This window comes from Coregonus lavaretus (assembly GCF_964263955.1).
Source record: "Coregonus lavaretus genome assembly, chromosome: 9".
NCBI lineage: Eukaryota > Metazoa > Chordata > Actinopteri > Salmoniformes > Salmonidae > Coregonus > Coregonus lavaretus.
The window spans coordinates 22,691,557-22,835,735 of NC_139996.1; the positions used below are offsets into that span (position 1 = coordinate 22,691,557).

At 43.8% G+C, this 144,179-nt stretch overlaps 1 pseudogene across 1 annotated transcript; it reads right to left on the reverse strand.

Annotated features, from left to right (window-relative positions):
- Positions 1–47,798: 47,798 nt before the first annotated feature.
- Positions 47,799–113,323, reverse strand: LOC311135293 (annotated as a pseudogene). The gene is made up of 2 exons: positions 113,269–113,323; positions 47,799–49,027 (listed from the first exon to the last, which is right to left on the reverse strand). The product of its transcript is annotated as an uncharacterized misc_RNA (transcript).
- Between the last annotated feature and the right edge of the window lie 30,856 nt (positions 113,324–144,179).

Below are 144,179 nucleotides of genomic sequence, written 5' to 3' on the forward strand. Positions count from 1 at the left end.
CTGCTTTTGTTTACAATGTCATTGTAGTCCCATTATCCGTATTGAGCAACAACTGTCCCAATTTCGGGACACCCATCCAGTAGAGGTTAACACAGGCTTAGGAGATCTTATAGATTTTGTTCAATGAGATAATATCAATCAGTTAACATGACCTTATGCATTTTGAAGCCTTTATGTGCTTGTTTTGATTACATAAATTCTTCAAAATTCACAAAAAGTGATGCTAGCTAATTAACAATATTTCATACAACAAAACTTAGAAATCTCCTAAAACTGTGTTTACCACATACCTTTTTTTCTGTGTTTATCCCAACAACAACAACAAATATTTTCCCAATAGGCTTTGGCCAACGAGCCATGGTGGAGTTAGTTCCTACAAAAAGATGGCATTACTATATAGCTCAGTATTTCACGTTTGTGTTTTTTCATCAGAAATTATATCTCATGTGTACCTTCATGTGTGTGTAAAATATTACTTGTTTTCATTTGTTTAATTTATACATTTTATGAAAATGTGTTTTTTTGCAAAATGCTACAATACCAGTCAAAAGTTTGGATAAGGGTTTTTCTTTATTTTTACTATTTTCTACATTGTAAAATAATAGTGAAGACATCACAACTATGAAATAACACACATGGAATCATGGTTCCCATGCTTCACGGTGGGAACCACACATGCGGAGATAATCCGTTCACCTACTCTGCGTCTCATAAAGACACGGCAGTTGGAACCAAACATTTCAGATCTGACCAAAGGACAGATTTACACCGGTCTTATGTCCATTGCTCTTGTTTCTTGGCCCAAGCAAGTCTCTTCTTCTTTTTGGTGTCCTTTAGTAGTGGTTTCTTTGCAGCAATTCGACAATGAAGGCCTGATTCACGCAGTCTCCTCTGAAAAGTTGATGTTGAGATGTGTATGTTACTTGAAGTCTGTGAAGCATTTATTTGGGCTGCAATCTGAGGTGCAGATAACTCTAATGAACGTATCCTCTGCAGAAGAGGTAACTCTGGGTCTTCCTTTCAAGTGGGGGTCTTCATGAGAGCCAGTTTCATAATAGCGCTTGATGGTTTTTGTGACTGCACTTGAAGAAACTTTCAAAGTTCTTGAAATGTTCCGGATTGACTGACCTTCATGTCTTAAAGTAATGATGGACTGTCGTTTCTCTTTGCTTATTTGAGCTGTTGTTATCATAATATGGACTTGGTCTTTTACCAAATAGGGCTATCTTCTGTATACAACCCCTACCTTGTCACAACACAACTGAGTGGCTCAAACGCATTAAGAAGGAAATAAATTACACAAATTAAATTTTAACAAGGCTTACCTGTTAATTGAAATGCATTCCAGGTGACTAACTCATGAAGCTGGTAAGAGAATGCCAAGAGTGTGCAAAGCTGTCATCAAGGCAAAGGGGTGGCTACTTTGAAGAATCTGAAATATAACATATTTTTTTATTTGTTTAACACTTTGTTGATTACTACATGATTCCATATGTGTTATTTTGTACTTTTGATGTCTTCACGATTATTCTACAATGTAGAAAATAGTACAAATAAAGAAAAACCCTGGAATGAGTAGGTGTGTCCAAATTTTTGACTGGTACAATATATAGGCCTATCCATTGTTTATGCTACCCTCCAGTCCCTCGACTTCTTGGCGCTGACGGAAACATGGATTACCACTGAAAACTGCTACTCCTACTGCTCTCTCCTCGTCTGACCATGTGTTCTCGCATACCCCGAGAGCATCTGGTCAGCGGGGTGATGGCACAGGAATCCTCATCTCTCCCAAGTGGACATTCTTTCTTTTCCCCCTGACCCATCTGTATATCTCCTCATTTGAATTCCATGCTGTCACAGTCACTAGCCCATTCAAGCTTAACATCCTTGTCATTTATCTCCAGGTTCCCTTGGAGAGTTCGTCAATGAGCTTGACACCTTGTTAAGTTCCTTTCCTGAGGATGGCTCACCCCTCACAGTTCTGGGTGACTTCAACCTCCCTACATCTACCTTTGACTCATTTCTCTCTGCCTCCTTCTTTCCACTCCTCTCCTCTTTTGACCTCACCCTCTCACCGTCCCCCCCTACTCACAAGGCAGGCAATACGCTTGATCTCATCTTTAGTAGATGCTGTTCTTCTATTAATCTCACTGCAACTCCCCTCCATGTCTCCGACCACTACTTTGTATCCTTTTCTCTCTTGCTCTCCTCCAACACTACTCACTCTGCCCCTACTCAGATGGTAATGCGCCGTCGCAACCTTCGCTCTCTCTCTCCCGCTACTCTCTCCTCTTCCATCCTATAATCTCTTCCCTCTGCTCAATCCTTCTCCCTCCAATCTCCTGATTCTGCCTCCTCAACCCTCCTCTCCTCCCTTTCTGCATCCTTTGACTCTCTATGTCCCCTATCCTCCCGGCCGGCTCGGTCCTCGCTTCCTGCTCCGTGGCTTGACGACTCATTGCGAGCTCACAGAACAGGGCTCCGGGCAGCCGAGCGGAAATGGAGGAAAACTAGACACCCTGCGGACCTGGCATCTTTTCACTCCCTCCTCTCTACATTTTCTTCATCTGTTTCTGCTGCTAAAGCCACTTTCTACCACTCTGAATTCCAAGCATCTGCCTCTAACCCTAGGAAGCTCTTTGCCACCTTCTCCTCCCTGCTGAACCCTCCTCCCCCTCCCCCCCCCTCCTCCCTCTCTGTGGATGACTTCGTCAACCATTTTGAAAAGAAGGTTGACGACATCCGATCCTCGTTTGTTAAGTCAAATGACACTGCTGGTCATGCTCACACTGCCCTACCCTATGCTTTGACTTCTTTCTCCCCTCTCTCTCCAGATGAAATCTTGCGACTTGTGACGGCCGGCCGCCCAACAACCTGCCCGCTTGACCCTATCCCCTCCTCTCTTCTCCAGACCATCTCCGGTGACCTTTTCCCTTACCTCACCTCGCTCATCAACTCATCCTTGACCGCTGGCTATGTCCCTTCCGTCTTCAAGAGAGCGAGAGTTGCACCCCTTCTCAAAAAACCAACACTCGATCCCTCAGATGTCAACAACTACAGACCAGTATCCCTTCTTTCTTTTCTCTCCAAAACTATTGAGCGTGCCATCTTTACCCAACTCTCTTGCTATCTCTCTCAGAATGACCTTCTTGATCCAAACCAGTCAGGTTTCAAGACTGGTCATTCAACTGAGACTGCTCTTCTCTGTGTCACGGAGGCTCTCCGCACTGCTAAAGCTAACTCTCTCTCCTCTGCTCTTGTCCTTCTAGACCTGTCTACTGCCTTTGATACTGTAAACGATCAGATCCTCCTCTCCACCCTCTCCGAGTTGGGCATCTCCAGCGCGGCTCAGTCTTGGATTGCGTCCTACCTGACCGGTCGCTCCTACCAAGTGGCGTGGCGAGAATCTGTCTCCACACCACGTGCTCTCACCACTGGTGTCCCCCAGGGCTCAGTTCTAGGCCCTCTCCTATTCTCGCTATACACCAAGTCACTTGGCTCTGTCATATCCTCACATGGCCTCTCCTATCATTTCTATGCAGACGACACACAACTAATCTTCTCCTTTCCCCCTTCTGATAACCAGGTGGCGAATTGCATCTCTGCATGTCTGGCAGACATATCAGTGTGGATGACGGATCACCACCTCAAGCTGAACCTCGGCAAGACGGAGCTGCTCTTCCTCCCGGGGAAGGACTGCCCGTTCCATGATCTCGCCATCACGGTTGACAACTCCGTTGTGTCCTCCTCCCAGAGTGCGAAGAGCCTTGGCGTGACCCTGGACAACACCCTGTCGTTCTCCGCTAACATCATGGCGGTGACCCGATCCTGTAGGTTCATGCTCTACAACATTCGGAGAGTACGACCCTGCCTTACACAGGAAGTGGCACAGGTCCTAATCCAGGCATTTGTCATCTCCCGTCTGGATTACTGCAACTCGCTGTTGTCTGGGCTCCCTGCCTGTGCCATTAAACCCCTACAACTCATCCAGAATGCCGCAGCCCATCTGGTGTTCAACCTTCCCAAGTTCTCTCACGTCACCCCGCTCCTCCGCACACTCCACTGGCTTCCGGTTGAAGCTCGCATCTGCTACAAGACCATGGTGCTTGCCTACGGAGCTGTGAGGAGAACGGCACCTCCTTACCTTCAGGCTCTGATCAGTCCCTACACCCAAACGAGGGCATTGCGTTCATCCATCTCTGGCCTGCTGGCCCCCCTACCTCTGCGGAAGCACAGTTTTTTAATTTTTTTATTTTATTTATTTTATTTAACCTTTATTTAACCAGGTAAGCCAGTTGAGAACAGGTTCTAATTTACAACTGCGACCTGGCCAAGATAAAGCAAAGCAGTGCAATAAAAGCAACACAGAGTTACACATGGGGTAAAAAAAACATAAAGTCAAAAATACAACAGAAAATATATATATAGTGTGTGCAAATGTAGCAAGTTATGGAGGTAAGGCAATAAATAGGCTATAGTGCAAAATAATTACAATAGTATTAACACTGGAATGCTATATGTGCAAGAGATTATGTGCAAATAGAGATACTGGGGTGCAAAAGAGCAGGGTGCAAAATAACAGTTTCCGCTCAGCCCAGTCATAACTGTTCGCTGCTCTGGCACCCCAATGGTGGAACAAGCTCCCTCACGACGCCAGGACAGCGGAGTCACTCACCACCTTCTGGAGACACTTGAAACCCCACCTCTTTAAGGAATACCTGGGATAGGATAAAGTAATCCTTCTACCCCCCCCCTTACCCCACCCCAAAGAAAGAAAAAAAAAACATATTGTAAAGTGGTTATCCCACTGGCTATAAAGTGAATGCACCAATTTGTAAGTTGCTCTGGATAAGAGCGTCTGCTAAATGACGTAAATGTAAATGTTTGTATCCTGTATATTTAACTGTGAAATGTAGTTGTCTCACCTAGCTACTGTATCTTAAGATGAATGTGCTTACTGTAAGTCACTCTGGTTAAGAGCATCTTCTAAATGACTAAAATGGCAAATGTAAATTTTTACATACAAATGTCATAATACTGTATTGATTATTTTTTATTTTTGTATTTAATGTAACAAATGTATAATGTGAACAGTTTTTTATAAAAATTGAAGTTGTGTTACATTTCACTGTGTAAAACCTAGCAGTACTACTTATTTCTCTGAGAGTGAGGTGGATATATAGCATTTTGCAAATAAACATGATTATTTTTTCTTTGAAATGAAACCATCAAGTGATAGATAAACAAATATGTGCCATGATTAGATAGTGAAAAAACACACCACCTGAAAATTGATATATAGCATTTTGGAAACAAACACTTAATTAGGTGGGACTTGCAAAGCAGAAGTCCCAACTTAGATTTTCGTTATACTTATTTTTATAATTATTATTAGGTGGGAATTTGTTGTCCTTTTTGTCCTCCATCCACTTTCATGGGATTTCCTCAACATTCTAAATGGTCCCCTGCCAAAAAGTGTCCCCCACCTCTCTGCTTCACAATGGGATTCGAGATGCTAAATACTGCCCGTTGCTAGGGCCCTTGCTAGAACATGCCAAATACTGCCCGGGCTACGTAATGAAAGAAAAAAAATCGATAGTGTTCGTTGCTATACTGGTTGTCATGTTCTGATTGTTCTGAGGTGTGCGGAGAGAGAAGCACGTGCAGTCAAAAGACAGGGGAAAATGCAATCATTGTTACAGGTTATTTACGCTATGTTTTAGCTTTACATCTCACTAATTATTGTTGGATAAAGTACAAAACATGATCCATGCATGGTCAGTGTTGTTTACGTGCTTGCCAAACTTGATTTAGCTAGTATGAGCATGCTGCAAGCATGGATACTGCAAACAATGGATGCAAACACCACTGTGAGGTAAGATCACTTTTCCAAAGCTCTTTATCGAGCTAGCTAGCTAAGCTTTCTATTGTGTTATTTGTGTTTGTAGAAAATCAGTTGATTTAAATAGCTATCACTTATACTAAGTAGCCTATGACAATGTTATAACAAGTGCTATATCAGCTGTAAAATGTTATGGCAAAAAGGTGAACTCCATTAATCAATATTCTGGTTATAATGAGTGATCAAATTGTACCTGGGTCTACCATTAGAGGCGCTGGTTTCAGACTATAGGCCTATTCAGGCCTATACCAGTGAAATGCATAAGGGAAAGGACCTGTCTGAGTAGATCATAGGAAGTAAAATGGAGCGTGTGCGCGCAAACATTGACATCCATGTTTGGTTTTGATTTGAAGGGGGGTGCTAGCATCTAACAATTGGATGTAATTATTTACTGGCCACCGCTCGGTGATGCAAACAACACATTTATTTTCAGAACCGTCCACTGACATACCCTCCGACATTGTAAAATTGTAGCAAAACAGGCACAGACACAGGTCGGTAAATAAGTCACACGTGGGTTTGTACGAAAGGTTGCCTCTCTCGAGCTGTTCTCACTATAGGTGTGATGAATCATTCCTTTAGTAAACGCGTACATGGTTTTGTTTGGTTATTACTGCAGTGGGTTTTTAACATGTGCAACCCGTCTGTGGTATTAATTTATTAGTGGATGACGGGTCGGGGTCGTACCAGTCATTTCGGTTAGAAGGGTGCTCTTACACTTTGTGTATGCATACCATTTTGAGTACTATAGAATGTTAATTTGCCTTTTCAGGTCCCAGAGATAAAATGTAGCTTATTTCTGTTTGATAAAATCCATTTTTATATTCAAATGTAGGAACTGGGTTCTACAATTTAAACCCCTGCTGTCTTTGGCTCCACACCCACCCCGCCCGGCCATCTAGATGTGTGAAAGTTAGTGTATAAGCTAATGATCCATCATGTATGACATTCCTGGGAGTGTGTAAACTTACATTTTGAATTACCATATCATTTTGTATGTTCTCTACAGTTATGTACTTGAAAATGTATCAATTGACCCGGCACATGTATCAATGTATCAATTCGGCACATTTGGGCAGACTTGAAACAAAATAGTCAACATTGCAATGCTTCACTGGATCAATCTGAAACTTTGCACACACACTGCTGCCATCTAGTGGCCAAAATATAAATTGCGCCTAAACTTCAATATTATATTGTGGCCTTTCTCTTGTATTCCAAAGATGATGGAACAAAAAACAATCTAATGTGTTACATTCTCCTACATTAATTTCACATTTCCACAAACTTCAAAGTGTTTCCTTTCAAATGGTATCAAGAATATGCATATCCTTGATTCAGGTCCTGAGCTACAGGCAGTTAGATTTGGATATGTCATTTTAGGCAAAAACATTTTTTAAAGGGTTCGATCCTTAAGAGGTTAAGAGAGTTAGTCATCATTAGTTGGTCAAGCCTAGGGCTGTTGCGGTGACCGCATTACCGCCACACCGGCGGTCACGTGTCATGAAGGCAGTCAAATTCCACGTGACCGTTTAGTCAACGTAATATGGCTTCTCCAAGCTCTGATGCTGCTGATGGTCATTAGTAGTCTTCCAAACTTGCTAACTGCCTGGTACTCCACACTATATTGTCCCTCTAATCACTCTGACATCAATGCAAATGTATTCGAAAATCTAATCAAACACTTAATGAGTGCCCATGAGCTCATGTTGGGCAACATTTCAATAGGCTATGCAATTGCGCGAGAAAAAAGAGTGATGGCCTCTACTAAAAAGAGGATCAGTTTTCTATAGGCTACGCCTACTATATTTATTTCTCAACTTTCCTAATATTAAGCACATTGCTTATATTTACAACAGGAGTATAGCTTACCTGGCTGGCATGAAAATAAACCACAGGGAAAAGCGTTGTCCATTCGCTATTTAAGTGAATAGATTACATGTATTTTTCCCCCCTGTTTCGATTCAGGTGCATGATAATAGTCCATTCAAAATCAAAACAAATTTCACACATATATTTATTATATGTAAAGACAAGAATAGTCTGATGGTTGACAATATTAGCCTATCACTTGTGAATTATATATTATCACTTGTGAATGATGCCCAGCAAATACTTTTTTTGCGACTTTTTCGAATCAGAGTCGCACACCTCATGTAGCCTAGCCCATAGGCCTATATGTTTTAATAAGGTTTGTATCACAACTTAAGTTGTCAAATAACTTAAAATTAAGCACATTAAATTAGCTTTACAAGGGGTGTAGAGCCTAACTGGCATACATAAGCAGCGTGTGAGTTTCAAGTTTATGGAAGATCATTTTCACCATAAAAATGCACCTTTATAATAAAAGCATTACATGCATAATTGCATTTGCAGTCACTTTTGATAATGGTGTTTTCCGCTAATGGAACATTCACGCATATAGCCTACTACCATGTGTGCATTGCTGTGCTTATAATGTGAAGAAATAGCCTAATAGTTTATCAACATTTTAAACGTTCTGATCTGTTGCGTCAGCCACATTGTGTAAAAAATGTTTTTGGATGCTAGTGTTTGTATTCATTTGGGATCTGTCGCATCCCACAACTGTCCCAGACTATGTTTGGAATATTTATTTCTCGCACAGAATAGAATAGGTTGAGTTTTGTACTATGGGGGATAGTAGATTGACATAGGCTAGTGCTTTTGCTGTTCATTACGCCTACTCATCTTGTTGGCTGACGAAAGGTAAATGTGGACAGTCCTTCCAATATCTTCAATATGCACATTGGAATTGGATAAGGATGCATGCAGTTGCGTCCCCGATGTGTCTGTCTTCACTTGTAGCCTGTGAGAAAGACCTGATCACGTGATGGAGCGTGCAGCACTCAGGGAGAAGGGCACAATGGCCACTGGCCGCAAAAGGCATGGATTTTTTTAGGGTGCAATATGGCCAAACAAAGGGGATGCCGCCGTGAAATTCAAGGCATTATCAAGTGCTTGTCAAATTGTGAATGAGTGACTGATGTGTGTACAGCCTGCGCAAAAAACAAAGCAGAGCTCATGCCTTTCAAGCAATTTTTTTTTCAAATCATCATTAGCATCGCATCATGTAGCCTTACAATGTATTAAAAATCAAAAAAATTTGCACAACGTTTGTAGAACAACTAAAGTTACATAAGTAACTCTAGGAATTCCTATTTCTTTGTTAACGGCTCAACACAGAATAGCCGCATGTGTGCACTCCCAAAATTGTTTGGAGAAAATATCCTTTCTATTTTATTCATCTTTGTTCAATTGTATTCTTCATACTATAAAAGAATGCCAAATAATTGTAAGCAAATCTTGTCTGCTAAATGAACTAGTCTAGCCCACAGCCATTTGGCATAGCCAGATCAGGACATAACATAAGGACAACTCAGAGTATGGTATTCTGTTCTTCTGAAATAGACTACATTTTCTTCATATTATGCTTCTTTAAACCTGTCTAAAATAAATAATGGATTTATTGTGAAGGTGTAGTCTATATTACATGGATTTATTAGACTTTTTTAAATGTAGATGTTCCAAAAGGTCTTTAAGACATGAAGGTCAGTCAATCCGGAACATTTCAAGAACTTTGAACGTTTCTTCAAGTGCAGTCACAAAAACCATCAAGCGCTATTATGAAACTGGTTCTCATGAAGACCCCCACTTGAAAGGAAGACCCAGAGTTACCTCTTCTGCAGAGGATAAGTTCATTAGAGTTATCTGCACCTCAGATTGCAGCCCAAATAAATGCTTCACAGACTTCAAGTAACATACACATCTCAACATCAACTTTTCAGAGGAGACTGCGTGAATCAGGCCTTCATTGTCGAATTGCTGCAAAGAAACCACTACTAAAGGACACCAAAAAGAAGAAGAGACTTGCTTGGGCCAAGAAACAAGAGCAATGGACATAAGACCGGTGTAAATCTGTCCTTTGGTCAGATCTGAAATGTTTGGTTCCAACTGCCGTGTCTTTATGAGACGCAGAGTAGGTGAACGGATTATCTCCGCATGTGTGGTTCCCACCGTGAAGCATGGGAACCATGATTCCATGTGTGTTATTTCATAGTTGTGATGTCTTCACTATTATTTTACAATGTAGAAAATAGTAAAAATAAAGAAAAACCCTTATCCAAACTTTTGACTGGTATTGTAGCATTTTGCAAAAAAACACATTTTCATAAAATGTATAAATTAAACAAATGAAAACAAGTAATATTTTACACACACATGAAGGTACACATGAGATATAATTTCTGATGAAAAAACGCAAACGTGAAATACTGAGCTATATAGTAATGCCATCTTTTTGTAGGAACTAACTCCACCATGGCTCGTTGGCCAAAGCCTATTGGGAAAATATTTGTTGTTGTTGTTGGGATAAACACAGAAAAAAAGGTATGTGGTAAACACAGTTTTAGGAGATTTCTAAGTTTTGTTGTATGAAATATTGTTAATTAGCTAGCATCACTTTTTGTGAATTTTGAAGAATTTATGTAATCAAAACAAGCACATAAAGGCTTCAAAATGCATAAGGTCATGTTAACTGATTGATATTATCTCATTGAACAAAATCTATAAGATCTCCTAAGCCTGTGTTAACCTCTACTGGATGGGTGTCCCGAAATTGGGACAGTTGTTGCTCAATACGGATAATGGGACTACAATGACATTGTAAACAAAAGCAGATTTCCACGGACATATACATGTCTTATATGGGCAGAAAGCTTAAATGATTGTTAATCTAACTGCAGTGTCCAATTTACAGTAGGTATTACAGCGAAAAAATACCATGCTATTGTTTGAAGATAGTGCACAACAACAAAACACTTTTATCAAAGCAACTGGTTTGATACATTCATCTCGGAAGGTAAATAATGTACTTACATTCAGTAATCTTAATCTGATTTGTTGTATACAGCGTTTCCCCTGAATTCCGACTAGATGAACTCATTTTGACCCTAGGACAACGGGAGGGTTAAAAAGGAGACGAAGAGAGAGAGGATAGGAGGAATCAAAGAAAGACAAATTGAGAAAGTGCTTAACCCTGAATCCCAAATCAACACCTAGCCCTTACACCCTATACACGTGTGTAGACCTGAGCGGATAGGTGTAAGCTATTTGGGGACAATTCAACCTGGCCTGGATCTATCTGTAACCTGTGTTTTCTTTCTGCATCCTTCTATGCCTCTGTCTCTTTCCCTTTCCTTTCCCTCTGCTCCTGTTCTTCAGGATCTAGGATCCACGACGCCAGGACAGCAGAGTCACTGACCACCTTCTGGAGACACTTGAAACCCTACCTCTTTAAGGAATACCTGGAATAGTATAAAAGGAAAGTCCCCCCCCCCCCCCCCCCCCCCCACACACACACACCTGTTCCACAAAAAAACAACTTAAATATTGGCAGTTTATTAAAAAAAATCACAGGGTGTTCTTTTAATTAATTAATTGTTGTAAATCCCTTTTGGTATTAGTGAGTTCAACATTATTCTATTGTGTCCTGCATTCTATTCAACCACAAGCGTACTGTTGTATTACTGAGCTATGCCTATGCCATGTGGTGGAGGAAGGGAGGTAGGGAAGAATAATCATAATAGGACTAATAGCATACTTTAATAAGAAAATATATGCCAGCCGGTGGAGCCAGTGTACGAATTGAACTGATTTGCACATTAAAGAAGTGTTAATAGCTTCATGGGAGCTCACTTTGCGATCTGAAAGGTAAGTTAATATGAAGTTTACACGTTTTCTTTGCTATTTTGAAAACTAAGAACATTTAAGATATTACTTTTAATGTTGTTGAAATGTTAAGGTACCCAAAAGTAGTTCAAAGTAATGTTTTCATCTTAATCAGCAAAATTGTCGCGGAAATACGTTTTGTTTACATAGCAGGGATGAAAATAATGTATTTTTGCCTGTAACGATCTCCAAAATGTGATGCATTAGCTCATCACACCATTGATATAGTAACAGACGCTAATAGCTTCTCAAATCCCATTGTGATGCGGGGTGGGGACACTTTTCGGCATGGGGACACTATTTGGCATGACAAGCCCATTGTGACATCATGACTTCCAACATTCACTGTAAACAATATAACTTCTGACACAAAACAAGTTAGACAAAAACTTAGAGGGTATGACTTCTTGGTCTATTTCTCTGCTATTCAAATCTGGAATTGGAACAGAAATATATTTCTAACGATATATAACGATACAGCTGATTTAGTAACCGCATCAACAACTGTCTTCATTTTTTTTTTTACTATTGCCGTTTTGACCACTTTCCAAACAAGTTAGACAAAAAAAGTTAGAGGCTATTCCTCTACTATTCAAATCTGGAAATGAGAACATAAATATCTACTGCCAATCAAGAGGTACAGCTGTTTTAGTAACCACATCAACTAATTTAGCTAACTTCCCACAGTTAAATTAATTTATAACAACCGGGGCACACATTCTAAGCATGAGACAATGAGTAAACAATGTGACTTTTGATACAAATCAGCTACCTTAAACACTTCCCAACAATGTGTCATAGACAAAAACTTAAAGCCTTGGTTTCTCAAATGACTGCCTCGCCTGGTTCACCAACTACTTCTCAGATAGAGTTCAGTGTGTCAAATCGGAGGGCCTGTTGTCTGGACCTATGGCAGTCTCTATGGGGGTGCCACAGGGTTCAATTCTTGGGCCGACACTTTTCTCCGTGTATATCAATGATGTCGCTCTTGCTGCTGGTGACTCTCAGATCCACCTCTACGCAGACGACACCATTTTGTATACATCTGGCCCTTCATTGGACACTGTGTTAACAAACCTCCAAACGAGCTTCAATGCCATACAACAATCCTTCAGTAGCCTCCAACTGCTCTTAAACACTAGTAAAACTAAATGCATGCTTTTCAATCGAACGCTGCTGGCACCCGCCCACCCGACTAGAATCACCCCTCTCGACGGGTCTGACCTAGAGTATGTGGACAACTACAAATACCTAGGTGTCTGGTTAGACTGTAAACTCAACTTCCAGACTCACATAAAGAATCTCCAATCCAAAGTTAAATCTAGAATCGGCTTCCTATTTCGCAACAAAGCCTCCTTCACTCATGCTGCCAAACATGCCCTCGTAAAACTGACTATCCTACCGATCCTTGACTTCGGCGATGTCATTTACAAAATAGCCTCCAACACTCTACTCAGCAAATTGGATGTAGTCTATCACAGTGCCATCCGTTTTGTCTCCAAAGCCCCATACACTACCCACCACTGTGACCTGTACGCTCTTGTTGGCTGGTCCTCACTACATGTTCGTCGTCAAACCCACTGGCTCCAGGCCATCTATAAATCACTGCTAGGCAAATCCCCGCCTTATCTTAGCTCATTGGTCACCATAGCAGCACCCACCCGTAGTCTGCGCTCCAGCAGGTATATCTCACTGGTCATTCCCAAAGCCAACACCTCCTTTGGCCGCCATTCCTTCCAGTTCTCTGCTGCCAATGACTGGAACGAATTGCAAAAATCTCTGAAGCTGGAGACTCTTATCTCCCTCAATAACTTTAAGCATCAGTTGTCAGAGCACCTTACCGATCACTGCACCTGTACACAGCCCATCTGAAATTAGCCCACCCAACTACCTCATCCCTATATTGTTATTTATTTTGCTCTTTTGCACCCCAGTATCTCTATTTGCACATAATCTCTTGCACATCTAGCATTCCAGTGTTAATACTATTGTAATTATTCTGCACTATAGCCTATTTATTGCCTTACCTCCATAACTTGCTACATTTGCACACACTGTATATATATTTTCTGTTGTATTTCTGACTTTATGTTTTTTACCCCATATGTAACTCTGTGTTGTTTTTATTGCACTACTTTGCTTTATCTTGGCCAGGTCGCAGTTGTAAATGAGAACCTGTTCTCAACTGGCTTACCTGGTTAAATAAAGGTGAAATAAAAAAATAAAATAAAAAAACACCTTGGTCTACTTTTCTGATATTCAAATCTGAAATAAGAACTACCAATTACTACCCCCCCCCCCCCCCCCCCCCCCCACCCCCACACATTTTGATTTATTTTAAACTTCAACAATGCCTCCTCGTCTACAGTTTGCATATACTGTGGTATGATAGTAGGGGAGTGTTTAAAAGTGTAGTAGGCTAGTCTGAGTGTAGATATTTGTGATGAAATATGTGAGCTAACTGCCCCATAATCCAAAGTAATAAGGTTGATAGTGTAGTCTATCAAAGTAATCAGACCAATTATTTTACTAAATGTAACTTTGACTATATTTCACTGATTGGCTTAACCCTCCCGTTGTCCTAGGGTCAAAATGACTACACTATGACTTTAAAGAAAGTATCACTGCCTCCTTCTCACAAATGATCCAAAAAATATAAAAAATTAATAAAGTTGGTTCAACACAGTGGCGGGTCATTTTGACCCTAGGACAACGGGAGGGTTAAGTAAAACATTTTAAACTTTTTCCACTACCACAAAAATACTTGTAAAGAGTTAAAGAAAGTCCCACCAATTTTTCATCTTGGAAAATGACCATCTAGATCTGATTATTTAGCAAGCTACTCCACTTACAGTTTAAGCTAGAAATGCCATTCAAACATTAACCTCTTAAGGATCTAACCCTTTTTTTTTTTTTTTTGCCTAAAATGACGTACCCAAATCTAACTGCCTGTAGCTCAGGACCTGAAGCAAGGATATGCATATTCTTGCTATCATTTGAAAGGAAACACTTTGAAGTTTGTGTAAATGTGAAAGTAATGTAGGAGAATATAACACATTATATCTGGTAAAAGATAATAAAAACAAAAAAACATGCGTTTTCTAATATTTTTTTTGTTCCATCATTTTTGAAATGCAAGAGAAAGGTCACAATATAATATTGCAGTTTAGCCGCAATTTAGATTTTAGCCACTAGATGGCAGCAGTGTGTGTGCAAAGTTTCAGAGTTTTTATTTTAAATTTTTAAATTTTACCTTTATTTAACTAGGCAAGTCAGTTAAGAACAAATTCTTATTTACAATGACGGCCTACACCGGCCAAACCCGGACGATGCTGGGCCAATTGTGCGTGTGATTGATCCAGTGAAGCATTGCAATACTGAACTATTTTGTATGAAGTCTGCCCAAATGTGTCAAATTGGTCAATTGATACATTTTCAAGTACATAACTATAGGCAACATACAAAAAGGATATGGTAATACAAAATATAAGTTTACACACTCCCAGGAATGTCATACATGATGTATGATTAGCATATACACTAACCTTCACACATCTAGATGGCCGGGCGGGGTTGATGTGGAGCCAGAGACAGCAAGGGTTCAAACTGTAGAACCCAGTTCCTACATTTGAATATAAAAATTGATTTTTATCAAACAAAACTATGCTACATTTATTCTCTGGGACCCTCAGGATGACAAATCAGCGCAAGATTACTGAATGTAAGTACATTATTTACCTTCAGCAATGAATGTATCAAACCAGTTGCTGTGATACATTTTTTGTTGTTGTACACTCTCCTCAAACAATAGCATGGTATTTTTTTCACTGTAATTGATACTGTAAATTGGACAGTGCAGTTAGATTAGAATGTAAGCTTTCTGCCAATATAAGACATGTCTATGTCCTGGAAAGTTTTCAGTTACTTACAACGGTCATGTAATCACATTAGTGCACGTTAGCTCAACCGTCCCGTATACGGGACATCTATCCCGTAGAGGTTAAAACATAAGCGTTCCATTGGCGCCGACGAAGATGGCGCCCTCGCAACTAGCTCTTAGGAAACTTTGCAGTATTTAGTTTTTTCATGTATTATTTTTTACATTATTAGCTCAGAAAGTGTTTTGCATCATTACATACAGCTGGGAAAAACTATTGGATATCAGAGCGGCGGAAACTCACCAGCATTACGACCAGAAATACGACTTTCCCGAAGCAGAAAATTTGCTCTCCCCAGGGCAACTGAACTGATTCCAGCGGCTGACCCAAAACATCGCCCGCGGAGGAGAGGCACTCGGAGCGGCCTGCTGGTCCGACTTAGGAGGCGCGCACACCACCCACTGCTTCCAAGTATTCTACTCGCTAATCTTCAATATTTGGTTAACAAAGTCGACGAACTACGGGCAACGATTTCTTTCTAGAGAGACATCAAGGCCTGTAACATACTCTGTTTCACGGAAACATGGCTCTCTTGGGATATTCTGTCGAAATCGGTCCAGCCAGATGGGTTCTCAGTTCATCGCGCAGACAGGAATAAATATTTATCTGGGAAGCAGAAGGGCGGAGGTGTGCGTTTCATGATTAACGACTCATGGAGTAATTGTAGTAACATAGAGGAACTCGAGTCCTTCTGTTCACCCGACCTAGAATTTCTCACAATCAAATGCCGACCGTATTATTTCCCAAGAGAATTCTCTTTGGTTATAGTCACGGCCGTGTATATCCCCCCTCAAGCCGATACCACGACGGCCCTCAAAGAACTTCACTGGACCTTATGCAAACTGGAAACCACATATCCTGAGGCTGCATTTATTGTAGCTGGGGATTTTAACAAAGCAAATTTGAGGACTAAGCTGTGAAGTTCTATCAACATATCGACTGTTGTACTTGCGCTGCTAAAATCCTCGACCATTGCTAATCAAACTTCCGGGATGGTTATAAGGCCCTCCCCTGCCCTCCTTTCGGCAAATCTGACCACAACTCCATTTTGCTTCTCACTTCCTATAGGCAGAAACTCAAACAGGAAGTACCCGTGCTAAGGACTATTCAACGCTGGTCTGACCAATCGGAATCCACGCTTCAAGATTGTTTTGATCACGCGGACTGGGATATGTTCCGGGTAGCTTCCGAAAATAATTTTGACATATACACTGAAACGGTGACGGAGATTATCAGGAAGTGTATAGGTGATGTTGTGCCCACTGTGACTATTAAAACCTACCCTAACCAGAAACCATGGATAGACGGCAGCATTCGAGCAAATCTGAAAGCGTGAACCACCGCATTCAACCATGGCAAGGTGACTGGGAATATGACAGCGCCAGTGTCACTCTGGTGGCACGAAGGGACATTACACAGCACGTTGTCGTCAGCGTTCTTTTGGGTCTGGAGGCGGCAGGCAGGGCACGCTTCTTCACCAAATTAGATCTCTGGAGTGTGTACAACCTGGTGCGTGTCCGAGAGGGGGATGACTGGAAGACAGCATTCAGCACAACCAAGGGGCATTATGAATACCTGGTGATGCCCTACGGTTTGATGAATGCTCCATCCGTCTTCCAGTCCTTTGTGAACAAGGTGTTTCAAGATATGCTTGGTCGCGGTGTAGTGGTCTACATCGATGACATTCTGGTGTATTCCGCTATGCGCGCCAAGCATGTGTCCCTGGTTCACAAAGTGCTGGCCCGACTGTTGGAAAATGACATTTATGCCAAGGCAGAGAAGTGTCTGTTTTTCCAGCAGTCCGTCTCCTTCCTCGGATACTGCATTACCACCTCAGGTGTGGAGATGGAGGGAGATCACATTTCAGCCGTGCGTAATTGGCCGATTCCCACCACGGTTAAGGAGGTGCAGCGCTTTCTTGGCTTCGCCAACTACTATCGGAGGTTTATCTGGGGCTTTGGCAAGGTCGCAGCTCCCATTACATCTCTGTTGAAGGGTGGGCTGTCCCGGCTCCGCTGGTCTGCTGAGGCTGACAGGGCTTTCAGTAACCTGAGGGGTCTGTTCACCTCAGCCCCGGTACTGGCCCACCCCGATCCATCACTACCATTCGTAGTGGAGGTGGATGCGTCCGAGGTAGGGATAGGCGCTGTCCTGTCTCAACGCTCGGGCACATCACCCAAGCTCCGCCCCTCTGCCTTCTTCTCTAAGAAGCTCAGTTCGGCGGAGCAGAACTATGACGTTGGTGATCGGGAGCTGTTGGCTGTTGTCCGAGCCCTGACCGCATGGAGGCATTGGGTCGAAGGGGCGAAACACCCTGAATGGACCACCGTAACCTGGAGTACATCCACGCAGCGAGGAGGCTGAATCCTCGCCAGGCCAGGTGGGCCCTATTCGTCACCCGGTTTGATTTCAAATTATCATACATCCCGGGTACGAAGAATATGAAGGCAGATGCATTGTCACGGCTTTATGACACAGAGGAGAGGCCCAGAGATAACGCCCCCGTACTCCCAGCCTCCTGCATTGTGACGCCAGTAGTATGGGCGATGGACACGGATATAGAGTAGGCGTTACGCACAGAGCCATCTCCACCACAGTGTCCAGCTGGGCTGCAGTAAGTGCCTGCTCTTATCCGTGACCGTCTGATCTACTGGGCACACACGTCACCCTACTGTGGTCACCCAGGAATCGGTCGTACAATGCACTGCCTGACCGGAATGTACTGGTGGCCTACCTTGGCTAAGGACTTGAGGGTGTATGTCTCCTCCTGCTCGGTGTGCGCCCAGAGTAAGGCACCTAGGCATCTCCCAGCGGGTAAGTTACAACCTTTACCAGTTCCACAACGACCATGGTCTCACCTGAACATTGATTTCCTTACCGATCTTCCCCTCTCCCAAGGTAACTCCACCATCCTGGTCGTTGTTGACCGCTTTTCCAAGGCCTGTCGCCTCCTTCCTCTGCCTGGTCTCCCCACGGCCCTGCAAACTGCGGAGGCCCTGTTTACACACGTCTTCCGGCACTACGGGGTACTAGAGGATATAGTGTCTGACCGGGGTCCCCAGTTCACATCCAAGGTCTGGAAGGCGTTCATGGAACGTCTGGGGTTATCGGTCAGCCTGACCTCTGGGCTGCACCCCGACTGTCACGACTTCCTCCGAAGCTGCCTCCCCTCCTTGTTCGGGCAGGCTTCGCCACCCGCCTTCTAGCCACTGCCGCTCCATATCTCATCATTCCATTTGTCTTGTCTTGTCAATTACACACACCTGGTTCATATTCCCCTCAATAGTTTGTGTTTAAGTGTTCCCTCTGCCCCCTTCTCCTTGTGGGTGATTGTTTCATGTGAGATTAGTGTAGCTCGGTGGAGCTACTTGTACTTTGTATCGCCAGGGTATATTTTCTCCTTGTGCCTGTATTTGTTCCAGTGCACCTGTTTTGCGCACTGGACTTTTGATGCTATTCAGCGTACTACGGAATAAACTCTGTAGTCTGTGATTTACCCTCCTGTGCCTGACTCCTTCAAATCGACTCTCACAGTTTTAGAACATCTACTCATTCAAGGGTTTTTCTTTATTTTTTACAATTTTATCAATGTAGAATAATAGTGAAGACATCAGAACTATGAATTAACACATATGGAGTCATGTAGTAACCAGAAAAGTGTTAAACAAATCAAAATATATTTTCTATTTGAGATTTTTCAAATGGCCAAACTTTCCCTTGATGACAGCTTTGCACACTCTTGGCATTCTCTCAACCAGCTTCACCTGGAATGCTTTTCCAACTGTCTTGACGGAGTTCCCACATATGCTGAGCACTTGTTGGCTGCTTTTCCTTAACTCCGCAGTCCGACTCATCCCAAACCATCTCAATTTGGTTGAGTTTGGGGGATTGTGGAGGCCATGTCATCTGATTCTGCACTCCATCACTCTCCTTCTTGGTAAAATAGCCTTTACACAGCCTGGAGGTGTGTTGGGTCATTGTCCTGTGGAAAAACAAAGTGATAGTCCCACTAAGCCCAAACCAGATGGGATGGTGTATCACTGCAGAATGCTTTGGTAGCCATGCTGGTTAAGTGTGCCTTGAATTCTAAATAAATCACAGACACTTTCACCAGCAAAGCACCCCCACACCATAACACCTCCTACTCCATTCTTTACGGTGGGAAATACACATGTGGACATCATCCGTTCATCCACACGGCGTCTCACAAAGACACGGCGGATGGAACCAAAAATCTCCAATTTGGAGTCCAGACCAAAGGACACATTTCCACCGGTCTAAAGTCCATTGCTTGTGTTTCTTGGCCCAAGCAAGTCTCTTCTTCTTATTGGTGTCCTTTAGTAGTGGTTTCTTTGCAGCAATTCGACCATGAAGGCCTGATTCACACAGTCTCTCCTCTGAACAGTTGATGTTGAGATGTGTCTCTGACTTGATCTCTTTTAAGTATTTATTTGGGCTGCAATTTCTGAGGCTGATAACTCTAATGAACTTATCCTCTGCAGCAGAGGTAACTCTGGGTCTTCCATTCCTGTGGCGGTCCTCATGAGAGCCAGATTCATCATAGCACTTGATGGTTTTTGCGACTGCACTTGAAGAAACTTTCAAAGTTCTTGAAATATTCCGTATTGACTGAACTTCATGTCTTAAAGTAATGATGGACTGTTGTTTCTCTTTGCTTATTTGAGCTGTTCTTGCCATAATATGGACTTGGTCTTTTACCAAATAGGGCTATCTTCTGTATACCCCACCTACCTTGTCACAACACAACTGATTGGCTCGAACGCATTAAGAAGGAAAGAAATTCCACAAATTAACTTTTAAGAAGGCACACCTGTTCATTGCAATTCATTCCAGGTGACTACCTCATGAAGCTGGTTGAGAGAATACCAAGAGTGTGCAAAGCTATTATTATTCTACAATGTAGAAAATAGTGAAAATAAAGAAAAACCCTTGAATGAGTAGGTGTTCTAGAACTGACCAGTAGAGTAATTTTGTATACAGTGCATTCGGAAAGTATTAAGACCCCTTCACTTATTCCACATTTGTTATGTTACAGCCTTATTCTAAAATTGATTTAATTATTTCCCCCCTTCATCAATCTATATACAATACCCCATGATGACAAAGCGAAAAAGAACAGGTGTTCTGAAATGTTTTCAAATGTATTAAATATACAAAACAGAAATACCTTATTTACATAAGTATTTATACTGTTTCAATTTATCATCCTTGAGATGTTTCTACAACTTGATTGGAGTCCAGCTATGGTAAATTGAATTGATGGACATGATTTGGAAAGGCACACACTTGTCTATATAAGGTCCCAAAGTTGACAGCGTATGTCAGAGCAAAATCCAAGCCATGAGGTCGAAGGCATTGTCTGTAGAGCTTTGAGACAGGATTGTGTCGATGCACAGATCTGGGGAAGGGTACCAAAACATTTCTGCAGTATTGAAGGTCCCTAAGAACACAGTGGCCTCCATCATTCTTAAATGGAAGAAGTTTGAACCATGAAGACTCTTCCTAAAAATGTCCGCCCAGCCAAACTGAGCAATCGGGGGAGAAGGGCCTTGGTCAGGGACTTGACCAAGAACCTGATGGTCACTCTGACAGAGCTCCAGAGTTCCTCTGTGGAGATGGGAGAACCTTCCAGAAGGACAACCATCTCTGCAGCACCACCAATCAGGCCTTTATGGTAGAGTGGCCAGACGGAAGCCAGTCCTCAGTAAAAGGCACATGACAGCCCACTTGGAGTTTGCCAAAAGACACCTAAAGGACTCTCAGACCATGAGAAACAAGATTCTCTGGTCTGATGAAACCAAGATTGAACTCTTTGGCCTGAATGCCAAGCGTCACATGTGGGGGCAACCAGGCACCGCTCATCACCTGGCCAATGCCATCCCTACGGTGAGGCATGGTGATGGCACGATCATGCTGTGGGGATGTTTTTCAGTGGCAGGGACTGTGAGACTAGTCAGGAATAAGGGAAAGATGAACAGAGCAAAGTACAGAGAGATCCTGCTCCAGAGTGCTCAGGACCACAGACTGGGATGAAGATTCACCTTCCAACAGGACAACAAATCTAAGCACACAGCCAAGATAACGCAGGAGTGGCTTCGGGACAAGTCTCTGAATGTCCTTGAGTGGCCCAGCCAGAGCCCAGACTTGAACCCGATCTAACATCTCTGGAGAGACCTGAAAATAGCTGTGCAGTGACTCTCCCCATCCAACCTGACAGCGCTTGAGAGGATCTGCAGCAAAGAATGGGAGAAACTCTCCAAATACAGGTGTGCCAAGCTTGTAGCGTCTTACCCAAGAAGACTCGAGGCTGTAATCGCTGCCAAAGGTGCTTCAACAAAGAACTGAATAAAGTGTATGAATACTTATGTAAATGTGTCTTTCATTTTTTTGCGTTGTCATTATGGGGTATTGTGTGTAGATTAATGATGACAGCTCAATTATAGAATAAGGCTTTAACGTAAAATAATCTGTTAAAAGTGAAGGGGTCTTCAACTACCAGAAACATACTTTTAATGAGCTGTCATCACTAGATGCACCGTCATATTTCTCTCCCCAAATAATAGCCTAATATTTTGTAATTGTTATGTGAGCATTCAATTGAAATCAAACTTAATTCAGACTGAATGTTTTACAAATGTAAATTGTGCGTCGATTTTTCTGAAACCCACAGCATGAATGATTCACTCCTATGAAAGCATTGCTTTGCTTTTCATTCCCATCTTCTGACAAAAGATCGCTTTGTCCTATGTCTTTCTTATTTTAGTTTTTACACACACCAACTGATATTTTTGTGACCTAACTGCCCCACAATCCAAAGTAATATGGTTGATATAATAGTCTATCAAAGTAATTAGACTGTAAGGTTCTGTATTTAGTTTCTCAGTCAACCTTGTGTTCTTGAACGTAGCCTTGTTTCTTTGTGTTCTTGAACGTAGCCCTGTCTTTCATTTTTGTTCATTGATTTCACCTGTGTTAGTTACTCACCTGGTCTCATCAGCTCCTTATTTAGTTCAGTTCATTCTGTTTGTGCCTTGTGAGGTATTGTTTGTTTTGACTCTACTAAGCCTTTTCCTAACTCGAATGTGAGAACCAGTTATAGTCTTCAGTCCTAGTTTTGATTCACCTGTCTGTTTGCCTACCTGTGTATGACCATTGTCTGTGACCACGATTCCTGCCTTCTGCGAAGGCGAAATAAACACCTGCCGCACTCTGCGCATGAATCTACACCTTTTAATCCCTGAGTATTCATTACACAGACCAGCTTTTTTACTACATTTAACTTAGACTATATGTAACTGCTTTGCTTTAAATAGTAAATAAAAACTTTTACCACTACTACAAAAATACTTTTAAAGAGTTAAAACAAGTCCCACCAATTGTGCTTTATGTACAATTACCATCTAGTTTATATTTTATATTTTGCACAGTACTTATCCTCATCTTTATCAAGGGTGCCAATCATTTTGGAGGTGACTGTACATGAGTTCACACACACAGGGGTCTTGAGGTTCCTCGGGTCTCCACCGAATTAGTTAAATCCGCTTTTAGTTTTAATGTGCCTTACTGCTGGAACAATTTGCAGAACTCAATACAATTAGATGTTCTGGTGCCACTCCTGCAGTTTAGGGTGTTAATTGAGGACCTTGTAGCTGAGGACTGTAACTGTTTTTCATAAATGTGTTTTGTATTGATTGCTGATTTGTTTTACATTGTATTGGTTTTTGTATTGTTGTGATCAGGGCACCCTTGGGAATGAGACCATGGTCTCAATGGGTTTTCCCTGAATAAATAAATAATACAAAATAAATAAAACACACACACACACAGGCCCCCCTTCTCTCCCCAGTGTTACCATTTAAATCCACATTTGCGTTGTGTTCATTCCTCTTTTGGCCCTCCTGTCTAAACAATCCTCCTCTTGCCTCTCATGGCTGCCCTCTCCCAGTGTTAACACTAACCTTAACAGGAGACTGCCATAATAAAATAATACAATCCAGATTAAATGTCCCCTAGCCTAGACTGTTCAAAGTTATGTTAGAACACAATGCAACGTTTTTGGATTGTTTTTTGCAATGATAGGGTTCTAATTCCAGGTCATAGTAGGGCTGTTGAGGACAACGGTTGTCATAACAACTTTTTTTTAACCATCTGTGAAAGTTAACCATCTCTTATTCAGTTCTGATTCAAGTTTCTAGTCTTCTGTTTTTACACTTTCAAATAATCTCCTCCCCACAACTGGATTGGTTGGAGCCTTGATTATACAACATTTTACTGAGAGAAAGAGTTGCCATCAAATATTTACGCTTCTGCTATGTCTGCAGTATTTTAGATTTTTCTACAGATAGTGGCAACTCTCCTCTTTAGGACTGACATCTGATGGAGCACTTTCAAAGATACAATGCTCCCATCCCACCATAAATGCTGTTCCGAATTCAAGAACATGGGGACATTCTTTCTCCCTTAACTGGTAACGAAAATAGATTCCTCGCCTTGTCAGGACTCACCAGTTTAAATGTCAAAACGAATTTCCAAAAGATCTTGGCTTATTAAACGTGCAAAACTTGGGCTTAGCGGAATATCTCTTACATTAATTATTCCCTCTGAATAGAAGTGTTTTCTTGTATCCCTTCAAAATCTGCTTTTCACAAGTTTCCATATATTGTCAATGCATTTTGTCTTGCTGCATTTTTTAAAAATTTTTATGTTTGAATTAACAAACCATAAAGCATATATTTTATTCACTTTCAAGAAATAAACAAATAAGGAGAGGGTGAGACCGTCATGCCTTAGCATTGAAAAGGTAGTCTGCAAGAAAAACACTGCATGGATATTGAGGCAGATAACCACAAAACAGAGTATTGGCTTGTAATTACTCAACATGGGCTGGGAAAAAACATCCCTGTACGGCCCTCACCGTGTCATGTTGTCAGCATGTTGTTGTTGTTATTGACAACAAAGATGAAGATGGTGACAACAACGATGATGATGATTGTGATGTGCCATTAAACCCCTACAACTCATCCAGAATGCCGCAGCCCGTCTGGTGTTCAACCTTCCCAAGTTCTCTCACGTCACCCCGCTCCTCCGCACACTCCACTGGCTTCCAGTTGAAGCTCGCATCTGCTACAAGACCATGGTGCTTGCCTACGGAGCTGTGAGGGGAACGGCACCTCCGTACCTTCGGGCTCTGATCAGTCCCTACACCCAAACGAGGGCACTGCGTTCATCCACCTCTGGCCTGCTGGCTCCCCTACCTCTGCGGAAGCATAGTTCCCGCTCAGCCCAGTCAAAACTGTTCGCTGCTCTGGCACCCCAATGGTGGAACAAGCTCCCTCACGACGCCAGGACAGCGGAGTCACTCACCACCTTCCGGAGACATTTGAAACCCCACCTCTTTAAGGAACACCTGGGAAAGGATAAAGTAATCCTTCTAATGCACCTATTTGTAAGTCGCTCTGGATAAGAGCGTCTGCTAAATGACGTAAATGTAAAAATGAAGATTGTCAATGATGATGATGATGAAAATTATGTACAGTGGGGAAAAAAAGTATTTAGTCAGCCACCAATTGTGCAAGTTCTCCCACTTAAAAAGACGAGAGAGGCCTGTAATGTTCATCATAGGTACACGTCAACTACGACAGACAAATTGAGAATTTTTTTTCCAGAAAATCACATTGTAGGATCTTTTATGAATTTATTTGCAAATTATGGTGGAAAATAAGTATTTGGTCACCTACAAACAAGCAAGATTTCTGGCTCTCACAGACCTGTAACTTCTTCTTTAAGAGACTCCTCTGTCCTCCACTCGTTACCTGTATTAATGGCACATGTTTGAACTTGTTATCAGTATAAAAGACACCTGTCCACAACCTCAAACAGTCACACTCCAAACTCCACTATGGCCAAGACCAAAGAGCTGTCAAAGGACACCAGAAACAAAATTGTAGACCTGCACCAGGCTGGGAAGACTGAATCTGCAATAGGTAAGCAGCTTGGTTTGAAGAAATCAACTGTGGGAGCAATTATTAGGAAATGGAAGACATACAAGACCACTGATAATCTCCCTCGATCTGGGGCTCCACGCAAGATCTCACCCCGTGGGGTAAAAATGATCACAAGAACGGTGTGCAAAAATCCCAGAACCACACGGGGGGACCTAGTGAATGACCTGCAGAGAGCTGGGACCAAAGTAACAAAGCCTACCATCAGTAACACATTACGCTGCCAGGGACTCAAATCCTGCAGTGCCAGACGTGTCCCCCTGCTTAAGCCAGTATATGTCCAGGCCCATCTGAAGTTTGCTAGAGTGCATTTGGATGATCCAGAAGAGGATTGGGAGAATGTCATATGTTCAGATGAAACCAAAATATAACTTTTTGGTAAAAACTCAACTCGTCGTGTTTGGAGGTCAAAGAATGCTGAGTTGCATCCAAAGAACACCATACCTACTGTGAAGCATGGGGGTGGAAACATCTTGCTTTGGGGCTGTTTTTCTGCAAAGGGACCAGGACGACTGATACGTGTAAAGGAAAGAATGAATGGGGCCATGTATCGTGAGATTTTGAGTGAAAACCTCCTTCCATCAGCAAGGGCATTGAAGATGAAATGTGGATGGGTCTTTCAGCATGACAATGATCCCAAACACACCGCCCGGGCAACGAAGGAGTGGCTTCGTAAGAAGCATTTCAAGGTCCTGGAGTGGCCTAGCCAGTCTCCAGATCTCAACCCCATAGAAAATCTTTGGAGGGAGTTGAAAGTCCGTGTTACCCAGCGACAGCCCCAAAACATCACTGCTCTAGAGGAGATCTGCATGGAGGAATGGGCCAAAATACCAGCAACAGTGTGTGAAAACCTTGTGAAGACTTACAGAAAACGTTTAACCTGTGTCATTGCCAACAAAGGGTATATAACAAAGTATTGAGATACTTTTGTTATTGACCAAATACTTATTTTCCACCATAATTTGCAAATAAATTCATTAAAAATCCTACAATGTGATTTTCTGGATATTTTTTCTCATTTTGTCTGTCATAGTTGACGTGTACCTATGATGAAAATTACAGGCCTCTCTCATCTTTTTAAGTGGGAGAACTTGCACAATTGGTGGCTGACTAAATACTTTTTTCCCCCACTGTAGCTAATAGATCACTGTTGTAGTTGTTGTTGTTGCCGTCAATGAAGCTCACCTTTATACACTACTGGTCAAATGTTTTAGAACACCTACTCATTCCAGGGTTATTCTTTATTTTTTACTATTTTCTACATTGTAGAATAATAGTGAAGACATCAAAACTATGAAATAACACACATGGAATCATGTAGTTTAGAGTCTCATAGCAAAGGGTCTGAATACTTATGTAAATAAGGTATTTCTGTTTTGTATTTTGAATACATGTGAAGAAATTTCAGAAAACCTATTTTCGCTTTGTCATTATGGGGTATTGTCTGTAGATTGATAAGGGGGGATAATTCAATCAATTTTAGAATAAGGCTGTAACGTGAAGGGGTCTTAATAATTTCAGAATGCACTGTATATACAAAACTACACTACCGGTCAAAAGTTTTAGAACACCTACTCATTTAAGGGTTTTTCTATATTTTTACTATTTTCTGCATTGTAGAATACTAGTGAAGACATAAAAACTATGAAATAACACATATGGAATCATGTAGTAACTAAAAAAGTGTTAAACAAATCAAAATATATTTTATATTTGAGATTCTTCAAATAGCCACCCTTTGCCTTGATGACTGCTTTGCACACTCTTGGCATTCTCTCAACCAGCTTCACCTGGAATGCTTTTCCAACAGTCTTGAAGGAGTTGCCACATATGCTGAGCAATTTGAAGAATCTGAAAAATAAAATCTATCTTGATTTGCTTAACACTTTTTTGGTTACAACTTGATTTCATGTGTTATTTCATAGTTTTGATATCTTCACTATTATTCTACAATGTAGAAAATAGTAAAAATAAAGAAAAACCCTTGAATGAGTAGGTGTTCTAAAACATTTGACCGGTATTGTGTGTGTGTGTGTGTGTGTGTATATATATATATATATATATATATATATATATATATATATATATATATATATATATATATATATATATATATACACACACATATACACACACATATACATACACACACACACAAACGCACACAAACGCACACCCACTTTTTTCATTTACTATCCTTTCATGATATATTTTTGACCGATAGTGTATATTCACAGCATTATTCAAAATGTGTTGTTTTTCAACATGTTGTATCATGTTTACAGTACAAAGGTTCCAAACGGGTTCTACGGCTGTCCCCACAGGAGAACCCTTTTTGGTTCCAGGTACAACCCTTTTCGGTTCCAGTTGGAACCATTTTGGGTTCCATGTAGAAACCTCTGTAGAAAGGGTTCTACATGGAACCCAAAAGGGTTCTACCAGGAACCAAAAGGTTCTACTTGCAACCAAAAAGCTGAGGAACCCTTTAAGGTTCTAGATAGCACCTTTTATTTCTAAGAGTTTACCCAAGAGTTGATGATACATGCATGCAGAGAGAGAGAAGTGTCACGTTCGTTTAATGACGGGACAGACCAAGGCGCAGCGTGATATACGTACATGTTTATTAACGTAATAAACACTCGACAAAACAAGAAACGAAACGAAACGTGAAGTCCAAGGTAGCACACACAACATACCTTACAAGGAACAAGATCCCACAACTAGACAGTGCCAATAGGCTGCCTAAGTATGGTCCCCAATCAGAGACAACGAGCGACAGCTGCCTCTGATTGGGAACCACACCGGCCAACATAGAACTATACATACTAGACAAGCCACATAGAAAAAGCACAACAAGGAATATACACACCCTGACTCAACATATAAGCGTCCCCTGAGTCAGGGCGTGACAAGAAGTTAACTGTAACATCAAGGGGATTCCAGCCCTGCTAGATCCTACATGTTTTAAAAGTTCAATGCAACCCTTTTTATCTCAATATCAAATCATTTCTGGGTAACAATTGATTGTTTTCAATTAAAATGGTCAAAAAGAAACAAAAATTGCTTTTTAGCAAAGGGCAATTTCTCAAGTAAGAATTTAGCTTGTACTGTCTGGGAGTGGTCTGAGTGGGGAGGGGGAAACTGAAAATGTGCTGTTATTGGAACATCAATAGTAACATGTTACCACAACTAAACATTTTTCAGCCCCTCTTTTGACAGCCCCTCTCTCTGCGCGCAGGAGAAAGGAAAGAAGGAGAGAGTGGAAGAGATGGAAACTCATGGTGGTGAGATATTCTGTAGCTAAAGGTAATGTAAGCCTTTAAATTATGAAAATAGAAAAAATGACCTATTACTAGGCTATTCAAAATCAAATACAAATTCACTGTAATATGTAATATGTAATATTGGATAATGGCACAATCATTATTTTAATTCAGGTTTTTTTCGGGGGCTTGGGCTCATATATAGGCCTATGCTTATCTATATGGGTGTTTTGAATTAATCATCAACTTAGAAAGTGCTGTCCATTTTGTTGTGTTAGGCTTTGAAACAACATCCACAACAACCATGTAATGGTGTTTGTTTCAAGGGGACATGCTGGTTGACTTCAATTCCACACGGGTACCTGGAAGGTGACATTAGAATGCCATGGGGTCTGTATACTAGCCTCTCCTGGTGCTATTGTTTTAGTTGTTCTGTTTTCAGGGTGAGCTGCCATTGTCCAGGTCACTGGAGCTGTGAGACTCCACATAGCCCTAATTATTTTCTCCCCTCTACTTCTCTTAGGTGTACCGCTTTTTATTCATTCTGCGCCATGAGTCTGTGACCCCATCTCACCACTACCTCCCCCTCCTCTCCTAACCTCTCTACCTCCCCCTCCTCTCCTAACCTCTCTACCTCCCCCTCCTCTCCTTTACTCCTTCCTCTTTCCCCCACCCACCACCGCCTCTCAGTGAGGTTTTACAACAAAAACATGAACTAGAACACCCTCAAATATTTTTGTGTGCATAACTGAACAAACAGTTGTTGGCTATTTGTTGTTGTTTAGACAACACTAAACACAATACCAATGTATTTTGTTGTTAAGGAAATGAGCTGGTTCCAATTTTAGGAATGATTCAAATAGAAAGTAATGTGGAGGGGGAGGCATATTTGAACAGTCCATTACTTTCTGTGCCCTATTGAATATGCCCTGTGTGTGCTTCAGTACCATGGACAGCTCCATTGGAAAGACTATGGTTATTTTGACTGATTAATTGACTGTTACATCAGTTCATGTAATTGATGTGAGCCAAAAGTTTTAGGAACGTATGATGCTATTCCCTTCTCTCTTAACCCTTTGACACGTACCAACAAATGGGTGTGATCATTCTACAGTGGTCCACGCTCAAACCGGTGTGAGTAGAACGCATATTTAGCATGTTCTGTTTCGATTGCCACAACAGTCAGCGTTTGAGCTGGCCACTCTGTTTTTTCACAGAAACATTTTGCACAAACACAGTCCTTACAAAGTTAAGTCCTGAATGTGACCAGTTTATTTTTGGATGCAAAGTAGCGACAGCATAACACAATCATCCAAACCGGAAAATGTAGGCTATATTAGTCCTAGCGCTAACTGAGGAAAGATTGACGTAAACCAAGTGGTCATATTTAGCTAACTCTCGGCTGACAGATATCACAATATGAATTAGTTAATAGCAATTAGCTACTATTTACAATTCATCACATCATGGGTGAGCTCACCATTGATAGAAATAATTGAGTAAAACACTTTCCTAAAATTGGAAGTAATCCGACGATGGGTTGTTTGTGCATGCCACCATGTTAGTTTTTTTCGCATCAACCAAAGATAAGAAGAGGAGACAAGACGAGTTTATTCTGTTCACAGTATACATGTTGAAGGGGGTGTGTCATCTATGATCATTCACTTCACTTCATTCACTTCTGGAAGTTTACTCGAAAGATGAGTGAACCATTCCTTCACTTCATTTTGTTAAACATCTTTGGTCTGGCAGACGTTTACGTGACACCCGGAATGCATTGTATAATGTCAACAAACATGGCACCACATAGCTGGGAAATAGCTTAGCATTAGCTCATCATAATCAGTGCAACCTTCAAAAAAGTATTTTACACACGTTATAGGTGTCCATTACAATCTACAGTGAGGGAAATAAGTATTTGACCCCCTGCTGATTATGTACGTTTGCCCACTGACAAAGACATGATCAGTCTATAATTTTAATGGTAGGTTTATTTGAACAGTGAGAGACAGAATAGCAACTAAAAAATCCAGAAAAACGCAGATCTTGTCCAAGTCATTAAGGTTTCGAGGCTGACGTTTGGCAACTCGAACCTTCAGCTCCCTCCACAGATTTTCTATGGGATTAAGGTCTGGAGACTGGCTAGGCCACTCCAGGACCTTAATGTGCTTCTTCTTGAGCCACTCCTTTGTTGCCTTGGCCGTGTGTTTTGGGTCATTGTCATGCTGGAATACCTATCCACGACCCCTTTTCAATGCCCTGGCTGAGGGAAGGAGGTTCTCACCCAAGATTTGACAGTATATTGCACCGTCCATCGTCCCTTTGATGCAGTGAAGTTGTCCTGTCCCCTTAGCAGAATAACACCCCAAAAGCATAATGTTTCCACCTTCATGTTTGACGGTGGGGATGGTGTTCTTGGGGTCATAGGCAGCATTCCTCCTCCTCCAAACACGGCGAGTTGATGCCAAAGAGCTCGATTTTGGTCTCATCTGACCACAACACTTTCAACAAGTTCTCCTCTGAATTTCTGATGTTCATTGGCAAACTTCAGACGGCCCTGTATATGTGCTTTCTTGAGCAGGGGGACCTTGCGGGCACTGCAGGATTTCAGTCCTTCACGGCGTAGTGTGTTTCCAATTGTTTTCTTGGTGACTATGGTTCCAGCTGCCTTGAGATCATTGACAAGATCCTCCCGTGTAGTTCTGGGCTGATTCCTCACCGTTCTCATGATCATTGCAACTCCACGAGGTGAGATCTTGCATGGAGCCCCAGGCCGAGGGAGATTGACAGTTCTTTTGTGTTTCTTCCATTTGCGAATAATCACACCAACTGTTGTCACCTTCTCACCAAGCTGCTTGGCTCATGGTCTTGTAGCCCATTCCAACCTTGTCTAGGTCTACAATCTTGTCCCTGACATCCTTGGAGAGCTATTTGGTCTTGGCCATGGTGGAGAGTTTGGAATCTGATTGATTGATTGCTTCTGTGGACAGGTGTCTTTTATACAGGTAACAAACTAAGATTAGGAGCATTCCCTTTAAGAGTGTGCTCCTAATCTCAGCTCGTTACCTGTATAAAAGACACCTGGGAGCCAGAAATCTTTCTGATTGAGAGGTGGTCAAATACTTATTTCCCTCATTAAAATGCAAATAAATGTATAACATTTTTGACATGCGTTTTTCTGGATTTTTTTGTTGTTATTCTGTCTCTCACTGTTCAAATAAACCTACCATTAAAATTATAGACTGATCTTTTCTTTGTCAGTGGGCAAACGTACATAATCAGCTGGGGATCAAATACTTTTTTCCCTCACTGTATGCAATACTCGGAATGCATGTTTTGTCACCAGTACTTGAAAACATGAATAAAACTGTAAATACATTATGTTCCATACATACATACAGTATGCTACAGTAGAAACGAGAACACGATATGTGACTCGTTTCAGGAGAGCCATTTGAACATAAACTTTGTTTAGAAATATAAATACAATTGTTGGCAGAAATGCCTTCTGGAATATGTGAACTTTCATGTGCCTTAATAACAAACTTGTATGCCATCTGTAAATAAGAATACAATTAAATTACAAGCCTAGTTGGTTAAGCCACAGAAAAAGACAGCAACCTTCCCACTATCCATGATTGGCTGAGATAATGAGTGGGCTGGACATGCCGAGAGAGGAGTTCGGATTGGTCTGCCATATAGCACGCTTCTGTCTTTTTGAGGTGGTCTGTATGTGTAGGTAATCCTGTCTAACACTGCTTTTTTTTATGTATCGTGTAGTGGAGCTGCATAAGTGTTGATCTCCACTTTCTGGAGGATCGCGTTTTGAAATCAGTGGAATTAGAGTATGATAGAAAAAGAGATGGAGAAAACACCTGTCTCCGGATTACATCTTCAAACTAAGGGCAACCATGGCATCCGTGACAGGGAGACACATCCATCATGCAAGATGTATACAGGTAAGATAGTCTAGCTAGCTACATTTTCAGAAATTACACGTTTCTAATTTTTACAGAAAGTGGTTTCATTTCAAGTTAAAGTGTACTGTTAGCTAGCTAGCTAATGTTAGCTGGCTGGCTTGCTAGCTAACGTTACATGTATGATCTTATTATTCGTACCTCAGAGCCATTTGCATGCTAACATTTGAACCTGGTTGGTTAGCTACCTGCAGATTCATGCAGGGTAGTAAAGTCATGAGTTGGGATTCTGGTTCATTGTTTAACTAGCTAGCTAATGTTAGCTGGCTGGCTCACTAGCTAACATTACTTGTATGATCTTACTATTCGTATCTGAGAGCCATTTTCTTGGCTAGTTAGAGTCTAATGTCAGCTAGCTAACATTGAACCTGGTTGGTTTGCTACCTGCTGATTCATGCAGGGTAGTAACATCATGAGTTGGGATTATGGTTAATTGTTGACCTAGCTAGCTAGCTACATGTCTTAACAAAAGACTCCACTATGCAAGTAACCATTTCGGGTGCGTTCATAAATTCAGTCTGAGTATGCCAGAGCACAGAATAACTGATGAATTTACGAACGCACAACACCAGTTGAATATGGCCGATGTCAGTAAACGTCTGCAAAAAAGCGTAATTCAATTGTTGCCAGCAGTACTGTTACAGTCACCAACGCTCTGGATAACATAAAAAAAACCTAACCAGCCCTAGCAGAGCTAGTTAGGCTGTTTTTATGTTATCCAGAGGTAAACAATTAACCATAATCCCAGTTTTGTGTCTGGAAGTAGCTAGCAAGCTAGCCAATGTTAGCCAGTTAGCTTGGGTACTTGACTGCCGTTGTGTGGTCAGAACGCTCGGATCAACCCTACCCATCGGTCAGAGCATCAAGTGTGCACTCTGAACGCTCCGAGAGCAAAAAGAGATGGGTGGGGCTAAAGCTTAAGAGGGTGTGAACGATGCTGAATGGGTGTAGACAAAGAAAAGCTCTTCAGTAGGTACCAAAACATTCAAAGGCCATTTTCGCAAAAGTGAGATTACAAGTTTATCAACTTTCAAAGCAAAATTACTTTCCTATTGTTCCCTTAAATGCAGTGTATGATATACCATTTTGTAGCTCTGTGTCTCTGCTTTTATCCAATGTAAAAAACACAATTTCAAATTTTGCTACATAAGACTGAATCAAGGCGGTCGGTCAAATAGACAGAAAATAAGGCACTTACCTTGATTGGAACACACACATGTCCAAAGTTATTATTTGTAAGGAAAACAACAATGAAAGCAATGGTAGCTCCAGCTGGAAAATGATCCAGGTGAAAAGGTTTGTGCAAGACTGCGCAAATGTCTGCATACTTGATCTGCGGAAACACTGGGGAACTGCTTGGGCTCTCCTCGGAGAGAGAAGTTTGTCCTGCTCAGTAAAGCCTCAAGTAAAGCCTCAAACATAAATAGTCCACAACAGTGAAATTGGCTACTTCTATGTGAATTAATGAGGAGGCGGAACACACCTCAATTCAAACTGTTGTTCAAAAAGTTGAAACATAGCCTATAAATAATTAGTAGGCAGCGTGTTTTGGTTTGAGGGCAGCGCGGGTTAACTGTCCTGTTGCGTAACAATCACATTTTGGAACAGTGAGTGCATTCTGACATCACGTCATCAAAAAACGTTAGAGGTATTTGCAACTCACATGTGAAAAGGTTGAAAGGATTGTGGTGGAAAACAGTGTTGGCAGCCAAAGTCATTTGGGCCAGATCAGTGCAGTGAAGGTGACCTCTGAACAGCAGGGGAAGTAGCTCTGCAGTGGCAATTTTCTTCAAATTCTGTTTAACTCTGCTTTGTTCTCATCCAGGCCTTACGTCAAAGAAAGGCCATTTGGAGATACTGTTGTGGTTAATGTTGCAATTAGTAATGAGCACTGCATTTCATTTCCACTCCAACGAGGTTCTGTCTGAGGCAGAGACAATTTCAGAGCTAGGGAGTATGCGGGCCAATGCGAAAACGAATCACTCTGGTCATGATTTGAATTGCTGATTAGAAGGACCTTGACTAAGCATTGGCTGCAGATCCAACGTTTCTGTTCACCTAGCCACTTTAATGGGATTGTCTGCGCAGTACAATACACTGTATTCACTTAGTCTGCACTCAGGATGGAACAAGGGAACCATAATGAGGATTTTCATGTGTTTTTGATATCCTGTTTGTTTCTAGCTGTCCTTGATTCATCAATGGATATAACATAATATATGGAACTGACCAAATGTACAGTATATCATTTAAAAAGTCAATCTGTCTATTGCTTATTTTGGAGGCACTTGTTCTTATGCTGTGACGGTTTAGGGGTGAAATTAACTGCATATCTTAAAACGTCTGAGCAAAGTTGATCTTTTACACACCCTTACCCACCCTTACCCAAATATTGAAAACAGTTGGGTTGTCATCTGCTGAATAGCTGGAATATATGAATGAAATAAAACAGGACGGGGATAAGCAGTACCTATAGTAACTTTACACACCCTCGTAACTATAGTAACTGCACACCCTTACCCAACCACATGCATACACACATGCACACACCAGCACTCTCCACCATAGTTATTTGAGTCATGCAGGTGTAATGATATGTTCCGGGGGTTGATAGTGACACAGGGGGGATCAGTACGGTGCTCTCCGCCCTCCCATCCGTTTCTATTTATAGTAGGAACAATTAAAGAGAGGAGACCTTCATTATCCTGCCACTGTTTAGTGGGAACCTGAGTCGCCTCGCCAGCCAGCCAAACAGGTGTTTCTTAATAATCGCTGCTCAACTGCCAACAACACTGGTTCGCCCATTTCCCCTCCATATGCTTCAAGCTGTTAGGAACCTACTACTGAGGAATAACTGGGTCCTGTTACACCATCTTATTTACAGTGCTGGCGATGATACAGTGTTTATTATGGCAATGGAAGTGGATACTGTTTATTGTTATTGGTTGCATTTGGCATTACAGGATATTTTTATTGCCAGGATATTGTCCATTGGTGTTATTAGTTTTCATTAATTTAATTGGCATAAATGTGTTACTTTATCAGTCATTCTGTTACTGTCTTAATTTTTCAATAGGCATGAGATGAATATGTGGATGTGTCTATGAATCTAGTCTTTTTTTCTTCATAAATCCCCATTTGACTTCTCTTAGGCGTACCTACCACTGTGGTCTCTGTATTACAATTATTCAGTATATGATTACAGGCTAAGTGAAAAGAGGGTGATGGCTTCAGGGAGAGGACATCCACAGCCTAAGCAAGTGTGAAGAAATCAGACAAGGACTACAGGGAAGCAACATCATAAAAAATGTTGACTCACAAAATAAATAAACATGCAACAACATAAAACATAGAAGCCCCTATGCCAAGAAAGAGATAATCTCTCGACAAATTAGTTTTTTTCTCGTCCTCTGATGTCGGATAAATGAACAGAGATTCATGTCCAATTAAAACAATATTTACAGAATGTTTGTGAGATGCTTCAGCCCCCAAGGTTGGCAACTGGAAGGAAATTAGAGAGTTCAGAGACATGTCCCTGTGTGTGTGTGTGTGTGTGTGTGTTTCTGTGTGGGTATCCCTGTATGAGGATGTGTGTGCTATCACAAGCTGATCCATTTGATGCCTCAGCCTCAGACTGTTAGCTCTGCTCTCTCAGCTCCACAGTCTGGACGAGGACGCAGCCAAGTCCATTCTGGCACCTCAGAGAAAAACTGTCCTAATAACAAAGTGCCATGTGTCAGAGATTGGTAAATCATCCAGTTTGTTGGATCCACAGACTACTGAACAAAGCTGAGAACATCATCAAATAAGTTCCCCTTGACGTACAGACAATTGACTGGGCTCCCGAGTGGCGCAGTGGTCTAAGACACTGCATCTCAGTGCTTGAGGCGTCACTACAGATCCCCTGGTTTGATTCCAGGCTGTATCACAACCGGCCGTGATTGGGAGTCCCATCGATGCACAATTCGTCCGGGTTTGGCCGGTGTAGGCCGTCATTGTAAATGAGAATTTTTACTTAACAGACTTGCCTAGTATAAAATAAAATAAAAATCTATTATATATGTATCGACTTGAAAATATAAAGGTTTATCTGCTATCTCAACTACCCCGTAATCCACCACTGAACCCTTTTTACTTCAAATTACAATCTAATGATCTGTTGACACAAGGGGTATTTCTGAACATCATACATAAACAATCTGTTTAGATTTTCATTAAAGAGATTCTCTAGTACTTTTGTATACCTTTTAACTAGTAGTTCTGAAAGTAGCACTCACGAGCCAAAAGTGGTCCCTGAAAATGTTGTACTACGTCACACACTGTACACTGAGTGTACAAAACATTAAGAACACCTACTCTTTCATTGACAAAGACTGGCCAGGTGAATTCAGGTGAAAGATATGATCCCTTATTGATGTCGCTTATTAATTTCACATTTTAATCAGTGTAGATTGGAGGGGTGTTCAACTCATAATTATGTAAATGTTGCATGTACAGTAAGTACAGATACAGTGGGGAGAACAAGTATTTGATACACTGCAGATTTTGCAGGTTTTCCTACTTACAAAGCATGCAGAGGTCTGTAATTTTTATCATAGGTACACTAAAACAAAAATCCAGAAAATCACATTGTATGATTTTTAAGTAATTCATTTGCATTTTATTGCATGACATAAGTATTTGATCACCTACCAACCAGTAAGAATTCCGGCTCTCACAGACCTGTTAGTTTTTCTTTAAGAAGCCCTCCTGTTCTCCACTCATTACCTGTATTAACTGCACCTGTTTGAACTCGTTACCTGTATAAAAGACACCTGTCCACACACTCAATCAAACAGACTAAAACCTCTCCACAATGGCCAAGACCAGAGAGCTGTGTAAGGACATCAGGGATACAATTGTAGACCTGCACAAGGCTGGGATGGGCTACAGGACAATAGGCAAGCAGCTTGGTGAGAAAGGCAACAACTGTTGGCACAATTATTAGAAAATGGAGGAAGTTCAAGATGACGGTCAATCACCCTCGGTCTGGGGCTCCATGCAAGATCTCACCTCGTGGGGCATCAATGATCATGAGGAAGGTGAGGGATCAGCCCAGAACTACACGGCAGGACCTGGTCAATGACCTGAAGAGAGCTGGGACCACAGTCTCAAAGAAAACCATTAGTAACACACTACGCCATCATGGATTAAAATCCTGCAGCGCATGCAAGCCCATGTCCAGGCCAGTCTGAAGTTTGCCAATGACCATCTGGATGATCCAGAGGAGGAATGGGAGAAGGTAATGTGGTCTGATGAGACAAAAATAGAGCTTTTTGGCCTAAACTCCACTCGCCGTGTTTGGAGAAGAAGAAGGATGAGTACAACCCCAAGAACACCATCCCAACCGTGAAGCATGGAGGTGGAAACATCATTCTTTGGGGATGCTTTTCTGCAAAGGGGACAGGACGACTGCACCGTATTGAGGGGAGGATGGATGGGGCCATGTATCGCGAGATCTTGGCCAACAACCTCCTTCCCTCAGTAAGAGCATTGAAGATGGGTCGTGGCTGGGTCTTCCAGCATGACAACGACCCGAAACACACAGCCAGGGCAACTAAGGAGTGGTTCCGTAAGAAGCATCTCAAGGTCCTGGAGTGGCCTAGCCAGTCTCCAGACCTGAACCCAATAGAAAATCTTTGGAGGGAGCTGAAAGTCCGTATTACCCAGCGACAGCCCCGAAACCTGAAGGATCTGGAGAAGGTCTGTATGGAGGAGTGGGCCAAAATCCCTGCTGCAGTGTGTGCAAACCTGGTCAAGACCTACAGGAAACGTATGATCTCTGTAATTGCAAACAAACGTTTCTGTACCAAATATTAAGTTCTGCTTTTCTGATGTATCAAATACTTATGTCATGCAATAAAATGCAAATTAATTACTTAAAAATCATACAATGTGATTTTCTGGATTTTTGTTTTAGATTCCGTGTCTCACAGTTGAAGTGTACCTATGATGAAAAATTACAGACCTCTACATGCTTTGTAAGTAGGAAAACCTGCAAAATCGGCAGTGTATCAAATACTTGTTCTCCCCACTGTATGTGCACCACCTCATTGCTCTCTATCTCGCTCTGCTATGTGTGCGTCTTGCTAGCTGTCACTCAAATGGCGAGGGACTGACGCTTATTGGCTAGAAATCTAATTGCTAGGGGGCTGGCCCACGTGGGGGGAAAAGTAGGGAAAATGGCTCAGCACAACTTTCAGAAAAACAGTTGCTTTCAAACTAGGGATTTTGTAGCTAATTGAGTTAAGACAGTAATTCTGCTCATAGATTATGCATGTATGAAGTACACATTGACACATCCAGCCCTTGCGGGAGGTTTAAAAAATACTTAGTATTCGCCAAAGATCCGGAGCATGTATTTAATGCAGGTTTGAGAGATCAAGAATTCTATCAAACAGCCAATACTGAAAACAGTAGGCCTGTCAAGAGCTGGAATATATCTGCTCGGGGTAAAAAAAAATAGGAGCTTGGGGTAAGCAGTAACTATAGTAACTGGTGACAAAATAGTGAATACATTTACATCAGCAAGTCATTTAAGGGCTAATACTAATCTACAGCAGTCATCTGGAGGTGAAAACAGGGTAAGGAAGAGTGGGATATTGAGATGGTTGGCCCCTTTCTTTATCATGATAGCCAGCTCATCATGGTATGTGACAGCAATGTCCTACTATGTTCTGCCATGCTACAGATGGTGCCTGATGATTGACCAGTGGGTGCCCTGTGAATCATGGGAAATCTGGCAGTGTGCGTTCTAATTGGAGCCAGTGGTGGAAGAGAGGAATACATGAACACCTAATCAACAGTAAGGAATAGATAGAGGAATGGACTGAAGCCACCGTAAGCATACAGGTCATCTGGAAGAATGGAAATACAGACCAACTGACACATACTGTATACGTTTTTTTTTTTTTTTACAATGGATCATATCAAACAATACAAGTATTATACTATATAATGCCCTATCATGCCCATTGAAAGTGAGTGCTACTAACCTAGGTACTAATTATTCTTATTAGCTACTCTTCATTCAAATTCAACTTTTGCCTTCGCCTTCCATCTTATACACCAGACTCCCCTGTCAGCCTTGCCACCCCAGCTCCCCTCTCCCACCGTCAGGGGCGGACATTACTGCCACTCAGAAGTTGAACCTCTTCCTGCTGTTCACCCTCTTTAGTCACTCTAAATAGAGCCATCAGTCTGCAGTCTGCCTGTAATTATGATGAAATACTAATTAAGGGCAGACCCAGCCAGACATTCTCTCTCTCTCTCTCTCTCTCTCTCGTCTGTTCCAGATGGTCTCAGGTACAGAGGACGCCCGAGGTTGAGGCTCCTTCCAGGAATACCATGTGTGCTATCGTGTCTAGGACAGGTCTAGACGTGTTTAGATTTTAAACATGTTTTACCTTGTCTAGATTTCAGGCGCTAACTCCATCCATTAAAACACATTGGCCAAATTCTATAAACGGATCAATGTCTAAGCCTCCTGTTTCTCTATTATCTATCATCTGTAGATTCTACTGTACCGTTGGTAAATGTTTACTAACTAAGGCTCTTTAGAGGTTCCAATCATTCAATATTGGTGGATCTGAACAGGCATATTGAATAATTCTCCATTAGCTACATGCACATACCAGCTTGCCTCTGTGACTCCCTCCCATCCATCTTCAGCCTTAGTTATCCTCAGAGGCAATCTCTGATCAGATGGTGGGCAGATAACCACAGACAGAGAGGTGAGCCAGGGTGGGAGCAGTTCATTACTTCCATCATCTCACTTCTGTCATACATTGGTGCTCTCTCTCTCTCTCTCTCTCTCTCTCTCTCTCTCTCTCTCTCTCTCTCTCTCTCTCTCTCTCTCTCTCTCTCTCTTTTTCTCTCTCTCACTCTCCTCTCAGAGGCCAAATGCTTTGCTAAGCAGCAGACAGACAGGCAGGCAACTAATCTGAATCTGTCAAACGGATGTGTGGCATAAAACGGCTTAATCGGGAACCAATGGAGGATTCACCCAATAGCACGTTCAGTTCCACCATGAGATACAGTCAAGCAGATGAAAAACCTAGTCCTGTCCACTTGATCATCATCAGGAAGTAATAACACATACATGACAGGAGCCCTCCCTCCCCCTCACCTACAGTATAGTAGAACTCTGGAAGTTACCTAGGTTCTGAGCAGGACTACCCACATTCCTCATGTTTTGCTCTGCCAGTCATGCCTTGAAAGGCTTGAAGTCTTGCCTTAAAAGGTTGGAATCCACGTCCATTGTCCAACCTTCATGTCTTTGTGGTGTGGTTTGAGTCTTTTTAAAGACAACCGTCTGTCCTCAGGTCAGCCTGTCAGACGGAGTGGGCCTGTTGCTCTCCTTGGCACCATGCCTCTGTGGTGGCAGGGCCATTCGATAAGGCATCAAGTCCCCAAATCTCCCTGCACCTGTTCTACATCATAAGTGCTAACCTGGCAATGCATCATTGTCAGATTGGCCTGAAGCAGAGGAGAGGAGTGAAGAGCACTGTTTGTTCACTAGCTCTCCTATCTCCCTCTTTCTCCCTGACAGCTCTCCATGCCTGCCACTCCACAACTCCATAAGGCAGAGTGTGGAGCTTAGATAAGCACAGGGACACAGAACAGATGCATCCCCAGGATAGAGGAGCTCAATACAGGGTTGTCTGCTCACCTCACTGAGCCCCTGTGGAGTCACCAGGCCAAGGCTTCCCACTTTGTTATTGAAATGTGCCTGTTGCCCTATGGCTCTCCACACTTTCCTGAAACAGGAGTAATGTCACAACAGAACTAGCCCTACAGTTCAGTCATAAAGTGTGAAGAAATAAATTACACAGACAAACAAACAGCAACGGTTCTGCAAACATGAATTGCCATTATGGCATAGATATGTCTTTAAAAATCTGCTATAAGTTAATGTGTTATAACAACATCTTAGAAGCCTTGTATGAGAAAGCCATGTTACAAGCCATCCCTCATCTGATGAAAGCCAGCTGCAGCTCACCCTTGAGATCTACCATTGTGCCCCTGTTCCCTTCATGTATTTGATACTGTTCCAATTGTTTTGCTTGTTCAATAATATATGGCACATATGCTTGCTTCTGAGACTAGTGCTACCTGTGTGGGATTTGAGCTGGATTAAGCTTCTAAAGAATGGCTGACGCTCTATTGTTCACTGCTGGCACACTCTGCCAGTCCCTCGTTGGGGTGGTTTTGTGAAAAGAGAAAGGAACAGTCATTTGCCAATCTTGTTATTTTTAACCAGAGTGGGTAGCATCTACATTAAACAATGAGATTGATAGTCTGAGTTGGGGTTGAGTGACTCCATTACATATGTGTTGATAATTCTGCACTTCATAAACGTATGTCCTACTACTGTGTCATTAAAATTGTTTATCCTATATCAGATAGTATGGGACTGGTGTTTACATGTTGTGTGTTCAGATCTATGCATACAGTATTCATATTGAAAGTAAAGTAGTTTATGGATTTCTGATGGCCTATTTGAGCGAGGACTGCCACAATATTACTGACTGAATCATGTTCCCTCTGGTTTAGAAGACTCAGGCAGATGATGCTGGTGATCCATTATGCATGAGTAAAAATGTATTACTAATAACTTAATCAGCTGTAATGACTTCCTCTCTGCTTTGAGACTCTGAGGGCCATCAAGGGGGCCACACACCCTCCCACCCCACGCCTCAGTGCATACCCTCCCAAGGGGAACTTAACCTCTCGTCCAGCATCTTAGTCCTGATTACAGACAAACAAAAGGGCTGGCGTAATCTGAGCATGTGTGATCTGCGAGGTGCCCCCCTCTTATCTCCATAGACAGCGGGTGTCAAACAAGTGTGATTGCGGTAAATAGAAACCGCCCACCAACCGACTGCTCTCCAGACACCTAGACAGAGTACAGAGAGACCAGGCATCCACTTTTAGCAACAGTGTATTATAGTGAGGTGAATCCTCAGTGTCTCATGTACATGGTGATTATAGTAATATGTAATTACAGTTGATGTGATGAGAGGTGGGGTGGGAGCGGGTGGGAGGCAGGGACACCAATAGCATCAAGGTGATGCTTCTGAAGATTATCATTCTGTACAAATCAGACCTGGCTTTAAAAAGTAATTTTTTCTTTCAAATACTTGAAAGAAACCATTCAGTTACCATTCACTTTGTTTTAAATAAATCCCTCAACAATAAGCTTTCCATGAAAAAAATGAATCATCAAACTCTCTATTGTGCCCGGTCCTCCTACCCAACTGTGAAACATACTGAATAAGTTGAAGATTTTACTGTGACAGACTAGAGGGTGTGCTTCCACAACCATTCCACCAATAAAAGGGCTTTCAGGCAGCTAGGAGGTTGGCTTCTGGCGAACAGCTCTGTCAGGCTGACAGTGCATGCATCACACATTCAGATGAGTGATAGTGTAGATATTTTCCTACAGCTAGGATGCCATTGAAGGTGAGTAAGAGTGTATGTACAAAAACTGACTTACAATCACCTGCCAGGCATCTAGGGGTTTTACCAGACAAGGGAACTACTGTACCAGAAATGAAATAACTCAATAGGTGGGTTATTCCACCAATTGAGTGCCTTTAGGGTAGTGAAATTTGGTAAAAACGACCCAGATATTTCCTGGTGTTTCCTGTAGTTGACACAATCTCTCTCCACCAGCACTCAGCAAGAAAACATACTGTAAAAGCAGCAAGTCATTGAATATTTGCAGCACACACCAATCAGATTAGTAGGTAGTGGCGCAATATGACTGAGAAGCCCAGACAGACTGTTCCACAGCCTACCCACATGTTTCTATACAATTGTATGCAACTAAATGCACGACAAACACACATGCTCAGTCAGGGGCAACTGCTGACACTGTCTTTTCATATAATACACCAAGTCATGTTCACACACATGACAACCCACTAATGGAAAAAAAAGACGTGTCCGCTGTGTATGCAATATTCAACACATTCTAAATTAAGTGTAGAATTTACATGAACATTTAAAACGTAAAAGTCACTCACCAGTGCAAGGAAATGTCCAGTTAACATGCAGAGTCATGGAGTTGTACAGGGTCTCTCAAGTGCTCTCAGAATGCTTGAGGAAGGATGTGCAATTTCATGAGCAGAGAAAACGTTTGTGAAAAATAAATACCTGTATTTATATTTCTCTAGCTCCAATATATTCTGAGCACAGTGTCAACTCACTTTAGTTCATTTTGTTTCTTCTAAGTGCTGCTAGGGCAGCAGCAAAGTAAAACAAAAAACAAAACTCAAGATCCAATGAGTTTACCCCCTTTAACTCTTCGAATTCAGCTGTGTGCCGGGAAGAATCAAAACAGCTTGAGGCCTAGATTTGAACACAACTGCTCTTCCTCTCAGTAACACAATATCAACACATCCACTGGTTTGTTTACCCTGGCTGAGGCTTTCAAGACAGGGCAAGGCAGGGCAGGACCTCTAGGGAGCGTGGAGGGCAGGAGGAGTCCCAGGGAGATAGAGATCGAGGATGCCCCTCAAGGTCTCTACTGGTACTTCCTATCTGCCTGACCTGGAGAGATCCAGCAGCTGATTCTCATTCAAGCCACGCTCCCTCTTGGCATGAATCCCCCTTCAAACTGAAGCGGGGGGAGAAAATAGCAGAGAAGGGGAGGAGATGGATAGAGCAGGAGGAGAAGAGGAGGGGTGTAGAGAGACAAACTGTAAGGGAAGGTTAAGAAAAAAAGAGAACAGTGTATTCCGAGAGTCGTATTGCTGGTGGCATGTGAGAGGTGTAGTGGTTCCTTCCGGTGTGCATCCCGTGTACCTCCCCCTCTCGGCGTCCCCCGTGGCGTGGTCGTGGCTTGTCTGGGGCGGAGGCAGTGAGTGACAGAGCGTCCTTCCTGCTACAGCAGCAGTCTCTGCTCAAATAAATGCCTAGGCTGTCACAGCACTCTGCAGCATTGCATTAGATTTAGCTTCCCTCTTTCTCTCCCACACACACACTCCCTCCGCTCCTCCCTCCCTCTTTCTATCTCTCCTTTTCTCCCTCCCTCTCTCTCACTCTCCCTCCCTCTCACACACTCCCTCTCTCTTTCTCTCTCTCTCTCGTTCAGTCACACGTGAGGAGACAGGGAGGGAGCCTGGAATACAAAATAAGCCCTTTAGTCTGCTTTTATACAAATACGTGATTGTGATCTGTCTCACCTAGAGCTGGCCTGAGCTGCTAGAGGGGGGCTGTCAAAGCAACGCTGGAATGCTGGACAGGATTTGGAGAATCAATGTCTCCTTTTATATAGGAGCAGATGGATCTCCCTCAGAGCATCCCTGGTTTGATATTGGTCTGTGCACCTTGCCAGTCCTGCACAGAGGAAGGGTCTTCACCCCACCAGTTAAAAGCTCAGCAAAACCCCAAGCACCAGGCAGACGGAAAGTCCCCATCAATTGAATGTGTGAAATGTATGGTGGATGACAGGGGGGGTGGGGGGCATTCACAAAGTTACAGGATAATAAATGGAGGCACACCGGTCGCATTGTTAGCACAAAGGTTCCAGATTCTTATGACTAAAACCTCCTGTCGTGTATGGAGATTGAGATGTGAGGAAGTTTCACTGTCACAAGTGACACTGACTCTTAATAAACTAGAGACTGCCATTATTTTTATATTACGTATCAGCAGGTCTTACTATTTGAGTGCCTTCTAATTGCATGTGCTGTGAGTTTACAATAGCCTTTTACTTAATTTCTGACATTCTCACGTGTGAAATTGAATTACATGGACTATTTGTTTACTTGCATGGTGTGCTGTGATCCCTCAGATTGGAATGGACTACATTGATTTGAAACAGCTGCTGCCAATTCCCTATCACCTCCTCCTTCCCCAAACTAATTGCTAAACACGCCCCAGAACTAGAGTTAAAACGAACTGGAACTTACCTTCAGCGTGATTGGGACTGGGGACCTCTCACCAGACGGAGGTCCACCTGGTGCTGCTGCGCACTGCTCCTCCAGATGCAACTGCAAGATGCTACACCCAAAGCTACAACCCAGCAGGCCCTGCACAGAGCGAGAGACCGCCCAGCAAGCTAGGGACAGCCGGCGACCTGCCATTGACAACCGGACCAGCCATTGACTAATGACCCCTGCTCGGGTAGAGCCGAATGAACCCTGATCGGGTAGAGCCGAACGACCATTTATTGGAAAGAACCAAACTAACGAACTTTGGCCACCGCTCCGTGAGTGAATCAACTGCTGTGTTGGTTTCCCCTGTGCTCATAGTGAGCCTATAGCCCTAAATCCTAGCCCTTTTATACATTTCTAATTGGGCCGTAGTGATACTGTCATAGCCATGGGAAGTAGGGGTGCTGATGGTGCTACAGCACCCCCTGAAAAATCAGAATAAAAAAAAATATATGATAAATATCACAAAAGTAATGCACTGGGCCTTTAATAGTCCTGTATTAGCAGACCGATATAGCAGTCTGCAGCGTCAGCGCGGGCAAAAAGATTTATCCAGCCCCCGTCGTCGTCGCCAATAGTCTCAGCTTAAATTTAACACTTTCTTAGAAATGTATATGTGACTATTTCATATAGTGTTAAACTAACACTTTTCAAAGTGTTGACAAACTAACACCCCCAGAGTGTTGGGTCCCTAACACCATGGGTGTTGCAAATTCCGACTTAAATACTTTATTAGAGCTGATGCTGTTACATTAGGGAATTAACACCTGTGGTGTTACAGTAACTCATTTGTGGGTGTTGTTTTAATACTGTAGGGTGTAAAACATTATTTGCATATTTATTTCCCAGGGAGCCTTTCAAGTGAATTTTACAGGTACCAGTGCCACCTATGACTGTGTTTGCTCGTGACAGAGACATGATTGTTGCATTCAATCGCTTTCAGTCCTGTAGCCTTCAAGTGAGTGCCTAAGTGAATATTGTATCATAAAAATGTAATTATGACAATACATAACTTTTTTTGACAATACCCAACAGCCTAGTTTTACACAGTGGTCTGAAACTCCTAGTTTGCATGCCACAGAGGCAAATCACATTATGTTGGCTTGCAAAGTGTTATATAATTCCTATTGGAATCCAGCCAGCGTTAGGATATCCAACAATTTGAACTTTTAATTGCCTGAAATCTGTAGTTAGAATGACTGCCAAGGTAGGGAAGATTGATAAATGAGACTACCTGAACCATCTAAACTGGAACAACCATCTCAATAACGGGTGAAATAAGTTCAACCACTTACAGATTGGATTAGTTTAGAAACATGTATAGTATAAATTGAATTCATTCATAAATGTGCATGCAGAAACTATTCTAAAAAGCAACCTGCAATGAAGCATGCTGGGAAATATGATAATGAGGCCCTTCCCTTTTATTTTTACCTCTGAGAGAGTTAACGGAAATTAACTCAACAAAGTCGATTAACAAAAACACAATTTGGGGATGATTCCACTATGACTCAAATAACACTTAATTTATTCACTGCAGGTGGTGTCAATCTCAATCACACTGGTGTTAACCCCACTAGAATCAACATTCAGATATAACACTCACAACACTTTTATTTTATTTTAACACCCGCAAATTTGCTGTGTAGTAAGGTAAACTGATCATTTTAAACACAACTTCTAAAGTGTATCTAGCTAAACATTATTCCTACAGGTAGGGTAGGGGCTCATATTACAAATATGCATCTGGGCCTAGAGCAGTGGTTCCCAACCTTTTTCGATTAAAGTACCACCAAGTATATTTTGCTCTGCCTAAGTACACCTGAAGTATCCCCTCATGTGCATTTTACCAGTAAACCTACATAGAGCAATGGTTCCCAACCTTTTTAATTACTGTATCTCCAAGTATATTTTGCTCTGCCGAAGTACCCCTGAAGTATCCCCTCGTGCATTTTACCAATAAACCTATGGTCTCATGACTCTTCTCAAGTACCCCCTGGTTGGGAACCACTGGCATACAGGGTCCATGTAAATGGTAAAAGTCAGGAAACCCTGGTCAGGTGACAGTGTATAGAGTATTAGCTCTGCCTCACACTTTCGGGAGAGTTTAATCTCTTGCATGGCTTCATGTTGATCAGCTTCATTTGTCTGTTTCAGAATGTTCCTCTGCTCCAGTTCCTCAGTGGTGGGCCTCTGACTTAGTCGTCTCACTAGCTTGGAGCGAATCTGCTGCCGGAGTTCCTGCCTCTCAGTCTCAGTGGTGTGAGGCAGGATTTTCTTCTCCTCCAGCTCTCTTGCTGGGCCAGTTGCTCAGTTTGATGGCCAGGGTGTACCTGCAGTGGATATTACTGGCTAGAGAGCTTGTGGTGTACTCGTCCTTCACATCCTCCTCTTCTTCTTTGTCTCGGTAGAGGATGGGCCCATCTAAGTCTGAGTCGCTGACTTTGGACTGGTAGTCAGACTCCATAGTGCTGTCTAGGATGACGGTAATCTTGGGCTCTCCAGGTTAACACTGTGGAGCTTCTTCTCTCCATTCCCATTGCTAGGCCTCTGACTTTTCTCTTACTCATGGTCTGCGTCCGCCGACTGTTGCCCACTGTAACCTCCTCCATCTTCCCCAGTCCCCAGGGATTCCTCCGTGGAGCTCTCACTGTGAGACTCATTAAAGGAAGTGTCCTCAGTGGTGTTGTGGACCAGGGAAGCCTTCTCCCCAGAATCCAAAGGGCCAGCTCCTGAAGCATTGTCTTTATCCACCCTAGGCAGAGAGTAGTCATCCTGAGCAACAGGCCTGCCCTCTTGGCCAGAAGAGGGCTCCTCCTTACCCACCTGGTCCCCATCCCCAGGAGATCCGTCTGTCTATGGGGCGGCCTTCGGGGCTCCAGAAAAGCTGGAAGGGTCAGTTGTTAGTTGGAGGACTCACTTGTTGGTCTTCTCGCTCCCAGTTGGGTCGGCAGGCACATCCTTGGAGGTCTTTGTGGTACACAGTGTGGATTATGAGGACTGGGCCATGCTCTCGGATGTGCGTCTAGTTTTCTTAGGATGTGAGGATTTGGCTGCTTTGTCCCCAACATTCTCTGACCCTTCTGTCTTCTCTTCCGAAGGTGTATTCAGAGACTCTATGTCAACTTTGTCCTACTTTGACCCCACAGTAGGCGTGGTGTGGCCATTTAGGGTTTCAGAGTTCACTGGCTCCTCTTAATCAGCTTTGCCTGGTGGCGATTTAACCAACTTTGCAGTTTCTTGTTGTTTTTTGTGTTATTTATATACTTTATTCCTATTATTTCCTATGAATGCCAAGCACTTCTGGACATCAGATCGTCGGTTGCTCACCTCGAATTCAGCTTTCCTTACCTGGACCCCGAAGCAGTCATAACTGGTGCCTTACCCAAAAGGTGCCGCCAAAGATGTGGAATGATAGCCTGCGTTCTAGTACGACTGAGCAGAAGGGCAAATCACCCACCGCTTCCTATTATTTTACTAGCTAATGTTAAGTCTCTGGACAATAAGGTGGACAAGCTCAGGCTGAGGATTTCCTACCAACGGAACATGAGAGACTAATGTACTATGCCTCACTGAAACATGGCTCTCCCCTTCGGTGCTGAACCCGGCTAGCCAGCCTGCTGGGTTCTCCGTACATCGCATTGACAGGACAAAAGAGTTGTCGGACAAAAACAAAGGAGTTGGGGTATGCTTCATGATCAACAGCTCTTGGTGTGACTGTTGTAATTTAGAAACACTGACATTTTGTTCAACCAATCAGGAATACCTGACGATTAAATGCCGATCCAACTACCTCCAAAGATAATTCTCATCGGTTATCATCACAGCTGTTTACACTCCTCCCCAGGATGACATCACGCTGGCTCTTAAGGAATTATAGAGGACTTTAAACAAACAGGAAACCGCACATCCAGAAGCCGCATTAATTGTGGCTGTTGACTTTAACAAAGTAAATCTTTAAAAAACAATACCGAAGTTCTGTCTTACGAGGGGCAGGCAGATGCTAGACCATTGTTATTGGCCCTTCTGAGATGGCTACAAGGCCCTCCCTAGTCCCCCCCTTTGGCAAATCATATCACGCCTCCATCCTGCTTCTACCCACCTATAGGCAGAAACTTAAGCAGAAAGCGGCTGTGGTAAGATCTGTTCAACACTGGTCCGACCAATCAGAATCTATGCTACAAGACTGTTTCGATCAAGTTGATTGGGAAATGTTCCGGGTCACCTCTGCGCTAAAATCGACGAGTACACTGACTCAGTCACAGGGTTAATCAGGAAATGCATAGAATATGTTGTCCCAACAAGAAGACCAGCTACAGTGGCTTGCGAAAGTATTCATCCCCCTTTGCGTTTTACTTTTGCAAGGCACTGTATGACCTCCAAAAATTCATGAAAGACGCAAAAAGACAGTACAGGGACAAAGTGTAATCCAAATTCAAGGGCTACGACGCAAGACGAATTTGGCAAGGATTACAATCGATCACGGATTATAAAGTTAAAACTACCTGTGTGACGAACACCGATGCCTCTCTTCCAGACGAGCTAAACACTTTTTAAGCTCACCTCGAGGTAAACAACACCGAACCACCTACGAGGGTCCCTACTGCTGAAGAGGACTGTGTGCTCTTGATCTCTGTGGCCTACGTGAGTAAGACATTCAAGCATGTGAATACTTGCTAGGCAGCATCCACAAATGGTATCCCTCTCAGCATCCTCAGAGCATGTGCAGACAAGCTGGCTGTAGTGTTTACAGACATATTGAACCTGTCCCTGTCCAAGTCTGTAATCCCCACATGCTTCAAGATGTTCACCATATTCACCATTGTGTCCACCATTGTTCTAGAGCAAAGAAAGGTAACCTGCCTACATGACTATCGCCCTGTATGACTGACATCATGAAGTGCTTTGAGAGGCTGGTCAAGGACCACATCAGCTCCACCGCACCTGACAATCTGGACCCACTAAAATGTGCATTCCGCCCCAACAGATCTAAAAACGGCGCAATCGCCATTGCTTGTAATTAAACTCAGGGCTGAAGACCTCCCTCTGCAACTGGATCCTGGACTTCCTGATGGGCAGACACAAAGTGGTGAGGGTAGGCAACAACACCTCCGCCACGGTGAACCTCAACACGGGGTCCCCCCAGGGATGCGTGCTCAGCACCCTCCTGTACTCCCTTTACAGCCACGACTGCATGGCCATGCACAACTCCAACACCATCATTAAGTTTGCCGATGACACAGCGGTGGTAGGCCTGATCGCCAACGACACAGCCTACAGGGAGGAGGTTTGAGCCCTGGCAGAGTGGTGCCAGGATAACGGCTTCTCCCTCAATGTCAGCAAAACCAAGGAGGTAATCGTGGACTACAGGAAACAGGAGAGGGGAGCACGCCCCCAATTTGCATCAACAGGGCTGCAGTGGAAAGCGTTCCTTGCCCTCCAGGACATTTACACCACGCTGTGTCTGAGGAAGGCCAGGAAGATCACCAAGCACTCCAGTTACCCGAGCCACGGACTGTTAACTCTGTTACCATCTGGCAAACGGCATTGGAGCATCGACCAACAGGCCCCGAGACAGCTTCTACCACCAGGCCATCAGACTGTTAAACAACTAACCGTAGCTGTCTACCTGCTCAGATCTGCACCTCAGAGACTGTTTGCACTGACTCTCCACACATCCAACCGTTCCACACAAGCACACACACACACACATACTCACGCGCACACACACACACAGTTAATGCTGCTGTTCTATTACTGTATATAATGTGTTTAAACTGCGCGACTAAGACACTATCCACATTATATTTGTAACACAGTCATACTTGACATTACACATTCATAATTTATACTGTGTATCCTATTGTGTATCAGTTTTATTACTATGCATAATACCTTCCTCTAATTACTTGTCCTTTGTGACCCGTTTCAAAAAGCTAGTTTCTAAGCTAACATATGGAACTGTTTTAAGATGGTCATACCAAGGATCAGTTAGTTATTTGATTTAGAATTTTAAAACCCCTTAAGGTATCAACAAAAAATTATAAAATAGTATCAAAGACATCAAACACATAGTTTGATGCCATTCCATTCACTCCATTCCAGCCATTATTATGAGCCGTCCTCCCGTCAGAAGCCTCCACTGTTGGGATGATGGTTCATTGCTTATCTAGCTAGCTACATGTCTAAACAGAAGACTCCACTATTCAAGTAACCATTTCACTGTACCGTTTACACCTTCTGTATCCTGTGCATGTGACAAATAAACATTGATTTTATTTGATATAGTGTGTGTTTACCAGACACGGTAATGTGAAGAACAACATGACCTGCACCAAAATCAGATTAGGATATAGGCCAAGGACTAGATTAAGTGTATTTTCACTACTACTTTTTGCTACTACTTTCACAACTTTTAGTCTTGAAATCTTTGGTTGTTTACTACACTACCATATTCACACTGTTTAGCACATAGCCTCACATGTGAATCCTTAAAGAGATCGGTGGGGCTAAGGCTTAAGAGGGTGAGAACGATGCTGAATGGGTGTAGACAATGAAGAGCTCTCCAGTATATGTGCCAAAACATTCACAGGCCCTTTTCTCAAAAGTGGGGGTACAAGTTTAACTTTCAAAGCAAAATTACTTTCTCATTGTTCCTCAACTCCAGTGTATGATATACCATTTTCTAGCTCTGAGTCTACTTTTATCCAAAGTAAAAAACACAATTTCAAATGTTGCTACTTAGGACTGACTTTGGATTATTATTGATATTGATATTGTACTGCAATGTTGAGGGGCTAGCGCGCAAGCATTTAACTGCATCTTTATACTGCGGAAAACTGTGTACGTGACGAAAAACATTTTATTTTATTTCATTTTGAGTGACACTCCAGGGCCCTCTTCTCCAACTAATTTCCTGTTTCCAAAGAGCACGGATTATCCTTTCATCTAGTGGCCATTTTCTCCCCCCATCATCTTATCTTCTTTCCATGACAGCTCAGGCTCATATATGTATGTGCGTGTGTGTGCGTGTGTGTGTATGTCGCCTGGGCTCTGGCGGTGCCCTTTCTTATCTCCCTACCTTTGTATGAGTCATTGCGTTCCCCAGGGTTCATCATCAATTTCTTGATACTTTTTTTCCCCCTCAAGTATCTTTTTAAGCTGTAAAGTTTACACATGGAAGGATAAGATGTACAGGTGAGATGATGTTGATAAAAAAGGAAAAACCGATGGCTATTTTATATTTGCATTCTACAGTGAGGGAAAAAAGTATTTGATCCCCTGCTGATTTTGTATGTTTGCCCACTGACAAATAAATGATCAGTCTATAATTTTAATGGTAGGTTTATTTGAACAGTGAGAGACAGAATAACAACAACAACAAAATCCAGAAAAACGCATGTCAAAAATGTTATAAATTGATTTAGCTTTTTAATGAGGGAAATAAGTATTTGACCCCCTCTCAATCAGAAACATTTCCGGCTCCCAGGTGTCTTTTATACAGGTAACGAGCTGAGATTAGGAGCACACTCTTAAAGGGAGTGCTCCTAATCTCAGCTTGTTACCTGTATAAAAGACACCTGTCCACAGAAGCAATCAATCAATCAGATTCCAAACTCTCCACCATGGCCAAGACCAAATAGCTCTCCAAGGATGTCAGGGACAAGATTGTAGACCTACACAAGGTTGGAATGGGCTACAAGACCATCGCCAAGCAGCTTGGTGAGAAGGTGACAATAGTTGGTGTGATTATTCGCAAATGGAAGAAACACAAAATAACTGTCAATCTCCCTCGGCCTGGGGCTCCATGCAAGATCTCACCTCGTGGAGTTGCAATGATCATGAGAACGGTGAGGAATCAGCCCAGAACTACACGGGAGGATCTTGTCAATGATCTCAAGGCAGCTGGGACCATAGTCACCAAGAAAACAATTGGTAACACACTACACCGTGAAGGACGGAAATCCTGCAGCGCCCGCAAGGTCCCCCTGTTCAAGAAAGCACATATACAGGCCCGTCTGAAGTTTTCCAATGAACATCTGAATGATTCAGAGGAGAACTGGGTGAAAGTGTTGTGGTCAGATGAGACCAAAATCGAGCTCTTTGGCATCAACTCAACTCGCCGTGTTTGGAGGAGGAGGAATGCTGCCTATGACCCCAAGAACACCATCCCCACCGTCAGACATGGAGGTGGAAACATTATACTTTTGGGGTGTTTTTCTGCTAAGGGGACAGGACAACTTCACCGCATCAATGGGACGATGGACGGGGCCATGTACCATGTACCGTCAAATCTTGGGTGAGAACCTCCTTTCCTCAGCCAGGGCATTGAAAATGGGTCATTGATGGGTATTCCAGCATGACAATGACCCAAAACACACAGCCAAGGCAACAAAGGAGTGGCTCAAGAAGAAGCATATTAAGGTCCTGGAGTGGCCTAGCCAGTCTCCAGACCTTAATCTGATAGAAAATATGTGGAGGGAGCTGAAGGTTCGAGTTGCCAAACGTCAGCCTCGAAACCTTAATGACTTGGAGAAGATCTGCAAAGAGGAGTGGGACAAAATCCCTCCTGAGATGTGTGCAAACCTGGTGGCCAACTAAAAGAAACGTCTGACCTCAGTGATTGCCAACAAGGGTTTTGCCACCAAGTACTAAGTCATGTTTTTCAGAGGGTTCAAATAATTATTTCCCTCAATAAAATGCTAATCAATTTATAACATTTTTGACATGCGTTTTTCTAGATTTTTTGTTTTTATTCTGTCTCTCACTGTTCAAATAAACCTACCATTAAAATTATAGACTGATCATGTCTTTTTCAGTGGGCAAACGTACAAAATCAGCAGGGGATCAATTACTTTTTTCCCTCACTGTATATCTCAAAATATGCCACCATCTCTTTTGTTTGAGCACGTCATTCACTCAAATGCTTTCTTAAGGGCAGGAAGACAACTGTGACAAAATAGGAATGAAAAGAAAGTAATATCAAAGCATGTGTGTTGCTGTGATTTAAAAGTGTCTTATCAGCATGTTGCTTCATGTTTATATAAATGTCTCTTTATCTATCAGTTAAGTTCCCCATAATATCACTCCATCTTTGCTATCTTATTCTTATTGTCTCATATTGAACATGATGATTATTTTGTGTTCTCACCTCAGCAGTTCTAGTACAATGCAAAGTGGATAAACCACACTGCCATAATGTGCACCTCAGTGGAGGCTGCTGAAGGGAGGATGGCTCCTAATAATGTCTGGAACGGAGTAAATGGAATGGCATCAAACCATGTGTTTAATGTATTTGATACCATTCCACTAATTCTGCTCCAGTCATTACCACAAGCCTGTCCTCCCCAATTAAGGTTACACCAACTTACTGTGGAGCACCTCAATCAGTTACAGAGAAGATTGCACCTTCAGTAGTTATTCTGAACTTTGATCCATTTTGCTTCAGGTAGAATATGAGAGTTGTTGACAATATGTTTCGCACATCCATCTAACATGTTCAGCACAGATCATACATAGTTTGCTGAAACAAAAACCAATCAATCTATCCCATAGGGATTTCAGGTTACCCTGGAGAGTATACATACATGCACACTAATTCCCGGTGGATTTAGCAGTACACAGCCATATGACATCAACAGTGCAGGTGTTTTTGGAGATGCTGCTGGAAGGTAAGTACATCTCACAGTCTGCTGGATGGATAATGAGAGAGAGAAGAAAGGTGTATCCAAAAAGACTTTGCCAACAGGGAATACACAGCCGAAGCACAGCGAACAGAGCAGGCATCATCCACTCCAGTGTAGAGCCAGGGTGAAGCTTTCCCACAGCATTATTGACAGTGATTGACATTGATTGACATTATTGACAGTGATTGACAGTGATTGGCATAATATGTCTTCTGATTCAGAACAGCGCCGGAGAAGATGGCTGCTGTTTTACAGCCCTCTAACCAATTGTACTATTATGTGTGTTTTTCCGCGTTATTTGTAATTTATTTTGTACATAATGTTTCTGCCATCGTCTCTTATAACCAAAAAGAGCTTCAGGATATCAGGACAGCGATTACTCACCTCGTATTGGACTACGATTCTTTCTTCAACGAGGCGACCGCGAAGGATATCATACAGACACCCGACAAGGCCCAAATCCCCGTTATTCGCATGAGGAAGAGACGGAGATATCGTGGATGTAGGTCGGGGTGCCTTGTAAGGATCCGACGGCGAGCGAGTAAACTGCCGCTCCCATCAATCCTATTAGCCTATCTTCAATCATTGGAGAACAAATTGGATGACCTAAGATTACGGTTATCCTACCAACGGGACATTAAAAACTGTAATATCTTATGTTTCACCGAGTCGTGGCTGAACGACGACATGGATAACATACAGCTAGCGGGCTATACGCTACATCAGCAGGATAGAACGGCTGACTCCGGTAAGACAAGGGGTGGAGGTCTGTGTATATTTGTAAACAACAGCTGGTGCACAAAATCAAATACAAAGGAAGTCTCGAGGTTTTGCTCGCCTGAGGTAGAGTATCTTATGATAAGCTGTAGACACTATTTACCAAGAGAGTTTTCATCTATATTTTTCATAGCTGTCTATTTACCACCACAAACCAATGCTGGCATTAAGATTGCACTGAATGAGCTGTATAAGGCCATAAATCAACAGGAAAACGCTCATCCAGATGCAGCGCTCCTAGTGGCCGGGGACTTTAATGCAGGGAAACTTAAATCCGTTCTACCTAATTTCTACCAGCATGTTAAATGTGCAACCAGAGGAAAAAAAAAAACTCTAGACCACCTTTACACCACACACAGAGACACATACAAAGCTCTCCCTCGCCCTCCATTTGGCAAATCTGACCATAACTCTATCCTCCTGATTCCTGCTTATAAGCAAAAACTAAAGCAGGAAGCACCAGTGACTCGGTTAATAAAAAAGTGGTCAGATGACGCAGATGCTAAGCTACAAGACTGTTTTGCTAGCACAGACTGGAACATGTTCCGGGATTCTTCAGATAGCATTGAGGAGTACACCACATCAGTCACTGGCTTCATCAATAAGTGCATCGATGATGTCGTCCCCACAGTGATCGTACGTACATACCCCAACCAGAAGCCATGGATTACAGGAAACATCCGCACTGAGCTAAAGGGTAGAGCTGCCGCTTTCAAGGAGCGGGACTCTAACCCGGACGCTTATAAGAAATCCCGCTATGCCCTCCGACGAACCATCAAACAGGCAAAGAGTCAATACAGGACTAAGATTGAATCGTACTACACTGGCTCTGATGCTCGTCGGATGTGGCAGGGCTTGAAAACTATTACAGACTACAAAGGGAAGCACAGCCGCGAGCTGCCCAGTGACACAAGCCTACCAGACGAGCTAAACCACTTCTATGCTCGCTTCGAGGCAAGCAACACTGAAGCATGCATGAGAGCACCAGCTGTTCCAGATGACTATGTGATCACGCTCTCCGTAGCCGATGTGAGTAAGACTTTTAAGCAGGTCAACATTCACAAGGCCGCAGGACCAGACGGATTACCAGGACGTGTACTCCGAGCATGTGCTGACCAACTGGCAAGTGTCTTCACTGACATTTTCAACATGTCCCTGACTGAGTCTGTAATACCAACATGTTTCAAGCAGACCACCATAGTCCCCGTGCCCAAGGACTCTAAGATAACCTGCCTAAATGACTACCGACCCGTAGCACTGACGTCTGTACCCATTAAGTGCTTTGAAAGGCTGGTCATGGCTCACATCAACAGCATTATCCCAGAAACCCTAGACCCACTCCAATTTGCATACCGCCCCAACAGATCCACAGATGATGCAATCTATATTGCACTCCACCCTGCCCTTTCCCACCTGGACAAGAGGAACACCTAAGTGAGAATGCTATTCATTGACTACAGCTCAGCATTCAACACCATAGTGCCCTCAAAGCTCATCACTAAGCTAAGGATCCTGGGACTAAACACCTCCCTCTGCAACTGGATCCTGGACTTCCTGACGGGCCGCCCCCAGGTGGTAAGGGTAGGTAACAACACATCTGCCACACTGATCCTCAACACGGGGGCCCCTCAGGGGTGCGTGCTCAGTCCCCTCCTGTACTCCCTGTTCACCCATGACTGCATGGCCAGGCACGACTCCAACACCATCATTAAGTTTGCCAATGACACAACAGTGGTAGGCCTGATCACCGACAACGATGAGACAGCCTATAGGGAGGAGGTCAGAGACCTGGCCGTGTGGTGCCAGGACAACAACCTCTCCCTCAACGTGACCAAAACAAAGGAGATGATTGTGGACTACAGGAAAAAAAAGAGGACTGAGCACGCCCCCATTCTCATTGACGGGGCTGTAGTGGAACAGGTTGAGAGCTTCAAGTTCCTTGGTGTCCACATCACCAACGAACTATCATGGTCCAAACACACCAAGACAGTCGTGAAGAGGGCACGACAAAGCCTATTCCCCCTCAGGAGACTGAAAAGATTTGGCATGGGTCCTCAGATCCTCAAAAAATTATATAGCTGCACCATCGAGAGCATCCTGACTGGTTGCATCACCGCCTGGTATGGCAACTGCTTGGCCTCCGACCGCAAGGCACTACAGAGGGTAGTGCATACGGCCCAGTACATCACTGGGGCCAAGCTTCCTGCCATCCAGGACCTCTATACCAGGCGGTGTCAGAGGAAGGCCCTCAAAATTGTCAAAGACTCCAGCCACCCTAGTCATAGACTGTTCTCTCTGCTACCGCACGGCAAGCGGTACCGGAGTGCCAAGTCTAGGTCCAAAAGACTTCTCAACAGCTTCTACCCCCAAGCCATAAGACTCCTGAACAGCTAATCATGGCTACCCAGACTATTTGCACTGCCCCCCCCCCACCCCATCCTTTTACGCTGCTGCTACTCTGTTAATTATTTATGCATAGTCACTTTAACTCTACCCACATGTACATATTACTTCAACTACCTCAACTAGCCGGTGCCCCCGCACATTGACTCTGCACCGGTACCCCCCTGTATATATAGCCTCCCTACTGTTATTTTATTTTACTTCTGCTCTTTTTTTCTCAACACTTTTTTTGTTGTTGTTTTATTTTTACTTTTTTTGTTAAAAAGAAATGCACTGTTGGTTAAGGGCTGTAAGTAAGCATTTCACTGTAATGTCTGCACCTGTTGTATTCGGCGCATGTGGCCAATACAATTTGATTTGATTTGATTTGATGCAGAGGCAAACCTAGAACAAAGTGCGATATCAGCCTTGGCTGCCTGGGAGCTTTAGGACTGCTGGAATATTTAAAGCACCAACTCTACAGGCTAAGTCCTTGCAAGCTGTCCTCTCCACAGAAGAGGTGTGATTTGAGTGTGTATTTAATAAGGGAAAAACATATAGCAAACATGCAGAAACAAAGATGCATAGATACATTGTAGGCTATGTGATGCTACTCTCAATCTATTCTTCCTGACTTTATCATCACAGGGTGACAGATGCATTTGCCAACTATACTTATTTCAAGCAACGTAGCAAAATGTGTCAAAACAAAAGTATTTTTAAAACCCTGATCATAGCAGGTAATTTGCTCAACACCTAAGCTTCAGATGGAGCTATATTCACCCCCCCCCCTCCCCCCCATTTCACTCTCCCACCACCACCTTACTTAGTACTTTCACACACAAATCTACTTATCTCACTGTCATCAGCTCTAACTATAGCAACAGTTTCTTAGCAACAGTCATGACTGGGCTCCCTGGAGTAATCACATCATGAGAGGTGTGGTACCGCAGCAGGTATTGTACTCCTGAGTGGCGCAGTGGTCTAAGGCACTGCATCGCAGTGCTAACTGTGCCACTAGAGATCCTGGTTTGAATCCAGGCTCTGTCGCAGCCGGCCGCGACCGGGAGACTCATGGGCGGCGCACAATTGGCCCAGCGTCGTCCAGGGTAGGGGAGGGAATGTCTGGCAGAGATGTAGCTCAGTTGATAGAGCATGGTGTTTGCAATGCCAGGGTTGTGGGTTTGATTCCCACGGGGGGTCAGTGTAAAAAAATAAAAAAATATGTATTCACTAACTGTAAGTCGCTCTGGATAAGAGTGTCTGCTAAATGACAAAAAAAATTTAAACTAAAAAAAAAGATTTGTGTCAACTTCTGACACGGCGTAAACGCATCCACCTGTCAATCACCCTATAGCCAATGTAAAGATTCAACTATTTTGGGTTGATACTGCAGGCACGCTCTCTCTCTCTCTCTCTCTCTCTCTCTCTCTCTCTCTCTCTCTCTCTCTCTCTCTCTCTGTCCTCCAGCTCTCTCAGTTACTCAATTTCCCCAACTACATCATCTCTATTACATTTCTGTGTGAGTGTACGTGTTGACGTACAATATGTATAGTACAACTCACAATAAGAGCACATCCAGTGTTTAGGGACAATCTGAAGTTGCTACATCCATTTTTGGACTTGTAAATTAAAACACTTTAGAACCCATAGCGACCGTCGAAGGTCTTCCTTTAAATTACTATAGCGGCCGCGAACGGCCTTGTATTTCATACAATAATATTTGTGTAAATATCACAAAATTAACCAGCTAACAACCTGTTGTCGTATTCACGTGGCTGTTGTCATCAACCAGAAACCGGAAACAGAGTATGCCTCATTTGACCTTTCCAAAAAAACATAACTTCATTACTCAAAATGACAGTGCTGAAGCAGACTTTTCACTGTGAAAGAAGCTTTATCTATGTTGGTTGGTGAAACGGATTCGGACACGTCATTGCACTTGAAAAGTGATGACGTCGAGGTGAGTGAAATAAGTAAACAGTAGATACAATGGCTTGGGAAAGTATTCACCCCCCTTGGCATTTTTCCTATTTTGTTGCCTTACAACCTGGAATTAAAATTGATTTTGGGGGGGTTTGTATCATTTGATTTACACAACATGCCTACCACTTTGAAGATGCAAAATATTTTTTCTTGTGAAACAAACAAGAAATAAGACAAAAAAACAGAAAACTTGAGCGTGCATAACTATTCACCCCCCCAAAGTCAATACTTTGTAGAGCCACCTTTTGCAGCAATTACAGCTGCAAGTCTCTTGGGGTATGTCTCTATAAGCTTGGCACACCTAGCCACTGGGATATTTGCCCATTCTTCAAGTCAAAACTGCTCCAGCTCCTTCAAGTTGGATGAGTTCCGCTGGTGTACAGAAATCTTTAAGTCATACCACAGATTCTCAATTGGATTGAGGTCTGGGCTTTGACTAGGCCATTCCAAGACATTTAAATGTTTCCCCTTAAACCACTCGAGTGTTGCTTTACCAGTACGCTTAGGGTCACTGTCCTGCTGGAAGGTGAACCTCCGTCCCAGTCTCAAATCTCTGGAAGACTGAAACAGGTTTCCCTCAAGAATTTCCCTATATTTAGCGACATCCATCATTGCTTCAATTCTGACCAGTTTCCCAGTCCCTGCCGATAAAAAACATCCCCACAGCATGATGCTGCCACCACCATGCTTCACTGTGGGGATGGTGTTCTAGGGGTGATGCGAGGTGTTGGGTTTGCGTCAGACATAGCGTTTTCCTTGATGGCCAAAAAGCTAAATTTTAGTCTCATCTGACCAGAGTACCTTCTTCCATATGTTTGGGGAGTCTCCCACATGCCTTTTGGCGAACACTAAACGTGTTTGCTTATTTTTTTCTTTAAGCAATGGCTTTTTTCTGGCCAGTTGTCACGGATTTGGCTGAGGCTGCCCCTCCTCCTTGCTCGGGCAGGCTGCGGCGTTCGTCGTCACCGGAATACTAGCTACTGCCGATCTATGTTATATGTGTCTATGTTGCACCGGTTGTCTATGTCACACACCTGTTTCCCATTTGTGTAATCACGCCTACCCTATTTAACCCAGGTGCTCCAAATGTGTCTTGTGCGTGGTTGTTTTTCGTTTCATGTGTCGTTTGGTGAGCGGGTTAGTTCCTTCCTGCGTGAAGGTATTGCTGTGTTGTTTTCTTTACTCAAGTTCAGTAAAGTACTTTTCCTCGAGTTCTGTGTCCTGCGCCTGACTTCGATCCACCGCATTACACTGACACTCGTTACACCAGTCTTCCGTAAAGCCCAGCTCTGTGGAGTGTACGGCTTAAAGTGGTCCTATGGACAGATACTCCAATCTCTCCGCTGTGGAGATTTGCAGCTCCTTCAGGGTTATCTTTGGTCTCTTTGTTGCCTCTCTGATTAATGCCCTCCTTGCCTGGTCCGTGAGTTTTGGTGGGCGGCCCTCTCTTGGCATGTTTGTTGTGGTGCCATATTCTTTCCATTTTTTTTATAATGGATTTAATGGTGCTCCGTGGGATGTTCAAAGTTTCGGATATTTTTTTTTAGAACCCAACCCTGATCTGTACTTCTCCACAACTTTGTCCCTGACCTGTTTGGAGAGCTCCTTGCTCTTCATGGTGCCGCTTGATTGGTGGTGCCCCTTGCTTAGTGGTGTTGCAGACTCTGGGGCCTTTCAGAACAGGTGTATATATACTGAGATCATGTGACAGATCATGTGAAACTTAAATTGCACAAAGTTGGACTTAATTGAACTAATTATGTGATTTCTGAAGGTAATTGGTTGCGCCAGATCTTATTTAGGGGCTTCATAGGAAAGAGGGTGAATACATTCATTTCACTTCACCAATTTGGACTATTCTGTGTATGTCCAGAACATGAAATCCAAATAAAAATCGATTTAATTAACAGGTTTTAATGCAACAAAATAGGAAAAACTCCAAGGGGGGTTAATACTTTTGCAAGGCACTGTATATGTTTGGTGTTGTCGATGTTTGATGCTGTGAAACTTGGGGAATATCTCACAGATTAGCATGTCCTGTCATGTCATGATAACTTGGTCAGTACAGTAGAGCACACAGCGGTGGAGCTCGAATGATTGCGCTTTGTCTCATCGAAATAGTTGCAGTGTTTAGCTGTATATAGTCAGCTAACTAATTGGTTGTTTTGCCCTGTTTCTACCAATGTAATTCATATGGAAACGGCCTAAGCTGCTTGCTATAGCTATCTAGCTAACTAGTTAGTCTGTTAAGCAAGAAAAGTTGTGTGTAGTGGTAAATTTGGGCTGCGCTCACGAAGCGTCAACCTCAGCTGTCACTTTCACAAGCTAGCCATGTACAACAAGCTAACTAGCCACCAAAATGAAGATTAGAGTAATTAATGTTTATTGCATTATCATATCTTTGTCCTCCCTGATGAAGGCCATGCAGCCGAAACATGTCAGAGTTTTTCATCTTTGATTCCATAGAACATGCCATACAAATTAAGGCATTTTAATTAATTATATGAAGAGTGCCTTGGTCCTCCTTTCTTTTTGATGACCAATTTATCCGTTTAACCAAAGAGCACCTTCTGTCTACCAAAACCTACTATTGTGTACCTTAGCAGCTACAATTCATGTTTATCTGTTGGGCTTAGGTTATGGTTTGTCATGTTTGCTAGGTGCATATATTCATAGGCTATATATTGCCTTGTTTTCCTATTATTTGACAGCTTATATAATAGGAAAACAAGGCAATATATAGCCTATGAATATATGCACCTAGCAAACATGACAAACCATAATGGATATTTGTTTACATAACCAGCTAACAAGTTGCTTATTTTACCGAGGCAATTCATTTGGAAACTGTCCCAGCTTCATAACTAATCAGCTAACATTGGTAAACTCTGTAGTGAGTCTGACAGGCAAGAAAGCAATAGTTGATTGGAGGAGAGAGAGAGTGTGTGTGTGGAATGGGAGGCGTGTAACAGTATCACCAAGATTCTTATGGAAACCCCTTATTAGGAAGAGAGTATGTGTATGGTTGAGAAAAAGAAAGAGAGGAAGGAAGAGAGAGACAGTGGGAGATAGAGAGATTATGTTCCTGACTACAATTGTATTCTATTTGTTGCTCCTCTCCTCTCCCTCTGTTACTCTGTTCCTCTAGTTCAGTGAAAGCAAAGGCAATTATGTGGAGAGTCAGGGCACAGCTGCAAAAGGCAGGGAGGAAGAGGAGTTAGAAATGATTGGAGGGATAGAGATGTGAAGCGAGGAGGGAGGAGTGGAGCGAGAGGAGAGTGGAGGGAGAGAGGAAGAGGAGGGTGAAGAGGAGGGAGAGAAACATGAGGAGGGAGAGGGAGAGGAGGATGCAGACGGAGAGGAAGAAGAGGGTGAGGAGGAAGCAGAGAGAGAGAGGAGGAGGAAGAGGGAGGGGAAGAGGAAGAGCACACCCAAGAGGGGAGCCTATGTTTCCATGTCGTGTCTCTGCCCCCCAAGTCCCATCACTCAACTTTGTACCCCACAGCCTGGGCCTAAAGTGACAGTGGCAGGGGTTTTGGAATTGTTTTTAAAAGAGGTAGGAACTTTTATCTGTTCCAGAGCTTGTACTGGATTACAAAAAGAAAATGGGTGGGGTTGATTAGCTTGCCAACTGAGGAGCTATTACAATGTTGGGGGCACAGGCAGAAAATGGTGGAAGTATGTGTTTTGGGGGATGCTCAACATTTCCATCATAAATGCGTACATTGTGTGGGGGACCCTGCAAAGGCCCCTTCCTAGAAATTGCTGCCGCTGGTCCCTGAAGGCCTTTAAAATGCAGCTTGTGCATTCACTTTTTGATATGGCTGCAGTGGCAGGAAGAAGGGAGCCAAGAGTGTGGCACCAGGGCGTGTGGGCCAAGTTGTAACTCAATTGAAAGCAGGTTAAGTTTGAAGGGCGCAAGCGAGGGTGTGTGGTGTGCATCCAAAGTGCGGTGCAGGATATACAGTAGGCAGTAGGCAGAGATGGTGAAACAAGTTTCTTTACTGTTGGTCCCGAAGCCAGAATATAAAATAACGGACTTATCACGAGCAAAAAAGGCTGAACTGGCTGACAGCCCAAATACGAAGTACTACCTACGACTGAAACAAATAAAGAAACAGGGAGAACACTTCTCAAGTACCTGTACATAGGTCTCCGATCAGACACTGAGTAGTACTGCTGGACATTAAGAAACTAACAAAGAAAACTGAGCAAGGGAACACAGGGAAGTGCAGGCATAAATACACAGGTGAACAGGTAGACACAGGTGACACCAATAGGATACTGATTAGTCCAGACTGTGAGTGAGGAGTTGCCTAAGGTTGTCGGAGGATGACAGCTAGTGGGTCGCTCCGGAACTTCCTTCTTAATGCGTTTCAGCCAATCAGTTGTGTTGTGATAAGGTATGGGTGGTATACAGAAGATAGCCCTATTTGGTAAAAGACCAAGTCCATATTATGGCAAGAAGAGCTCAAATAAGCAAAGAGAAACGACAGTCCATCATTACTTTAAGACAGGAAGGTCAGTCAACACAGAATATTTCAAGAACTTTGAAAGTTTCTTCAAGTGCATTCGCAAAAACCATCAAGCGCTATGATGAAACTGGCTCTCATGAGGACCACCACAGGAAAGGAAGACCCAGAGTTACCTCTGCTGCAGAGGATAAGTTCATTAGAGTTAACTGCACCTCAGATTGCAGCCCAAATAAATGCTTCATAGAGTTCAAGTAACAGACACATCTCAACATCAACTGTTCAGAGGAGACTGCATGAATCAGGCCTTTATAATATAATAATAATAATAATATGCCATTTAGCAGACGCTTTTATCCAAAGCGACTTACAGTCATGCGTGCACATATATATATTTTCTATTTTTATTTTTATTTTATTTTTTTGTGTATGGGTTGTCCCGGGGATCGAATCCACTACCTTGGCGTTACAAGCGCCGTGCTCTACCAGCTGAGCTACAGAGGACCCCCAATTTATGGTCGAATTGCTGCAAAGAAACCACTACTAAAGGACACCAATAATAAGAAGAGACTTGCTTGGGCCAAGAAACACGAGCATTGGACATTACACCGGTGGAAATATTTCCGTTGGTCTGATGAGTCCAAATGTGAGATTTTTGGTTCCAACCGCCGTGTCTTTGTGAGACGCAGAGTAGATGAATGGATGATCTCCACATGTGTGGTTCGCACCGTGAAGCATGGAGGAGGAGGTGTGATGGTGTGGGGGTGCTTTGCTGGTGACACTGTCAGTGATTTATTTAGAATTCAAGGCACACTTAACCAGCATGGCTACCAAAGCATTCTGCAGCGACACGCCATCCCATCTGGTTTGCGCTTAGTGGGACTATCATTTGTTTTTCATCAGGACAATGACCCAACACACCTCCAGGCTGTTTAAGGGCTATTTGACCAAGAAGGAGAGTGATGGACTGCTGCATCCGATGACCTGGCCTCCACAATCACCCGACCTCAACCCAATTGAGATGGTTTGGGATGAGTTGGTCTGCAGAGTGAAGGAAAAGCAGCAACAAGTGCTCAGCATATGTGGGAACTCCTTCAAGACTGTTGGAAAAGCATTTCAGGTGAAGCTGGTTGAGAGAATGCCAAGTATACAAAGCTGTCATCAAGGCAAAGGGTGGCTACTTTGAAGAATCTAATATATTTTGATTTGTTTAACACTCTTTTGGTTACTACATGATTCCATATATGTTATTTCATAGTTTTGATGCCTTCACTATTATTCTACAATGTAGAACATATAAAACATTAAGAAAAACCCTTGAATGAGTAGGTGTGTCCAAACTTTTGACTGGTACTGTATAGTTATAAGTGTAATATATTATACTTGGTACATTTTTAGTGAGTACTTTAGTCAAATTTACTACAATTGAAATACTCTAGGATGTTTTGTCGTGTTTAGTGTTAATCGTTTTTTGATAGTGAGTGTCTTTATACAATGGAAGACACAATTTGTGTTATTCCTATTGACATGAATGTGGTGTCATATTAATACTAAGTGAACTTGTAATTGTCATTTGTTTTTTGTTTTCGAGCTTTTTTTCGAGCTTTTTTTTATTTTTTTGGAAATGTGTGAGAAAATTAGCTTTATCTTAAAAATTCTCAATAATCTACAGCAGTTTTCTAGAATTCTATTGGAGTCTAAAGGGTTAATAATATGCACCCATTGTTTCAAATAAGCTTGTTTTCTCCAATGTTTAACAAAGTAAATGTAAACTAACACTGTATAGCCTCAAAACATGGTTAAAACTCTACTTTTGATATCATGGATGGTCAGTCCTTCATGCATAGCTCTGTCTCTGAATTTGAAAGTGGATACATTTCTCCAGCCCTATCCCTCAACTTTTTTCCAAAACAGTTGTGGGGAAAGACTTTGTTATTGTTTCAACTGATTGCCCCTTTGAAGACTTGCCTCTTGACCTAATGCTATTTAGAGAGGATGAGTCTCAGACCCACTTTACGGTACCATATAAGCCACTCTCATGCACACACAGCTCTTTAATCCAACCCAATCCCCTTCAACAGGCCACAGTTAAAACCCCCATGTAGGCAGAATTAATGTTTATTTCTCCATTCATTCTAATTACTTATTAGTAGGACACATAAGTCTTCCCTTAAGTGGTTTATACATCATCCCCCTCGCCTCTAAATTAGCTACATCACAGGTTCAAAGAGATGGAGGGTAATGCTAATGTGGCCCACAAACAGCCCTGGTAGAGGAGAGGAGGAGTGGAAGAGAGAAGGAGGGGAGGAAGGGAGGAGAGGAAGAGTGAAGGAGAATCCAGGTCAGGAGAGAGAGGGCACAGTGCTCCTACACTCCTATAGATCTAGGCTGATCCAGTCTCATCCTGTTAGGGTTGTATGTGGAGGAGGATCAACAGATGTCAGATCTTAATTTGACCAGTTTCTCACAGCAGGAAAATAATGTGAATTATTGTGTGGATTATAATTAATGGACATTTCCGTAGGGGTTGATCCATTTTTTGATAGGGCAAATCAAGTCTGACATTTTAAAGTGGAAATTACAAACTTTAGAAGCCTTTTTATACCTTGAATACACTGTAAGATTGCATTTCCTGCTGTGCAGGAAAAGTCCTGCAACAACTGGGTGATCAAATTAAGATCCTACATCTGTAGCTACATGATCACGTGAAGCCAGATGTTTGACGATCATTAGCACTAACATGCAGCTGCCTTTGACCAGTTAGACTGTAAATCTGAACAAATTGGCCACATTACCTACCGTATCTGATGCAATCAAATGGTCTACATGGAGCATTAGGCTTAAAATAGGATTTAACTAGGGATTGTGAATTAATTGAACACTGCTTTGATGTGTCAGAATTTTGGTTGTGACCCCTCAGAGACACAACGCCATGACAGTAACCGATCACCTTGATATTACAAAAACAAACAAACAACAAACGATCAATCAAAATAAAATATTTCACATTCATAACTACATAATAGAAAAGGCAGTAACTCCCAGACAATCATCCCTGACATTGTCAAACACATTTCACACAGTTGGGGAAATGAAACAGGGTGGCTTCCTTCCTTCCTGACATCATCCAGGTGTGACCAGACCCCCAGAAGACCCTGGACATGCAGCTGTCAGCCCTATTCTCCTGCTATGGTTACAGCACGACATTCTGATGCATTAATCTCATATTGTGTGCTGCTGGTGACAAAGAAAGGTGCATTGTCTGAACACAGCTCTCTGCAGGGACAGGGGACCAGTCGACGGGGGCTGACAGGGCCGAAGGGGATGGGGTCTACCCCTCCCAAACTGGAACGACACGATGAACCCCTCTTCTTTCTCCCTGAGTACCATGCGCCAGAGGGGCATAGGGATGGATGGGCATGCCCTGGTGGCGTACTGCGGCTCACGGGGCAGATACAGGCCAAAGGTTATCTAAACAGCAGAATGTACCGCACAGAGGGAGTGTGCTGTGGTGGAGGGGTGGAACAGTGGATGAATGGAGGCATGCAGCACTCAGTTTAATCTGTTTCCACTGGGCTCGGCTGGTGTACGTACATATAACCCACACAGACCCATAAAATAATTGCATAGTTAATCAATGCAGCACATACCAGTTATGTAAATGTTGAGAATGCAAGGGCACATTGTTATGTTGATTTTAGTTGTTTTGTGGAACAATCTTCTCCAACATCACTAGAGACAGGATCTCTACAGTGGCTTGCGAAAGTATTCACCCCCCTTGGCATTTTTCCTATTTTGTTGCCTTACAACCTGGAATTAAAATAGATTTTTTGGGGGTTTGTATCATTTGATTTACACAACATGCCTACCACTTTGAAGATGCAAAATATATTTTTTTGTGAAACAAACAAAAACTTGAGCGTGCATAACTATTCACCGCCCCAAAGTCAATACTTTGTAGAGCCACCTTTTGCAGCAATTACAGCTGCAAGTCTCTTTGGGTATGTCTCTATAAGCTTCGCACATCTAGCCACTGGGATTTTTGCCCATTCTTCAAGGCAAAACTGCTCCAGCTACTTCAAGTTGGATTGGTTCCGCTGGTGTAGAGCAATCTTTAAGTCATACCACAGATTCTAAATTGGATTGAGGTCTGGGCTTTGACTAGACCATTCCAAGACATTTAAACGTTTCCCCTTAAACCACTCGAGTGTTGCTTTAACAGTATGCTTAGGGTCATTGTCCTGCTGGAAGGTGAACCTCCATCCCAGTCTCAAATCTCTGGAAGAGTGAAACAGGTTTCCCTCAAGAATTTCCCTGTATATAGCGCCATCCATCATTCCTTCAGTTCTGTCCAATTTCTCTGACTGTGCCGATGAAAAACATCCCCACAGCATGATGCTGCCACCACCATGCTTCACAGTGGGGATGGTGTTCTCGAAATGATGAGAGGTGTTGGGTTTGCGCCAGACATAACATTTTCCTTGATGGCCAAAAAGCTAAATTTTAGTCTCATCTGACCAGAGTACCTTCTTCCATATGTGTGGGGAGTCTCCCAAATGCCTTTTGGCGAACACCAAATGTGTTTGCTTATTTTTTTCTTTAAGCAATGGCTTTTTTCTGGCAACTCTTCCGTAAAGCCCAACTCTGTGGAGAGTACGGCTTAAAGTGGTCCTATGGACAGATACTCCAATCTCCGCAGCTCCTTCAGGGTTATCTTTGGTCTCTTTGTTGCCTCTCTGATTAATGCCCTCCTTGCCTGGTCCGTGAGTTTTGTTGGACGTCATTATTTTTTAATAATGGATTTAATGGTGCTCTGTGGCATGTTCAAAGTTTCTGATATTTTTTTATAACCCAACCCTGATCTGTACTTCTCCACAACTTTGTCCCTGACCTGTTTGGAGAGCTCCTTGGTCTTCATGGTGCCGCTTGCTTGGTGGTTTCCCTTGCTTAGTGGTGTTGCAGACTCTGGGGCCTTTCAGAACAGGTGTGTATAAATACTGAGATCACGTGACAGATCATGTTGCACTTAGATTGCACACAGGTGGATTTTATTTAACTAATTATGTGACTTCTGAAGGTAATTGGTAGCACCAGATCTTATTTAGGGGCTTCATAGCAAAGGGGGTGAATACATATGCACACACCACTTTTCCGTTATTTATTTTTTTGAATTCTTTGAAACAGGTAAATTTTTTAATTTCTCTTCACCAATTTTGACTATTTTGTGTATGTCCATTACATGAAATCCAAATAAAAATCAATTTAAATGCAACAAAATATGAAAAATGTCAAGGGGGATGAATACTTTTGCAAGACACTGTAAGTACCAGGAACAAATCCCCCTCCCCCTTGATGTTTGTTGTTCTGATTTAGACCAATGCTTTAAATCTGAGGCAGTGAACAGCACATTTTACAAATTAAAATTGAGCAAAATACATAAATATGCTGTGTACCATGCACAAAGCAAGCCAATCCTCCTGTGGTTGACTCACGCTCAGCTCGCTGCACAAACAATATTTTCCTGCTCCAGGCTGGGAGTTGGGACACACTAGTAAATGAAGCCCTGTTTTTCACTCATGAAATTGGTTCCAATGCTCCACCGCATCAATCTACACCGGGGAAAGTCACGATAATTCAGACAAAACAGTACATTTGATAAGAGACTGCACATGGAGTAGAGCACGTCACCCGTGGTTGTTTCTGTTATTACTGGGCTTAAATCATCAATAAGAGTTATTTCTGGAAAATAGGCAGAGACGTGTTGTGCTCTGATGCTGATCAGAGATTGCGCAACTGAAACAAACGTAACACTGACGGAGACAAATGAGACATTAACCTACATAAATTAGCACTTGTTGGTATGTTGTTTCACTGAGAATATCCTATGAGGCCCTGTTATTCATATGTACATCCACGTGTTCCTTCCTACATAATGTACAGAAGGCTACATAACAGACACATGTCAAGATCAGTGCCAGTATAAAAACATATGCACTTGTCAGCCTCTTGGGACTCTCGGGCTCCATCTGCTATCTGTCCCAAGCAAATCTGTTTTCTGTCCTTAGAGAGGTAGTCTAGTATCACTGGCTATCGAACCAGATGAGAAAGAAGGAGCAGAAGAGTTGTTGGAGAGCAAATTAGAAAAAAAACAAGTGATTTCAGTTTGGCAAAGAGACTTTCCACTGGGTTCTGTTTTATTGGGGATCTTTAAATTGTGCAGTGCGGGATAAGAGATAGTATCTGTGGACTCTCAGTAAACCGTTATTTAATGAGAGTTTGATACTGAGGAGAGAGGAGCAGAAACCTGGAGGCAACTAGCCTCCTCAATTAGATTTAGCTCAGCAGCGCCACTCAAAGACCCCTGTCCCCCAGAGACCTCACAACTATATGATGAGCAAGTGTTTACAACTTTCCGTAAGTCACTCAACTTTTCAACTCAGACGAGTTTGCAGAGCGAGGGGAGGGCATCAGTGGGATTTCTGTGCCTTTAGATTATCCCTCAAGTTTACCCCATGCTTACTTAATCCAAACCACCTCTAATCCCGATGTAAGACGTTGACAATCTGTAGAGTTTTACAGCACACCTGCAGAACATAAGCTCAGTGCTGATAAATGTATTAATACCAGAGACGACAGGAGTGACACTGACGGCAGGGAGCACTATAGACTGCTCACTTTATGATCCCAGTTTAGACACATCCATATGCCTCTCCTCCCCTCTATGGCAGGGAAGACGTCCCCTAGAGGAGGCTCCCACACTGACTGTTTGGCTGACTGACTGACTGGCAGCCCTGTGCTTATGACTCATCACCCCTCTCCTCCTTCTCTGGCTCATATTTAGAGAATTGGAGGCGGCTGTATCATCCATCATGACGGAGGATGAGAGAGATAAAGGTAGAGAGAAAGAAAGAAAGATATAATAGAATGAGAGAGAGAGAGAGAGAGAGAGAGAGAGAGAGAGAGAGAGAGAGAGAGAGAGAGAGAGAGAGAGAGAGAGAGAGAGAGAGAGAGAGAGAGAGAGAGAGAGAGAGCGAGAGAGAGAGAGCGAGAGAGAGAGAGAGAGAGAGAGAGAGAGAGAGAAGAGTGTAAAGGACAGGGGTATGTGTAAAGGACAGGGGTATGTAGAGAGAAAGAAAGATGTAGGAGAGATGTCTGTGTGGGTAGACAGGCTCTGGCATGGCCTTGGATGGAGTGATGGATGGAGGGGCAGGTCTGGTCCTCTCACAGCACAGAGACTGTGCCCCCTCTCCAGCCTCAGGTTCCTCATTCTCTTCCTCCTCCCCATCCTCTGCCTCCTCCTCCTCTGTCTCCTCCTCCTCTTGGACTGTGCAGCTCAATACCACAGACCTCACTGTCTGAGAAGTCTCACACAGCAACCATGTAGCAAATCAGGTTTTTCAAATGTTCTGTCCATTTGTATCACATTTTTTCACATTTCTGGCCATTTAATTTGAATGAAATAAAACATACTAATAAATTAATTCGCAATAAAATTGATAAATGTACAAAAACAACTACTTTGCATAAAACACTTTATGGTGTAATAAAATAAGAAAATGGGACAAAAAATCTCCAGGCATTATCTTTGTAATTTTTTTGTATTCTTTTGTTATAAATATCCTTGTGCTTTCGACTGCCTACAATGGGACCAAACACTAACCTTATAGTATGACACGTTGTGTGTCTTTAGAAATTAGAGTATGCTGTTGTGAAACTCAGTATTCAATCATTCAACTGAGCTGCTTGCATGTCTGACTGTCCTCTTGGCTGAATGGGTTGAAGTTTATCTATGTGAATGAGATTCGCATTGGGATAATTAAGAAACAAAAAAACAATGTCATACAATGTAATAAATCTCTTGTAAATAAAAAATTGATCAATCACATTGTTTGTGGAGTATTAAAGATTTGTTGAATTGTATAAAATAGGAACTGACATCTTTAGCTCTCCTCAGCAGCAGTTGTTTGAAAGCCTTCAACACGTGTAGATGGCCTATGCTGAATCATACCTGTCCAGAAGACAGCCCCATACCTCTGACTTACTTTATGAGAGAGAGAGAGAGGGAGTGGGAAAGAGGGAGAAGGAGAAGTAGACACAGATAGATTCAGAGACAGAGAGAGATGTCCTCCATTCACTTTCTCCTCCCTGGCTGGCACATGCTGGATGCATAATCAGTTAATGCTGATGGTAACACAGTCTGACTAGTCATGCCCAGGCAGATACGGGCAGATCTGTACTTTCATTATTTATGTTCCCTCTAATGGAGTTGATACGCCTGTTTGTGTGTGTACTAATGTTTTCCCTGCCACACTGCTTCATTATATGATATGTCATAGTTTGCTTGATGGTAAATAAATGGTTGTTTTAGTTTGGGGTTTGTCTTGATGTCTGTGTCCCTCTGTAAGAAGCCTCTTATTGCTATCTGCAGTGTGACATGGGTTTAATGGGGTATGAACGGCTGTGTAAATGGCATGGCTGGCAGAATGTAATTTTGCTTGTCAAGGAGATTGACGTTTATTAAATTAATCTTACACTGAACGTTGCTCTCTCCCTGGGGGCATGGTGAACTGACGCCAGGACAACAAGATAAACGTCAACGCAAATCAAACGTTCACAGATTCAGATCCAGACAAATCCAGATCTGACGTGTGGTAAGTAACTCAAACTTTTGGTCCAGTCCTACATTTGTGATCCACTACCTGGATTAGGTCCTATGTAGCAAAATTTGAAATTTTGTTTTTTACATTGGCTAAAAGTAGAGACTCAGAGGTAGAAAATGGTATATCATACACTTCAGTTGAGGAACAATGGGAAAGTAATTCTGCTTTGAAAGTTGATAAACTTGTAACCCCACTTTTGAGAAAATGGTCCTTGAATGTTTTGGTAAACGTACAGTGCCTTGCAAAAGTATTCATCACCCTTGGTTTTTTTCCTATTTTGTTGCATTACAACCAGCAATTTAAATGGATTTGTATTTGGATTCCATGTAATGGACATACACAAAATAGTCAAAATTGGTGAAGTGAAATTATAAAAAATTAATAACGGAAAAGTGGTGTGTGCATATGTATTCACCCCCTTTGCTATGAAGCCCCTAAATAAGATCTGGTGCTACCAATTACCTTCAGAAGTCACATAATTAGTTAAATAAAATCCACCTGTGTGCAATCTAAGTGCAACATGATCTGTCATATGATCTCAGTATACAGTGGGGGGAAAAAGTATTTAGTCAGCCACCAATTGTGCAAGTTCTCCCACTTAAAAAGATGAGAGAGGTCTGTAATTTTCATCATAGGTACACGTCAACTATGACAGACAAAATGAGAAAAAATAATCCAGAAAATCACATTGTAGGATTTTTAATGAATTTATTTGCAAATTATGGTGGAAAATAAGTATTTGGTCAATAACAAAAGTTTCTCAATACTTTGTTATATACCCTTTGTTGGCAATGACACAGGTCAAACGTTTTCTGTAAGTCTTCAAAAGGTTTTCACACACTGTTGCTGGTATTTTGGCCCATTCCTCCATGCAGATCTCCTCTAGAGCAGTGATGTTTTGGGGCTGTCGCTAGGCAACACAGACTTTCAACTCCCTCCAAAGATTTTCTATGGGGTTGAGATCTGGAGACTGGCTAGGCCACTCCAGGATCTTGAAATGCTTCTTACGAAGCCACTCCTTCGTTGCCCGGGCGGTGTGTTTGGGATCATTGTCATGCTGAAAGACCCAGCCACGTTTCATCTTCAATGCCCTTGCTGATGGAAGGAGGTTTTCACTCAAAATCTCAAGATACATGGCCCCATTCATTCTTTCCTTTACACGGATCAGTCGTCCGGTCCCTTTGCAGAAAAACAGCCCCAAAGCATGATGGTTCCACCCCCATGCTTCACAGTAGGTATGGTGTTCTTTAGATGCAACTCAGCATTCTTTGTCCTCCAAACACGACGAGTTTAGTTTTTACCAAAAAGTTCTATTTTGGTTTCATCTGACCATATGACATTCTCCCAATCCTCTTCTGGATCATCCAAATGCACTCTAGCAAACTTCAGACGGGCCTGGACATGTACTGGCTTAAGCAGGGGGACATGTCTGGCACTGCAGGATTTGAGTCCCTGGTGGCGTAGTGTGTTACTGATGGTAGGCTTTGTTACTTTGGTCCCAGCTCTCTGCAGGTCATTCACTAGGTCCCCCCGTGTGGTTCTGGGATTTTTGCTCACCGTTCTTGTGATCATTTTGACCCCACGGGTGAGATCTTGCGTGGAGCCCCAGATCAAGGGAGATTATCAGTGGTCTTGTATGTCTTCCATTTCCTAATAATTGCTCCCACAGTTGATTTCTTCAAACCAAGCTGCTTACCTATTGCAGATTCAGTCTTCCCAGCCTGGTGCAGGTCTACAATTTTGTTTCTGGTGTCCTTTGACAGCTCTATGGTCTTGGCCATAGTGGAGTTTGGAGTGTGACTGTTTGAGGTTGTGGACAGGTGTCTTTTATACTAATAACAAGTTCAAACAGGTGCCATTAATACAGGTAACGAGTGGAGGACAGAGGAGCCTCTTAAAGAAGAAGTTACAGGTCTGAGAGCCAGAAATCTTGCTTGTTTGTAGGTGACCAAATACTTATTTTCCACCATAATTTGCAAATAAATTCATAAAAAATCCTACAATGTGATTTTCTGGATTTTTCTTTCTCAATTTGTCTGTCATAGTTGATGTGTACCTGTGATGAAAATGACAGGCCTCTCTCATCTTTTTAAGTGGGAGAACTTGCACAATTGGTGGCTGACTAAATACTTTTTTTCCCCACTGTATATACACACCTGTTCTGAAAGGCCCCAGAGTCTGCAACACCACTAAGCAAGGGGAACCACCAAGCAAGTGGCACCATGAAGACCAAGGAGCTCTCCAAACAGGTCAGGGACAAAGTTGTGGAGAAGTAGTCCCGTGTAGCTCAGTTGGTAGAGCATGGCGTTTGCAATGACAGGGTTGTGGGTTTGATTCCCACGGGGGGCCCGTATGAAAATATATGCACTCACTAACTGTAAGTCACTCTGGATAAGAGCGTCTGCTAAAATGACTAAAAATAAAAAATAAAAAACTACAGATCAGGGTTGGGTTATAAAAAAATATCAGAAACTTTGAACATGCCACAGAGCACCATTAAATCCATGCCACATGGCAGACCAATCCAAACTAATCTCCTGGCATGTCCAGCCCATCCATTATCATGGCTAGCAGGAAGGTTCCTGTCTTTTTCCATTGCTAAACCAACTAGGCTCATAATTTACAATTTTCTTTGTATTAATAGATTAAATACAAGTTTGTTATTAAGGCACATGATAGTTCACATGTTCCAGAAGGCATTTCTGCCCAAAAACGCAAAACAAATCATTATAATAAGATGTTCAAATGCCTCTCCTGTGAAGTAGTGACGTGCGACATACGCCTAGCTTCCTGAAATGGGTCACATTTACATAAATTCATGATTTATTCAAAAGCATAATTTATACATTATGCTAATATATGAAAGTCGAAGTCAAGAAACGTTAATATCTTTATCAGCACTGTGGAGCCATATTGATGATTATGGCCATATCACCATTAGCAATATTTACACATCAAGCTAACCAATTATATTAATTTAACTATCTGGCATTTGATAATATTATCCATAATGGTCAAATTGAGATACAGTAAAAGGTGTATAAACATCAACACTAAACATTTGTTTTTGCCTCAGAGGTGCTTAGAAAAATCAATGTGAGATTATCAAAGCAGCGCAACATATTAAAGGAAAAGAGGCGCTGGAAGAGCACAGTGAGAATAGAATGTTAATGTGGAGCTGGCAATAATGGCTGTGCTTTCATCTGCTGCTTCTTCAGTTGGAGGTTTGGCCACTAATGACAACTCTGTGTTGCAACAATCGATTCAATCCACAGATCCCAGGGGTGTGTGTGTGGGTGTGGGTATGTGTGTGTGTGTGTGTGTGTGTGTGTGTGTGTGTGTGTGTGTGTGTGTGTGTGTCTGTGTGTGTGGGTGGGTGGGTGTGCGTGTGTGTGTTTAGAGGTAGAGTTTGGAATAAGTGTATAAGCATTTTGATATCTGGCAGTATACACAGACAATGGACGGAAAAAACATTAATGATAGAGTGATGGATATTGCATACGTTTTCAACATCTCACTGCTCTCCCGGTTTCTCTAACCTAATGTATTTGTTTAGGAACTTTCTTTGCACGCATCCACTTTACCTTAGAATAACTAAAACACAATGGGCCGGTGAGCTTCCTTCCCTTCGCCTGGAAGTCAATGTTCTGGTGTCATTTGGCCGCCTTGCTTGCATGGACACAGAGCATTACTTTGTTATAGATCTGTCTGCTTTAGGGAAATAAGAGGCATGCGCCACCATTGAACAATCATTTCCATATTAATGATGTGTCTGAATGAGAATGAGCTAGTGACAAAGGTGACATTCTTGTGTTGCTCGAACAGACACCATTTAAATGTTGTAAGCTGACCTCTGGGACTGTTCGTGATGAAGGGGGAACGTTATCAAAGCAATTTATATTCATTGCCTCCATGCATTGTTTAAGGTGAGACACATTTAATGTGTCTTTTGGTATATAATTACGATTAGAGAGAAAAATATCTGATATTTTTGTTCACGTATGACACAGAAACACAAAGTGCTCATTAATTAATTAGCGTCTGAAAATATCAAATAGCCTAAGTAGCTAGCAATGTCACACAAGGCACTATGCAATCAAATGATGAGCTATTAGTAAACCTGATAAGCGCTTAACATATGAACAACTTAAATAAAGTGTTAAAATGTCAAAAGATCTCAAATGACTGGAAATTAAATGGAATGCAAAATGCCAAAACACCAAACATAAGACCATGAAAACCATCAATATTGAGTATGAAAATATTCTGAAAAACCCACTTTGCACATGCAGAACCACTGCTAACTTCCCCAAAAACATAATTAACCAATGAATTCAATGCTAGCTCCATTCGATTAACTTCAACGCCCCAGTAAATTATTCGAGAAGCACCCAGAGGAGTCAGTCAGGTAGTGAATCATCATAAAGCATGAATGAGCTCAACAATGATACATCAGCCAGATAACATCCTCATTCATTATACAAACACCTGGGATGCCAGGCAGGCAAGAGGAACCTGCCCATGGTCTCCCAGGGACGGCCAGACACAGCGTTGCCGTTCCACTGATTCCCCTAAACTTCCTGCTGGAGCTGAATGGTTGTGAAATGTTTTTCTTAAGGAAACACTGTCCAGATTGCATTGTTGTTTAACTCCAGTATAGTGTGATTTGAGGATGCTTATTGTTTATTTAAGAGTGAGTCAGGATAGTTAATGTAGATTTATATTGGTTTCAGCATAAGGTCACTTTTGAAACACAGTGAAATATAGATAGGTCTTTCAGAGAAAAAAAAAAAAACATGACATGCCTTATTCATTGAAAGTAATATGGTAACAATTACTAGACACATGCTGTACTGTAGTACATAATGCGTGATCTATCACCAGTCCATTGTAGGTTACTGTTACCAGTGCACAAACACATCCTTGACTGAAGACAGAGAGAGAGGGAGAGAGATAGAGAAAGAGAGACACCCTTTGCTCATTGTGACTGCAAACCAAGGAGCACATATCAATAAATGAATAAAACACTGTTAAAAAATGTTCAATGGGTCAATGAATATTCATGCGCTCGATTGCACTAACGAGCAGAGTGAGTCTTAAATGCTTTTTCTGTCTCCAGACGTGCGTGCGTTCCATTCCTTTTGTACACTAACAGTATTTGCCTGATTGCTTTTTCTGTTTTTGAATGGTTTGTTTGGAGAGACCCTGGCATGGGCTTTAAGGCAACACTTAATCCAATGGCACTGGGAGGAAACGGATAGGAAACAATGGGAATGCATGGCATAACAGCCATTCACTGACTCCTCTCAATGGTGCTCATCCCGGCAATATTTCAGCACCGTATTCTTCAAGGATTTGCCGGTAATATGTTCCAGGGATTGCCGAAAACCACCAACATAAATGGTTGGAATTGGAAATGTGACTATATTTGTTGTGTATAATGACGTTTTTTGTTCCGGTGTATTAACAACAATGGGTGCAGTGATACCCTGTTGAATCACTGATGTTCATTTAGGTAATGTGGTAGCTAGCTACAGTTTAGGCAACTTTGAGAAGGGGCAGTGGCTCGCGGGTCTGCGTACCCACATTCATACCCACATATGGAGTCAACTGATTTGTGCAATTAATCCATTCGTGCAGTTAAACAACTCTCAAAGGAGAAGCTAGCTTTTTTACAACCAAATCTCTATTTAGTATAGAATGCAGGTCTTTAGATGTTGTACACATGAAAATAAGAGTGACTAACAAAATCAGTGGGGCCTGTCATGCCAAATAGTGTCCCCCTTTCAAAAAGTGTCAACCCCCCCTTGCGTCACAATGGGATTCGATGAGTTCTAGCTTCCATTGCTAGAACTGTTGCTAGAACTTGCACAATTCTGACCGGCTTATGTAATTAACCAAAGCCTCCATTGCTATGCTGGTTGCTAGGCTTTATTTTACCCTGTAGCGGTCGCGAAGGATGGAGGACGCGAGCAGTTCTATTTCACCTCATAAGCGCTCGCTCAGTCCAGGCAAAATTATTACCTCAGAATTGCTATCCAAGGACAGTGTTTTTGACTGTGATTACATGCTGACTACCTACCGCTTCAGAGGACCGAAAAGACTGGGAAAAGAACACTCTTTCTTTACCAGATATTTGTCTTTATATTGTTAAATAGGAATCATTTTTTTTTAGCTGTTTTTAGATTGATGTTGCTAGCTACTGTACTTATTGACCTCAGCCTGCCTAGTCAGCTAGCCAGCTACAGTAGCTAGCTAGCTAGCCAGACAGTTTTATGTAGCTAACATTAGCTAGCTAGCTAGCTACTGTAGCTGTTATTGTAGCTTTCTGTTTGTATGTAGCTTGCACTTCAATGGCTTCCCTTAAGGAGATTTTATTTTATCTTTCCAACCAGGCAAAGTACTATGAAGGCACCACTGATATCGACAAGAGGCGCAACATTCAGAGAAATTCACAATTCAGGGTAACGTTAAGCAGTTCACTTCTATTAGATAAATGGATGGATTTAACTATGTACAACCATTTTTCAACAACCATTTTTCATCTAGCTAGTTGGTCATCTACATGTTGCTAGCTATACATATAGTTCAGTGGAGGCTGCTGAGGGGAGGATGGCTCATAATAATGTATGGAATTGAGTCAATGGAATGGTATCAAACACGCATTTTCCATGTGGTTGATACCATTCCATTGACTCCATTCCAGCCATTATTATGAGCCGTTCTCCCATCAGCAGCCTCCACTGATATAGTTATATGTCTGTCATATTGCGGTACAGTGCCTTTTTTTAAGATCCTCAGCAATCTACACACAATACCCCATAATGACAAAGTGAAAACAGGTTTTTAGACATTTTTGCAAATGTATTAAAAATACAAAACTGAAATACCTTATTTACATAAGTATTCAGACTCTTTGCTATGAGACTCGAAATTGAGCTCAGGTGCATTCTGTTTCCATTGATCATCCTTGAGATGTTTCTACAACTTGATTGGAGTCCACCTGTTGTAAATTCAATTGATTGGACATTATTTGGAAAGGCACACACCTGTCTATATAAGGTCCCACAGTTGACAGTGCATGTCAGAGCAAAACCCAAGCCATGAGGTCGAAGGAATTGTCCGTGACAGGATTGTGTCGAGGCACAGATTAGGGGAAGGGTACCAAAAAAAGTATTGATCTGCGGGCCTACAAAAAGTCAGGACACGGGACACCAGTTGCCCATCCCTGGCTTAAATGATCACATTTTGTTAAACCTTCATAATTGAGTTTCAATTGTGGCAGCTCAGCAACATGTACTAAATGGTTGCCTCCAATGCCCTATTTTGGAGAAGGAAGGGAATCTTAGCATAGATGGGTCTTTCAGAAACAAAATTAGACATCAAAAATGCATATTGAGAGACAACCACGACATCTAGAAATAATTGGGTGACTGATCTATTCACATACAGTAGTAGGATTTTGGCAATAATTCTGCAAAACATTCCAGCGGGGCCTGGCTGCCTTCAGCTGTATATGATATCTTTGCACTTAACATTCATTTTCTGCATGGCTAATCCTCCACACAGCCTTCCCTGTCTCAGCACAATATTTCCCTCCTCTTCCACTGTTGAGAGCCATTCTAGCTGTACATTTTACAGGTCCGGAGATCAAAGAATAGAGTCCCACTGGAGATACAGTGAGAGAGAGGTAGAAAGGCTGGGAGATACACACACTCAGAGAGAGAGGTTAGGAGAGAAAGAGGGAGTATGAGATCTCCCTCGCCTCCGTATCTAGATTGTTTGTCAATGCTTTGTTTATGTGTTTTTAACCTCTGCATGAGCAGTCTTTACACCCTGCAGCCACGTTGGTTGGCTCTGGCTGAGCACGCTGACAGGACTCATTTAGCTTTCCCTTTTACCCCCCTTATTTTCATTTTTCTCAACTAGATACATTTTTAAGACTGTCTTAAATAATGCAAACTCCCTAACTATTAATAAAAAGTTCACCTTTCAAAGTACTAAGAATGAGCTCGCTCGAACTGTTAGTCAAAGCTAGGAAAAGGGCTATATGAGGAGAGGTGGAAAACACAGAAAATCTGTGTTACTCTTTCAGACCTGAGATTTCTTATGAGATTTCTTATGAAAGTAAATTATTTCTTCCATCTTTCCCCTTCAATGTTATCAGAGTAGTAGCACAGCCGCCCCCCCCCAGCACCAAGTGGGCCTGTGTTTCAGCAGAGTGTGTGGAGGAAATGAAAGAGATGCTATCAGTATCCTCCACTGGATGACAGCATGTCATAATGTATTTGTCAGACCCACAATATGGTGGCTGTGTTTCAGATCTGTTTGATACAGTGCCTTGCAAAAGTATTCATCCCACTTGGCGTTTTTTTCTTTTTTGTTGCATTACAACCTGTAATTAAAATTGATTTTTATTTGGATTTCATGTAATGGACATACACAAAATAGTCCAAATTGGTGTAGTGAAATGAAAAAAATTACTTGTTTAAAAAAATAAAAATAAAATAAATAACGGAAAAGTGGTGCGTGCATATGTATTCACCCCCTTTGCTATGAAGCCCCTAAATAAGATCTGGTGCAACCAATTACCTTCAGATGTCACATAATTAGTTAGATTGCAAACAGGTTTACTTTATTTAAGTGTGATCTCAGTATATGTACACCTGTTCTGAAAGGCCCCAGAGTCTGCAACACCACTAAGCAAGGGGCATCACCAAGCAAGCGGCACCATGAAGACCAAGGAGCTCTCCAAACAGGTCAGGGACAAAGTTGTGAAGAAGTACAGATCAGGGTTGGGTTATAACAAAATATCAGAAACTTTGAAGCTCCATTAAATCCATTATTAAAAAATTGAAAGAATATGGCACCACAACAAACCTGCCAAGAGAGGGCCGCCCACCAAAACTCACGGACCAGGCAAGGAGGGCATTAATCAGAGAGGCAACAAAGAGACCAAAGATAACCCTGCAGGAGCTGCAAAGCTCCACAGCGGAGATTGGTGTATCTGTCCATAGGACTACTTTAAGCTGTACACTCCACAGAGCTGGGCTTTATGGAAGAGTGGCCAGAAAATAGCCATTGCTTAAAGAAGAAAATAGGCAAACACGTTTGGTGTTCACCAAAAGGCATGTGGGAAACTCCCCAAACATATGGAAGAAGGTACTCTGGTCAGATGAGACTAAAATAGAGCGTTTTGGCCATCAAGGAAAACGCTATGTCTGGTGCAAACCCAACACCTCTCATCACCCCGAGAACACCATCCCCACAGTGAAGCATGGTGGTGGCAGCATCATGATGTGGGGATGTTTTTCATTGGAAGGGACAGGGAAACTGGTCAGAATTGAAGGAATGATGGAGGCGCTAAATACAGGGAAATTATTGAGGGAAACCTGTTTCAGTCTTCCAGAGATTTGAGACTGGCATGGAGACAATGACCCTAAGCATACTGCTAAAGGAACACTCGAGTGGTTTAAGGGGAAATATTTAAATGTCTTGGAATGGCCTAGTCAAAGCCCAGACATCAATATAATTGAGAATCTGTGGAATGACTTAAAGATTGCTCAATCAAATGATACAAACCCCCCAAAAATCAATTTTTATTCCAGGTTGTAAGGCAACAAAATTGTAAAAATACCAAGGGGGATGAATACTTTCCCAAGCCACTGTATATGTCCTGATACATACACATAGTAGTGGTGCTGTATGAATGTTACTACTTATGTTCTACAAGTCCAGTGCCTGGAGACTCACTTGTTGTTTTCATCAAGTGTGTAGCAGATACTGGATGTGTAACTTTTACACCTATTATTGTGAGATTTCCATCAAAAACAATGCAAATGTTTCCCTATAACCCGTTTAGTCCTCATAATTCTGTCTCTGACTTGGCTATTGTAGAATTGCAGCAACTAAAAAGCCTGCAGTAGTTCATTATTGGCATCATTATTGTTAATCCAGAGCTATAGTAAATGGCCTCATTGTGCCAGTGGTGGGGAGCAGATGGTGCTGGGGAATGGGCAGGGAACAGTTGATCTCTTCTCTGCTATCATTAATGTCAATTGGCCCATGTCCCCAGAGATCCCCGCAAACTGGAGAGAATGGGTCAGGGCTCCAAAGAGAGGACAGGAGCGTCACAGTGGAGAGTAAGGGGTCAGAGACGGAGAGAAGTGAGCAGCGAAAGAAGGAGAGGGGGTTGGAGGTTGGACTGGAGAAAAGAGTGATCAATGACCCCATAGGAGGAAGAGATGAGGAAAAGAGGGGGTATGGGTTGGAGAGAAGTAGTCAGAGGAACAGTTGGTCACTTTGGCACTTGAATGTTCATACATGAAAATTCCTACATTGCCAGACATTCATTATATTTTTCAGCTTGTGAGTTGAATGTGTAATCTAGAAACGTATTAACCTACAAGTTGATGAAAATAGAAGGTTGTTATTTGATGCCAGGCATAAAATGGAAAACAACTCCTTTTAAAAGCTTTTGGATTGTCTTGATGTGCTCTTCTCTCCCATCACTCAAGACAGGACACTTACAGTATTTCTAGCCACATAGAGCCAGCGGTGTGTAGCCAGCTCCATGCTGCTGGAGATGGATTAAGAAATGAAAGGCACTTTTCTCCTGCATTTGGAATCACAGCTTCCACATGTAAAAGGTTTTCTTCAAGGCTGTTCTCTTTCTTGTCCCTGTGCCCTCAACAATGCATCTACTCCATAGTAGTGGTCTAACTGGAGGTTTAGCATTGTCGTTTAGTGGATGCTGTTACTACAGGCTCAAGCTGTGGATTGTTCAAGAGGCTTAGAAATATGTTTCCCTCTAATACAGAAATGGGAATCTGCAGATAAACCATTAGTTGTTTAATTGAGAACTCTAGTGGAGACCTATTGACATAGGATTACTCAGCAGTTTGAGTGGCAGCTCAGACAAATTTCAATTTGAACTGCAGACATGGATTGATACCCTGGTTCCTTTATTACTCTCACCCTGATCATGCTGGAAGATTAATCAATAAGGCTTGCTCAACAATTAATTCATGCATTGATCTCCTACTTTGGTTTAATACAGAAACAAGCTAAGATTGTTACATTCAGTAACACTGGCGGTGTCTTTGGGCCTGGGGTGAGTCTTGTTCATTGATAAGTTGGATAGATAGGACATGTAGGGCAGAGACGGTTATACTGTTACAAACCAAAATCCATTCACCTTTGGCCTTCCATGCCTGCTGAAATGGAGGGCAACTGTACTGAGAGAAACTCATACCAAAATGCTCTCTTCTCACCATTGTATGCTGTACGGTTAAATTGTAGCCTTTACCAACACAGACTTGCTAGTCAGTTATCCTGTCAGCTAATTCCAAACCATTCCAAATAGCATACATACAGTACATAATATTTATATATTCCTGCTACCGGTCACTTTTTAGCCCTGTTTACATGTATATGGTGGTCCTCTGTAGCTCAGCTGGTAGAGCACGGCGCTTGTAACGCCAAAGTAGTGGGTTCGATCCCCGGGACCACCCATACACAAAAATGTATGCACGCATGACTGTAAGTCGCTTTGGATAAAAGCGTCTGCTAAATTGCATATTATTATTATTATATTATTTATATACACCTATCACGCCTACATTGACCGAAACACGTACACTTACATACACACACTCCACACCACCATCACGCACACACCCACCCACCACTTATGATGCTGCCATACTGTTTACTAATATTAATATTATTTATCTGGCTACCAGTCACTTTCTCCTAATCCCTACCTACATGTACATATCTACCTCAAATACTCCAGTGTCCCTGCACATTGTACATTTGGTTCTGGCACTGACGGTGTATATAGCTTCCTCTCTTATTTCTCATGTTGTTCTTTCTTTTATTACACTATTTTGATATTGAATACTGCACTGTTGGGTAGGGCTTGCAAGTTAAGCGTTTCACTGTACCTGAAATGAAAAATATGTTAACATTTGGTACCCTGACAGATGAAGACTGTCAAACAACGTGAATTCATTTTCAACTTCCCATCAAACAAATGCTATGAACAACAGAGCCTACAGATGTGTCCAGGTGAATTTCCACCCATGGCTAAGTCTTGTTTTCCTCCTCTCCACCTGACATAGAGTGTGATGGATGGTCATGCATGGCCTTAACAGGGCTAAAATGGAGGCAGCTGCTTGGAGTGCCCTGTCCTCCGCTCCTCCTCATAAGTCATTAACACAGCATCATTAGGAGCCTCATACAGACCTGGAGGGCCAAGTGCAGGGTCACAACCTGCAACCGGAGGACAAGGTGAGCTTCTGAAATGGACAACGCAACTCACTATGAAACATTGATGTCTTCTGTGCATTACATTACATTTACATTTACATTTTAGTAATTTACATTTTAGTCATTCCTTACACCCTGTGTGAAGATGGCATTTTATTGCATTCAATGCATCTTCACTTATACCTTTAAATGTATGATTTTGTTACTTGTGTTAATTGGGCCCAAAATTGTTTTATTATTCAAACCATTCCATATATGTATACATTTACCATCAACTTCATCCTCAACAGTCGGTAGCATGTCTTGTCAATCTGAGTGTGTTGGCCACGCCCACGCGTAGTAATTGGCCACACCTGATATTAATAGTTTTTTGTGTCTTGAAAGGTGGTCTGTTTGAACAGTGGGGAAATAATAGTTTGAAGAGGTAGACATGCTATGTGCTCTGCAGGAAATGTTTTTGTTGTTTTAATAACCTTTTAGCATAGTCTGTGTTTTAACCTCTTTAAAACCATCTGTTTTACATCTTAAACCCATCAGAGTCTAAGCCCTGTCTAAGCCATGCTAAGGATAATTTAGCTATTTGATTAAACTTTTTAAGACCCCTTGAAGTATCCCAAAAATATACAGTACCAGTCAAAAGTTTGGACACACCTACTCATTCAAGGGTTTTTCTTTATTTTTACTATTTTCTACATTGTAGAATAATAGTGAAGACATCAACACTATGAAATAACACATATGGAATCATGTAGTAACCAAAAAGGTGTTCAACAAATCAAAATATATTTTATATTTGAGATTCTTCAAAGTAGCCACCCTTTGCTTTGATGACAGCTTTGCACGCTCTTGGCATTCTCTCAACCAGCTTCACCTGGAATGCTTTTCCAACAGTCTTAAAGGAGTTCCCACATACAGTGAGGGAAAAAAGTATTTGATCCCCTGCTGATTATGTACGTTTGCCCACTGACAAAGAAATGATCAGTCTATAATTTTAATGGTAGGTTTATTTGAACAGTGAGAGACAGAATAACAACATGTCACGATCGTTCATTGACGGGTCAGACCAAGGCGCAGCGTGATATGCATACATGTTTATTTGACACGAATACACAACAACAAAACAACAAACGAAACGTGAAGTCCAAGGTACACAAACAACATACCTAACACGGAACAAGATCCCACAACCCACTAGTGCCAATAGGCTGCCTAAGTATGGTCCCCAATCAGAGACAACGAGCGACAGCTGCCTCTGATTGGGAACCACACCGGCCAACATAGATCTAGACATACTAGAACTACAATATAGAAATACACAACATCTAAACTACACACCCTGACTCAACATATACGAGTCCCCTGAATCAGGGCGTGACAGTACCCCCCCCCCCCCCAAAGGTGCGGACTCCGACCGCGCAACATAAACATAACAGGGTAGGGGCCGGGTGGGCATTCCGCCTCGGAGGCGGATCCGGCTCAGGGTGTGACGACCTCTCACTCTTTGCCTCCGTGTGGCGCCCCTGGTCTGGTCTAGACCTCGGCGCGTTGCTTCCCCTCTCCTTCCTCCCACTATACTCCAAGCCCTGTCTGGACCCTGGTGTGGGAGACCCCGAACCTGGAGAGGGGCTGACGTCTGGGTCTGGACTGGAGCCGCTGACCGGAGCTGGACTGGACAACTGTGAAGCGGATTGCTCTGGCTCCGGAGTGGAGCAGCTGACCGGAGCTGAATTGGGCACCGGTGGAGCGGACTGCTCTGGCTCCGGAGTAAAGCAGCTGACCGGTGCCGAACCAGGCACCGGTGGAACAGGCACGGGCCGTGCCGGACGGGACACACGCACCACTGGCTTGGTGCGAGGGGCAGGAACAGGCCGGGCCGTACTGGGAACACGCACCACTGGCTTTGTGCGGGGAGCAGGAACGGGTCGGGCCGTACTGGGAACACGCACCACTGGCTTAGTGCGGGGAGCAGGAACGGGCCGGACCGGACTGGCGACACGCACCACTTGCTACTAGAACTACAACATAGAAATAAACAACATCGAAACTACACACCCTGACTCAACATATACGAGTCCCCTGATTCAGGGCGTGACACAACAACAAAATCCAGAAAAACGCATGTCAAAAATGTTATACATTTATTTGCATTTTAATGAGGAAAATTTGACCCCCTCTCAATCAGAAAGATTTCTGGCTCCCAGGTGTCTTTTATACAGGTAACGAGCTGAGATTAGGAGCACACTCTTAAAGGGAGTGCTCCTAATCTCAGCTTGTTACCTGTATAAAATACACCTGTCCACAGAAGCAATCAATCAATCAGATTCCAAACTCTCCACCATGGCCAAGACCAAATAGCTCTCCAAGGATGTCAGGGACAAGATTGTAGACCTACACAAGGCTGGAATGGGCTACAAGACCATCGCCAAGCAACTTGGTGAGAAGGTGACAACAGTTGGTGCGATTATTCGCAAATGGAAGAAACACAAAAGAACTGTCAATCTCCCTCGGCCTGGGGCTCCATGCAAGATCTCACCTCGTGGAGTTGCAATGATCATGAGAACGGTGAGGAATCAGCCCAGAACTACACGGGAGGATCTTGTCAATGATCTCAAGGCAGCTGGGACCATAGTTACCAAGAAAACAATTGGTAACACACTACGCCGTGAAGGACTGAAATTCTGCAGTGCCCGCAAGGTCCCCCTGCTCAAGAAAGCACATACACAGGGCCATCTGAAGTTTGCCAATGAACATCTGAATGATTCAGAGGAGAACTGGGTGAAAGTGTTGTGGTCAGATGAGACCAAAATCGAGCTCTTTGGCATCGACTCAACTCGCCGTGTTTGGAGGAGGAGGAATGCTGCCTATGACCCAAAGAACACCATCCCCACCGTCAAACATGGAGGTGGAAACATTATGCTTTGGGGGTGTTTTTCTGCTAAGGGGACAGGACAACTTCACCACATCAAAGGGACGATGGACAGGGCCATGTACCTCCTGAGATGTGTGCAAACCTGGTGGCCAACTACAAGAAACGTCTGACCTCTGTGATTGCCAACAAGGGTTTTGCCACCAAGTACTAAGTCATGTTTTGCAGAGGGGTCAAATACTTATTTCCCTCATTAAAATGCAAATCAATTTATAATATTTTTGACATGCGTTTTTCTGGATTTTTTTGTAGTTATTCTGTCTCTCACTGTTCAAATAAACCTACCATTAAAATTATAGACTGATCATGTCTTTGTCAGTGGGCAAACATACAAAATCAGGATGGGATCAAATAATTTTTTCCCTCACTGTATGCTGAGCACTTGTTGGCTGCTTTTCCTTCTCTCTGCGGTCCGACTCATCCCAAACCATCTCAATTGGGTTGAGGTCGGGTGATTGTGGAGGCCAGGTCATCTGATGCAGCACTCCATCACTCTCCTTCTTGGTCAAATAGCCCTTACACAACCTGGAGGTGTGTTGGGTTATTGTCCTGTTGAAAAACAAATGATAGTCCCATTAAACGCAAACCAGATGGGATGGCGTATCGCTGCAGAATGCTGTGGTAGCAATGCTGGTTAAGTGTACCTTGAATTCTAAATCAATCACAGACAGTGTCACCAGCAAAGCACCCCCATACCATCACACTTCCTCCTCCAAGCTTCACAGTGGGAAGAACACATGCGGATATCATCCATTCACCTGCTCTGCGTCTCACAAAGACGCAACGGTTGGAACCAAAAATCTCAAATTTGGACTCATCAGACAAAAGAAAAGATTTCCACCGGTCTAATGTCCATTGCTCGTGTTTCTTGGCCCATGCAAGTCACTTCTTCTTATTGGTGTCCTTTAGTAGTGGTTTACATTTTACATTTACATTTTAGTCATTTAGCAGACGCTCTTATCCAGAGCGACTTACAGTTAGTGCATACATTATTTTTTTATCGAACCCACAACCCTGGCGTTGCAAACGCCATGCTCTACCAACTGAGCTACATCCCCTGCCGGCCATTCCCTCCCCTACCCTGGACGACGCTGGGCCAATTGTGCGCGCCGCCCCATGGGTCTCCCGGTCGCGGCCGGCTACGACAGAGCCTGGATTCGAACCAGGATCTCTAGTGGAACAGCTAGCACTGCGATGCAGTGCCTTAGACCACTGCGCCACTCGGGAGTTTGCAGCAATTCGACCATGAAGGCCTGATTCATGCAATCTCCTCTGAACAGTTGATGTTGAGATATGTTTGTTACTTGAACTCTGTGAAGCATTTATTTGGGCTGCAATTTCTGAGGCTGGTAACTCTAATGAACGTATCCTCTGCATCAGAGGTAACTCTGGGTCTTCCTTTCCTGTGGCGGTCCTCATGAGAGACAGTTTCATCATAGCACTTGATGGTTTTTTGCGACTGCACTTGAAGAAACTTTCAAAGTTCTTGACATTTTCCAGATTGACTGACCTTCATGTCTTAAAGTAATGATGGACTGTAATTTCTCTTTGCTTAGTTGAGCTGTTCTAGGCCTAATATGGACTAGGTATTTTAACAAATAGGGCTATCTTCTGTATACCACCCCTACCTAGTCACAACACAACAGATTGGCTCAAACGTATTAACCTCTTAAGGATCGAACCCTAATTTAAATGCCTGTAGCTCAGGACCTGAAGCAAGGATATGCATATTCTTGATACAATTGGAAAGGAAACACTTTGAAGTTTGTGGAAATGTGAAATTAATGTAGGAGAATATAACACATTAGATCGGGTAAGATATAATACAAACAAAAATACATGCATTTTCTACTACTATTTTTGTTCCATCATCTTTGAAATGCAAGAGAAAGGCCACAATATAATATTGCAGTTTAGGCGCAATTTAGATTTTGGCCACTAGATGGCAGCAGTGTGTGTGCAAAGTTTCAGATTGATCCACTGAAGCATTGCGATACTGGACTATTTTGTATCAAGTCTGCCCAAATGTGCCGAATTGGTCAATTGATACATTTTCAAGTACATAACTATAGAGAACATACAAAAATTATATGGTAGTACAGAATGTAAGTTTACACACTCCCAGGAATATCATACATAATGGATCATTAGTTTATACACTAACTTTCACACATCTAGATGGCCGGGTGGGGTGGGTGTGGAGCCAGAGACTGAAGGGGTTCAAACTGTAGAACCCAGTTCCTACTCCCCATCTTGTAAACAGACAATATCAACGACCTTCATGCACTGACTGCATGATTGAAAGGCAAATTCATTTCAGGTTACAAGAAAATACATCTGGTTTTGCCATCCAGATGTCGAATGCATTTTTTACTTCTCTGAGCTGAACAGATAAATGAAAGAGAGGACTCTGGCAATATGGCCAACGTCATTAAAATAGTAACCTTGCCTTGTCAAACCTTTGTTTGTAGACATTGTTTGTAAGACTGGGGGTGACTTTATAGGCAGGAAGAGAGGGTGACAGGTAAAATCAGGTAAAACACAGATGGCTGGGGAAATGAAGCACATCAACCCACATAGTGAAATGTTGGTAATTCATTCATATTCATTGTTTTCTTACTGAACAAGTTCTAATTTGCTTGATTGGAGAAGCTGAAGATGTGGTTGTGTGAGAGATAGGGATAGAGATGAGAACGCATTTTACATTTACATTTTAGTCATTTAGCAGACGCTCATATATATATATTTTTTCATACTAGTGTTTTGCATTCTAGTGTAGTGTGCTATGGTAACACAGTAAAGGACACAGACAATTAATGGAAAAAGTAAATATATCTGTTTTGAAGTCTGAATTGAGTGTCAAGTCATTAAACATGGACAGGGAAGTGGTTTCAAGAAAAGGACCATGCAGCGACAGCCTAATGGCTGTAGATTCTCAAGTGCATATCTGACACTGCATTAAGTCCCAAGAACAAAGAGCAATGCAAATACATACCAATAATCATGTGGAATAAAAATGCAGCTTATACAAGCCCTGCTTAAGTGCTTTCTTGGCAGATGCAGTCCTTGAATGAATGTGTGTGTGTGTGTGTGCAGAGGCTTCATGCCCATAGTGGGCACAGGGGCATGTGCCCCCTCATATTTGTCCTGTTTAAAATATAGATATATCTAGGTATGCTTAGATATGCAGAAAAATAGAATTAAGCATAATGATTATGGCTCTAGATTGCAGGAAACGCTGTTTCAGGTGTTTTGAAAATGCTAAATTCTCCAACCACCCTCCAGCCATCCTCACGTACTTTGTGCCACCTTGGATTTATGGGGGTGTATTACGCCCCTGTGTTTGTGCATGCATGAGAGAGAGAGAGAGAGAGAGAGACAGAGAGAGAGAGAGAGAGAGAGAGAGAGAGAGAGAGAGAGAGAGAGAGAGAGAGAGAGAGAGAGAGAGAGAGAGAGAGAGAGAGAGAGAGAGAGAGAGAGAGAGAGAGAGAGAGAGAGAGAGAGAGAGAGAGAGAGAGAGAGAGAGAGAGAGAGAGAGAGAGAGAGGAAATGGATAGATAAGTATGTTTCTCATGTACTTCAATAATTAAAGATGGACCCTTCCTTAGATTGGGAATAGTTGTTGAAATGAAGAATAATGATGGTAACATACAGTATATTGCTTTCATTGACATCACAATGAATCTTAACTGCATGTATTCAATTACCAATGCTTCCTACTGTCCCAGCAAGCTCTGTTGAAATAATGCATGAGGAGGACTTCATAAAAGCACTGTGTACACACACACGCACACGCACACACACACAGCTGTCAGCTAGATGGATGACCTTGTACATAAAACAGAATAATAACAACAGGATTATTGGGCGCCAGTATCATGGTATGCACGTATGCCAGGGCCCACGGGCTAACTCCGGGCCAGCCATCCAACATGGTTGCGCTGAGGTTAATGGGAGTGGACAGGAGGAGGTGGGGGTGTGATGCTCGGCTCACTTCCGACCGTGGCGGGCATGCCTGAAAAGGTGTGTGAAAGCGGTCTGATTTAGGCTACAGAGGTTACAGTCCATCACACGGGTGGCAAAGTAAATTCTGAGAAAATTAGTCTTTATAGATAGTGTATTGGTCCTGACTGCCGGCAGTCAGCATCCATTTATGGTAATGGTGTGATTCACAAGCCAAGGTGCCTTCCTCAGAACTGTTTATTTTTTTGTTGTTGAGGAATGCATTACTGTGTGCAGTTTGTTTGTTTTACGGTAGATTATTTTATTTTATTTTACGACGAAAGGAAGGGACAAAAGTTCACTTCAGAAAGTAGTCCTTCCAGAAAGCAGTCCTTCCAGATAGTAGTGCATTGTTGTGATTAATTGTATGGCGCTCAATCAATCGATCTGTTCCCTTTCTTCCTCTCCCTCTCCATCCCTCTCCTGGTGAACGGGCCTTGTGTGTGCCCTGCCAGTGTGTGGCCTTGTGTCCTGCCAGTGTTGTCTGGCTGGTTTTTCGTGGCAGCAGGTGCTCTCCCTGATGTTAGTGGAGTGGGTCTCCAGCTTCTGTCCTCCTGGGCCTTGGGAACAGGGGACTCATGACTCCACTGCACCTGATCTCCTCCTCTGGCACCCGGGGCCATTACTCTGCCTTTCTGCCTCCCTCCTCCCCCCTGGCACCACTGGGCCGGTACCAGGCCGCTGATTATGCAAAGCTGCCAGTGACTTTTAGCATGCAGATATGTTTTGGGGGGAATGTACCTTCTTTTAAAGGAAAAAAATAAGGAAGAGGGAGGGAGAAAAGATTACTTACGGGAGCAAAGTTCAACATCAGAGTGTGAGATAAATGTAATTTTCGCTTTGATGTTTATGCACAGCGTTCCTTGGAGAGTGTTTGGGCGGTATAGAGAGAGGGGCTCTGAGGAAATGTCTTTTTCATATACCACTTAACGCTAAAAGCGCCAACAGGGGTTAATTTTTCCCCAAGTGGTCAAAAACATATGTTTTGTATCCTTCTGAGATTTTAGGACTTTGTCAAGCAACTAGTTACTCACCCAAAACATTATAATTGACTATGCATTATGTGTTAATATGGAGCAATGAGGGAAGGGGGGGGGGGGGGGGGGGGTGGCAGCTATTATAACTAAAGAAATAACAAAAATATCTAATTATATATTTAGCTTCCAGTTTCTATATCAATTTGAGAGTATTATCTTTCAGATGCAATTGGAACTGAGTTGATAGCCCATAGTGTTCCAAAGTTAGAGCTACAATTCTTAATGAATAACCGAAACATGTTCATGACAAGTTGATATGGATGAAATTGATCAAAATAACTTTCAAAACATGAAAACATATAGAAATGTATATTGTTAACATTAAATTTGACTATAAATGTGTGAAAATGTTAAAACATATGCTTATTTTGGGGAATTAAAACAATTTACTTCTGTTACTGTCAAACCCTGGCTCTGGGACTCTATATGTTGAGCCAGGGTGTGTTCATTCTATGTGTTCTATTTCTATGTTGGGGGTTCTAGGTTGTGTATTTCTATGTTGGCCTGAGTGACTCCCAATCAGAGGCAACGAGTGTCAGCTGTTGGCTGGTTGTCTCTGATTGGGAGCAATATTTAAACTGTCTGTTTTTCACTTTGTGTTTGTGGGTTTTTGTTCCGTGTTCGGTCATTGTCACCGTGGACGTTACGAGTCGTTTGTTGTTTTGTTTCGTGCTTTAATTAAATAAAGTAACATGTTCGTTCATCACGCTGCGCATTGGTCTACTTCTCTCCCTGACGATCGTGACAGAAAAACCCACCATACCAGGACCAAGCAGCGTGTCCAGGAGCAGGCAGCCTGGACATGGGAGGAGATATTGGACGGGAGAGGGTCCTGGACCTGGGAGGAGATCCTGGCCGGGATGGATCGCCGGCCATGGAGTGAGACAGTTGAGAGGCGACGGAGAGAGGAGCAACGGCGTAAGCAGTGTCAGCGTCGGACGGTCGAGAGGCAACCCCAAAAATGTTTTAGGGGGGGGCACACGGCAGGGGCGACCGGGCAGCAGGAGGCTGCCACAGGGCGATTAGGTGAGGAGGCCACCAGGTTAAGGGGGCTACTGGCGCAGAGGGAGCAGGAGTTAGTGTTGCAGAGGATGGAGCTATTGGAGGCGATAAGGGAAAGGGTGAGAAATGAGGCACGGCGAGAGGAACTCGGTAGGCAGCTGAGGGAGCGGAGGGTTATGATGAAACCCAGTCCCGCTCCTCACACCAAGCAAGTGGTGTGCGTCACCAGTCCGGTCCGGCCCGTTCCTGCTTCCCGCACTAAGTGTACGGTGCACGTCGCCAGCCCAGCCCGGCCTGTTCCTGCCCCTTGCACCAAGCCTACGGTGTGCGTCGCCAGCCCGGCCCGTTCCTGCCCCTCGCACCAAACCTACGGTGTGCGTCGCCGGCCCGGCCCGGCCCGTTCCTGCTTCCCGCACTAAGTGTACGGTGCGCGTCGCCAGCCCGGCCCGGCCTGTCCCTGCTCCACGCACCAAGCCTACGGTGTGCGTCGCCAGCCCAGCCCGGCCTGTCCCTGCTCCACGCACCAAGCCTACGGGGTGCGTCGCCAGCCCAGTCCGGCCTGTCCCTGCTCCACGCACCAAGCCTACGGGGTGCGTCGCCAGCCCAGTCCGGCCTGTCCCTGCTCCACGCACCAGGCCTACGGTGTGCGTCGCCAGCCCAGTCCGGCCCGTCCCTGCTCCACGCACCAAGCCTACGGTGTGCGTCGCCAGCCCAGTCCGGCCTGTCCCTGCTCCACGCACCAAGCCTACGGTGTGCGTCGCCAGCCCAGTCCGGCCTGTTCCTGCTCCACGCACCAAGCCTACGGTGCGCGTCGCCAGCCCGGCCCGGCCTGTTCCTGCCACTCGCACCAAGCCAGGGGTGCGAGTCGTCAGCCTGGTCCAGCCCGTTCCTGCCACTCGCACCAAGCCAGGGGTGCGAGTCGTCAGCCTGGTCCAGCCCGTTCCTGCTACTCGCACCAAGCCAGGGGTGCGAGTCGTCAGTCCGGTGAGGCCCGTTCCGGCTCCACGCACCAAGCCAGGGGTGCGCATCGTCAGCCCGGTCCGGCCCGTTGCTGATCCACGCACCAAGCCAGGGGTGCGAGTCGTCAGTCCGGTGAGGCCCGTTCCGGCTCCACGCACCAAGCCAGGGGTGCGTATCGTCAGCCCGGTCCGGCCCGTTGCTGCTCCACGCACCAAGCCAGGGGTGCGAGTCGTCAGTCCGGTGAGGCCCGTTCCGGCTCCACGCACCAAGCCAGGGGTGCGTATCGTCAGCCCGGTCCGGCCCGTTGCTGCTCCACGCACCAAGCCAGGGGTGCGCATCGTCAGTCCGGCACAACCCGTTCCTGGGTCATCGGTGCCAAATCAGGTACCGCTCAACTGCTCCACAACGGAGCTGAAGCTAGCCGTTCCTGCTACGTTCAGGTCAGCTCCAGCCAGCGGGGCCAGACCGGACCAGGGGCGCTATGGGAGGATTATTGGAGGGTGGTGGGCAAGGCCGGAGCCAGAACCGCCGCCGAGGAGGTATGCCCACCCAGCCCTCCCCTGTTTTGCTCTTATTGAGGCGCGGTCGCAGTCCGCGCCTTTAGGGGGGGGGTACTGTCACACCCTGGCTCTGGGACTCTATATGTTGAGCCAGGGTGTGTTCATTCTATGTGTTCTATTTCTATGTTGGGGGTTCTAGGTTGTGTATTTCTATGTTGGCCTGAGTGACTCCCAATCAGAGGCAACGAGTGTCAGCTGTTGGCTGGTTGTCTCTGATTGGGAGCCATATTTAAACTGTCTGTTTTTCACTTTGTGTTTGTGGGTTTTTGTTCCGTGTTCGGTCATTGTCACCGTGGACGTTACGAGTCGTTTGTTGTTTTGTTTCGTGCTTTAATTAAATAAAGTAACATGTTCGTTCATCACGCTGCGCATTGGTCTACTTCTCTCCCTGACGATCGTGACAGTTACTGCTTGACAGACACTAACCACATTTCCATCCACAGTTTTCATGCGAATAAAGTCATACAGTATTTAAAAAAAAAGTCATGACAGCTGTGGAGGAAACAGGAAGTTTTGGTATAATTTACAGATGGCGACAGATAATTAGCTCATTTGACATGGTGGGATATTTTTGTGTTGGTAAAATCTATTATGCAAAAAATGGCGGTGGGTGTCACGCCCTGGCTCTGGGACTCTGTTATGTTGAGCCAGGGTGGGTTGTTTCTATGTGTTTTGTGTGCTAGGTTGTTTATCTAGTTCATTTGTTTCTATGTTGGCCGGTGTGGTTCTCAATCAGAGGCAACGTGTATCAGCTGTTGCTTGTTGTCTCTGATTGGGAACCATACTTAGGCAGCCTGTTTTCCACAGTGTGTTGTGGGATCTTGTTCCGTATGGTTTGTATTGTAACCAAGGACTTCACGTTTCGTATCGTTTGTTGTTTTGTTCGTGTGGTGTTCTCTAAAAAATAAAGTATGTTCACTTATCACGCTGCGCATTGGTCCACTTCCTCCGACGATCGTGACAGAAGATCCCACCATAACTGGACCAAGCAGCGTGTCAAGGAGCCAACGCCAAAGAGGGCTCTAAAGGATATCAACCTCGACTGGGTCAAGCCGCGGGAGGAGGAGAGAGGCTGGACTTGGGAGCAGAGGAGCGAGAGTCTGGCGAGAGCCATGGAGGCCTGGCCCACGGGGAGGAGAGACGGCCAGACATTTTTTAGGGGGGGGGCTCACGCCGTGGACGACGGGGCAGCAGGAGGCCGGGATAGAGTGGTTCAGCGGGTTGGCAAAGGAGGCCGCCAGGTTACGGGAGTCACTGGTCACCAGGGGGAAGGAGAATGTAGAGGCACGGCGAGAGGTACTGGGGTGTGTTGCCAGTCCGGTCCGGCCCGTTCCTGATCCCCGCGTAGGGCCAGTGGTGTGTGTTCCCAGTACAGTCCGGCTTGTTCCTGTCCCTCGCACCGAGCCTGTGGTGCGCGTCGTCAGCCCGGTCCGGCCTGTTCCTGCTCCCCGCACCAAGCCAGTGGTGCGCTTCGTCAGCCCGGTTCGGCCCGTCCCTGCTACCCGCACCAAGCCAGTGGTGCGCGTCGTCAGCCCGGTCCGGCCTGTTCCTGCTCCCCGCACCAAGCCAGTGGTGCGCTTCGTCAGCCCGGTTCGGCCCATCCCTGCTCCCCGCACCAAGCCTGTATGCGCATCGTCAGTCCGGCACAGCCCGTGCCTGGGTCACAGGTGCCTGGTCAGGTACCGGTTAGCTGCTCCACATCGGAGCCTGAGCGATCCGCTCCACCGATGTCCAGTCCAGATCCAGCCAGCAGGGCCAGACCGGACCAGGGGCGCTATGGGGGGTTTGTTGGAGTGTGGGGGTCAAGCCCGGAGCCGGAACCGCCTCCGAGGAGGAATGCCCACCCTCCCCTGTTCGATTTATGTTTGGCGCGTTCGCAGTCCGCGCCTTTGGGGGGGGGTACTGTCACGCCCTGGCTCTGGGACTCTGTTATGTTGAGCCAGGGTGGGTTGTTTCTATGTGTTTTGTGTGCTAGGTTGTTTATCTAGTTCATTTGTTTCTATGTTGGCCGGTGTGGTTCTCAATCAGAGGCAACGTGTATCAGCTGTTGCTTGTTGTCTCTGATTGGGAACCATACTTAGGCAGCCTGTTTTCCACAGTGTGTTGTGGGATCTTGTTCCATATGGTTTGTATTGTAACCAAGGACTTCACGTTTCGTATCGTTTGTTGTTTTGTTCGTGTGGTGTTCTCTAAAAAATAAAGTATGTTCACTTATCACGCTGCGCATTGGTCCACTTCCTCCGACGATCGTGACAGAAGATCCCACCATAACTGGACCAAGCAGCGTGTCAAGGAGCCAACGCCAAAGAGGGCTCTAAAGGATATCAACCTTGACTGGGTCATGCCGCGGGAGGAGGAGAGAGGCTGGACTTGGGAGCAGAGGAGCGAGAGTCTGGCGAGAGCCATGGAGGCCTGGCCCACGGGGAGGAGAGACGGCCAGACATTTTTTAGGGGGGGGCTCACGCCGTGGACGACGGGGCAGCAGGAGGCCGGGATAGAGTGGTTCAGCGGGTTGGCAAAGGAGGCCGCCAGGTTACGGGAGTCACTGGTCACCAGGGGGAAGGAGAATGTAGAGGCACGGCGAGAGGTACTGGGGTGTGTTGCCAGTCCGGTCCGGCCCGTTCCTGATCCCCGCGTAGGGCCAGTGGTGTGTGTTCCCAGTACAGTCCGGCTTGTTCCTGTCCCTCGCACCGAGCCTGTGGTGCGCGTCGTCAGCCCGGTCCGGCCTGTTCCTGCTCCCCGCACCAAGCCAGTGGTGCGCTTCGTCAGCCCGGTTCGGCCCGTCCCTGCTACCCGCACCAAGCCAGTGGTGCGCGTCGTCAGCCCGGTCCGGCCTGTTCCTGCTCCCCGCACCAAGCCAGTGGTGCGCTTCGTCAGCCCGGTTCGGCCCATCCCTGCTCCCCGCACCAAGCCTGTATGCGCATCGTCAGTCCGGCACAGCCCGTGCCTGGGTCACTGGTGCCTGGTCAGGTACCGGTTAGCTGCTCCACATCGGAGCCTGAGCGATCCGCTCCACCGATGTCCAGTCCAGATCCAGCCAGCAGGGCCAGACCGGACCAGGGGCGCTATGGGGGGTTTGTTGGAGTGTGGGGGTCAAGCCCGGAGCCGGAACCGCCTCCGAGGAGGAATGCCCACCCTCCCCTGTTCGATTTATGTTTGGCGCGTTCGCAGTCCGCGCCTTTGGGGGGGGGTACTGTCACGCCCTGGCTCTGGGACTCTGTTATGTTGAGCCAGGGTGGGTTGTTTCTATGTGTTTTGTGTGCTAGGTTGTTTATCTAGTTCATTTGTTTCTATGTTGGCCGGTGTGGTTCTCAATCAGAGGCAACGTGTATCAGCTGTTGCTTGTTGTCTCTGATTGGGAACCATACTTAGGCAGCCTGTTTTCCACAGTGTGTTGTGGGATCTTGTTCCATATGGTTTGTATTGTAACCAAGGACTTCACGTTTCGTATCGTTTGTTGTTTTGTTCGTGTGGTGTTCTCTAAAAAATAAAGTATGTTCACTTATCACGCTGCGCATTGGTCCACTTCCTCCGACGATCGTGACAGAAGATCCCACCATAACTGGACCAAGCAGCGTGTCAAGGAGCCAACGCCAAAGAGGGCTCTAAAGGATATCAACCTCGACTGGGTCAAGCCGCGGGAGGAGGAGAGAGGCTGGACTTGGGAGCAGAGGAGCGAGAGTCTGGCGAGAGCCATGGAGGCCTGGCCCACGTTTGTTGTTTTGTTCGTGTGGTGTTCTCTAAAAAATAAAGTATGTTCACTTATCACGCTGCGCATTGGTCCACTTCCTCCGACGATCGTGACAGAGGGAAAGCCTTTATACACAAATACTGATATAATAACCATCATATCGAAGCAAAGTTGGAGTCTCACGATGATATGGTGTCTGGTCCTCCGACTACGACTTGGGAAACCATACAGTTTATTAGGCTACAGGTGAAGTAAGTTAGAATGAACTTCACAGGTTGTTGAAAGTGCATGCTATGAGCTTGATGCTCCTTTCCAATAAATATTGAGGGTCTTATTCTGGTGACATGATGATCAATGCTTGACTGCCATTTGACAAATACAAATATTCTCGTTCTTAACCATAATAATCTCTTCATGTACACTAGCCTACCCGCACTTTATCTGTGAGCTGTTGGCTAGAGAACATGTGCCAAGACCAGAGTAGGCACATTTGCTATTTAATGCAACAGTTTTGAAAATGGGATAGTAACACATTGAACTTTAGATTTTTATTCGGTACATGAACACTTAAGTGAAAAATTACATTTTGTGTGCACTACATCATCACGCACTGATTTTTCTCCACTACATGTCAGTTTGGTGGAAACACACCACTGGAGGGAACATTTGCCTATTTTCTTTATGCGGATTTTAGAATATTCACATGTAAATCTGTCGCCAACTGGATGGAATCCTAGCTACTGTCTCTTTGCAATCATTACCAATTTGGGGTAAAAAAATTACCCCTGTTGGCGCTTTAGGGTTATAAATATGTTGGTGCTTTTAGGGGTTAAACACAAGATAGCATCACATCAATACATAGATGTTGACTTGTACTATTATGAAAAGTTTGTTAACCTAACAGGTTTTGAGACCTTGCTGATTAAGACATTCAAAATAACTGACATGCAAACTTATCTCACTTCCAATTCCAGTGCTATGTGTCCACAACTGGGGCACAGCCCCCTCATTTGGTAACCATGGGTTTATTTTGGTGTTGGGCTGTCTGTGATGTGATCTGGTTAGCTCGTTAGATCCTGCCATGAGGCGGCCCTCATCATGTGATGGGCATATTGTTATGTGATTTATTTAACAAACTATTTCAGTGTCTCTGTGTGTCTCCCAAAATCAAGAAACGGACAGAGTCCCGGTCTGCATAGTCAGAGATATTTATTCATTGAGAATTCTGCCATCACAATTTCAGAGTCCATCTTTTATACTCATACGTCATACAAAAATCCCTCCCCTCTTTAGGCGGGCTGTAGTTTTCCACTTTGAAACTGCTCTCCTGACCATCAGTACACACACACACACAGAAACACACATATACACACACACCCACATGCATTCCTTAGTTATCGCCGTTAGTTATCCTGCATACTTCTTAACAAGCCTAACAGTTTCTCTCCTCCCTAAATTGGGAGGCCCCTTTTTCTTGGTTTCTCAGTTGTCTGTAGACAGTTCTCCTTGTCCTTTGTTGTCTGGTCTAACTCTTACTCACATTGCTAAATAGTAGCTCAATGTCATAGTCTTTACTGGTCCTACACTCACACATTCTAACACATTTCACACAGTTTCAGGGTGTAATAATTAGTCATTAATAATTAATCTATCAATCCACCCTTTGACTAAATATTACATACTCACAACATATATGTTGTTATAGAAATGAATCACACACATTGAAGCATATATGTTGATTTGCATATCAAAACATTAAAGATTGTCTCATTCAATACAGGTTCATCAGGGTTACCCCATGATTAAAAGCGTAATGTTACTCTTTAGCAATGGTACCTAACCTGTTTACCCACTATCTGGAAACAACAGTCTAAGCCTATAGTGAAGAACATTTGCTTCATCACATCCTGCAACATCGGTTAACTAGTACATCATACTTAAAACAAGACTTTAATACACAAAATATCATTACAATAACTTTTAAACTAGAGATTTATAGTTCTAGGAAAACATCCAGTCTCAAACTATCTGAATCGTCGTCGTCCTCCACCAAGCCTGGTAGGTCATATTCTTCATTCCTTAGGTCGGAGTCCGGGATTGGGCCCTATCTCACCATCTGTTGGGAAACTGCATGCTCCAACGCCTTGCTCACCAACCCTCGGACACAGGGAATAAGACAACATCCGCAAAGAACAAGCATACCCATAGACACGATTGCCATGCCTAAAATAGTTACAACAATAGTTTTCCATTTACCAAACATGTTATCAAACCAACCAGTCATTGATGTATTTACCCCCCAGTTCTCAGCCCATTCTTTACTTAATGCAGTGAGACCTGCCAGTGCTCTAGTTACTGTACCATCTGGGGCTGTATTGTTGGGGTTAAACATACAACAATGACCTCCCACCATCTTGTAAATCCGCCCTTCTCTGCTAAAAGCATTTCGAGAACCAAACTATTCTGCAGGTCATGAGTGAGGTGGCGAGTAGTTGGCCTGAGATTATCTTCACTGCTTCCCTTGTCTAATTAACGAACCTTTGTAGATGTAATTAATCCAGTCAACATTTTTATCAATTGTAACCCACCAGAAAAACGTTGTTGTAAACCCTTCTCCAATTTGATCTGTGATTCGCATTACTTTGGTGTCTATAACATTGATAATCTCCGGGGTTCATGGTGAATTGGGGTGCCTTAGTATTATCCTTTTTAAGAGTGGTTATTTTAATATCAGAACAATTAGGTGAGGTTTGGTTTGATCCCAAATCTATCACACAAGAGAACATGGTCTGAGGCATAGGTGCAGTTACAAGGGTTGGCCTACCTGTTGAACAGGCATAACAATTAGTTTGACCCAACGCCCTAGCTGTGTAGTTCATCCACCTTACCCAGAAGTTCTCATTTGAAATTCCTTCTACTTCTCCTTGGTTCATTTCTTGCAAGAGGAAATATTCTACCCTTGGTGGTTTAGTGCTATTTAGGAATCCTTCTGAGGGCCATCCAAGGGGTATTAGACTAGTTTTTTGGTACCTCTGGTGATAACATTAGATCTACCTGCTGTTCTGTCTCGGGGGTGGAAGATTCATTTCTCTCCTGAAAAATGAACCTCAAACATATATCTGCCCCGAAATCATCAACACAGGCCCAATAGTTCCTTGCTATGTCATCTTGCATAATTGACTTTAACGTTATCACCAGTTCCGTTTTACATTTATCATGGGTTTGTTTAATTCCCCATCGGTGTACTGCGTCCATCCCATTCTCATAGTATGTTCCCCAGGTATGTTTAAACACCCTTGCCCAAGGACATGAGCGTTCCCCAGTGCAAATGTATTTACCATACCTTCTAGGACCTAATTTTCTTGTACACGCCCACTTCTTACCAAAGCCCCCAAAACCTCCTATCTCTTCATGGGAGAAGTTGAATGGTATCTTGAATCCCCCATCTTGTCCTAAACTGACTTTAACTATTAAAATAATCATTCCCCCAATAGTCTTTCTTGGTTTCAGTATTTCTACGAGATCGAATCAGTGCCTTGGTATTATTTTGTTCATAATTTACCTGTTTAGGTTGACCTGGATTCATCCATAATATGGTTAACATGATGATGCAGCTCCGAGTCCCCCAAAATCCCAAAAACCGCTAACCCAATCCTGTCCCTGACCCACCTGCCTGGTACTTCCCCATACCCACACCTCTATAAACACCCCACAGTGATGAAAGGTTGGGGTAGGGTTTCTTCGTTAACAGAGTTTACCCCCGAACCCTAGTGGTTCAGTTATTCTCTTTAACTCTGTGTGTGTTCAACGGTGTCGGTATGTGGGCCTACCTTTTTGCAGTGGGTAACGTGGACCCAAGTGGCTCTCTCAGCTATTCTTATAGTGAAGGCAGTTACCAATAGGACTTGGTATGGTCCCTCCCAGCGTGACTGCTTTCAATCCTTTTTCCTCAATGATTGGATCCACACCCAGTCTCCAGGTTATATATAGTATGAATCACCTTCTCCTTTAATTCTCCTGTAGGACACAAATTCTTAGACATACGGTTAATGAACAATTTTCTCATGTGTTCTGCTAGTGAATTCTCTAGTTCTATGTCTGCTTGTTCTGGTCCTGCCAACTGTGGCATTCTGTAAGGTCTTCCAAACACTTTCTCAAAGGGGGATAACCCATCTTTATCTGGGGTTACTCTAAAATTCTTCCCTTCACTCCGTGATAACTCTATAAAATCAATTTCCAATTGCTGGAAGGGGTAGTTAGCCAGAGGATACTCACCCTGAGGTGCCCTTTGTCTGCCCTGGTGATTATTTTGAGCACAGATAACACATCTTGAACAAAAGTTTTTTTTATTTTTTATAATTAGTAATCCCATATGCAACAAAGTGTTGTCTAATCTGCTCTACCATCCATCCCTCCCGTTGACACATGGCTCTGCCCGTGTGTCAATATTGCAGCATATCTAAACAGTAATTTCGGGAGAATTGGTAAGCTGTCTTTGACCCATATTCCTTCCTTATTTACTGCGCCTTGCTTCACCCATCTGTGAACTTCCTTAATTGGGGCCCTACTGTAGCTCTCTATAAGTAGATCTCTATCTATCGAAACTTCCTCAACCCCACTTAATTTGGTAGCTCACTTTTACGACCTAAATACTGCCTAACTCCACTAAACTGCTCCCCCTATCCCTGGGCAACATTCCAATTAGATAAGCGAATCTCTTTCTCCTGGAAGAGAAATTATTCATTTAGTTAACTTTCAATTACCATCAGTAATCTAAAGATGGTAAGTACACACAAAACATGATACAGATATCCCCAGTCCTAACTCATCAATAATCGTTTGTATCAATCTAATTCCTCATAACTAATCCATAAAACCACTCAAAATTCATCGAGTATACAATGATTATGTTTAATTGATTACCCTTCAGATCATATCCTCTTTAAATCTCACAATGATTATTGAACCGCTAAATCTGCTCCATGTGATCTCATCTAAAATGATCCATTATCAATGATTTGATCAACACCATAGGACAATCTGGCTCCCCTTCTATTGTTCCTGTCGCCCCTGTAAATGTCATATTTCATTCATTAGCCAATACAATCACATACTCTGTGTAAGTAAGACATTATATTTTATCCCAGGCATCGACCTAACATAATGCTATAGGAGACTTCCATCAATCCTGGAAGACACTATATAATACCACATTTCATTAAGTTTACTATACCTTCTAATATAAACCTATAACCCCTTTCATTAATTTAATCATCACAACCTGTTGCCTTGATGTTTTTAAAATATAAACCTATTGTTTAATAACTTCATACTTATAACCAATGTTTATTCAATCCATCATCCTAATAGTCACGACTATATCCCATTGTTCAATGTACCATAAACAGATTATCATTTTAGAAATAACCAATTATTTTCATACACCACTGGTGTTACTCAACCTATACAATAAAGTAATAACCATTAGAATTTGTCAAAGAAATGGATTTCATTCAACTATTCGAACTTCTGTTCGATACAGTCAAGCAAGTACAACTATTTTACCCGCGAACTAGAACCATAAATTATTTTCCTTTGTTCTCAATTCAAATCATTGTCCCAACTCTATAGCAATTTTCAGTTCGCTATTCAATTTCTTTAACTGTTCTCTCTGATTAGGCCCTAATTAATAAAACAAATACTTGCTATCGTTGATAAGCATACATTTAATTATATTCCTATCATTTGAACTATGTACTGTCTCTCCCCCCCCCCCTCTGCTCCTTCCTACAAAACGGGGGAGGCGCAGGGACCTGCCCTAATCATCTTCCTTCTTACAAAATCATGTCATTAGTACTTGTAACCACAACCCATTACTACTTAATAACATATTTTCATAGACCTTTCTAGAATACTCATCTACTTAAGCTATCTAATTCAACCTTTCGCATTTCCCAATCCACCTAGTAATCTAGGTTCATAGCCCCAATGCGAAAGCTTTACCCACTGTCCCTACCTGGGTTCGAACCAGAGACCCTCTACATACATTGCCAGTCACTCCACAAAATCCGCAATCCTTTGAAAGCAACTACTTCCAGTTCATAGAGCAAGTGACGTCACCAAATGAAAACCGCACTAGCTCTCACCTCATTCAGCAACACAAAAACTATCTCTCCCCGCACCTATTCCTGTTGAATAAGTGATTATTTCTATATAACCCAAAACACGCTACAAATCTTCCATTCAACATCACCAAACCAAATACTCAGTAGTATCCGGTTACCACCCATACCAGCCGTTGAATTCCACTCATACATACAGATTTCACCTTATGCCATTGAAATGACAAATAAACCATAATAGTTCAATGGAACCCTATATTGGCTTTCTACTATATTATACATTACGTCTATAACCCACATTAGTTATGGTCCGATAACCCATTAAATCTTATCACATGATCCAACAACGGTACAACCTTAGAAAACTCATATTCTCTACTTTCTCACCCATGATGTACATCTACGTTTGGGTTAGCAAGTTCATACGTATATATCGTTAGAAATGTATAGGTACCTCCCAAATAATCCCTTCGTGGTGTTTTTAACCAATTCTTAATCGACACAAATCACTTCTTCAACTTTTTACCAGCGGAACCAAAAAAATAGACTGTCATTTCCCGGACACTGCCCTTTCCTTTATGTCTGCAGTCGCAATGGTTATGACCTGTTTTGTTACAGTATTTACACGGGGCCCCACACTCTCTTGCAAAATGACCTTCCTTGTTACAGTTAAAGCACTTCCTCTTATCTCCTCCCCTATTCTGCCTCCCTGACTTATTATAGCTCTCTAATCTCTTCAACTCTCTGTGTTTAAATTCTCTAGTCTTTCCTGACTCTCTTCCGAGCCTCCAAAAGCCATACTCTCGCTGTGTCTAGCCCCTCCCCTCGCTGTTTCTTCAAATCCGTTCTGCAATTTACATGCATCTGCCTAATCATAGCCTCTAATTTCTCTACATCGAGATGCCCAATAAATCCATACCTCTTCTCCCAAATGGATCCATAATACCTATTTATTTGATCCCTTATTTCCATGTATTTCTCGTCCCCAGTAAATTCTGGGACCTCTTGTGAGGATTTGCCTCCCATGGTTGGTGCTGTTAAAAATCCCTTAGCCACCTCTTCTATATAACAAGTTATTCAAAACAGTTTCACACAACAATTGGAATCACCCCTTCCTGTATAGGTACTAGTCCCCCAGAATTATATCCTACTCTACGGAAGAATTCATCCCCACAATGTAATCTTGATTATTCCTGACAGTCTCATACAACAGGAATGGGTTCTCCCTCCTCTAGCCACCTCTTCTATATAACAAGTTATTCAAAACAGTTTCACACCACACCTGGAATCACCCCTTCCTGTATAGGTACTAGTCCCCCAGAATGATCTCCTACTCTACGGAGGAATTTATCCCCACAATGTAATCTTGATAATTCCTGACAGTCCCATACAACAGGTTGACTAGTCCCAAATCTACAGTTGTTTGTGATTTTTGACTTTACTAATATTCTATTTCTCACACATGCTATTTTAATTCCTTCTGGTGTACTTTTTGTATTTGTTTAACCCGGATTATTTGTTGACTGTTCTATAATCTCTTACAGGTTACATCCCATAGGTGCACTTTTAATAGTTCCTTCTATTTCAACACCGGGTAGTTTCTTTTGGTAATTGGCCTATTACTGTGAATCGTTACGGACCCACCAACCTTAAGTTGGCTACAACCTTAAATCGGCTGCCGGCTACAACATTAAATTGGCTACCTTAAAATGGCTACGCATTGATCAATTTGCTACTTAAAATTATGACGTTACCCTCAGTCAATATTTTAGCAAGTTCTCAAATCAATTTCACCAAGTCATGAATAAAGACTACTGACCTTATCCTTGCAGCCGAGATTCAATGTAGGTTTGGATTCCATCACCGTCTCTGTCATTAATCAGGTGTCCTCTGGCCTGTCTTAACCCTTAATGTCAAAGGGCAGGACTTTCTATTTACGAATGTATCATTCGCCCGTCGACGGTTTTCAGAGTTACCTGGAATGACAGAGGCAGGTATTGGGTTCCGGCTCAGAAGGACCAAGCTGTTATGTGAATTATTTAACAAACTATTTCAGTGTCTCTGTGCGTCTCCCAAAATCAAGAAACCAAAATCAGTCCCGGTCTGCATAGTCAGAGATATTTATTCATTGTGAATTCTGCCATCACAATTTCAGAGTCCATCTTTTATACACACACGTCATACAAAAATCCCTCCCCTCTGTACATTTACATTTACATCATTTAGCAGACGCTCCTATCCAGAGCGACTTACAAATTTGTGCATTCACCTTATAGCCAGTGGGATAACCACTTTACAATAGGTTATTTTAATTTTTTGGGGGTGGGGTGGGGTAAGGGGGGGTAGAAGGATTACTTTATCCTATCCCAGGTATTCCTTAAAGAGGTGGGGTTTCAAGTGTCTCCGGAAGGTGGTGAGTGACTCCGCTGTCCTGGCATCGTGAAGGAGCTTGTTCCACCATTGGGTTGCCAGAGCAGCGAACAGTTTTGACTGGGCTGAGCGGGAACTGTGCTTCCGCAGAGGTAGGGGGGTCAACAGGCCAGAGGTGGATGAACGCAATGCCCTCATTTGGGTATAGGGACTGATCAGAGCCTGAAGGTACGGAGGTGCCGTTCCCCTCACTGCTCCGTAGGCAAGCACCATGGTCTTGTAGCAGATGCGAGCTTCAACTGCAAGCCAGTGGAGTGTGCGGAGGAGCGGGGTGACGTGAGAGAACTTGGGAAGGTTGAACACCAGACGGGCTGCGGCATTCTGGATGAGTTGTAGGGGTTTAATGGCACAGGCAGGGAGCCCAGCCAACAGCGAGTTGCAGTAATCCAAACGGGAGATGACAAGTGCCTGGATTAGGACATGTGCCGCTTCCTGTGTAAGGCAGGGTCGTACTCTCCGAATGTTGTAGAGCATGAACCTACAGGATCGGGTCACCGCCTTGATGTTAGCTGAGAACGACAGGGTGTTGTCCAGGGTCACGCCAAGGCTCTTCGCACTCTGGGAGGAGGACACAACGGAGTTGTCAACCGTGATGGTGAGATCATGGAACGGGCAGTCCTTCCCCGGGAGGAAGAGCAGCTCCGTCTTGCCGAGGTTCAGCTTGAGGTGGTGATCCGTCATCCACACTGATATGTCTGCCAGACATGCGATTCGCCACCTGGTTATCAGAAGGGGGAAAGGAGAATATTAGTTGTGTGTCGTCTGCGTAACAATAATAGGAGAGGCCATGTGAGGATATGACAGAGCCAAGTGACTTGGTGTATAGCGAGAATAGGAGAGGGCCTAGAACTGAGCCCTGGGGGACACCAGTGGTGAGAGCACGTGGTGCGGAGACATATTCTCGCCACGCCACTTGGTAGGAGCGACCGGTCAGGTAGGACGCAATCCAAGAGTGAGCCATGCCAGAGATGCCCAACTCGGAGAGGGTGGAGAGGAGGATCTGATGGTTCACAGTATCAAAGGCAGCAGACAGGTCTAGAAGGACAAGAGCAGAGGAGAGAGAGTTAGCTTTAGGAGTGCGGAGAGCCTCCGTGACACAGAGAAGAGCAGTCTCAGTTGAATGACCAGTCTTGAAACCTGACTGGTTTGGATCAAGAAGGTCATTCTGAGAGAGATAGCAAGAGAGTTGGCTAAAGATGGAACGCTCAAGAGTTTTGGAGAGAAAAGAAAGAAGGGATACTGGTCTGTAGTTGTTGACATCATAGGGATCGAGTGTTGGTTTTTTGAGAAGGGGTGCAACTCTCGCTCTCTTGAAGACGGAAGGGACATAGCCAGCGGTCAAGGATGAGTTGATGAGCGAGGTGAGGTAAGGGAGAAGGTCACCGGAGATGGTCTGGAGAAGAGAGGAGGGGATAGGGTCAAGCGGGCAGGTTGTGGGGCGGCCGGCCGTCACAAGTCGCAAGATTTCATCTGGAGAGAGAGGGGAGAAAGAAGTCAAAGCATAGGGTAGGGCAGTGTGAGCAGGACCAGCAGTGTCATTTGACTTAACAAACGAGGATCGGATGTCGTCAACCTTCTTTTCAAAATGGTTGACGAAGTCATCCACAGAGAGGGAGGAGGGGGGAGGGGGAGGAGGATTCAGCAGGGAGGAGAAGGTGGCAAAGAGCTTCCTAGGGTTAGAGGCAGAAGCTTGGAATTTAGAGTGGTAGAAAGTGGCTTTAGCAGCAGAAACAGATGAAGAAAATGTAGAGAGGAGGGAGTGAAAAGATGCCAGGTCCGCAGGGAGTCTAGTTTTCCTCAATTTCCGCTCGGCTGCCCGGAGCCCTGTTCTGTGAGTTCGCAATGAGTCGTCAAGCCACGGAGCAGGAGGGGAGGACCGAGCCGGCCGGGAGGATAGGGGACATAGAGAGTCAAAGGATGCAGAAAGGGAGGAGAGGAGGGTTGAGGAGGCAGAATCAGGAGATTGGAGGGAGAAGGATTGAGCAGAGGGAAGATGATAGGATAGAAGAGGAGAGAGTAGCGGGAGAGAGAGAGCGAAGGTTGCGACGGCGCATTACCATCTGAGTAGGGACAGAGTGAGTAGTGTTGGAGGAGAGCGAGAGAGAAAAGGATACAAAGTAGTGGTCGGAGACATGGAGGGGAGTTGCAGTGAGATTAGGTGGGCTGTAGTTTTCCACTTTAAAACTGCTCTCCTGACCATCAGTACACGCACACACACACACACACACACACACCCACATGCATTCCTTAGTTATCGCCGTCCTCACAATATCCTGCATACTCCTTAAAAAGCCTAACAGTTTCTCTCCTCCCTAAATTGGGAGGCCCCTTTATCTTGGTTTCTCAGTTGTCTGTAGACAGTTCTCCTTATCCTTTGTTGTCTGGTCTAACTCTTACTCACATTGCTAAATAGTAGCTCAATGTCTTAGTCTTAACTGGTCCTACACTCACACATTCTAATACATTTTACACAGTTTCAGGGTGTAATAATTAGTCATTAATAATTAATCTATCACATATGCAACCTGACTTTATAATATAATATGCCATTTAGCAGACGCTTTTATCCAAAGCGACTTACAGTCATGTATGCATACATTTTTTTTACGTATGGGTGGTCCCGGGGACTGAACCCACTACCCTGGTGTTACAAGCGCCATGCTCTACCAATTGAGCTACAGAGGACCACTTTACTCCCAACATGGCGTGCCCAGGAGGCTAGGGGGCATCTGCGGGCTTCCAGGCGCAAGGCAAAGGATATTCACTAGCCCCAATTTCACTGGAGGCACTGGCCTGTTAGATTTCCTGTCTGTATGTGCTGGTGATGACTCTTGTAGAGAGTCACAGGGCAGATTTGATGTGTTCTGGTCAATAGAGAATTCATAACAGTATTATCATATAGCCAAAATGTATCTTTCTCTTTTGTCGATGTTATCTAGCTATAACTGAGAGAGCCTGCAGCGGCATCTGACATTATTCAACATCTTCACAACTGTTTCACAGTATTCCCGTCAAGCTATCTCTATGTAATTCCTGGCATAGCACAGCACATATACCAGGCTCCAGTGTTGATGAGCCTGAACTCAATAATGTCCTTGGATGTGATTTGCTCTGGTTTTCAATTCATTTCAGTGATCTGGTGAACATCCATTGCGGAAAATATGGCTTTATTACAGTGGAGATGGATGGCACAGTTTATCACAAAAGGCTTTTTGCCAGAAAAACACACAACAAATATTGCACTAGATTTAGCTACATATTTAGCTAAATAGCAAATTTCCATCTGCATTCCCTCATTGTTTATCATAGTGCCTAAGTTCATTCAATGGCTAAGTGGTCATAGGTCATCAGTTTTGACTGAATTTGATATTGAACACTGTAAATCTAGAGTCCATGACGGTTGAAGAACATTGGTTAGACCGCAGAGAGAGAGAGAGAGAGAGAGTCCATATGTTTTGGAAGACTTGGAAGACAAGCAGTCCTCCACAAATTCATGTTGTCAGCAGCAGACGTGTCATGTCTGACCTCATATTGAGCACCACACTGTGTGTTCTGTGGTCAATACAAATTATCTGTTGTCACTTCTGGCATGCTAGCCTCTGAGCAACAGAGAACTGAGTGACCTCCTTCATTCATAACAGAGGAGTTATGTCCTGGCACTCCTCAACACGTCTCATCTGTATCTCCCTCTCTGATGCTCCTTCACCCTCAAGCATATGCCTCAAGGGCCTTTCGGGTTTGCTGAGGAAAATTAAGAGTGGACATCTCTATTGAGTGGTGCAGCGGTCTAAGGCACTGCATCTCAGTGCTTGAGGCGTCACTACAGACCCCCTGGTTCCATTCCAGGCTGTATCACAACCGGCCGTGATTGGGAGTCCCATAGGGCGGCGCACAATTGGCCCAGCGTCGTCCGGGTTTGGCCGGTGTAGGCCGTCATTGTAAATAAGAATTTGTTCATAACTGACTTGCCTAGTTAAAGGTAAAAATAAAATAAAAAATTTGATGCATGTGACATTTAAGATTATGCCAATGCTATGTTAGTGTGTCCTCTGATCATTATGTTTTGAAACTACTCTGAATCTAATTGTTTGAAGAATATGTATCTATTCATCTCATGTTTACATGTTGTTATATGCTTGTTAAGATCTGTCAGATGTATGACATCACTATCTAAAGCGTCTTAGCCTCAGTATCTGTCACCATCCCTAGTCATTACCAGTCCTACATCTGCATCGTTGCCATGGAAAGGCTTTATTTTTTTGATAATCAATAAGATCATACCAAGGCAAGTATAACAACTCTAAGACTGTAGCAGGGAACAGAGCAGCTTACAATGAACCCATGCTAAATTCTGCCTTGCACAGCTGTTGAAATACTCTCCCCTTCCCACCTATTTCCATCCTTTATTGCTCACTTCTCTGTCTCCATACCTTAGCCAACCCGTCATCTCGCGCCTTCTCCATACCTACCTCCTTCCACCTGCTTGCCCCCTCTGTCCACTTTCTCCTTCCTCCACCCCGCCATGCCAGCCCCTCCAACACTCTGCATCACTCTGGCAGCACCGGGCCGGGCTCTGCTCTGCTGTTGGACTGCTTCCCAAAACCACCGGACGTCCTCCAAGGGGAGAGTCAGTGTGTCAAATAAGATTAATGCCCTGCCTGCTGTTTGATCAACTCTCTCTGGTGTGGGCCCTGAGTTGGCCCAGGCGTGTCCCAGATAGGGAGGTGATGGTGCCCTGAGTTGGCCGAGGCGTGTCCCAGATAGGGAGGTGATGGTGTCCTGTGTCACTGCCACTCAGGTGGTCCGACCGAGGAAAACTACTGGACTTCTCTCTGCCTTTATCTATTACACCTCATCAAGTGGAGTCCATCCTCACAATCTTCCCCCCTCACTAACCATCAGTACATCACACACTAATGATGGCCCATTAAAACTGTCACAGTTACCAGTGAAGTGAATGAAATATGAACTTGTGATCTTAACCTCTGGTGGTTTTCCCACTTCCAGGTCTTCAATGGTCGAATATACTCATAGATCAAATGAGGGAATGGATTTTGATGGCAGACCAAAGCTAACCAGACTTACAGTAGTGAAGTGAAGGAAAACATGGTAAAACTGCATTCAAGCTTCTCTTGCTCTGTTTCAGTAGACGGGAGCGAGTTAGGGGTCGATGTGTCACTGTGATAATTGTGTTAGGGTTGAATTTACAGTTGAGATTTACACATAGAGAAAACTCACATTTAATTAACGCAGAATCAAATAATCGAGTCAATGGATCATATGAGTTATATTGTTGTTTTCATGCACATATCAATTCAGGATTTACTGACATTCCCTTCCAGATTATAAACTGTATTCAAATTCTCTTTGCTGGAGATGAATTTACACAGTAATAAGCACTGCTGCCCAAGTCTTTCAATGACTCGCCATTTGGAAGTCAACACATGAATCATGGGTAAAAACAAAGCAGCGTCTTGTTGTTTGTGCTCTGCTGCTTTCTCCGCTGTTTTTATGGTATTTTGCGCTTTGTGAGGTAAATTAGAAATGTTGTATGGGAAACACTGTCCGCAAGCGTAGTTGAACAATGATTATGCAAAACGTCTCCACTTCAATTAAATCAGATTCCTTTTTTAATCAGATTACTTTTTTAATCAGATTACTTTTTTAATCAGATTCCTTTTTGCCTCTTTTCTCGTTCCATCCTGAAAGAGGTTTATATATAATCAACCCTGTGCAGACAGGCAGGCAGAGGTTTTTGAAGGTAATGTTTTTGCTTTTGTATAGAAGCGGAGCACATTTACATGGATTGTTTGCTTCTGAATAGGTTTAAAGCAAAATACATATCATGACCTTGTTAGTGAAATAAGCTTTAATGGTTTTGTAAGTGTGGCATTGTTTGAAAAAAACAAATCTGATACTACTAATATGCTACTCCTTAGGACCTTGATAAGCAGAGTCAGGTGAGTTATAGTATGGCTGGCACAAAAGCCTGCACAGCCATTAGCTCTCCAGGAGGAGGGCTGGCTACCCCTGTCCTTTACGGTTCAGTTCAGCAGACTACAGTTAGACTCCTTAAACTCACAGTTCAGGAGGCTACAGGGTGTCACTGATTCACTGCTTGCACTGAGTTGGTGTCTTTGTGTCGTGGCAACCACTTTATATACTGTAATACCCACTCTCAACGCTCCTCTGACTCGGGACACCTAACATTTTGAACCCTTTGAACAGCTACTAAAAAGACATGCTATGGCCGGGACCAGCATCTTAATATGGTAATTGACCAGCATTGACTGTGTTATCAGTCTTATGACCCTCTTTATTGGCAAAGCTAGCCTATTCTTCAAATTATTACCAAGTAATTAACTTTGTGCAATGTCAAATCAGTTCAAGGGTGTGTCTAGATTATTGATTTAGGTAGCGAGGATGTGTTGATATTCAAATATAGCGTGCTTTACGATTTGTCTATAGACATTTATATGAGCAATTTATCTTTCCTCGATATTAGGCGTAATTGTTTCAAGACAGCGAAGATACAAAATGGAGTAGGAGACACTCTCAGAGTAACGTACTGTCTGGCTGATTGACCTCCCATCAGCTTCAACTGACAAAGTATTCTACTTACATTTTGGAGAAACTTGGAAATAATTTAGAGGCTATGAATATGAGTCTGGCACTTAATAAGAGGCTCAACAATCTCCACAGTCATATTCAACATGCTTTAGCAGCTCATCTGGCGATTATTATGGCTCAGTGGTGTGCAGACTTAATGCCTTTCAATCTGATTCACAGCTATTTTTAGCCGCAGCTATACTTGAACTTGCCTGGAAGCAGCATATTTTGCCCCAGTCATATGCCTCGGTGACCTAAATCTAAACTTGAGATACCCTTATGAAGGGTTTATGAATTCCCTAAAGTTAATTTAAAGAGTGACCGTCAGTACTGTATCTGACACCCTGAACAAGTGCAGTATTTTCTGAAGAGCTTTTGAACTGACTACTTGTGTTTCAGTCTAGCAAACATAGTGGTTGAAGTACCTTGACACTTACAGTGAGGGAAAAAAGTATTTGATACCCTGCTGATTTTGTACGTTTGCCCACTGACAAAGACATGATCCGTCGATAATTTTAATGGTAGGTTTATTTGAACAGTGAGAGACAGAATAACAACAAACAAATCCAGAAAAACGCATGTCAAAAATGTTATTAATTGATTTGCATTTTAATGAGGGAAATAAGTATTTGACCCCTCTGCAAAACATGACTTAGTACTTGGTGGCAAAACCCTTGTTGGCAATCACAGAGGTCAGACGTTTCTTGTAGTTGGCCACCAGGTTTGCACACATCTCAGGAGGGATTTTGTTCCACTGCTCTTTGCAGATATTTTCCAAGCCATTAAGGTTTCGGGGCTGACGTTTGGCAACTCGAACCTTCAGCTCCCTCCACAGATTTTCTGTGGGATAAAGGTCTGGAGACTGGCTAGGCCACTCCAGGACCTTAATGTGCTTCTTCTTGAGCCACTCCTTTGTTGCCTTGGCCGTGTATTTTGGGTCATTATCATGCTGGAATACCCATCCACGACCCATTTTAATGCCCTGGCTGAGGGAAGGAGGCTCTCACCCAAGATTTGACGGTACATGGCCTCGTCCATCGTCCCTTTGATGCGGTGAAGTTGTCCTGTCCCCTTAGCAGAAAAACACCTCCAAAGCATAATGTTTCCACCTCCATGTTTGACGGTGGGGATGGTGTTCTTGGGGCCATAGGCAGCATTCCTCCTCCTCCAAACACGGCGAGTTGAGTTGATGCCAAAGAGCTCGATTTTGGTCTCATCTGACCACAACACTTTCACCCAGTTCTCCTCTGAATCATTCAGATGTTCATTGGCAAACTTCAGACAGGCCTGTATATGTGCTTTCTTGAGCAGGGGGACCTTGCGGGCGCTGCAGGGTTTCAGTCCTTCACGGCGTAGTGTGTTACCAATTGTTTTCTTGGTGACTATGGTCCCAGCTGCCTTGAGATCATTGACAAGATCCTCCCGTGTAGTTCTGGGCTGATTCCTCACCGTTCTCATGATCATTGCAACTCCACGAGGTGAGGTCTTGCATGGAGCCCCAGTCCGAGGGAGATTGACAGTTATTTTGTGTTTCTTCCATTTGCGAATAATCGCACCAACTGTTGTCACCTTCTCACCAAGCTGTTTGGCGATGGTCTTGTAGCCCATTCCAGCCTTGTGTAGGTCTACAATCTTGTCCCTGACATCCTTGGAGAGCTCTTTGGTCTTGGCCATGGTGGAGAGTTTGGAATCTGATTGATTGATTGCTTCTGTGGACAGGTGTCTTTTATACAGGTAACAAGCTGAGATTAGGAGCATTCCCTTTAAGAGTGCGCTCCTAATCTCAGCTCATTACCTGTATAAAAGACACCTGGGAGCCAGAAATATTTCTGACTGAGAGGGGCTCAAATACTTATTTCCCTCATTAAAATGCAAATCAATTTATAACATTTTTGACATGCGTTTTTCTGGATTTTTTTGTTGTTATTCTGTCTCTCACTGTTCAAATAAACCTACCATTAAAATTATAGACTGATCATTTCTTTGTCAGTGGGCAAACGTACAAAATCAGCAGGGGATCAAATACTTTTTTCCCTCACTGTAGTTGAAAAGCTATACAAATGCAATCCATCATCAATCCATCTGTCATATACTGTACATAGAAATAAACCTTAATTCTGAAAGACAGGTACAGTATCTCAAGAAGACTACAATAACGTACTGTATAATTCAAGTGATGGTAGTTCATAAAAACTCTCCAAGTTCAAGTCAATTAGATTAGATTTTCTGGATGAATTGAGAAAAAAAGCTTTAGCTGTCCACATTTGTTCACAGTGTTGAATTTGTCACCACTCTATCTACTAGGTTCAGAGTGGAGTGCATGGGTGGAGTGCATGGGTGGATGCCACTTCATATCCAAGCCGAACTTTGCAAATGTCGTCTGATGGCAGAGAGATAGGGGTGCAGAAGGCAAGAGGGCCACCATAAATCAACATCTATCCAAGCTGTCACATTTACTTTGGAATGATGTCTCTCCAGCACCTACAAGCCAGAAAGACTACAGACCTTATAAGACTCCACCAACTCCTCGACAGTGGGTATGATTGCATGTTTCATATAACCATATACTGCTGTTGGAGGAGCACAGTCAATTTCGTTTTCTCTCTATTTCTCCATAGCCACACTTTGAAACATCAGGAGCAGTATTGTGAGAGGGGAAATTGGAGCTGTGCTGAATGGCTGGCAGGACATCTTTTTATACCTGAAATACAAAGATTAGATGTCTTGGGGGGTAAATGGGAAGGAAAGGCTCCAACTTCATCATAGTTCCCTGCCAGCTGCTACTGGTGGGGCCATAGGGCAAACATGTGGAGAGTGTGAGGTTGTATTATGACCAATGGGAGAGACTGGCTCCACCAAAGGGCACTATAATCAACATACTGTATGGATGAGTGTGTGCGTAAGAAACGAGAAGCTGTAGGGGCATTGCTGATGATTCCCAATGTTCCATATGTTAATTTCGTGTTTCTGCTTTACATGAAGTCTTTGATTATTAAAATAGTTTTTTTTTTTGTTACTGAGTTTTCTGCATACATACCCGTAATGACATGCTGAGCTCCTGCAGTCATACCAGTCTATTGGGTTTATACAGTATGTTAACTTTATTCATGAATGTATTCAGTGTGTCTATAGTTTATGGTTGTGATGGTGACTGAAGCAATGCATTGTCTCCCTAACCTCCCTTTCAAAGGCACATCAATAGTGACTATTTTTCTTGGATCACTAAAATGACCCTAACTTGCCACCAACTCTTTGTAGTATTTCTTTATTTCCAGCACAATGAACAGTATTATGCAAATTGCAAAATGGCGAGAAGATGAATGCAGCATTAGCAATGCATTAGCAACATTTTATGCATGGGTTTTTCCCTCAACTCGAAGACAAACACCATAAGGGAATCCTAGGACTTTAAAATGATGTCCAGGATGTGCCATTTAATCTAACTGCCATCGCTTTCAGCCCATCTGTCAGTTTGTGTGGGGGTGTCCCGGACAAATAAAACACTTATTTACAAGTGTTGTAATTCAAGATTATCCCGTCAAACCTAGAGAGTCAGTGTCAAGAGAGTTTACTGAGAGGAAGAGAAGAATCAACATAGAAAGGAGAATGATCAAACTATGTGCGTCTGTATTCTGTTTCTAAAACCTTAGTTCTATCAGAATTATTCAGACAGATTTTCTTGTGTAGGTAGAATAATGTATTCTCACTGGATAATTACTCCACACATGTATACATAAAACAGTGCTATGAAAAAGTATTTGCCCCCTTTCTAATTTTGTCTACTTTTGCATATTTGTGATACTGAATGTTATCAGATCTTCAACCAAAACCTAATATTAGATAAAGGGAACAGAAGTGAACAAATGACACAACAATTACATATTTATTTCATTTTTTTCATAAACAAAGTTATGCAACACCCAATTCCCCTGTGTGAAAAAATAATTGCCCCCTTACACTCAATAACTGGTTGTGCCACCTTTAGCTGCAATGACTCCAACCAAATGCTTCCTGTAGTTGTTGATCAGTCTCTCACGTCGCTGTGGAGGAATTTTGGCCCACTCCAAAAAGTTGACTCAAGTTTGCCAAAAAGCACCTGGATGATCATCAAGACTCTTGGAAGAAAGTTCTATGGACAGATGATTCAAAAGTATAACTTTTTGGACGACATGGTTCCACTAATGCCTGTCGAAAACCAAACACTGCATTCCACAGTAAGAACATCACACCAAGTGGTCCTCTGTAGCTCAGCTGGTAGAGCACGGCGCTTGTAACGCTAAGGTAGTGGGTTCGATCCCCGGGACCACCCATACACAAAAAAAAAAATATATGCACGCATGACTGTAAGTCGCTTTGGATAAAAGCGTCTGCTAAATGGCATATTATTATTATTTAAAGGTCAAGCATGGTGGTGGTGGTGTGATGGTTTGGGGATGCTTTGCTGCCTCAGGACCTGGACGACTTGCCTTAATAGAAGGAACCATGAATTCTGCTCTGTATCAGAGAATTCTACAGGAGAATGTCAGACCATCCGTCTGTGAGCTGAAGCTGAAGCGCAGCTGGGTCATGCAGGAAGACAATGATCCAAAACACACAATCAAGTCTACATGAAAATTGCTAAAAAGCAACTAATTGGAAGTTTTGGAATGGCCTTGTCAATGTCCAGACCTAATCCCAATTGAGATGTTGTGGCAGGACTTGAAACGAGCAGTTCATGCTTGAAAACCCACACGTCACTGAGTTAAAGCAGTTCTGCATGGAAGAGTGGGCCAAAATTCCTCCACAGCGACGTGAGAGACTGATCAACAACTACAGGAAGCATTTGGTTGGAGTCATTGCAGCTAAAGGTGGCACAACCAGTTATTGAGTGTACATTTACGTCATTTAGCAGACGCTCTTATCCAGAGCGACTTACAGTTAGTGAATACATTTATTTTTTTATGCTGGCCCCCCATGGGGTCGAACCCACAACCCTGGCGTTGCAAACGCCATGCTCTATCAACTGAGCTACATCCCTGCCGGCCATTCCCTCCCCTACCCTGGACGACGCTGGGCCAATTGTGCGGCGCCCATGAGTCTCCCGGTCGCGGCCGGCTGCGACAGAGCCTGGATTCGAACCAGGATCTCTAGTGGCACAGTTAGCACTGCGATGCAGTGCCTTAGACCACTGCGCCACTCAGGACTCAGTGTAAGGAGGCAATTACTTTTTCACACAGGGGAATTGGGTGTTGCATAACTTTGTTTATGAAATAAATGAAATAAATATGTAATTGTTGTGTTATTTGTTCACTTATGTTCCCTTTATCTAATATTAGGTTTTGGTTGAAGATCTGATAACATTCAGTATAACAAATATGCAAAAGTAGAGAAAATTAGAAAGGGGGCAAATACTTTTTCATAGCACTGTATATAATAGTATATTGTGGTAATTAATATGCATTTTTCAAGACAAGTTGATGTAATGATTGTGAGCATGATTTGATACATTGACAGATCCTTCCCTCCAAAATAGTTTCCATTTGCCATCATTCTAACTAAATAGGTAGTCTAAAGAGAGGGCTGCTTACGAAGGATCCAAAGTAAAGTGAGCAGTGCAGGCTCCTCAGAGGAAGGGAGGACCATCCTCCTCAGTGAATTTCATAAAAATAGTCAAATATTTAAAAAGTTATCATTTTTAGAAAAAACTATATTAAATATATTCACGTCACCAAATAATTGATTAAAACACACTGCTGTGCAATTAAGGTCTACAGTAGCATCAAAAGCACTCTGTAGGGTAGCACCATGGTGTAGCCGGAGGACAGCTAGCTTCTGTCCTCCTCTGGGTACATTGACTTCAATACAAAACCTAGGAGGCTCATGGTTCTCACCCCCTTCCATAGATTTACACAGTAATTATGACAACTTCCGGAGGACATCCTCCAACCTATCAGAGCTCTTGCAGCATGAACTGACATGTTGTCCACCCAATCAAAGGTTCAGAGAATGAATCTAGTACTGAAAGCATAAGCTACAGCTAGCTAGCACGGCAGTGCATAAAATATGGTGAGTAGTTGACTCAAAGAGAGAGAAAGACAATAGTTGAACAGTTTTGAACAAATTAATTTCTTCCAAAATTAAGGAGAAGCAAGAGAAAGAGAGAGAGAGATAGCCAAATTTGGTAGTATATTTATTTTTCTACTTTCACTTTCACTTAGCTAGCGAATGCAGCTAGGTAGTTTAGCTTAATCAAACAACTGGCTCAAACAGAGAGGGATGCTATGGTAGCTAGCTGGCTATTGCTATCCAACACTGGAACTCTTCCAAGTCAAGGTAAGCTTTTGATTTTATGGATTTATTGCCACCCTGGGCCCGCCGGTGTAACTGCTAAACTGATTTCTTACTGTACTGCATGATTGTAGCGGATTTACCAACGTATTAGTTCTAGTATGTTGACTATGACATGACAACGATGTAGGCTGTGTGTAGCGGTTTCAGTCATGATATGAAGGTTTGGAACGTTTTTTTTGTCTGGTCACAGACAGTTGAAGTCCACAAGCGAACGGAAAAGGTGAGAGGAGTAGAACGCGTAGATAGTTGCGAGAAGGAATTATATTTAAACGAGCAAAGTGATCATGCTGCTCTTATGTGGCTGTTATGAAAGTGAACTGTGTTTGCGTGTGATCAGGAGTGTATTCATTTAGCCGATTCTAATGAAACGGGAATAAACATACCTGAATTTGTCCAATAGAAACTCTAATCTTCAACTGTTGGACTAATGATTACACCCTAGATCAGCTAGATGCAGGCAAGAGTGTGCAAGGCGGTATTGAACATGTCACTGTCTGTCACCTTGATTACTCAAAATTCTCTCGACCTGTGCACCTACGTTGTAAACTTTCATTCATAGGCTAGGTTGTAGCAACCTCATGATGGGTACAGGGAAAATATGAGTATCATGTAGTAGCCTAAACCTATCGATGTTACATTGAGCTGGGTGAATGGAATATGAATGACAGTCATCCAATATGCTGTAATAGAAATAAGGCCATCCATGCTCATAAAAAAAAATCAAAAATCATCCTCCCTCATCTTAAACGGCACTGACCGCCACTGAAAGTGACCCTTATGTAAATCTTTGGACCACTATTGTAAGTACTCACAAAGTGTCCTAGATCGTATTTGCAGCAGAACTATGCATTTATTAAACAGATACACCAGTATAGACAGCCTGTAGCAAACCACCTGAAGTACAAAGCAGGGTGTGTAAAGCTACAATGGTAGCACTTTATTTTATGGTATAGAAAGCTTGCCTCCTTGCTCACCGCCTCCATTGGCCTGCGTCTGCATCACACTCACAGCCTATCACCTCTGCTCCATCTCACAAGGCACTGTTCCATCACTGCAGTGTTTCTCTCAGGTCTAGTTTTATATAGTGACAGCATTTGGCCCAGGATGCCTGTTGAGGACAGGAATGCGCCAATTCTCCAGCTACAGTGGGTGAGTGACAGATATAGAGCCTGGCAACCCATAAACATATTAATAATGGGTAGTATGGCTAGAGATTCCCCACACATTCATTGCTTCATATGGACAGAACATGCCCTAAATTTGAGGAAGACCGTGATGAGAAAGTCTGAGTTGGTTGATTAGTACAAACTATGTTTTGTAGCTGCCCAAACAAAACATAAAGCTTCACTGAATTGTGACAGAGGTAGAGACCAGCAGTAGAGGCTCTTTTAACTTCAGGCCCTATAACCCACAGTCTCTTTAGGGGAAAGTGATTCACCCCAGGGTTTTGGCTTTTGGCTGAGCTTCAGGAAAGAAACAGCTGTTCTTATCCAAACTATGCAACGCTCCTGTTCACCAATACCCCATTATCTAAATCCCCATCCACCATTTTACAATACACATGGGTCAAGCGTTCATTTAGTGGGAGTAGACTGCCATCATTATTTAAAAGACGAATGATCCAATAAGCTATTTTGCTAATACAAATGAAAACCGAATCCCATTGAGTCTGGGTAACACACACAAGGTGCAAAGGATTGGCATTTTCACAGCTAGCTCTTTTGAAACTGTAGAAAAAAAAGAAAAGAAAAAGCTTTTTCTAATTGGAAAAATGTGAGTGATCTGGATGATTTAGTGGCCTACATGTTATTCCTGTTTGAGTGGAAGTTGATTGGTCAGAGTTCTGTCACTTTCTCTTCAACACTGCCCACTGTGACTGGGACACGAGTTTGGCACCACTCATTTAGATTACCACAGAGTGCAGTTAGTCAGTGAGTGAGGCTGGCTAGCGAGGCCCCAGCTCTTTGTCATGCAGAATTAGCGGCAGACTGATTTAATGTCTTTAGGATTATGATGATGTGAATGGTAATTACAATGATGGCGATGATGATTAAAGAGATGATGCCTCTAAGGTAAAACAAAATGAGAGGGAAAAGAGAGAGGGCTCGAACAGATTACTTTTTAAATGATCCGCTGTTCACTATTGGAATATCAGACTCCTAAAGACTAACCTTGGCCTGATCGACCATTCTGCACATGATTAGATTACAGCAGACTATGTTAATTTAAAGGCATAATGCATTTCTCTTCACCTAATCTCCACTCTTAGTATGTATTTGTCATAGGGGATGCCCTTTCACTTACCATTATCACTGGGCAGGGTGTTTCAGGTGCATCTTAAAACAGAGAAAACCGTGTCAGTGATGGTGGTGACACCCATGCTTGGTATTTTGTTCACGCATACAGACCGCCGGTGACCTTAACAGCATCATATTCCTGTAGCTGCTGAACGGGCTGATTTGACTGGCTCTGAAGGTGTCCCTAATTGCAGTCATTATGTCCACCTCAGAACTATAGGCCTAATTGAGCCAGCAGTGAGCTAATGCTTTCCCAATGAAGGGGTGGCAGCGGGTGGGAGGGGGAGGACGTTTTGGAGAAGGTTTTCCGTACTTTGTAAATGAGCATGGGGAGGGCAGAACAATGGTGAGATTTATTGGCACTGTTTACAGCAGCTGCCAAACGTCTTGTTCATCTTTCTGTGGGTGAAATGTCAATTTGACAGCCACCAGGGCTGCAGGCTGGAAAGGGAGGGCCCTAAGGGTGTCCAGCCTGCAGGGCCTAATGAGCAGAAGGAAATGGCCCCTGACCTTGGCCTGTTTCCACAAAGCGTCTCAGAAAAGGTCCTAGGAATCCTGTTAAAACCTGTTTTAAGACTAAAAAAACTCCCATCTCAGAGTAGCTTAAGGGGTAAAATCACCTCATGAAAGTTTATCTCAGCTGGTAATCACGATAGTTTGAGGTACCGCAAAAGAAAGATAGTTATTGTTGCAAATGATGGGGAATAACCAATCACGATGAGGCATCGCCAGCTGTGAACTCTATATAGCACGCTTCAGACAACGACAGTGAATGTGACTGTACATCAAATGTTGTATAATGTTGGTAAAATGTTTGATATAATTTTCGCCTGACATGATCACTTTGCCTACTCTTAATTATTGCCTAATATGTTCGCATGCATAACCCTTTTTTATAAAATGTTGATTGTTGTTAAAAGTGGAATTTTCAAAATATTACCGTTATCAACAACACACGTCGTCACTCCCGTTTGACAACTGTAAATCGCTTTGGCACAGTAGGCATCAAGTCACTTGGATAATGTTGCATAAAACGCTGCATACAACGTTTTGAAAGGTTGTAAAATATGCCTAGTGAAATTGTTAAAAGTGCAAGAGATACTGTTACATGTAGGTCTAGATTTTGTATGGATTGATGAAATATCAAAACATTATTTGAACAACTCAAAAGCAATTGCATGTGACGCAGGAACCACTGACTCTGCATTTTTCTATTATCAAGACACCTGCTGGTAACTCTTAACTGATTAGGACAGCTCATGAGGTGTCCTAAATATCTGTCGACTAGAAGTGATTCTTATGACTAAAGAGGCATCATGCATAGCTTTTATTTTTACTCATAAGTGTAGGAGTAAAATGTCTCTATTCTCAGCACTTACGACCAATGTTCTACTCTGTGAAGCTTTGTGGATACGGGCCCAGGCCTGAGAGCAGGGACAGAAAAGTCTCACACTGGGCTTCCTGATCACCAACTGCTACTCTGACATCACATTCCCATGGGTTGAATTCAGGTTAACAATGGGTTCATGTTCTATAGCTGTCACCATTGTCCTTATTCACCATTTCCCATTTTCATTGGCATGTTAATCCATCCAGCAGCTAGCTGGGAATGGTATGGCACAAATATTTCTGACTTTAGAATGTGTTATCTGCATCTTGCTAAAGGCCCAGTGTGATGAGATGATCCTGTGTTTTTAGCCTGTTTTGGTGGCATGGAATTTTGGTCTGCCTGGTGACATCACCAGGTGGTACATTTGTTAATAGACCAATAAGAAAGAGTTCTAAACCTCTCTGCCAATAACTGCTAGTTCTCTGTTTTCCCCTCCCCACTCAGACCACTCCCAGACAGTCCTATAAAAATACTTGCTTGAGAAATTGCTCTTTGCTAAGAAGCTATTTTTGTTTCTTTTGACAATTTTAATTAAAAAAATTATCACATGAAGGTTCCCTAATTGTTACCAAGAAATTATTTGATATCTATACAAGAACAGCTGCATTGAACCTTTAACCTTGTGAAATTAAGTTATATTCACTTCCTTTAGTTCCTATTTCTACAGTCAGTGTACTGCTAACACCTTCCGTTGCCGTCATAATTTCAGCATATCTCCCCTGTCTAGCAGTTTTACTTTACAACCTGTAGTTTTGTCTTAAGTCAAGTCTGTGACATCTCTGACTTACTGTAATAGTCCACAATTCCCTCATATTCCTCCTCATCCTTTCAACTCCACCAGTCCACAGTAATTTCCCTTAGCCTCATCGTCCGCCATTTTAAGATGGCGCTGCAGTGGATAGCAGCCGTCTTATGGGCTCCTGACCAGTTCTGCTATCATGTTTCTTTTTTTACGCTGATTTAAACTTTTTTTGTACATAATGTCTCTGCCATAATTTACTATGACCAAAAACAGCTTCTGGACATCAGAACACCGATCACTAACCTCGATTTGGATGAAGATTTCTACTTAATCTGCAGACCTTACTATTTACCAGGAGAGTTTTAATCTATATTTTTCAATGCTGGCATTAAGACCACACTCAACGAGCTGTATAGGGCCATAAGCAAACAAGCAAATGACATTCAGAGGTGGCGTCTCCTGTGGCCGGTGATTTTAACGCAGGGAAACTGAAATCCATTTTACCTCATTTTTACCAGCATGTCACCTGTGCAACTAGAGGTGACAAAACTCTAGATCACCTTTACTCCACACACAGAAACACATACTGTACAAGGCCCTCCCTCACCCTCCTTTTGACAAATCTGACCATAACCTATCCTCCTGCTTCCTAACAGGATGTACCAGTGATGCGCTCAATACGGAAGTGGTCTGATGAAGCGGATGCTAAGCGACATGACTGTTTCGCTAGCACAGACTGGAATATGTTCCGGGATTCATCCAATAACATTGAGGAGTTTACCACATCAGTCACAGACTTCATTAATAAGTGCATCGACAACGTTGTCCCCACAGTGACCGTACGTACATATCCCAACCTGAAGCCATGGATTACAGGCAGTATCCGCACTGAGCTAAAGGCTAGAGCTGTGTGACGAGTACTGATATACGAAGAGGCAGGACGCAGATGCAGGAATTAACAAGGTCAAGGTTTACTTAATAATGAGAAAGAGAATAACAAAGAGAGAGTAAACGACACAACGCTTAACAATCACACACAACACAATATAGAACAGTCCAGGGCTAAATAGGGGTGGTGATGAGATGATGAGGTGCAGGTGCGCTGGAGGTGATTAGGGTGTGTTGGGTTTCCATTCCGCTGTTGCCGAGGTGGTGCGGTCAGACCTGTGGCTCAGTTGACCGGCGAATCAGAGCGCCGGAGGGGAGCAACGGGAGGAGACGTGACAAGCTGCCACTTTCAAAGAGCAGAACACTATTCCGGACGACCTCTGACGAGCCATCAAATAGGCAAAGCGTCAATGCAGGACTACGATCAAAATCTACTATGCCAGCTCTGACACTCGACGGATGTGGCAGGGCTTGCAAATTATCACGGATTACAAAGGGAAACCCAGCCACGAGATTACCAGAGATGCGAGAATACCAAACGAGCTAAATGCCTTCCATGCCCGCTTCGAGGCAAGCATCACTGAACTATGCATGAGAGCACCAGCTGTTCCGGACGGCAGTGTGATCTCGCTCTTCGTAGCTGACGTGAGTAAAAGCTTTAAACAGGTTAACATTCGCAAGGCCGCAGGGCCAGACAGAATATCAGGACGTGTACTTAGAGCAAGCGCTGACCAGCTGCCAAGTGTCATCACTGACATTTTCAACCTATCCCTGACCCGGTCTGCAATACCAACTTGTTTCAAGCAGACCACCATAGTCACCATGCACTGGACCCACTCCAATTTGCCTACCGCCGTAACAGATCCACAGAGGAAGCAATCTCTATGGATTTCCTGACTGGCCACCCCCAGGTGGTAGGCAACAACACATCTGCCACGCTGATCATCAACATGGGGGCCCATCAGGGGTGTGTGCTTAGTCCCCTCCTGTACTCCCCAGTTCACCCACGAATTTGCTGACGACACGATGGTGGTAAGACTGATCCCCGACAATGATGAGGCAGCCTATAGGGAGGAGGTCAGAGACCTGGCAATGTGGTGACAGGACAACAACCTATCCTTCAATGTCAGCAAGACAAAGGAGCGGATCGTGGACCACAGGAAACGGAGGGGCGCGCATGCCCCCATCCACATTGATGGGGCTGTAGTGGAGCAGGTTGAGAGTTTCAAGTTCCTCGGTGTCCATATTACATTTACATTTTAGTCATATAGCAGACGCTCTTATCCAGAGCGACTTACAGTTAGTGCGTGCATACATTTTTTTTCTTCATACTGTCCCCCCGTGGGAATCGAACCCACAACCCTGGCGTTGCAAACGCCATGCTCTACCAACTGAGCTACACGGGACCATATCACTAAGGAATTAACAGGGTCCACACACATATAGTTGTGAAGGGGGCAGGACAGCACCTCTTCCCCCTCAGGAGGCTAAAAATATTTAGCATTGTCCCTCAGATCCTCCAAAATGTCTAAAATTGCAGCATTGAGAGCATCTTCACTGGCTATATCACCACTTGGTATGATAATTGCAAGGCAGCTGACCACAAGGCACTAAAGAGGGTGGTGAGTACGGCCCAGTACATCACTGGAGCCAAGCTCCCTGCCCTCCAGGACCTCTATACCAGGAGGTGTCAGAGGAAGGCCCAAAGAATTGGCAAAGACTCAAGCCACCCAAGCCATAGACTGTTCTCTCTGCTACCGCACGGCAAGCGGTACCAGTGCACCAAGTCTGGAACCAACAGGATCCTGAACAGCTTCTTCCCGAAGCCATAAGACTGCTAAAAAAGGCTGCTAAATAGCTAATCATATGGTTACCTGGACTACCTGCATTGACCCTTGTTTGCACTAACTCTCTTGCACTGACTCTATGCACACACACTGGACTCTACCCACACACTCACACATACTTACACTGACACCCCAACACACACATATACGCCCACACATGCATACTGACGCCATACACACACACATACTTCACACTCACCACATAAGCTGCTGCTACTGTCTATTATCTATACTGTTGCCTAGTCACTTTACCCCTACCTATATGTTCATAGCTACCTCAATTACCTCGTTCCCCTACACATTGACTCGGTACTGGTGCTCCCTGTACATACAGATGTAGGATCTTAGTTTGATCAAATCAAATTGTATTGGTCATATGCACATATTTAACAGATGTTATTGCGGGTGTAGCGAAATGCTTGTGTTCCTACCTCCAACAGTGCAGTAGTGTCACGATCGTTGAGAGACGGGTCAGACCAAGGTGCAGTGTGGTATGCGAACATGTTTATTAAATCAAATAAACATTGAACAAAACAAGAAACAACGTAACGTGAAGTCCTCAGGCTAAACACATACAAGCTTAACACGGAACAAGATCCCACAATTAAGGTAGGCAAACATGCTACTTAAGTATGATCCCCAATCAGAGACAACGAGCGACAGCTGTCTCTGATTGGGAATCACACCCGGCCAAACATAGAAATACACTACCTAGATCACAAACATATAATTTCCAGCATAGATTCTCACGCCCTGACCAAACCAACTAAAAACAACCGGCCTCTCAAGGCCAGGGCGTGACAGTACCCCCCCCCCCCCCAAAGGTGCGTACTCCGGCCGCACCAACCTGACTCATTAGGGGAGGGTCCGGGTGAGCATTCAGCCTCGGAGGCGGATCCACCTCCGGGCGTGACAACCTCTCCCTTACTGCCTCCCCGTTGCGCCCATGGTCTGGTCTGGACCTCGGCGCGATGCTTCCCCTCTCCTTCCTCCCACGATGCACCAAGCCCTGTCTGGACCCTGGTGTGGAAGACCCCGACCTTGGAGAGGGGCTGACTTCTGGGCCTGGATCGGCAATCCTCCCCCCGATGCAACAAGCCCTGTCTGGACCCTGGTGTTGGAGGCCCCGACCCTAGAGAGGGGATGACTTCTGGGTCTGAAGCCGCTGACCGGAGCTGAGCTGGACCCCGGTAGAGCGGACTGCTCTGGCTCCGGAGTGGAACCGCTGATCGGAGCTGGACTGGAAACCGGTGGAGCGGACTGCTCTGGCTCCGGAATGGATCCGCTGACTGGAGCTGGACTAGGCACCGGTGGAGCGGACTGCTCTGGCTCCGGAGGGGAACAGCTGACCGGAGCTGGACTTGACCCCGGTGGAGCGGACTGCTCTGGCTCCGGAGTGGATCCGCTGACTGGAGCTGGACTAGGCACCGGTGGAGCGGACTGCTCTGGCTCCGGAGTGGAACAGCTGACCGGTGCTGAACCAGGCACCAGTGGAACGGGCACGGCCGTGCCGGACTGGGAACACACACCACTGGCTTGGTGCGAGGAGCAGGCACGGGCCGTAGCGGACTGGATACGCGCACCACTGGTTTGGTGCGGGGAGCAGGTACGGGGCGTACCGGACTGTGGAGGCGCACTGGAGGTCTGGAGCGTAGAGCTGGCACAACCCGTCCTGGCTGGATGCCCACTTCCGCACAGTACGTGTGTGGCGTTAGCACAGGACGCACTGGGCTGTGCACGTGCACTGGCGATACAGTACGTAGAACCGGCGCAGGATATGCTGGACCGAGGATGCGTACTGGAGACCAGGACCGCTGAGCCGGCACACCCCATCCTGGCTGGATGCCCATTTTCGCACGGCATGTGCGTGGCGCTAGCACAGGACGCACTGGACTGTGCCGGCGCACTGGCGACACAGTGCGTAGCTCCGCATAACACGGAGCCTGCACAGTCACACGCTTCCTAGCGTGAGTACGGGGAGTTGGCTCTGCTCTGAACCCAGGCTCTGCCAACCACCGCGTGTGCCCCCCAAAATGCTTTTCTTGGGGCTGCTTCTCGGGCTTTCGTCGTGACCGCGTCCTCTTGGGTTGCCGTTTCTCCTCTCTTGCCTGGGCTTCCTCCTTCGCCAAGGGTCCTCTATCGGCTACTCTCTCCTTCTCCACCCTCATCCCTTTCAGGGCCTCCATCTGCTTGGCCAGATCCTCTCTTATCTCCCCCCAAGTCCATGATCTCTGCTCCACTACCTGTGTCCAGGGTGTCTGCTGCTCCTGGGCACGCTGCTTGGTCCGTGTTTGGTGGGATCTTCTGTCACGATCGTTGAGAGACGGGTCAGACCAAGGTGCAGCGTGGTATGCGAACATGTTTATTAAATCAAATAAACATTAAACAAAACAAGAAACAACGTAACGTGAAGTCATCAGGCTAAACACATACAAGCCTAACACGGAACAAGATCCCACAATTAAGGTAGGCAAACAGGCTACTTAAGTATGATCCCCAATCAGAGACAACGAGCGACAGCTCTCTCTGATTGAGATTCACACCCGGCCAAACATAGAAATACACTAACTAGATCACGAACATAGAATTCCCAGCATAGATTTTCACGCACTGACCAAACCAACTAAAAACAACCGGCCTCTCAAGGCCAGGGCGTGACAAGTAGTACCTAACAATTCACAACAATACGCACAAATCTAAAAGTAAAATAATGGAATTAAGAAATATATAAATATTGGGAAGAGCAATGTCGGAGTGGCATTGACTAGAATACAGTAGAATACAGTATATACATATGAAGTGAGTAAAACAGTATGTAAACATTATTAAAGTGACTAGTTTCCCATTATTAAAGTGACCAGTGATTCCATGTCTATGTACAGTGGGGAGAACAAGTATTTGATACACTGCCGATTTTGTAGGTTTTCCTACTTACAAAGCATGTAGAGGTCTGTAATTTTTATCATAGGTACACTTCAACTGTGAGAGTCCAAAAATCCAGAAAATCACATTGTATGATTTTTAAGTAATTAATTTGCATTTTATTGCATGACATAAGTATTTGATCACCTACCAACCAGTAAGAATTCCGGCTCTCACAGACCTGTTAGTTTTTCTTTAAGAAGCCCTCCTGTTCTCCACTCATTACCTGTATTAACTGCACCTGTTTGAACTCCTTACCTGTATAAAAGACACCTGTCCACACACTCAATCAAACAGACTCCAACCTCTCCACAATGGCCAAGACCAGAGAGCTGTGTAAGGACATCAGGGATAAAATTGTAGACCTCCACAAGGCTGGGATGGGCTGCAGGACAATAGGCAAGCAGCTTGGTGAGAAGGCAACAACTGTTGGTACAATTATTAGAAAATGGAAGAAGTTCAAGATGATGGTCAATCACCCTCGGTCTGGGGCTCCATGCAAGATCTCACCTCGTGGGGCATCAATAATCATGAGGAAGGTGAGGGATCAGCCCAGAACTACGCGGCAGGACCTGGTCAATGACCTGAAGAGAGCTGGGACCACAGTCTCAAAGAAAACCATTAGTAACACACTACGCCGTCATGGATTAAAATCCTGCAGCGCACGCAAGGTCCCCCTGCTCAAGCCAGCACATGTCCAGGCCCGTCTGAAGTTTGCCAATGACCATCTGGATGATCCAGAGGAGGAATGGGAGAAGGTCATGTGGTCTGATGAGACAAAAATATAGCTTTTTGGTCTAAACTCCACTCGCCGTGTTTGGAGGAAGAAGAAGGATGAGTACAACCCCAAGAACACCATCCCAACCGTGAAGCATGGAGGTGGAAACATCATTCTTTGGGGATGCTTTTCTGCAAAGGGGACAGGACGACTGCACCGTATTGAGGGGAGGATGTATGGGGCCATGTATCGCGAGATCTTGGCCAACAACCTCCTTCCCTCAGTAAGAGCATTGAAGATGGGTCATGGCTGGGTCTTCCAGCATGACAACGACCCGAAACACACAGCCAGGGCAACTAAGGGGTGGCTCCGTAAGAAGCATCTCCAGGTCCTGGAGTGGCCTAGCCAGTCTCCAGACCTGAACCCAATAGAAAATCTTTGGAGGGAGCTGAAAGTCCGTATTGCCCAGCGACAGCCCCGAAACCTGAAGGATCTGGAGAAGGTCTGTATGGAGGAGTGGGCCAAAATCCCTGCTGCAGTGTGTGCAAACCTGGTCAAGACCTACAGGAAACGTATGATCTCTGTAATTGCAGACAAAGGTTTCTGTACCAAATATTAAGTTCTGCTTTTCTGATGTATCAAATAATTATGTCATGCAATGAAATGCAAATTAATTACTTAAAAATCATACAATGTGATTTTCTGGATTTTTGTTTTAGATTCCATCTCTCACAGTTGAAGTGTACCTATGATAAAAATTACAGACCTCTACATGCTTTGTAAGTAGGAAAACCTGCAAAATCGGCAGTGTATCAAATACTTGTTCTCCCCACTGTATATAGGGCAGCAGCCTCTAAGGTGCAGGGTTGAGTAACTGGGTGGTAGCCAGTTAGTGATGGCTATTTAACAGTCTGATGGCCTTGAGATAGAAGCTGTTTTTCAGTCTCTCTGTCCCAGCTTTGATGCACCTGTACTGACCTCGCCTTCTGGATGATAGCGGGGTAAACAGGCCGTGGCTCGGGTGGTTGATGTCCTTGATGATCTTTTTGGCCTTCCTGTGACATCGGGTGCTGTAGGTGTCCTAGAGGAGAGCCCTGTGGTTGCAGGCGGTGCTGTTGCCGTACCAGGTGGTGATACAGCCCGACAGGATGCTCTCAATTGTGTATCTGTAAAAGTTTGTGAGGGTCTTAGGGGCTAAGTCAAATTTCTTCAGCCTCCTGAGGTTGAAGAGGAGCTGTGCGTCTTCTTCACCACACTGTCTGTGTGGGTGGACCATTTCAGTTTGTCGGTGATGTGTACGCCAAGGAACTTGAAGCTTTTACCTTCTCCACTGCGGTCCTGTCGATGTGGATAGGGGTGTGCTCCCTCTGCTGTCTCCTGAAGTCCACTATCAGCTCCTTTGTTTTGTTGACGTTGAGGGAGAGGTAATTTTCCTGGCACCACTCCGCCAGGGCCCTCACCTCCTCCCTGTAGGCTGTCTCATTATTTTTGGTAATCAGTCCTACAACTGTTGTGTCGTCTGCGAACTTGATGATTGAGTTGGAGGCGTGCATGGCCACACAGTCATGGGGGAACAGGGAGTACGGGAGGGGGCTGAGCACGCACCCTTGTGGGGCCCCTGTGTTGAGGATCAGCGTAGTGGAGGTGTTGTTTCCTACCTTCACCACCTGGGGGCGGCCCGTCAGGAAGTCCAGGACGCAGCTGCACAGGGCGGGGTTCAGACCCAGGGCCCCAAGCTTAATGATGAGCTTGAAGGGTACTATAGTGTTGAAGGCTGAGCTATAGTCAATAAACAGCACTCTTACAGAGGTATTCCTCTTGTCCAGATGGGATAGGGCAGTGCAGTGCGATGGCGATTGCATTGTCTGTGGATCTTTTTGGGCGGTATGCAAATTGAAGTGGGTCTAGGCTGTCAGGTAAGGTGGAGGTGATATGATCATTAACTAGCCTCTCACAACACTTCATGATGACAGAAGTGAGTGCTACAGGGCGATAGTCATTTAGTTCAGTTACCTTTGCTTTCGTGGGTACAGGAAAAATGGTGGACATCTTGATGCAAGTGGGGACAGCAGTCTGGGATAGGGAGAGATTGAATATGTCCGTAAACACTCCAGCCAGCTGGTCTGCGCATGCTCTGAGGACGCGGCTTGGGATGCCGTCTGGGCCGGCAGCCTTGTGAGGGTTAACACGCTTAAATGTCTTACTCACGTCGGCCACAGAGAACGAGAGCCCACAGTGCTTGGGAGCGGACTGCGTTGGTGGCACTGTGTTATCCTCAAAGTGCAAAAAAGGTGTTTAGCTTGTCCGGGAGCACGACGTCGGTGTCCGCGACGTGGCTGGTTTTCCCTTTGTAATCCATGATTATCTGTAGACCCTGCCACATACGTCTCGTGTCTGAGCTGTTGAATTGCAACTCCACTTTGTCTCTGTACTGACTTTTTGCCTGTTGATTAACTTACAGAGGGAATAACTACACTGTTTGTATCCAACCATATTCCCAGTCACCTTGCCATGTTTAAATGTGGTGGTTCACGCTTTCAGTTTTGAGCGAATGCTGCCATCTATCCACGGTTTTTGGTTTGGGTAGGTTTTAATAGTAGGATCTTAATTCGATCAAATCACATTTTATTGGTCATATACACATATTTAACAGATGCTATTGCGGGTGTAGCGATGTTGTGGGAACAACATCCCCAATACACTTCCTGATGAACTCAGTCACCGTGACTGTGTATACGTCAATGTTATTCTCAGAGGCAACCCGTAACATATCCCAGTTCGCGTGGTCAAAACAATCTTGAAGCATGGAATCTGTTTTGTCAGACCAGCGTTGATTACTCTTTTGTTGCTGAGAATGTTCCTGTACAGCAGGAAATGCAAACTTGTAGTGTATTCAAAGTTTAAAAATTTAGTAATTTCCACTTTAAAATGTCACACTTGATTTGTCCTAACGATAAATGTATCAACCACCACAAAAAATATCCATTAATTTTTATCCACATAATAATTCACATTTCCTGTTGATGCAGGATTATTTTCCTGCTGTAGCAAACTGGCTCAAATGTTATTTTTAGTCTTTATTGTTATTCGATATTCACTGTGTATTTATTCCTTGTGTCAATATTAAAATGTTGTATATATACATAAAAAATATATATCTTTAACTTTGCATTGTTGGAAAAGGACCCATAAGTAAATATTTCACTGTTAATCTACACCTGTTGTTTACGAACCATGTGACAAATAATCCTCTCAACTGAACCAGCTCAGTAATTTCCCTCAGCCTCATCCTCTTCCTCATCCCCTCAGCAGCACTCTCTTTTGAGTCAACAGGCCTCCTCTCTTGCAGCGCCCAACCTTTTCCAGCCCTCAGAAGTCAGTGCTCCTAAGAAGCCCTTGTCTCTTCCAGCAGGCTGTGTCTGGTGACGGCGCCCCCTGTTCCCAGGCTGCACTGTGGCGGCGGTCCCACTGCGTCGCTTGTCTCCTCGATATGGGGCTGCCAAGGTGATAGGTAAATTAAACACCAGCCAGCTCATTAATAAACACATCTGTGGGGGCGCCATGCCACACTCTGTCTGTTTAGCACCACAGCCCTTCTTCACCCTTCATATCCATCTCTCTCCTCTCACTCTGCCTCTATCTCTCTCTACCTCTTTATCTCTCTCACAATCTATATCTCTCTCTCTATGACCGCCCTCCCTCCCGCCCCCCCTCCCTCCTCCCCTCTCTATGCCTTGAGGCATTGGATCTCACCAAAGAGACACAGTGGTGTATCCTCACAGCTGGTCCACCCAATCAGTGCCCTGCAGGAGACTAAAGGCTTGAGCGCCTGACGATAATGTCTATTGACAACTGTTCCAGTTGTGATGAAGTTGCCAACAGTGTGGACAGGATTTATTTGCACTAATCAATTGGTCTAGCAGAGAATGGTTCAGATGTATTGGTTAGCACAGTGCTGGAATTACATACGCAATCCAAGCATGTCTAGTTAAGTAAACAAATGGATCATTGTCATACCACTGATGAGAATGGATGTTGCATGTAAACTGTTGTGATTGCTTGCAATAGTTAAACATCCAACCAGTGTTGTCACATTAACTCCTTCATGTCTTAAAGTGAAATTTCAAAATGTTTCAACTTCATATTCATCATCTCCAGCACCACCCCAACATCAACATACAGTATGTTGATGTTGGGGGAGGTGCTGGATATGATGAACATGAAGTTTAAATGTCCTTTTAAGTGTCAAGCAGTATCAGCCAAGAGTGTTGTTGATTGTCACTAACTGTTGTTTGTTTTGTTGGTTGCCACAACTTGTGACAGGGGTTTGCCATATATATTGTTCATATAGCAGGGATTGACATTAAGGGTTGCCCTATTTCCTGGGACAAGTGACCTGAGCAGTCGCACAAGTTGAGCCTGCTCTGTGGCCTGCTCTGTGGCCTGCTCTGTGGCCTGCTCTGTGGCCTGCTCTGTGGCCTGCTCTGTGGCTTTTTTACTGTTAACAACCAAAAGTCTGGTCTCTCTGATTCTTCCACCGCGTGTAGGTGAAATAAGCTCCTTAACATTTTGGGCAAGTGATCATAATCTTCTTTCAGGCAACCAAAATATACTCTTGACCTGATGGGTGAGTGCTTTTCAGACCTTAATGTCAGTACATGATATGTTTGATGTTTGTTGACACTGGTTCCCATCTAACAGTGAGTGAATGTGAACTAGATGAACCCAATGAGCAGCCCTAAATATGAGCTCAGTACAGTGTTTGACATGTATTCTCCTAGATTCACCTGTTTCTCAAAACATTCAAAAAGCTGTGTACTGATGGTCATCAATCAGAGAGTAAGAGAGAGGCTTCTGAGGTGTTCTAGAGTACCAGAAATATCCCTGTGCTCCTCCTCACCTCATAGGTTTTAACGTCAGAGTGTCTTCGAGGGTCTGAAGTCACTGCTGGGGTAATAGGAAAGTAATGAGGAGCGTTGTGAATGAGTGTTTAACACAGCGTGATCTCATAGTGGTTTCATTAACACTGCCTTTTAAACAACCCTGTTAGCTAATGCTCCAGAGGTACACTGCATGTTTAGCTCAGCTTAATATAGGCAACTAGTGTACATATCTGTGTTGGCATTGAAATGTTCCCTTGAAAGATAAGGCATTACATGGCAGGAAATTAAGGAATTACTTGTCAATTCTAAGTGTGTGGACTTTGCAACCCAACCCAACATTGCCACTTTGCAACCCAACCCAGTATTGCCCATAACTGATACTCCCTGTTAGAAAGAGAGCAAGAGATGTCAAATGACACCTTATTCCTCATATAGTGCACTACTTTTGATAAGAGACGCATAAGACCACGTGTTGAAAGGACTTGGTTGCAAAAGGGCTAGAATTAAAAGCAAAAAGAGAATGCCTTGTTTCAGGTAGCTTCGTTTACATGGCCAGTGATGGTAGGTAGCTAGGGCCCCAATGTCAGCCACATGGGTAGCAGTTGCAAATATCTCTTTGTATAAACACAGTTTATTACCTTGCCAGGCTATGTGTACCAGCTAGCCTGCAATTAGGTGTTATGTGTGTCCGGAAAAATGTCTCACCTTCCAGGCCAGCCGTTCGGATCGCAGCAGTAGAAACCAAACCCAGCTGATGTGAAATGGATTGGACCCTGCTAAGGTAAGTTACATTCCAGCTGGCACCAGCCCCAGCAGCAGCATCCCTCGTGCCACGCTGCCCACCTCCCCTGTTTGAGTCTTAACCATATCAGCCCGTCTCCCCTCCTCTGCACGTAGCTAAATGTTGATCCTTTTCAATGACTCTCTCTGCTAGGGATATTCTGGGCATGGTTAGCACTGGGGTGGCACCACGCCAAACAGGATCAGTGGCTGTCGCTCGTGCTCACAGATCAGTGAGAACTAAGGCCTGTCACTCTGCCATGGCACTGGAGCTTTACAGGGGAGGGAGGGAGGGCGAGAGAGAGAGAGAGAGAGAGAGAGAGAGAGAGAGAGAGAGAGAGAGAGAGAGAGAGAGAGAGAGAGAGAGAGAGAGAGAGAGAGAAATTGAACAAGAGGGGGAAGGTGTTCAATTCAGTTGTGCAATCTCCCCAATAAAAATATAATCAGGGGTTTTCAGCTCTCTGCATGGGGCCTTGTGAGTGAGTTTACCCCTGACATGGTACTCTGGTGGCACATTCTTCACAATAATTTTGTCAGCCTCGAACTGATGACCTGAATGGTCAATTAGGAGAAGCTATAGTAATATACTATAATGGACTGATACAGAGCACAGCTGACCCAATGACGCTCTCAAGCATTTGCACTAATAAACAGTACATAAGTAAGTTAATGGGTGATAAATACAATAGTAATGTGTAATTAACCCAAGACCTGAATGAGGAAATCATACGAATAATGCAGTCGTAGCACACACTGTATAGTACTGATTACATGATGCTATTTTATAGAGTCACCATGCTATAGTGTCACCCACAACGCTAGAGAGTAAAATTTTCTCAGCAAAATGGATGTTCTTTACATCATATAATACAAGGCACCAGCTGAATTACTTGCTGTAACCATGAAGTAATATTAATAAATCTGCCTTTGATGCTATCGTGTCTCTCCTGTCTTCTCTCTCACTCATCGGTTACTTTCATATATTTTAATTTCTCCTTTTCTCACTTTCACACAAATGATGGTCACAGAGGCTACCACTCTGCTGTTTTATTCCCAGACGAAAATAATACTCATTCTACGACGATGGTCACCATGATTGCCCATATCAAACAGTAATATAAATACATTTATAACTTATTCTCATTGGACAGCTTACGAGTGCGCTGATAACTAACAATCCTTTTTTCAGGTGCAAACTAGGTTTGTTACTGTTATCAGTGATGTAACTATGGTTACTGTCTGTGGCTAGTGATGTCTTCTCAAACACAAGAGAGGTGGCAGGAGCAGAAGCTACCCTGTTTTTTCTCTCTCTCTCTCTCTCTCTCTCTCTCTCTCTCTCTCTCTCTCTCTCTCTCTCTCTCTCCTCAAACTAAAGACAACACTGCCTCCTAGGGTCACACATGGGAGTGCATCTAGTCTGTATCCTTTTCCCTTTCTCATGTTCTCTCTCTCTCTCTCTCTCTCTCTCTCTCTCTCTCTCTCTCTCTCTCTCTCTCTCTCTCTCTCTCTCTCTCTCTCTCTCTCCTTCCTCCCCTTTCTCTCTCTTTCTGTTTGTGTGTGTTTCTCTCTCTCCCTCAGCATAAAGGGAGTCTCAGAAAGGTATTGTGGATGATTCAGTTTAGGCCATCCACACATATGGGAGGGAGGCTTTCAAACAACTGCTGCTGAGGATATGTCCACGGAGAGCACAGGGAGCATGCGGCTACACTGCTATTGTGATGGGAGGAAGGTGATACATGGAAAGGAGCTCTGATTGGTACTAGCTAGAGTAAAGAGAGGGAGAGAGAAAGAGACACCAATGAGAAACAGGGGTTTAATATCCAGCTGATGCTTTGTCTTGATGCTTTGATTTAGTCAGACAAAAAAAGTGAGCTACCAGTGTGTCTGCTGCCGAGGAGATAAGGCTGTGGGCGGAAGGTGCTTTGTTTGAACTTCAGATAGCATGTGATGACTTAATTCTCCTTCCTGTCTCACTCCTGCATTCCCTGACCTTTCTTTCTAATCCCTTTCCAGACCACTGTGTTTGTCAAAGGGGCTGGCGGTGTGACCTGCCCTTCCGCCGTGATAAAATCAAATTAATTTCATTCAGGGCCCACTCTGATGCTCCATCTGTCTATCTGCCTTTGTCTTAATGCATGCCCTCACAAGTGTGTTCAATGCAGTTTGTGTGTAGGAGTGCAGATGCCACAGTTAATATGGCGTGTCTGCTTTATTTATGTCTTCCTAAGCATCACTATAGAAATATGTGACCTCACAGACAGAGTGTGGTGGTGTGTGACTGCCATGATTTCCAATGAGTAATTTAAATTAGTTGTGGGCATGTTGTACGTATGTGTGTATGTGACGTTTCTCTGTGGTAAGGTATTTTGGAATGGTAGATTTCTATGCATGATTTATATTTGTGCATTAGGGGTGAGTGGCTTGTTTCTCTGTGTGTGTGTGTGTGTGTGTGTGTGTGTGTGTGAGTGCATGCATTCGCACATGTTATACACTCTGTGGTATTTGCCTGTGCTCCTGGTGTCCCTTGAGTGTAAGGCCTCCTCTGCCATGTCCCCTCCACTCTCAGGGACGTGGACAGAGTAATGTAGGCTGCATTATTTATGGGTGTCAATGCTGTGTGTCTTTTTCCCTGTGACATTTCAGAGGAGGGAAAAAAGGCAACAAAACAATGTAATGAGCAGAAAGACCTTCAGACAGCACAATAGTGCAGGGGAAAGCGTGAAGGATGAGGCAAATGCCTTGATTACATCTCCCCATCCCCCCTCCCTACCTGTGGACACAGCCATGCTGTCAAGATCACATATGGACAAGATGGGGGGAAACATCACACAGCCGCCTGACTCTGAGGTACTAGATGTTGCAAGGCTATTGGGGTCGAGATGATGGACAGAACTGCTGGTAGGCATACCCTGCTGGAAGGAGGGGGGGGGGGGGGGAGGGAGAGGAAGAGTATCAGGAGAGTATGATGGATAGAGGAAGAGGAAGGGTTGTGAACCATCAGATCCTCCTCTCCACCCTCTCCGAGCTGGGCATCTCCGGCGCGGCTCACTCTTGGATTGCGTCCTACCTGACCGGTCGCTCCTACCAAGTGGCGTGGCGAGAAGCTGTCTCCGCACCACGTGCTCTCACCATTGGTGTCCCCCAGGGCTCAGTTCTAGGCCCTCTCCTATTCTCGCTATACACCAAGTCACTTGGATCTGTCATATCCTCACATGGCCTCTCCTATCATTGCTACGCCGACGACACACAACTAATCTTCTCCTTTCCCCCTTCTGATAACCAGGTGGCGAATCGCATCTCTTCTGCATGTCTGGCAGACATATCAGTATGGATGATGGATCACCACCTCAAGCTGAACCTCGGCAAGACGGAGCTGCTCTTCCTCCTGGGGAAGGACTGCCCGTTCCATGATCTCGCCATCACGGTTGACAACTCCGTTGTGCCCTCCTCCCAGAGTGCGAAGAGCCTTGGCGTAACCCTGGACAACACCCTGTCGTTCTCCGCTAACATCAAGGCGGTGACCCGATCCTGTAGGTTCATGCTCTACAACATTCGGAGAGTACGACCCTGCCTTACACAGGAAGCGGCACAGGTCCTAATCCAGGCACTTGTCATCTCCCGTCTGGATTACTGCAACTCGCTGTTGGCTGGGCTCCCTGCCTGTGTCATTAAACCCCTACAACTCATCCAGAATGCCGCAGCCCGTCTGGTGTTCAACCTTCCCAAGTTCTCTCACGTCACCCCGCTCCTCCGCACACTCCACTGGCTTCCAGTTGAAGCTCGCATCTGCTACAAGACCATGGTGCTTGCCTACGGAGCAGTGAGGGGAACGGCACCTCCGTACCTTCAGGCTCTGATCAGTCCCTACACCCAAACGAGGGCATTGCGTTCATCCACCTCTGGCCTGCTGGCTCCCCTACTCTGCGGAAGCACAGTTCCCGCTCAGCCCAGTCAAAACTGTTCGCTGCTCTGGCACCCCAATGGTGGAACAAGCTCCCTCACGACGCCAGGACAGCGAAGTCACTCACCACCTTCCGGAGACATTTGAAACCCCACCTCTTTAAGGAATACCTGGGATAGGATAAAGTAATCCTTCTACCCCCCCCCCCCCCAAAAAAAAAAAAAAAAAAAAAAAAAAACATTGTAAAGTGGTTATCCCACTGGCTATAAGGTGAATGCACCATTTTGTAAGTCGCTCTGGATAAGAGCGTCTGCTAAATGACGTAAATGTAAATGGTTGGAGGGTAAGGAAAGGAGATTGGTGGAGAGAGACATAGACCAGACAACGCTGGGCAGTTCCAGCATGCCATGGTGCCTCGACTCCACTTTGATTCTTACCTTCCCCACCTCAATCACTCCTGTCTTCCAGCCCCTCATTCCCCAGCCCCCAGACACCCTTCAATCTCCAGCTGAGCTCTTGTCAGCAGCTATTCAAGTGAGCACTTACCTACAATGTGCCCTTGTCCACAACCTGTGAGGCCAACCATTGAAAAGGTGGACATAAGCCAATTAATAGGTAAATGAAGCCACAAAGACTGCACGTTATGGTGGGGGAGGGAGGGCGGAAGCGGTAGGTAATGGAGATGGGGGGTAATCCCTCAACATTACAACACATCCAGAGACACTGACAGCTACAGTCAGATCCATAATTATTGGCACCCTTGAAATCCCAGAATTCTGCATAGACGACGGTCTCAAAAACAAAAACTACCTCATACCTACGGTAAAATATGGTGGCGGCTCTTTGATGTTATGGGGTTCTTTTTCTTCCACTGGTCCTTGGGCCCTTGTTAAGGTCAACTGCATCATGAATTTGACCAAGTACCAATACATTTTAGGCAAAATACAATAACCCCAAGCACACATCAAAATCCACAAATAAATAGTTAATTGGCCACAAAATCAACATTTTGCGATGGCCATCTCAGTCTCCGGACTTAAAACCGATTCAAACCACTGGTTTTCAATGGAAGAGCATAGTCCATAAGCACAGACTAAGCATAGCAAGGATCCTTGAAGGACTCTTTATGGAGAAGTGGTCTAAGATCCCTCTCAATGTGTTCTCCAACTCATTTTTTTTTTTTTAAAGGCTCAGTGCCGTTATCTTCTCAAGGGTGTCAATAATTTTGACCCCTACCTTTTTGAGAAAAAACTATTATTACTAGTTAAACAAAGTGTGTTTCTGATAAATTGTATTAGTATAAAATAATATAATTTCTCATTTTTTTTTGCATACAATATAGCTCTGTGTTTTAATCACTTATTTGATACAATCATTTTTGCTCATCTTTATCAAGGGTATCAATCATTTCGGACACCACTGTATATCAAGTAACGAGGGCATAAGGAGTTATTCCTCATCAGACCACATGGTCAGGAAAATTAGAGGGTCCTAAGCATACTGTATATCTTCTTGTGGTCTCTGACACACATTAACAGTTTCCCCCATCCTCTTTGGGAAACTGTGACAGGGTTGGGGCAAGGAGTGTAGCCTCTGTGCCAAACCCATCCTGCTGTGTCCCCTGCCATCACAGAGTGGGGAGCAGAGATGAGGGGGACGGGAATAGCAGAGCCTGTCAACAGTGGCAGAGAAGCCAAAAAGTTATATATTGTGGATTCAGGTATGTTTATGCATTTCACTGACTTTATTATGATCAGATGTGTGTGACCGTTCCACTCTCAATACGGTATTGATGTGATGCCACGTTTGTTTACATGCTGTGAATACTCATTAAAAGCAGTATCATATAAACCGATATGGACTGGACACCTGTGAGTACGCCTGTGTGTGTGTGTGTGTGTGAGACAATGAAATCAGTCACAAATCAATCAACCACACACATGCATATGGAACTGAGATAAAACAATATGCAGGGTCCATACCTGGTATGCTTTAAATAGAAGGATATTCACTGAGTATACAAAACATTAAGAATGGTCCACCACCCAAGGGACATCCAGCCAACTTGACACA